At 44.1% G+C, this 144,179-nt stretch overlaps 4 protein-coding genes across 4 annotated transcripts; 3 read left to right on the plus strand and 1 right to left on the minus strand.

Moving 5' to 3' along the window:
- Positions 1–10,862: 10,862 nt before the first annotated feature.
- Positions 10,863–49,531, plus strand: LOC106594511 (arf-GAP with dual PH domain-containing protein 1). Its single transcript, XM_045691001.2, has 11 exons — positions 10,863–11,304; positions 17,643–17,776; positions 18,417–18,508; positions 25,904–25,986; positions 26,107–26,219; positions 29,114–29,260; positions 29,373–29,456; positions 29,545–29,607; positions 46,272–46,343; positions 48,347–48,578; positions 48,787–49,531. The coding sequence occupies exons 1-11, from the start codon at positions 11,217–11,219 to the stop codon at positions 48,813–48,815; spliced, it is 1,137 nt and encodes a 378-aa protein (XP_045546957.1). The 5' UTR covers positions 10,863–11,216; the 3' UTR covers positions 48,816–49,531.
- Positions 49,532–49,707: 176 nt separating this feature from the next.
- On the plus strand, positions 49,708–52,900 carry LOC106564423 (urotensin-2 receptor-like). The gene has a single exon (XM_014130513.3). It carries the CDS (start codon positions 50,876–50,878, stop codon positions 51,941–51,943), a length of 1,068 nt encoding a protein of 355 aa, XP_013985988.3. The 5' UTR covers positions 49,708–50,875; the 3' UTR covers positions 51,944–52,900.
- Positions 52,901–56,120: 3,220 nt separating this feature from the next.
- Positions 56,121–60,973, minus strand: LOC106564424 (galectin-2). The gene is made up of 4 exons (XM_045691004.2): positions 60,792–60,973; positions 57,872–57,951; positions 57,221–57,380; positions 56,121–56,663 (listed from the first exon to the last, which is right to left on the minus strand). The coding sequence occupies exons 1-4, from the start codon at positions 60,792–60,794 to the stop codon at positions 56,517–56,519; spliced, it is 390 nt and encodes a 129-aa protein (XP_045546960.1). The 5' UTR covers positions 60,795–60,973; the 3' UTR covers positions 56,121–56,516.
- A 783-nt stretch (positions 60,974–61,756) lies between these two features.
- LOC106564425 (GTP-binding protein 1) lies at positions 61,757–77,527 on the plus strand. Its single transcript, XM_045691003.2, has 14 exons — positions 61,757–61,828; positions 62,053–62,245; positions 62,955–63,066; positions 63,917–64,097; positions 65,601–65,784; positions 65,966–66,130; positions 66,259–66,382; positions 66,561–66,675; positions 68,367–68,511; positions 68,606–68,788; positions 69,116–69,251; positions 69,454–69,632; positions 69,873–69,998; positions 74,453–77,527. Exons 2-14 carry the CDS (start codon positions 62,063–62,065, stop codon positions 74,576–74,578), a joined length of 1,959 nt encoding a protein of 652 aa, XP_045546959.1. The 5' UTR covers positions 61,757–61,828; positions 62,053–62,062; the 3' UTR covers positions 74,579–77,527.
- The last annotated feature ends 66,652 nt before the right edge of the window (positions 77,528–144,179 follow it).

A 144,179-nucleotide genomic window follows, 5' to 3' on the forward strand; every position in this document is an offset into this window, starting at 1 on the left:
TGTGTGTGTGTGTGTGTGTGTGTGTGTGTGTGTGTGTGTGTGTGTGTGTGTGTGTGTGTGTGTGTGTGTGTGTGTGTGTGTGTGTGTGTGATAAAAAGGAGAGAATGAGGGTAAATGGATAGATGACCAGAGAGAGAGAGATGAGGAATGGAGAGTGATAAAAAGGAGAGAATGAGGGTAAGTGGACAGATGACCAGGGAGCACTGTTGCGGTGTTGAAGAATGAGGCTAGTTTTTGCAGCAGTGCTTGTAATGCATTTCCTTAGCTCTGTCTCTCCCTCGTTTCATTTCTCTCTTTATCTCTCCCTCGTTTAATTTCTCTCTCTATCTGCCCCTCCCTTATTCTCTCCCTCATTCCCTAAACTGTCTTTGTTTCTTTTTTTCTCATTCTCTACCTCTCTAATAATTTCCTCAGCTCTTTCTCTTTCTCTCTCTCTATATATATATATCATTCTCTCTTCCTCTCTATTTGTCTCACCCACTCGTTTCCTCAGCTTTTTTCTCTTTCTATATTTCTCTTTCCCTCCCACATTTAATCAGCCCTCTCTCTCTCTCTCTCTCTCTCTCTCTCTCTCTCTCTCTCTCTCTCTCTCTCTCTCTCTCTCTCTCTCTCTCTCTCTCTCTCTCTCTGTGAATGAGGGCGTTGAGAGAGAAACCCCTTGAGCACATCCTGTCAAAGAAGAAGCCGACACAATTAACTTTTCCTTTTCTGTCAGATAAATTAAATATTTTAACAAGGACTGAAATGCAAGAACAGTCTTGACTACAATCCTCAATCTAGTCTAGTTTAAACCTGAACTTCACTTCATTCTTGACACCCTCTCCTTGTCTCGTGCTCCGACTTCACCGCTGCTCTTTTGTACATTCGTTAACTCAGTTCGTTAACTCATCTAGTTAACTTGCCCTGTACCAATGTAAGGATTAACCCATGTCCCACTGACTTTCCATTTCCCTTTGACAGCGCTAGCAAAAAGCCATTTCCCCCTTGTGTTTTCTGTGTAGGAGGTGGATAGACCACATACTGATTTCAGACACTGTTAGATGTTAATACATGTTAATGTGTGACAGACTCTATAGAAGACAACACACCCTTCGTATAACATTCTATTCCGGAATATAATCTATTACATTGTTCTGTCGTCATGATTCTGACATTCCAACACTTAACTTGTCACAGCCCACAGAATTACGTGTAGAATCTAAGTAATTGGATCTCTGTGTCACAGCCTTTGCTTTCACGCGTGCTAATATATCTTTACATAGATGACAATGACACATAGATGACAATGACACATAGATGACAATGACACATAGATGACAATGATACATAGATGACAATGATACATCGATGACAATGATACATCGATGACAATGACACATAGATGACAATGACACATAGATGACAATGACACATAGATGACAATGATACATCGATGACAATGATGGACTGGCTGCATTGAGATGATGACTTGGACCAGATATATATATACTGCTCAAAAAAATAAAGGGAACACTTAAACAACACATCCTAGATCTGAATGAAATAAATAATCTTATTAAATACTTTTTTCTTTACATAGTTGAATGTGCTGACAACAAAATCACACAAAAATAATCAATGGAAATCCAATTTATCAACCCATGGAGGTCTGGATTTGGAGTCACACTCAAAATTAAAGTGGAAAACCACACTACAGGCTGATCCAACTTTGATGTAATGTCCTTAAAACAAGTCAAAATTAGGCTCAGTAGTGTGTGTGGCCTCCACGTGCCCGTATGACCTCCCTACAACGCCTGGGCATGCTCCTGATGAGGTGGCGGATGGTCTCCTGAGGGATCTCCTCCCAGACCTGGACTAAAGCATCCGCCAACTCCTGGACAGTCTGTGGTGCAATGTGGCGTTGGTGGATGGAGCGAGACATGATGTCCCAGATGTGCTCAATTGGATTCAGGTCTGGGGAACGGGCGGGCCAGTCCATAGCATCAATGCCTTCCTCTTGCAGGAACTGCTGACACACTCCAGCCACATGAGGTCTAGCATTGTCTTGCATTAGGAGGAACCCAGGGCCAACCGCACCAGCATATGGTCTCACAAGGGGTCTGAGTATCTCATCTCGGTACCTAATGGCAGTCAAGCTACTCTGGCGAGCACATGGAGGGCTGTGCGGCCCCCCAAAGAAATGCCACCCCACACCATGACTGACCCACCACCAAACCGGTCATGCTGGAGGATGTTGCAGGCAGCAGAATGTTCTCCACGGCGTCTCCAGACTCTGTCACGTCTGTCACGTGCTCAGTGTGAACCTGCTTTCATCTGTGAAGAGCACAGGGCGCCAGTGGCGAATTTGCCAATCTTGGTGTTCTCTGGCAAATGCCAAACGTCCTGCACGGTGTTGGGCTGTAAGCACAACCCCCACCTGTGGACGTCGGGCCCTCATACCACCCTCATGGAGTCTGTTTCTGACCGTTTGAGCAGACACATGCACATTTGTGGCCTGCTGGAGGTCATTTTGGAGGGCTCTGGCAGTGCTTCTCCTGCTCCTCCTTGCTCAAAGGCGGAGGTAGCGGTCCTGCTGCTGGGTTGTTGCCCTCCTACGGCCTCCTCCACGTCTCCTGATGTACTGGCCTGTCTCCTGGTAGCGCCTCCATGCTCTGGACACTATGCTGACAGACACAGCAAACCTTCTTGCCACAGCTCGTATTGATGTGCCATCCTGGATGAGCTGCACTACCTGAGCCACTTGTGTGGGTTGTAGACTCCGTCTCATGCTACCACTAGAGTGAAAGCACCGCCAACATTCAAAAGTGACCAGAACATCAGCCAGGAAGCATAAGAACTGAGAAGTGGTCTGTGGTCCCCACCTGCAAAACCACTCCTTTACTGGGGGTGTCTTGCTAATTGCCTATAATTTCCACCTGTTGTCTATTCCATTTGCACAACAGCATGTGAAATTTATTGTCAATCAGTGTTGCTTCCTAAGTGGGCAGTTTGATTTCACAGAAGTGTGATTGACTTGGAGTTACATTGTGTTGTTTAAGTGTTCCCTTTATTTTTTTGAGCAGTGTATATTATTTCTAATACACATGGTGTTGGTGGAAATGTTTAATGATGACAATTAAAGACGTAGATTGAGAGGTAGTGAGTAGATTACGTGGTCTGCGTACCAAATGGTATCCCTATTCCATCTATAGTGCACTACTGTTGGCCAGAACCCTATGTGCCCTGCACTCTTAGACCAAACGGTGCTATCTAGAACCTAAAAGGGTTATGCGGCTGTCCTCATGGGAGAACCCGTTGAAGTAGCCTTTTTGGTTTCAGGTAGAATCCTTTTGGTTCCAGATAGAACCCTTTTGAGTTCCATCTAGATTTTTTTTTTAAAAGGGTTCTACATGGAACCCAAATGAGTTCTTTCTGGATCCAAAATGGGTTCTCCAATAGAGAAAGCCGAAGAACCCTTTTGGAACCCTTTTTTCTAAGACTGTGGTCAAAAGTGGTGCGCAGAATAGGAAATAGGGTATCATTTGGAAATAGGTCTTGGACTAGATCTACATGATCTCTAATACAAACGGTGTGTTAGATAGCATGTCTGGCTACGCTCACCATAATACAACCCTGTTTAATCACATCACTATTGTCACATCCTGACCATAGTAAGTTGTTATTTTCTATGGTAGAGTAGGTCAGGGCGTGACAGGGGGAGTTTGTCCGTTTTTGTATTTCTATGTTTAGTTTCTAGATTTGTATTTCTAGGTTGGTTTTTGTTTGGCATGACCTCCAATTAGAGGCAGCCAGTTGTTGTTGTCTCTAATTGGAGGTCATATTTAGTTGATGGTTGTCCCACTTGTTTTTTGTGAGTGATTATATTTTGTGAGTAGTGTTTGTTCCTCCTGCGTCACGGATGGTTGTTGTGTCCTTCAGTTTATTTTTTGTATTGCATTAAGTTTCACAGTTTAATAAATATGTGGAACGAAACAGACGCTGCATTTTGGTCCGATCATTCAGACAGCCGTGACAACTATAATAATGCATGGGTTCACAGATGAAGCATGCTAATCCATTTGTAGGCCTAAATACACGCACGCACACACACACACACACACACACACACACACACACACACACACACACACACACACACACACACTGTACACCTAGCTACTGCGTAAGCGGTCCATGATCATGGATGAACTTTGCGACGCGTAATGCATTTGCATGGCAACTGATGCAAACAAATATGAATGCTGGATGCTACGTAAATAGAGGAATGTGCAGTGAAGGATTTACTTCAAGACAATAAAGGGTGTGTGTGTGTGTGTGTGTGTGTGTGTGTGTGTGTGTGTGTGTGTGTGTGTGTGTGTGTGTGTGTGTGTGTGTGTGTGTGTGTGTGTGCGGAGAGGGGAGTATGGTGGTGGTCCTATCTGTTGTTGACAACCGTTGATGATGAAGAAGTATTTGTGTTCCATACTGACGCCCACTCATCATGAAGAGGGAAGTGTTATGTGCTTTCTCTCTCTCTCTCTCTTTCGCTCTGTCTCTGTCTCTCTCTTTACCTCGCTCCCTTCTTATCCGTTCATCCGGTTACCTGCTGCGCACTTTGTCCTTCTCCGGTCTCTCTGTCTGTCAAAAACAAACACAGAAATCCAAACATATTTAGAGAGGTCTCTTTTCAAGTCTGTCTAAGTGATTGATTGTAAACAAACATTTCTATCATGATCAAGGTCTTTCAGTATCAAATAGTGAAAATGTTTACTCCAACATTTGATCATTCACTATGACAACCAGAGGATAGCTCTGGTGCCCAAGTGGTTGGTGTCAATCTGTTGTTTCCATGACGTCCTCTATTTCACCTCTTCATCTTTTCTATGCCATTGTTTTGCTCACTCCCTCTGTCATTCTCTTACTTTAAATCTGTCTGTCACACAGTTCAATACAAGTCCATATGTGGTTCATCACCTCTCTCTCTCTCTCTCTCTCTCTCTCTCCACCCCCCCCACCCCCCCCCCCCCCCCCCACCCCCCCACATTCGCCCTGTCGTAGTTGTAATTGTATTTCTCACCTTGTCATCACGGTCTGCTCGGCCTGAAGATCAGAGCTCTGATTGATTATGCACTGTTGGAGTATACACAGACCCACACACACACACTGTCACACACAGACACACACACACACACACTGTCACACACAGACACACACACACACACACACACACACACACACACACACACACACACTGTCACACACAGACACACACACACAGACACACACACACTGTCACACACTGACACACACACACACACACACACACTGTCACACACACACAGATGCACGCGCGCACGCACGCACACACACACACACTGATGCACAAGCACACAGGCACACACACACAGCTGTTGTATGCTTGATCTTCAATAAATTCCTCTTCATCAACCTGTGTGAGTTTCGGTTGTTTCATTCGCCATGTGGCAATGCAGGAGAGGGAGGAGAAGAACGATAGATGGGCACTGAGTCACTGACCTCCATCTAGTCCTGTCATTCTCCTCCGTTACTCATCCTCCGTTCCTCACACAGCTATTCTTCTCACTCTCTGGCTTGCCTGGCAAATGTTTCATCTGTCCACCCGTATATCGCTCCACTACCCCCATCCTCCCATACTGCTTGCTATTCACAGGTTGACGTTTATTTTCATGAGTCTTGTCCTGGAGGCAGAACTGAGCGATTTCCACTAAATGGGCCAGCTATAAAGTCAAAATTGGCTATATTTAAAAATGTATTTAAGGTTAGGGTTAGGCATTAGGGTTAGCAGTATAGTTAAGGTTAGGGTTAAGGTTAGGGTTGGGTTTAAAATCAGATGTGATGACTTTGTGGCTGTGCCAGCTAGGGACCTCTCTGCAGAGCTTCCTCCAGAACAAGACGCTAACCTGCTTGCTATAGCCTACAGTCTGACCCAGGGGCGGACTGGGACCAGAAGTCGTCCTGTGCATTTCTAACACACCTGCCCATGTTTTTCCTCAAGGCCCGCATTAGTAGCCAAATAATGATCATTTTGCACAAAACATTTCCGGCCCTGGCCCATCTATCTAGTCAAACCAAGGACATCAGCAAGAATCCCATTCCAACACTTTAGGACTACAGAACCTATCCGACACAGTGCTTCATCTTCTGTCTTTTCTTGTCATGCTTTTATTGCTGACAGTTGTGATTTGGACAGTCAATTCACCTAAACCAGCCCTTTATGTTAGACTAGGCTACTGATCCTAGGCACAGTGTCCATAAGCAGGCAGAGCTGGAGCCTCTGGGTATTTCATAAGGAAGATCAAAGACTCAACATCGTTATGGTTTTTCACTTCAAAAACATCCCCAGCTGTAAGCTGGGAGTTCATTAGCCTATGTAACAATGTCCTTATCTTCTTACATGAAAAGCTTTGAAAAGCTCCAGGCTTTACAAGAAAAGGGGCGTTCCGTCCTTCACACAGTGAACAAACCACCTCAGCACGCGGGCTCTCCTGGCAATCCCTGGCGAATGGCGGGAAAACGGAACCCCCACGAGGGGCCTGTGCTGAAAATGTATGATTGTGTTGTGTTGAAACTGCACTGCGCTGATACGGAGAGGCAAATCCATATTAACGGAATAGAGGAGTCAGTCAATGAAACGAGGCTATTCTGTCGCGCTCCTTCTCTCTCCCCCCTCCCTCTATCTATCTATTTCTTTCTCTCGCTCCACGTGTTTTTCTTAACCACCGAGGCGAGATAGAATAAATGAGCTTCAGGCAATCTACAAATTAGCCGCCGTCCGTCTCAGCCTAGACAGTTTGTGCATTTGAAGTCAGGAACGGCATGGCGCGGTGGAAGGCGGCATTGCTTCCAACTGTGAGTCACCATCATCATAAGCGACAGCGCGAGATGCTTGACAGAGGGTTCAGGCTGTAATCAATATCATCTCAACCCTCAACGATACTGTGAAGCGCGTGGCACTCGGGATGAATACAGAACGAGGGCTCTCAGCTTGTGTGGTTGTTGTGGGTTAAAGGGGTTCACATGGGTGTGACATGGGCTCATCAGGCATTAGGGGGATACATTACAGAACAATTAAACTGTATGCATCATTAAAGCCAGTGACGAAATGAATGGTGGGGGTCTGAATAGTGTGTGTGTGTGTGTGTGTGTGTGTGTGTGTGTGTGTGTGTGTGTGTGTGTGTGTGTGTGTGTGTGTGTGTGTGTGTGTGTGTCTGTGTCTGTGTGCGTGCATGCGTGCGTGCGTGTGTGTGTATTTAGGCCTACAAATGGATTACCATGCTTCATCCATGAACCCATGCATTATTATAGTGATGTGATTAATTAGGGTGAGCGTAACCAAACATCTAATTTCCCCTCCAACACCATTATCATTTGTGTGTGTGTGTGTGGGGGGGGGGGGGGGGGGGGGGGGTGTATGTGTGAGAGAGAAGGGGAATTGAATCTATATGAGAAAGAATTGTGACGCTATAACAAAGGAGAGATATACAGTATGAGGGCTAGATTTTTGTGGGTACACCAGAAGCTATGCGGATGTCTGCCAACGCGGGTTAACGCTCCATCTGAATGAATCGAGGGCTTCGTCAGTGCAACACAGCCTTGTGTGCTGATGGTCTAAAGGCAGCGGCATTCAGCCCGTCATGCCCAGCAAGCCTCAAAAAACATTTGCATATAAATGACATGCAGTGATGAGAGAGAGAGAGGGAGAGAGAGAGAGTGAGAAAGAGAGAATCAAATCAGAAACTGTATTGTCTAATGGCCTCGTCAAGGAGAAGTGATCTTGTGTAACTGAAATAAATGACACAGACAAAATAGATGAATAACATTGGTCCCTAACTCACAGATCTGCTTCTCTCTCTCTCTCTCTCTCTCTCTCTCTCTCTCTCTCTCTCTCTCTCTCTCTCTCTCTCTCTCTCAGACACACACACACATGCCAACAAAACACTCCTCCAACATTTTGTCCATAAACTTTTACCCAGATCATTTAGCCTTGCTAACCCAGTGGTGTGATGGGATTCATTAGGATCCCCATTAGCCGACGGCGATAGCGACAGCTCTTACTGGGGTCTGACACATAATGAAAAAGACATTACAGACGAAAGACTTTACAATTTACATACATTTAAAAACATGAACATGTAGTGTGTGTGTGCATCTATCAGTTCCCCAGACATGTCAGCACATACACACAACAAGTAGGTCACATGGGGGAGAGGCGATGTGCCGCGAGGTGTTGCTTTCTTTGTTTTTGAAACCAGGTTTGCTGTTCCCTGGCGCTATATGAGATGGAAGGGAGTTCCATGCACTCCTGGCTCTGTATAATACTGTACGTTTCCTTGAATGTGTTCTGGACCCCTGGTGGCATGCCGGGTGAGGTAAGTGTGTGTGCCAGTGCTGTGTGTAAGTTGACTATGCAAACAATTTGGAATTTCCAACACATTATTGTTTCTTATAAAAACAAGAAGTGACTCAGCCAGTCTCTCCTCAACTCTTAGCTAAGAGAGATGGGCATGCATAGTATAAATATTATCCCTCTGATTAGGTCCTATGATTGAGTGTAGTCTGGCCCAGGGGTGTGAAGGTGAACGGAAAGGCACTGGAGTGACGAACCGCCCTTGCTGTCTCTGCCTGGCCGGTTCCCCTCTCTCCACTGGGATTCTCTCTCCACTGGGATTCTCTGCCTCTAACCCTTTTACAGGGGTTAGAGGCAGGGGCTCTTGTGGTGTGGGGGCTGTGCTTTGGCAAAGTGGGCGTCGGACAGGGTATCGTTGGACAGAGCCACAGTGTCTCCTGTCCCCTCCTGTCTCAGCCTCCAGTATTTATGCTGCAGTAGTTTATGTGTCGGGGGGCTAGGGTCAGTCTGTTATATCTGGAGTATTTCTCCTGTCTTATCCGGTGTCATGTGTGAATTTAAGTATGCTCTCTCTAATTCTCTCTCTCTTCCTCTTTTTCTCTCTTCTCTCAGAGGACCTGAGCCCTAGGACCATGCCTCAGGACTACCTCCTTGCTGTCCCCAGGCAATCTGGTCGTGCTGCTGCTCCAGTTTCAACTGTTGTGCCTGCGGCTATGGAACCCTGACCTGTTCACCGGACTTGCTACCTTGTCCCGCACCTGCTGTTTTTGACTCTCTCTCTACCGCACCTGCTGTCTCTAAATCTGAATGATCGGCTATGAAAAGCCAACTGACATTTACTCCTGAGGTGCTGACCTGTTGCCCCCTCGACAACCACTGTGATTATTATTATTTGACCCTGCTGGTCATCTATGAACATTTGAACATCTTGGCCATGTTCTGTTATAATCTCCACCTGGCACAGCCAGAAGAGAACTGGCCACCCCTCAGAGCCTGGTTCCTCTCTAGGTTTCTTCCTAGGTTCCTGCCTTTCTAGGGAGTTTTTCCTAGCCACCGCGCTTCTACATTTGCATTGCTTGCTGTTTGGAATGTGGTGTCAAAAAAGCAGAGCATCTCTTTATTAAGGACAGAGCTCTCTCCATCTTTACAACCATTGAATTTATATGTATTGACCATGACAGTTTACAATCAGGTAACACCAAGTCATTTAGTCTCAACTTGTTCAACAGCCACACAATTCATTACCAGATTCAGCTGAGGTCTAGAACTTAGGGAAGGATTTGTTCCAAATACAATGCTCTTAGTTTTAGAGATGTTCAGGACCAGTTTATTACTGGCCACCCATTCCAAAACTGTAAGAAGAATCGTTAAGGGTCTGAATCTAAAAACGAAATTCCATTCTACATTCCAGCGGGCGGCAGCGGCTCAAAGATAAAACGCTAGCCTATACTCAGTCCCGTTTTTGACAAATTAGCTTTCAGTAACGGGCCGTGGTGAACATTAGCGTTTGCTGTCACCGTGGAAATCCGGTGTGGTAGAACAAAGTCACGTCAAGCCCGGTTTGCTCATCTAGCCGTTAAATAACACCCATTTGTCTCACTTATTGCCCTGACGCCTCCTGCTCAACGATAACAAATGTTGCACAACAAATACATTTTTTTTCTCACTACAGCACTTAAATAACCATTTCTTACTCCAGTGGCTCTGTATAGATACAAAAAAAAAACGTTCTAGCGTATTGTGCTGTAATGTGCTTTGGCGCATGGGGCAGATTGAACAAAAGCAATAGGCTAGATATAATTCTTTACTTTCAATACCAATAAAGGAATAAGGTTGTAGGCCAACATAACCATGTCTAATATAATTTATTTTTTACGTCTTATAATATAGCCAATATTATGACTGTCCCTCACATACAATTGTGCATGAACATACATTGGGATTGGTGGGGGGCTATGTGAGCCATGGCTCTGGGCCTGCAGTGTTGGGGAGAAGTCAACTACATGCAGTTCAACTGGTAAGTACATTTTGTAATAGCTTGGTGGTAGTTGAACTAAATTCAAATCTAAGTAGTGTTTTCAGTAGTTAATTAAGCAATATACCACTGCTAAGGGCTGTTCTTACCCACGACACAAGGCAGATATTGGCCATATACCACAAACGCCCGAGGTGCAAAAATAAAATAAATATGAAAAATGTTCATACCCCCCCCCCCCCCCCCCCCCAAATAGCCTACGCTCCTGTAATAGTCTATACTCAATACGAAACAGCGACTTAAAAGGACAACACATCCACAGACACACTGAACATGATTTGGTTTCCTTGGAGCGCTACTGAGCTATGCGCTGACTTCTCCTTGCTGGTGGACTGCTACCATCTAGCGGTGGAATGTGGCACTACAACCTTTACAGAACAGTCATTTTCTTATCTGATTGAGCACCCTACAATTATGCGGAACAGCAAGTCTGAACAAAACCGGCAGTTCACTTCCGAGTGTAGGTTAGGCTCCCTCCCCTCACACACACCCTCTCGGAAAGGTGTCGGAGAGAGAGAGGCTCAACCAACAAGTTGTGACAAATCCTTTTTTATCAAGGACAAGGGAGTTCGCACAAAACTCAAGTTGGGCGGTGAGAACCATGCAAGTGTTTCACTGAATGGACCGAACGGAAGAATCGATTTGAGTGGAAGTTTCTTTCTCTTCTTCTTTCAGTTGAGTCTGGCATACCTCATCCTCTCGTGTGTAGGCTACCGCCTGCGTGTGTAGGCAGCCGAGGTCCCACCCGAAGACACACTTTTATGCTGTGATTTGTCGGTTGTCTTCTCGGTTCAGGACTGATTTAAAGGATTGGAAATGCCTGGGAACGAGAGAGTTTCTCGTCTCTTGAAAGAGATCATTCAAAAGCCAGGGAACGACGCGTGCGCAGACTGTGGCGCGCCTGGTAAATAGACATTTGCTACTGATGTTCTAGCTTTGCTGCAAAGAACCTTCTAGCCTAGACATTGTAGATGAGAGAGGGTGGGAGTTGGCATGCAACAGGCGCTGACATGTACAGGTAGAAAAATACCTTTAGCCTATTTTAGGCCTATTTGAGTTGCTCTGGGAAATGTAGGAGCAGAATAGGCCTACTTGCATTTTAAATCGATTTTTCATTTGTAACCTAACGGTGAACCAGAATCAGACCTTACACGAGACGTTGGTTCAGCCTAACGGTGCAAAAAGTAAGCATATTGTTTCCAAAAGTATGTATTTCTGTGGGCTTCAGTCTGCAACCAGGTCTCAGAGCATTTCATATTATTCTGTACTTAAATCCGAAACACCATTTAGTATGATATGTTTCGTATTCATTTGTGGATGTCCGTCTCCATTTCGTATGATATGTTACGAATAGCAATTTGTTCAATATGTTCTGAAATGCAATTCGTACAATATTTTACGAATTTGCTAAACTTATGACATGTTACGAATTCAAATTTGTTGTAGCTAATGTTAGCTAGGTCTATTTGTTAGGGGTTAAGGTTAGGAGCTGAACAGGTGTTGTGCCGAAAATCCCCCCCTGCCAGACCCCCCTTCTAATTTCCTTAATTTTGTGGCTAGAGTCAAATACTTTCAGTGGCACACATCAGAGTCAAATACTTTCTATAGAACAAACTTCACGTCAGGATAGGCAACCGAAATGAATAATTCATGTATGTGTGTTATATTAATCAGAGGAGGGAGTAGATGCGGGCGCTGAAGGGGGGGGGGGGGGGGGGGGGGGGGGGGTTCTCCCAGGGCGCCATACAAGCTAGAACCGCCCCATACACTTGAAACAAATAGCCAAACCCGAAAACTGCAGACAAAAATGCTTTCCACTACTAAGATCAGTGAAATGTAGGCTAAACTGACAATGGAGTGAAGAGCAGAAATCTCAACTAGCAAGTCGCAATAATGAAGAACGGGAAGGGGGGCAGAATTCTGGCAGGGGGGAGATTTTCGGCACAACACCGGGCCCGCTCATTATGCAGGATTAGGTGGCCGCCTATGCATGGAGATTGGCGAGGGTGGCATTTTCTGAGCTAAACTGACCAAGACCCACCTCCAACAACACATAAGACCTCACTTAATTGTGCCCAAAAACAATGACATATTTCAACCAATGGCATAATTATGGGCTTTTTAGGTGAGCGCTGATGCCTAACTCTGATAAGCAGTGCCCACTTTGTCAAAGGCAGGGAGGCAAGATATTGATGTATAGATATGTATAGGGGTAAATATACTATATACAGGGTCAGTACCATATTATAATGTACAGGGATACTGGATCTATAGAGGTAGATATGTATAGGGGTAAACATACTATATACAGGGTCAGTACCATATTATAATGTACAGGGATACTGGATCTATAGAGGTAGATATGTATAGGGGTAAACATACTATATACAGGGTCAGTACCATATTATAATGTACAGGGATACTGGATCTATAGAGGTAGATATGTATAGGGGTAAACATACTATATACAGGGTCAGTACCATATTATAATGTACAGGGACACTGGATCTATAGAGGTAGATATGTATAGGGGTAAACATACTATATACAGGGTCAGTACCATATTATAATGTACAGGGATACTGGATCTATAGAGGTAGATATGTATAAGGGTAAACATACTATATACAGGGTCAGTACCATATTATAATGTACAGGGATACTGGATCTATAGAGGTAGATATGTATAGGGGTAAACATACTATATACAGGGTCAGTACCATATTATAATGTACAGGGATACTGGATCTATAGAGGTAGATATGTATAGGGGTAAACATACTATATACAGGGTCAGTACCATATTATAATGTACAGGGATACTGGATCTATAGAGGTAGATATGTATAGGGGTAAACATACTATATACAGGGTCAGTACCATATTATAATGTACAGGGATACTGGATCTATAGAGGTAGATATGTATAGGGGTAAACATACTATATACAGGGTCAGTACCATATTATAATGTACAGGGATACTGGATCTATAGAGGTAGATATGTATAGGGGTAAACATACTATATACAGGGTCAGTACCATATTATAATGTACAGGGATCTATAGAGGTTGGTATGTATAGGGTTAAGGTGACTAGGCATCAGGATAAACAGAGTAGCAGCAGCATATGTAATGATTGTATCCGAGTGGGTGTGTGTAGTCTATAAATGTGTGTGTATGTTATGTGTGTGTGAGTAAATGATGGAGTAAGTGTATTTGTATTTATTATGGATCCCCATTAGCTGACAAAGCAGCAGCTACTCTTCCTGGGGTCCAGCAAAATTAAGTCAGTTTATACAATTTTAAAACATTACAATACATTCACAGATTTCACAACACACTGTGTGCCTTCAGGCCCTTGTTCCACCACTACCACATATCTACAGTACTAAATCCATGTGTATGTGTGTGTATAGTGCGTATGTTATCGTGTGTGTGTATGCATGTGTCTGTGCCAATGTTTGTGTTGCTTCACAGTCCCTTCTGTTCCATAATGCGTATTTTTATCTGTTTTACTGCTTGCATCTGTTACCTGATGTGGAATAGAGTTCCATGCAGTCATGGCTCTATGTAGTACTGTGTGCCTCCCATTGTCTGTTCTGAACTTGGGGACTGTGAAGAGACCTCTGGTGGCTTGTCTTGTGGGGTATGGTATGCATGGGTGTCCAAGCTGTGTGCCAGTACAGACAGACAAGCTCTGTACGTTCAGCTTGTCAATACCTCTCATAAATACAAGTAGTGATAAAGTTCCGATTAATCGGAATGGTCAATTAATTAGGGCCGATTTCAAGTTTTCATAAAAATCGGTAATTGGCATTTTTGGACACCGATTATGGCCAATTACATTGCACTCCGTGAGGAGACTGCCTGGCAGGCTGACTACCTGTTACGCGAGTGCAGCAAGGAGCAAGGTAACTAGCAAGGTAAGTTGCTAGCTAGCATTAAACTTATCTTACAAAAAACAATCAATCTTAACATAATCACTAGTTAACTACGCATGGTTGGTTGATATATTACTAGTTTATCTAGCTTGTCCTGCGTTGCATATAATCGATGCGGTGCCTGTTAATTTATCATCGAATCACAGCCTACTTCGACAAACGGGTGATGATTTAACAAGCACATTCGCGAAAAAGCACTGTCTTTGCACCAATGTGTACCTAACCATAAACATCAATGCCTTTCTTAAAATCAATACACAAGTATATATTTTTAAACCTGCATATTTAGTTAATATTGCCTGCTAACATGAATTTCTTTTAACTAGGGAAATTGTGTCACTTCTCTAGCATTCTGTGCAAGCAGAGTCAGGGTATGTGCAGCAGTTTGGGCCGCCTGGCTCGTTGCGAACTGTGTGAAGACCATTTCTTCCTAACAAAGACCGTAATTAATTTGCCAGAATTGTACATAATTATGACATAACATTGAAGGTTGTGCAATGTAACAGGAATATTTAGACTTAGGGATGCCACCCGTTAGATAAAATACGGAACGGTTCCGTATTTCACTGAAAGAATAAACATTTGTTTTCTAAATGATAGTTTCCGGATTTGACCATATTAATGACCTAAGGCTCGTATTTCTGTGTGTTATTATGTTATAATTAAGTCTATGATTTGATAGAGCAGTCTGACTGAGCGATGGTAGGCAGCAGCAGGCTCATAAGCATTCATTCAAAACAGCACTTTCCTGCGTTTGCCAGCAGCTCTTCGCTGTGCTTCAAGCATTGCGCTGTTTATGACTTCAAGCCTATCAACTCCCGAGATTAGGCTGGCAATACTGTAGTGCCTATAAGAACATCCAATAGTCAAAGGTATATGAAATACAGATGGTATAGAGAGAAATAGTCCTATAATTCCTATAATAACTCCAACCTAAAGCTTCTTACCTGGGAATATTGAAGACTCATGTTAAAAGGAACCACCAGCTTTCATATGTTCTCATGTTCTGAGCAAGGAACTTAAACGTTAGCTTTTTTACATGGTAAATATTGCACTTTTTCTTTCTTCTCCAACACTTTGTTTTTGCATAATTTAAACCAAATTGAACATGTTTCATTGTTTATTTGAGCCTAAATTGATTTTATTGATGTATTATATTAAGTTAAAATAAAAGTGTTCATTCAGTATTGTTGTAATTGTCATTATTACAAATATATATATATAAAAATCGGCCGATTAATCGGTATCAGCTTTTTTGGTCATCCAATAATCGGTATCGGCGTTGAAAAATCATAATCAGTCGACCTCTACTCTGTGTACATCCAAGGGCCAGCCGTGCTGCCCTGTTCTGAGCCAATTGCAATTTTCCTAAGTCCTTTTTTGTGGCACCTGACCACACGACTGAACAGTAGTCCAGGTGCGACAAAACTAGAGTTTGTAGGACCTGTCTTGTTGATAGTGTTGTTAAGAAGGCAGAGCAGCGCTTTATTACAGACAGACTTCTACCCATCTTAGCTAATGTTGTATCAACATGTTTTAACCATGACAGTTTACAATCCAGGGTTACTCCAAGCAGTTTAGTCACCCCCACATTATATTATTTAGTTGAGGTCTAGGGTTTAGTGAGTGATTTGTCCCAAATACAATGCTTTTAGTTTTTAAAATATTTAGGACTAACTTATTCCCTGCCACCCATTCTGAAACGAGCTGCAGCTCTTCATTAAGTGTTGCAGTGATTTGACTCTCTGTAGTAGCTGACATGTATAGTGTTGATTCATCCACATACATAGACACACTGACTTTACTCAGGGCCAGTGGCATGTCCTTAGTAAAGGTTGTGTGTGTTGGAGTGTCAGTGTGTGTCGTGTGTAGGGCCCTGTGAGGGTGCTTACAGACAGTACAACAATAAGAACAAAAGACAAAGGACAACATAGATAGTCTGGGTCGCCATTTTGTTAGCTGTTTGGCAGTCTTATGGCATGAGGACAGAAGCATGCTGGGCAGATGCTGGATACTGCAGTAGTCCCTGGACAAGACATGCACTGACTACACTCACACGTTAATATTGGCATCTGCCAAGTCACTCATAAAATGTAATTTATGTATGGGGAATAGGCCAGTTTAGTACCTAAAGGTCCCAATACACGGGGCAATAACATGCATTTTTAAGTAGCATTCTGTAACAACCGTCGTCAAGAATGGACCAAGGCGCAGTGGGAATGTGGATACTCATAGTTTCTTTTAATAAACTTAAGTAAAGCATCCACAGGCAAAACAATAAACAAAACTCACGACGGCAACAGTGTAGCAGGCTCACAAACGCAGTGCTCACAAACAACTACCCACAACCCCAAAGAAAAACACACACTCCTATATAGGACTCCCAATCAAAGGCAACTCAACACACCTGCCTTCAATTGGGAGTCCCAATCACCAACACAACCATTCACACACACAAAACCCCTGCCACATCCTGACCAAAACTAACACCATTACACCCTCTGCTGGTCAGGACGTGACACATTCAAATCTTTTTGTATTTGATTCCCCCACAGTCTGAAATGCGTGCTGGTTATTAAGGCACATCTAGATGTGAAACAGGCCTACTCAGCGCTCCAGATATCATCATGTGATTATCACAATGAAACAAAGTAGGATATGAAAGGGAACAGCAGTAAGACATTGTGTAGGTTAACACTACTGTAGGCTACCGGATTATTTCCAACAGAACAGACCTATAGGTCAAGGCCTACCGCAATGTAGACCAACACAGTGTTTCTGTGGCCTACGCTGACTTTGTCTGTGGGGATAAAACGGTGTAGTAGGTTAAGATACACACACACTCCGTGGGTTGGTAGCTGGCCCTGCACCAGGCTGTGTCAGGTAGATAAGATAGGTGTGGTCAAGCTAAAGTAAACACAGGTATGAGCCAATCGAGGGAGATGGGAGACATTCAGTAGAAAGATGAAGGTTTCTCTTCCCTGACTGCCTTCATATCTGCTCTGAAGGTATGTGGACCAGCACTTTGTACTGAGTTGTAGTGTGGTATGTTGTTGTCCATCCTATACACCTTATCATTGGATCTTTACAGAGAATCTGCTCCTTGCTCAAGAGGACAAAGGTCAAAGCAAGCATTCCAATGTTCTCTATGTGAAATGTCGATTTTTCTAAAGGTATTCCATTTGATCTATTACCACAAACTCCCAATGAAACCACATACCTCTCTCTGTTGTTCTCTGTTCTTCCTCTTCCTCTCTCTCTCTCTCTCTCTCTCTCTCTCTCCATCCATCCCTCCATCAGATCCTAGTTGGGGCTCCTGTTCCTTAGGAGTGTTCATCTGTGTTCAGTGTTCCGGGATCCACAGGAATATTCCCGACATCGGAATGAAGGTCAAATCCCTCGGCCTCTCCCGCTGGGAAGACCAGGAAGTAAAGGTGAGCTGCTCACCAAAATCCCCCAAAACGGAATATTCGCAAACATACATTTCTTCAAATCCAATCGGCTCTGGGTTCAGTACTATTTTAAATCATTTCAAATGCTTTATCTGTGCTTGATTGAGCTTGCCTGGCTTAACAGACAGATAGAGTAGTCCCAAAATGGCAAACCCCGCCCATCTGTCACTCCAGGCAGACTAGAGCCGACGCTCAAAGCACTTGAAAGATTTTAAATAGTATTTGAACCCAGGTCTGAATCCATGACTATACATAGTCATTTATGACTGAGCCATAACTCAGTGATGAACTTGATATGAATATGAAATGATTTCAGACAGGCTTTGTTCCATCCATCCTCTGTCTGAAGAATAGGACATTATCCTGTAGAAAATGAATGGTTATGCTGCATATATCACATTCAAAACAATCCACTCAAACACTGGAAGGAATTGTCTGTGTCTAGCTAATACACGGTATGACACATGCAATCATGACTCATCCGCCCGTTTGTTCTCTCTCAACTTCTCTCTTTCTTTGCGGGGGGGGGGGGGGTGTGTGTGTGTGTGTGTGTGTGTGTGTGTGTGTGTGTGTGTGTGTGTGTGTGTGTGTGTGTGTGTGTGTGTGTGTGTGTGTGTTACAGTTCATGGCGGAGAATGGGAACGAAATGATGAAGCAGAAATATGAGGCGGTTGTTCCTGTCTACTACTACAAACCTACCCACAAAGACTGCCAGTAAGTGTGTCTGTGCATGTGTGGTGTGTGTGTGTGGTGACCATGGCAACGTGACCATTGTAATAATGACATTGTGATGAGGGGGATATTTTTGGGGACTCATGGCAAAGAGGCGCTGGCTAAGGCAGGATACTGAAAGGAACACACACACACACACACACACACACACACACTGTCTATTCTCTATCATGATCAATCCATTAGAAAGACATTAGGATGACGTTGATTTCCTGTTTGATGTGTAGGAGGAGGAATCATTGAGTTTCAGTCATGTGTTTTAGACTAGTTATAGGATAGGTTTCCTTGGTCATTATTTCCTCTCTCTCTCTCTCTCTCTCTCTCTCTCTCTCTCTCAATTCAATTTAAGGGCTTTATTGGCATGGGAAACAAATGTTTATATTGCCAAAGCAAGTGAAATAGATAATAAATAAAAGTGAAATAAACCATCAAAAATGTACTGTAAACATTACACTCACAGAAGTTCCAAAATAAGGACATTTCATATGTCATATTATGTCTATATACAGTGTTGTAACGATGTGCAAATAGTTAAAGTACAAAAGGGTAAATAACTAAACATAAATATGGGTTGTATTTACAATGGTGTTTGTTCTTCACTGGTTGACCTTTTCTTGTGGCAACAGGTCAGAAATCTTGCTGTTGTGATGGAACACTGTGGTATTTCACCCAGTAGATATGGGAGTTTATCAAAATTGGATTTGTTTTCTAATTCTTTGTGGGTCTGTGTAATCTGAGGGAAATATGTGTCTCTAATATGGTCATACATTTGGCAGGAGGTTAGGAAGTGCAGCTCAGTTTCCACCTCATCGTGTGGGCAGTGTGCACATAGCCTGTCTTCTCTTGAGAGCCAGGTCTGCCTACGGCGGCCTTTCTCAATAGCAAGGCTATGCTCACTGAGTCTGTACATAGTCAAAGCTTACCTTAATTTTGGGTCAGTCACAGTAATCAGGTATTCTGCCACTGTGTACTCTCTGTTTAGGGCCAAATAGCATTCTAGTTTGCTCTGTTTTTTGTAAATTCTTGCCAATGTGTCAAGTAATTATCTTTTTGTTTTCTCATGATTTGGTTGGGTCTAATTGCGTTGCTGTCCTGGGGCTCTGTGGGTTCTGTTGTGTTTGTGAACAGAGCCCCAGGACCAGCTTGCTTAGGGGAGTCTTCTCCAGGTTCATCTCTCTGTAGGTGATGACTTTGTACACTGAGAATATTGTTGCAGAATTCAGCATGCAGAGTCTCAATTTGGTGATTGTCCCATTTTGTGAATTCTTAGTTGGTGAGCGGACCCCAGACTTCACAACCATAAAGTGCAATGGGTTCTATAACTGATTCAAGTATTTTTTAGCCAGATCTTAATTGGTATGTCGAAGTTTATGTTCCTTTTGATGGCATAGAAGACTCTTCTTGCCTTGTCTCTCAGATCGTTCACAGCTTTGTGGAAGTTACCTGTGGCTCTGATGTTTAGGCCGAGGTATGGATCGTTTTTTGTGTGCTCTAGGGCAACGGTGTCTGAATCATTCCTGCGCCTGTCTCCCGAATCATTCATACCAGCGTGACAGAAATAGTGAGATAACAACCGTCTCAGTGTGTTTTGTGTTTTGGCCCCTTTCGCCAGGGTTTTAGACAGAAAACATTCTCTGCTGTTATGTGGCAGGTAATCTTGGGACTATCATGAATCCTTATGTCGTGTTTTAATGAGTGTCAGAGATACCTGGTGTTTTCTGTGTGTTTGATGGTTTGTTTGAATGCATGTAGTCGGTTGTTACTGTCAAGTGTTTATCTCCCGCTAGGACCGATGGCTTGTCTCGTCAGTTTCGTCTCACTGTCGTCTCGTCTGCGTCTCGTAATCAGCAGCGCTAATCCTTTCATCAGCTCTCTGGGCTTCCCAGCAGTCATCAGACAGCAGCATGGACACACACCCACACAAGCGCGCACACACACAAGCACACACACACACACACACACACACACACACACACACACACACACACACACACACACACACACACACACACACACACACACACACACACACACACACATACATGCATAAACGCACACACCTCCCATCTGGTTATTATGTAGTCTGTCTGATTGCTGTACTTGACATGGAAGGTTGTGTCTGAAGAGATGGAGGGAGGGAGGAGAGAGTGAGAGAGAGAAAGAGGGAGAGTGCTTCTCTTTGTCTCTGAAGCTGTACACTGATCCCAGCTCTAATGTTAATGAACACTTCACATTTTCCTGTTCTCTGACTCTGAGCCTCGTGAGGTCAGGCCCAGTGCCGTGGTACAGTGGTATCAGTAGTGTTCTCTGACTCTGAGCCTCGTGAGGTCAGGCCCAGTGCCGTGGTACAGTGGTATCAGTAGTGTTCTCTGACTCTGAGCCTCGTGAGGTCAGGCCCAGTGCCGTGGTACAGTGGTATCAGTAGTGTTCTCTGACTCTGAGCCTCGTGAGGTCAGGCCCAGTGCCGTGTACAGTGGTATCAGTAGTGTTCTCTGACTCTGAGCCTCGTGAGGTCAGGCCCGGTGCCGTGGTACAGTGGTATCAGTAGTGTTCTCTGACTCTGAGCCTCGTGAGGTCAGGCCCAGTGCCGTGGTACAGTGGTATCAGTAGTGTTCTCTGACTCTGAGCCTCGTGAGGTCAGGCCCAGTGCCGTGTACAGTGGTATCAGTAGTGTTCTCTGACTCTGAGCCTCGTGAGGTCAGGCCCAGTGCCGTGGTACAGTGGTATCAGTAGTGTTCTCTGACTCTGAGCCTCGTGAGGTCAGGCCCAGTGCCGTGTACAGTGGTATCAGTAGTGTTCTCTGACTCTGAGCCTCGTGAGGTCAGGCCCAGTGCCGTGGTACAGTGGTATCAGTAGTGTTCTCTGACTCTGAGCCTCGTGAGGTCAGGCCCAGTGGTGTTGTTTTGGTGAGCACTGAGGAAGGCATATATATCGACATCCTCAGAACCTTTTAAAATGTCTGAAATAAACAGTTATTTCATGTAGAATCAGTCCCATGGGAGGGGGTATAAGAGAGCAAGCTCCGAGAGAGAGCGCTGTAAGGGAGGGAGGGAGGGAGAAAGGGAGGGTTAAGGACTGACCCTGTTGTACTCCTGTCTCCTACTGCTGTCTCCATCCCTCCATCCCTCTCGCTCCTCCCTCCATCCCTCTCTCTCCCTCTTCCCTCCATCCCTCTCTCTCTCTCTCTTCCCTCCATCCCTCTCTCTTTCTCTCTTCCCTCCATCCCTCTCTCTCTTCCCTCCATCCCTCTCTCTCTCTCTCTTCCCTCCATCCCTCTCTCTCTCTCTTCCCTCCATCCCTCTCTCTCTCTCTCTTCCCTCCATCCCTCTCTCTCTCTTCCCTCCATCCCTCGCTCTCTCTTCCCTCCATCCCTCTCTCTCTGTTCACTCAATCCCTCTCTCTTCCCTCCATCCCTCTCTCTCTCTTCCCTCCATCCCTCTCTCTTCCCTCATCCCTCTCTCTCTCTCTTCCCTCCATCCCTCTCTCTCTCTCTTCCCTCCATCCCTCTCTCTCTCTCTTCCCTCCATCCCTCTCTCTCTCCATCCCTCTCTCTCTCTCTTCCCTCCCTCCATCCCTCTCTCTCTCTCTTCCCTCCATCCCTCTCTCTCTCTTCCCTCCATCCCTCTCTCTCTCTTCCCTCCATCTCTCTCACTCTCTTCCCTCCATCCCTCTCTCCCTCTTCCCTCCATCCCTCTCTCCCTCTTCCCTCCATCCCTCTCTCCCTCTTCCCTCCATCCCTCTCTCCCTCTTCCCTCCATCCCTCTCACTCTCTCTTCCCTCCATCCCTCTCTCCCTCTCTTCCCTCCATCCCTCTCTCTCTCTCTCTCTTCCCTCCATCCCTCTCTCTCTCTCTCTCTTCCCTCCATCCCTCTCTCTCTCTTCCCTCCATCCCTCTCCCTCTTTTCCCTCCATCCCTCTCTCTCTCTTCCCTCCATCCCTCCCGCTCTCTTCCCTCCATCCCTCTCTTCCCTCCATCCTCTCTCCCCTCCATCCTCTCTCCCTCTCTTCCCTCCATCCCTCTCTCTCTCTCTCTCTCTTCCCTCCATCCCTCTCTTCCCTCCATCCTCTCTCCCTCTCTTCCCTCCATCCCTCCATCCCTCTCCTTCTCTTCCCTACATCCCTCTCCCTCTCTTCCCTCCATCCCTCTCCTTCTCTTCCCTACATCCCTCTCCCTCTCCTACATCCCTCTCTCACTCTCTTCCCTCCATCCCTCTCGCTCTCTCTTCCCTCCATCCCTCTCGCTCTCTCTTCCCTCCATCCCTCTCGCTCTCTCTTCCCTCCATCCCTCTCTCTCTCTTCCCTCCATCCCTCTCTCTCTCTTCCCTCCATTACTCTCGCTCTCTTCCCTCCATCCCTCTCTCTCTCTTCCCTCCATCCCTCTCTCTCTCTTCCCTCCATTACTCTCGCTCTCTTCCCTCCATCCCTCTCTTCCCTCCATCCTCTCTCCCTCTCTTCCCTCCATCCCTCTCTCTCTCTCTCTCTCTTCCCTCCATCCCTCTCTCACTCTCTTCCCTCCATCCCTCTCGCTCTCTCTTCCCTCCATCCCTCTCGCTCTCTCTTCCCTCCATCCCTCTCGCTCTCTCTTCCCTCCATCCCTCTCTCTCTCTTCCCTCCATCCCTCTCTCTCTCTTCCCTCCATTACTCTCGCTCTCTTCCCTCCATCCCTCTCTTCCCTCCATCCTCTCTCCCTCTCTTCCCTCCATCCCTCTCTCTCTCTCTCTCTCTTCCCTCATCCCTCTCGCTCTCTCTTCCCTCCATCCCTCTCTCTCTCTTCCCTCCATCCCTCTCGCTCTCTCTTCCCTCCATCCCTCTCTCCCTCTCTTCCCTACATCCCTCTCCCTCTCTTCCTTACATCCCTCTCTCCCTCTCTTCCCTCCATCCCTCTCTCCCTCTCTTCCCTCCATCCCTCTCTCACTCTCTTCCCTCCATCCCTCTCGCTCTCTCTTCCCTCCATCCCTCTCGCTCTCTCTTCCCTCCATCCCTCGCTCCCTGTCTTCCCTCCATCCCTCTCTCTCTCTTCCCTCCATCCCTCTCTCCCTCTCTTCCCTACATCCCTCTCCCTCTCTTCCCTACATCCCTCTCCTTCTCTTCCCTCCATCCCTCTCCCTCTCTTCCCTACATCCCTCTCCCTCTCTTCCCTACATCCCTCTCCTTCTCTTCCCTACATCCCTCTCCCTCTCTTCCCTCCATCCCTCTCCCTCTCTTCCCTCCATCCCTCTCACTCTCAGTTCAGAGGTTTATAGAAGCCCCTGTATCTCTGTACGCTGGAAGGGGACAATTAGGCAGCTCTTAGGAAGGACTCACACAGACATCCATGCATACAGACACACTCTCTCTCTCTCTCTCTCTCTCTCTCTCCCTCTCTCTCTACACACAGCACACACACACCACACTATTCACATGATCACTGTGTTTATAGCAGCTCCGCAGAGAAACAGGTGTAGAGCTCAGACCTAAGCTTAGTTACCACTGTTCTACACCTGGCCTTACAGAGAGTATCTGTTCTATACCTGGCCTACAGAGAGTATCTGTTCTATACCTGGTCTACAGAGAGTATCTGTTCTATACCTGGCCTACAGAGAGTATCTGTTCTATACCTGGCCTACAGAGAGTATCTGTTCTATACCTGGCCTACAGAGAGTATCTGTTCTATACCTGGCCTACAGAGAGTATCTGTTCTATACCTGGCCTACAGAGAGTATCTGTTCTATACCTGGCCTACAGAGAGTATCTGTTCTATACCTGGCCTACAGAGAGTATCTGTTCTACACCTGGCCTTACAGAGAGTATCTGTTCTATACCTGGCCTACAGAGAGTATCTGTTCTATACCTGGCCTTACAGAGAGTATCTGTTCTATTCCTGGCCTACAGAGAGTATCTGTTCTATACCTGGCCTACAGAGAGTATCTGTTCTATACCTGGCCTACAGAGAGTATCTGTTCTATTCCTGGCCTACAGAGAGTATCTGTTCTATACCTGGCCTACAGAGAGTATCTGTCCTATACCTGGCCTACAGAGAGTATCTGTCCAACACCTGGTCTACAGAGAGGATCTGTTCTATACCTGGCCTACAGAGAGTATCTGTTCTACACCTGGCCTACAGAGAGTATCTGTTCTATTCCTGGCCTACAGAGAGTATCTGTTCTATACCTGGCCTACAGAGAGTATCTGTTCTATACCTGGCCTACAGAGAGTATCTGTTCTACAGCTGGCCTACAGACAGTATCTGTCCAACACCTGGCCTACAGAGAGTATCTGTCCAACACCTGGCCTACAGAGAGTATCTGTGATATACCTGGCCTACAGAGAGTATCTGTTCTATACCTGGCCTACAGAGAGTATCTGTCCAACACCTGGCCTACAGAGAGTATCTGTCCAACACCTGGCCTACAGAGAGTATCTGTTCTATACCTGGCCTACAGAGAGTATCTGTTCTATACCTGGCCTACAGAGTATCTGTTCTATACCTGGTCTACAGAGAGTAGCTGTTCTATACCTGGCCTACAGAGAGTATCTGTTCTATACCTGGCCTACAGAGAGTATCTGTTCTATACCTGGCCTACAGAGAGTATCTGTTCTATACCTGGCCTACGGAGAGTATCTGTTCTACACCTGGCCTACGGAGAGTATCTGTTCAACACCTGGCCTACCGAGAGTATCTGTTCTACACCTGGTCTACAGAGAGTATCTGTTCTACTCCTGGCCTACAGAGAGTATTTGTCCTATACCTGGCCTTCAGAGAGTATCTGTTCTATACCTGGCCTACAGAGAGTATCTGTTCTATACCTGGCCTACAGAGAGTATCTGTTCTATACCTGGTCTACAGAGAGTATCTGTTCTATACCTGGCCTACAGAGAGTATCTGTTCTATACCTGGTCTACAGAGAGTATCTGTTCTATACCTGGCCTACAGAGAGTATCTGTTCTATACCTGGCCTACAGAGAGTATCTGTTCTATACCTGGTCTCCAGAGAGTATCTGTTCTATACCTGGCCCACAGAGAGTATCTGTTCTATACCTGGCCTACAGAGAGTATCTGTTCTATACCTGGCCTACAGAGAGTATCTGTTCTATACCTGGCCTACAGAGAGTATCTGTTCTATACCTGGTCTACAGAGAGTATCTGTTCTATACCTGGTCTACAGAGAGTATCTGTTCTACACCTGGCCTACAGAGAGTATCTGTCCTCACAAATGCTCAAATGTAACACTCACTGTAACACTCACTGTAACACTCACTGTAACACTCTGTTCTGCTGTTCTCACAATGACCATAATTAGTTAGTATACGTTTTGTGTGTAGAGCTTTCATGTAGTTTGGTTGTCTGGGGATTTTGTGTGTGTGTGTGTGTGTGTGTGTGTGTGTGTGTGTGTCCAGGGTCCTGAGGGAGCAGTGGATCAGAGCGAAGTACGAGAGGAAAGAGTTTTCAGGGGAAGGGAAGAAATGGACCTATGAGGAGGGTGAGGACACACACACACACACAAACACACACACACACAACGCATCACACACTCATGCTCACATACACACACACACACAGATATGCACTGATGAGAAGCTTGTCACTGTGTCACTGACAGGAACGAGGGATGGAATGTTGATGAAAAGGGGGCGGGACAACGGCCAGTTCCTCAACCGACGATTCGTTCTCTCAGAAAGAGAGGGGACACTGAAATACTTCACCAAGTATGATGTAAGTCTGACTATGATACTTGCTATGATACTCAGGTGCATCTGTTTCTTGAAGTGTTTCTACATCTTGATTGGAGTCCACCTGTGGTAAATTCAATTGATCTGACATGATTTGGAAAGGCACACACCTGTCTATTTATGGTCCCACAGTTGACAGTGCATGTCAGAGCAAAAACCAAGCTATGAGGTCAAAAGAATTGTCCTTAGAGCTCCGAGACAGGATTGTGTCGAGGCACAGAACTGGGGAAGGGTACCAAAACATTTCTGCAGCATTGAAGGTCCCCAAGAACACAGTGGCCTCTATAATTCTTCAATGGAAGAAGTTTGGAACCACCAAGACTCTTCCTAGACCTGGCCGCCCAGCCAAACTGAACAATCTGGGGAGAAGGGCCTTGGTCAGGGAGGTAACCAAGAATCTGATGAGTTCCTCTGTGAAGATGGGAGAATCTTCCAGAAGGACTACCATCTCTGCAGCACTCCACCAATCAGGCCTTTGTGGTGGAGTGGCCAGATGGAAGCTACTCCTCAGTAAAAGGCACATGACAGCCCGCTTGGAGTTTGCCAAAAGGCACCTAAAGGACTCAGACCCTGAGAAACAAGATGCTCTGGTCTGAATGCCAAGCGTCACATCTGGAGGAAACCTGCGGTGAAGCATGTTGGTGGCAGCATTATGCTGTGGGGATGTTTTTCAGCGGCAGGGACTGGGAGACTAGTCAGGATCGAGGGAAAGATGAACGGAGCAAAGTACAGAGAGATCCTTGATGAAAACCTGCTCCATGGGGCTCAGGACCTCAGACTGGGATGAAGGTTCACCTTCCAACAGGACAACAACCCCAAAGCACACAGCCAAGACAACGTAGGTGTGGCTTCGGGACAGGTCTCTGAATGTCCTTGAGTGGCCCAGCCAGAGCCCGGACATGAACCCGATCTAACATCTCTGTTGAGATCTGTGCAGCGACACTTACCATCCAACCTGACAGAGCTTGAGAGGATCTGCAGAGAAGAATAGGAGAAACTCCTCAAATACAGGTGTGCCAAACTTGTAGCGTCATACCCAAGAAGACTCAAGGCTGTAATCGCTGCCAAAGGTGCTTCAACAAAGTACTGAGTAAAGGGTCTGAATACTTATGTAAATGTGTTATATTGTTTGATTTTTCTTATACATTTGCAAACATGTATAAAAAACAGTTTTTGCTTTGTCATTTTGGGGTATTGTGTGTAGATTGATAAGGGGAAAAAGTAATTGAATCCTTTTTAGAATGAGGCTATAACGTAACAAAATGTGGAAAAAGTCAAGGGGTCTGAATACTTTCTGAATGCACTGTTATAATCATACAAATACTGAGAAAAACTGTTTTAGCTTTGATACTGTTCTGCAGCCTGCCCTACCCTGTAGGACACACAACACACACACCTTCCTAACCACTGAGTCACAGGAAGGCCTGCCACGTTACAATACAGCAAGTTCAGACAACCCCCCCACCCCCCCCCCCCCCCCCGTGTGTCTCTGCTACCAAAACCTGCCAACTCTGTCTCAGTTTAACAGTATTAAACCTATTAGAGACAAATCCTGTGCTAAGTACTGCAGTTGTCACATTAAACTTTGTTAAGTAACTTTGTGTCTAATACCTAACTCTTTTGGCTTCCAGAAAGTATTTCACTTTGCATTTTACAACAGTGAAAGGGGATTGAGAGTGAGTGAGTGAGTGAGTGAGTGAGTGAGTGAGTGAGTGAGTGAGTGAGTGAGTGAGTGAGTGAGTGAGTGAGTGAGTGAGTGAGTGAGTGAGTGAGTGAGTGAGAGTGAGTGAGTGAGATGCAGTGTGGGTGCTACTGTGAGTCGAGTCGAGTGCCTGGGGGAAGGCAATGCCTACTTACACAGTCAGCCGAGGAAGTGTTTAGTTGTAGTTCTCATGGAAACCTTCCAATTGGGTTGCACTTGGAGAGTCCTGAAGTCTATCAGATGTCCAGGTATGCCTCCTGGGGATTTGAAAGGGGATTAAGCCAACTTGTCTAAGTTACTCTTGTATTCGTTCCACTTAAGCTGTTGTAGCCCATTTGTTCTCCTTCTAAAGTGCTAATTCAACCCCCCAATGAGTCCTTGGCATATACAGTAACTACTGTTGGCAAAGTATTATTCATAATATACAAAGGCAGTGCTTGTGTCAACAAAGATGTGCAGCTCCTCCACCTAAAACCTAGACCACGGGTAGACAACCCTCCAGGAGAGATTCCGGGTGCACCCTACCCCTCTCTCCCCCTTACCTCCACTCCCCCTTCAGCCACCCATCCACACCTTACCTGCCACCCTACCCTCCAACGTCCCTCCACCACCCCTCTGTTCTCCTCTTTTCATCCCCCTCTCACCATCCCTAACTCTCCCTCCCCTCTCTCCACCCCTAACTCTCTAACTCCTCCCCCTCTCACCCCCCTAACTCTCTCTCTCCCTCCCCTCTCACCCCCATAACTATCTCTTTCCCTCCCCTCTCTCCACCCCTAACTCTCTAACTCCTCCCCCTCTCACCCCCCTAACTCTCTCTCTCCCTCCCCTCTCACCCCCATAACTATCTCTTTCCCTCCCCTCTCACCACCCCTAACTCTCTCTCTCCCTCCCCTCTCACCACTCCTAACTCTCTCTCTCCCTCCCCTCTCTCCACCCCTAACTCTCTCCCTCCCCTCTCTCCACCCCTAACTCTCTCTCTCCCTCCCCTCTAACCATCCCTAACTCTCCCTCCCCTCTCTCCACCCCTAACTCTCTCTCTCCCTCCCCTCTAACCATCCCTAACTCTCCCTCCCCTCTCTCCACCCCTAACTGTCTCCCCTCCCTCTCTACACCCCTACTATAACTCTCTCTCCCTCCACCACCCCTAACTCTCTCTGTCCCTCCCGTCTCTCCAGGCCAAGGAGCCTAAAGCGGTGATCAAGGTGGACTCTATCAACGCAGCCTTCCAGCCAGAGAAGATAGGTAACCCCAACGGACTACAGATCACCTACCTGAAAGACTACAGCACCAGAAACATCTTCCTCTACCACGACAACGGCAAGGTAGCTGTGTGGGGGTGTGTCTGTCACTGTATATGGATGTGTATGGATCAATTCAGCAAAGTAGCTCACTCCTTCCTCTCTCTATTTCTCTTTCTCTCCATCCCTCCATCAGGAGATAGTAGACTGGTTCAACTCTATAAGGGCCATCCAGCTCCACTATCTAAAGGTGGCCTTCCCAGGGGCTAATGATGCAGAGGTGAGTACACACACACACACACACACACACACACGGACGCATACAAGTACACACACAATATCACTCTGTATTTAATCATATTTTTCAGCTGATGCCCAAATTGACCCGCAACTTTCTGAAGGAGGGCTATATGGAAAAAACAGGACCCAGGGTAAGTTTAAACACCCATGCGCGCGAGAACACACACTCACACGTTTATTTTACTATCGTTGTGGGGACCAAACAATTGATTCCCATTCAAAATCCTATTTTACCTAACCTCTCCTCTTTGGTATTTGGTATTTTATTAAGATCCCCATTAGCTGTTGCAAAAGCAGCAGCTACTCTTCCTGGGGTCCACACAGAACATGAAACATGACATAATACAGAACATTAATAGACAAGAACAGCTGAAGGACAGAACTACATGAATTTAAAAGGCACACGTAGCCTACATATCATTACATACACACAAACTATCTAGGTCAAATAGGGGAGAGGCGTGAGGTGTAGCTTTACCTGTTTTTTGAAACCAGGTTTGCTGTTCACTTGAGCAATATGAGATGGGAGGGAGTTCCATGCAGTAATGGCTCTACATAATACTGTACGCTTTCTTGAATTTGTTCTGGATTTGGGGACTGTGAAAAGACCCCTGGTGGCATGTCTGGTGGGGTAAGTGTATGTGTCAGAGCTGTGTGTAAGTTGACTATGCCAAAAGAGACTGGCATGCATAGTATTTATATCAGCCCTCTGATTACAATGAAGAGCAAGACGTGCCGCTCTGTTCTGGTCCAGCTGCAGATTAACTAGGTATTTTCTTACAGAACTCGACCACACGACTGGACAATAATCAAGATAAGACAAAACTAGAGCCTACAAGACTTGCTTTTTGGAATGTGGTGTCAAAAAAGCAGAGCATCTCTTTATTATGGACAGACCTCTCCCCATCTTTACAACCATTGAATCTATTTGTGTTGACCATGACCGTTTACAGTCTAAGGTAAGGGCAAGTAATTTAGTCTCCTCAACTTGGTCAACAGCCATACCATTCATTACCAGATTCAGCTGAGGTCTAGAACTTAGGGAAGGATTTGTACCAAATACAATGCTCTTAGTTTTAGAGATGTTCATGACCAGTTTATTACTGGCCAAACATTCCAAAACAGACTGCAACTCTTTGTTAAGGGGTTCAGTGACTTCATTAGCTGTGGTTGCTGATGCGCATATGGTTGAATTATCAGAATACATGGACACACGTGCTTTTTTTAATGCCAGTGGAAGGTCATTGCTAAAAATAGAAAAGAGTAGAGGGCCTAGAGAGCTGCCCTGCGGTACACCACACTTTACATGTTTGACATTAGAGAAGCTTCCATTAAAGAAAACCCTTTTGAGTTATATTAGATAGATAGCTCTAAATGCACGATATGGCAGAGGTTGAAAAGCCATAACACATACGTTTTCTCAACAACAGGTTATGGTCAATAATATCAATGGCTGCACTGAAATCTAACAGTACAGCTCCCACAATCTTCTTATTATTAATTTATTTCAACCAATCATCAGTCATTTGTGTCAGTACAGTACATGTTGAGTGCCCTTCTCTATAAGCATGCTGAAAGTCTGTTGTTAATTTGTTTACAGAGAAATAGCGTTGCATTTGGTGAAACACAATTTTTTCCAACAGTTTGGTAAGAGCTTGCAGCAAGCTGATAGGTCTGCTGTTAGAACCAGTAAATGCTGCTTTACCACTCTTGGGTAGCGGAATGACTTTGGCTTCCCTCCAGGCCTGAGGACAAAGACATTACTCTAGACTCAGATTAAAGATATGACAGATAAGAGTGGCTATAGAGTCAGGTACCATCCTCAGTAGCTTTCCATCTAAGTTGTCGATGCCAGGAGGTTGGTCATTTTTTATCATTAACAATAATTTTTCCATCTCTCCCACACTAACTTTACAAAATTCAAACTTGCAATGCTTTTCTTTCATTATTTGTTTTTTATGCATGAATACGATGGCTCTCTATTCGTTGTTGTCATTTCCTGCCTAAGTCTGCCCACTTTGCCAATGAAGTAATCATTAAAATGATTGCCAACATCAAATGGTTTTGTGATGAATGGAATTTGTCTTTCTGCCCATAATTTCATTTAAAGTACTCAAGTTGTTTTCCTTCATTCTTTATATAATTGATCTTGGCTTCATAATACAGTTTCTTATTTTTTGTTGATGAGTTTAGTCACATCATTTCTTAATTTGCAGTAAGTCAGCCAGTCAGATGTGCAGCCAGACATATTAGCCATTCCTTTCCCCCATCTCTTTCAACCTTACAGTTTTTCAATTCCTCATCAATCCATGGAGCCTTAACAGTTCTAACAGTCAGTTTCTTAACATGTTTATCAAAAATTGGAAGAAGCAATTTCATAAATTCATCAAGTGCAGCGTCTAGATCCTCTATTAATCACATCATACCAACAAAGATTTTTAACATCATCCACATAAGAGTCACCGAAAAATATTTTGTATGATCTCATAGAGGTCAATCCCCTGTCAATCAATTGCAAGAAAATGAGCTTTAAAACTGCAAAATGTTCTTTTCACCCCAAGACAAAATGTGCAGAATTGCAGGAAATAAGCTTTAACCCTGAAAGATTCTCTCCACCAACAAGAGGGGTGTGAACAGTTTGTGTCATGAACAGTGCTTGTGCCCATAGAAATAGATGCAACGTGCACAACGAGGCGCCGGATGTTCCCCAATGCTGGAAAGGGAAAGGGGATACCTAGTCAGTTGTACAACTGAATACCTTCAACTGAAATGTGTCTTCCGCATGGTCTTCCCTGTGGCTCAGTTGGTAGAGCATGGTGTGTGCAACGCCAGGGTTGTGGGTTCGTTTCCCACGGGGGGCCAGTACAAAATGCATGAAATGAAATGTATGTATTCACTACTGTAAGTCGCTCTGGATAAGAGCGTCTGCTAAATGACTAAAATGTAAATGTAAATGTATCTCTTATACACCATTTGTTCCTGTGGTGTTTGTAAACACCCTGGTAGGTTGATTAATAACCTGGACCAGATTACAGGCACTGGTTACAGTGAGAAGCTTCCTCTTGAGCGGACAGCTTGATGAAAACCAATCAATATTCAGGTCCACAAGAAAGTAGACCTCTCTGTTTACATCACATACACTATCAAGCATTTCACACATATTATTGAGATACTGACTGTTAGCACTTGGTGGCCTATAGCAACACCCCAAAAGAAAAGGCTTTAGATGTGCCAAGTGAACCTGCGACCACAACACTTCAATAGCACTTGACATGAGATCTTCTCTAAGCATTACAGGGATATGGCTCTGAATATATAGAGCAACACCTCCCCCATGTGTCTCTTCTATAGATGCTATATCCTTGTATTGCTACTGCTGTATCATCAAATGAATTATCTAAGTGAGTCTCAGAAATGGCTCATATATTGTTATCTGATATTAGTAAGTTATTGATTTCGTGAACCTTATTTCTAAGGCTACATGTATTAATATGAGCTATTTTCAGCCCTTTCCTGGGTATCTTATCAGAGATAGACATAATATGGAAAAGATCAAACAAAGCAAGAGAAAAAATGTATACATTCAGCAGTCCATTAATCAATTGGTGTGTGTGTGTGTGTGTGTGTGTGTGTGTGTGTGTGTGTGTGTGTGTGTGTGTGTGTGTGTGTGTGTGTGTGTGTGTGTGTGTGTGTGTGTGTGTGTGTGCTGCGGGGTTGAAGCTACGAACCCATAGGCTTGGCTCTCTCATTCCATCCAGGCTTTGGGAAGGAGGGTGGATAATGAGCCTGTCATAGGGAGGGTGGATAATGAGCCTGTCATAGAGAGGGTGGATAATGAGCCTGTCATAGGGAGGGTGGATAATGAGCCTCTCATAGGGAGGGTGGATAATGAGCCTGTCATGGGAGGGTGGATAATGAGCCTGTCATAGAGAGGGTGGATAATGAGCCTGTCATAGGGAGGGTGGATAATGAGCCTCTCATAGGGAGGGTGGATAATGAGCCTGTCATAGAGAGGGTGGATAATGAGCCTGTCATAGGGAAGGTGGATAATGAGCCTGTCATAGAGAGGGTGGATAATGAGCCTGTCATAGGGAGGGTGGATAATGAGCCTGTCATAGGGAGGGTGGATAACGAGCCTGTCATAGGGAGGGTGGATAATGAGCCTGTCATAGGGAGGGTGGATAATGAGCCTGTCATAGGGAGGGTGGATAATGAGCCTGTCATAAGGAGGGTGGATAATGAACCTGTCATAGGGAGGGTGGATAATGAGCCTGTCATAGAGAGGGTGGATAATGAGCATGTCATAGGGAGGGTGGATAATGAGCCTCTCATAGGGAGGGTGGATAATGAGCCTGTCATAGGGAGGGTGGATAATGAGCCTGTCATAGAGAGGGTGGATAATGAGCCTGTCATAGGGAGGGTGGATAATGAGCCTGTCATAGGGAGGGTGGATAATGAGCCTGTCATAGAGAGGGTGGATAATGAGCCTGTCATAGGGAGGGTGGATAATGAGCCTCTCATAGGGAGGGTGGATAATGAGCCTGTCATAGGGAGGGTGGATAATGAGCCTGTCATAGGGAGGGTGGATAATGAGCCTGTCATAGGGAGGGTGGATAATGAGCCTCTCATAGGGAGGGTGGATAATGAGCCTGTCATAGAGAGGGTGGATAATGAGCCTGTCATAGAGAGGGTGAATAATGAGCCTGTCATAGGGAGGGTGGATAATGAGCCTCTCATAGGGAGGGTGGATAATGAGCCTGTCATAGGGAGGGTGGATAATGAGCCTGTCATAGGGAGGGTGGATAATGAGCCTGTCATAAGGAGGGTGGATAATGAACCTGTCATAGAGAGGGTGGATAATGAGCCTGTCATAAGGAGGGTGGATAATGAACCTGTCATAGGGAGGGTGGATAATGAGCCTGTCATAGAGAGGGTGGATAATGAGCCTGTCATAGGGAAGGTGGATAATGAGCCTGTCATAGGGAAGGTGGATAATGAGCCTGTCATAGAGAGGGTGGATAATGAGCCTGTCATAGGGAGGGTGGATAATGAGCCTGTCATAGGGAGGGTGGATAATGAGCCTGTCATAGGGAAGGTGGATAATGAGCCTGTCATAGAGAGGGTGGATAATGAGCCTGTCATAGGGAGGGTGGATAATGAGCCTGTCATAGGGAGGGTGGATAATGAGCCTGTCATAGGGAGGGTGGATAATGAGCCTGTCATAGAGAGGGTGGATAATGAGCCTGTCATAGGGAAGGTGGATAATGAGCCTGTCATAGAGAGGGTGGATAATGAGCCTGTCATAAGGAGGGTGGATAATGAGCCTGTCATAAGGAGGGTGGATAATGAGCCTGTCATAGGGAGGGTGGATAATGAGCCTGTCATAGAGAGGGTGGATAATGAGCCTGTCATAGGGAGGGTGGATAATGAGCCTGTCATAGGGAGGGTGGATAATGAGCCTGTCATAGGGAGGGTGGATAATGAGCCTGTCATAGGGAGGGTGGATAATGAGCCTGTCATAGGGAGGGTGGATAATGAGCCTGTCATAGAGAGGGTTGATAATGAGCCTGTCATAGGGAAGGTGGATAATGAGCCTGTCATAGAGAGGGTGGATAATGAGCCTGTCATAAGGAGGGTGGATAATGAGCCTGTCATAAGGAGGGTGGATAATGAGCCTGTCATAGGGAGGGTGGATAATGAGCCTGTCATAGGGAGGGTGGATAATGAGCCTGTCATAGGGAGGGTGGATAATGAGCCTGTCATAGAGAGGGTTGATAATGAGCCTGTCATAGGGAAGGTGTATAATGAGCCTGTCATAGAGAGGGTGGATAATGAGCCTGTCATAAGGAGGGTGGATAATGAGCCTGTCATAGGGAGGGTGGATAATGAGCCTGTCATAGGGAGGGTGGATAATGAGCCTGTCATAGAGAGGGTGGATAATGAACCTGTCATAGGGAGGGTGGATAATGAGCCTGTCATAGGGAGGGTGGATAATGAGCCTGTCATAGGGAGGGTGGATAATGAGCCTGTCATAGAGAGGGTGGATAATGAGCCTGTCATAGGGAAGGTGGATAATGAGCCTGTCATAGAGAGGGTGGATAATGAGCCTGTCATAAGGAGGGTGGATAATGAGCCTGTCATAAGGAGGGTGGATAATGAGCCTGTCATAGGGAGGGTGGATAATGAGCCTGTCATAGAGAGGGTGGATAATGAGCCTGTCATAGGGAGGGTGGATAATGAGCCTGTCATAGGGAGGGTGGATAATGAGCCTGTCATAGGGAGGGTGGATAATGAGCCTGTCATAGGGAGGGTGGATAATGAGCCTGTCATAGAGAGGGTTGATAATGAGCCTGTCATAGGGAAGGTGGATAATGAGCCTGTCATAGAGAGGGTGGATAATGAGCCTGTCATAAGGAGGGTGGATAATGAGCCTGTCATAGGGAGGGTGGATAATGAGCCTGTCATAGGGAGGGTGGATAATGAGCCTGTCATAGGGAGGGTGGATAATGAGCCTGTCATAGGGAGGGTGGATAATGAGCCTGTCATAGAGAGGGTTGATAATGAGCCTGTCATAGGGAAGGTGGATAATGAGCCTGTCATAGAGAGGGTGGATAATGAGCCTGTCATAAGGAGGGTGGATAATGAGCCTGTCATAAGGAGGGTGGATAATGAGCCTGTCATAGGGAGGGTGGATAATGAGCCTGTCATAGGGAGGGTGGATAATGAGCCTGTCATAGGGAGGGTGGATAATGAGCCTGTCATAGAGAGGGTTGATAATGAGCCTGTCATAGGGAAGGTGTATAATGAGCCTGTCATAGAGAGGGTGGATAATGAGCCTGTCATAAGGAGGGTGGATAATGAGCCTGTCATAAGGAGGGTGGATAATGAGCCTGTCATAGGGAGGGTGGATAATGAGCCTGTCATAGAGAGGGTGGATAATGAGCCTGTCATAGGGAGGGTGGATAATGAGCCTGTCATAGGGAGGGTGGATAATGAGCCTGTCATAGGGAGGGTGGATAATGAGCCTGTCATAGAGAGGGTGGATAATGAGCCTGTCATAGGGAGGGTGGATAATGAGCCTCTCATAGGGAGGGTGGATAATGAGCCTGTCATAGGGAGGGTGGATAATGAACCTGTCATAGGGAGGGTGGATAATGAGCCTGTCATAAGGAGGGTGGATAATGAACCTGTCATAGGGAGGGTGGATAATGAGGCTGTCATAGAGAGGGTGGATAATGAGCCTGTCATAGGGAAGGTGGATAATGAGCCTGTCATAGAGAGGGTGGATAATGAGCCTGTCATAGTGAAGGTGGATAATGAGCCTGTCATAGAGAGGGTGGATAATGAGCCTGTCATAGGGAGGGTGGATAATGAGCCTGTCATAGGGAGGGTGGATAATGAGCCTGTCATAGGGAAGGTGGATAATGAGCCTGTCATAGAGAGGGTGGATAATGAGCCTGTCATAGGGAAGGTGGATAATGAGCCTGTCATAGAGAGGGTGGATAATGAGCCTGTCATAGGGAGGGTGGATAATGAGCCTGTCATAGGGAGGGTGGATAATGAGCCTGTCATAGGGAGGGTGGATAATGAGCCTGTCATAGAGAGGGTGGATAATGAGCCTGTCATAGGGAAGGTGGATAATGAGCCTGTCATAGAGAGGGTGGATAATGAGCCTGTCATAGGGAGGGTGGATAATGAGCCTGTCATAGGGAGGGTGGATAATGAGCCTGTCATAGGGAGGGTGGATAATGAGCCTGTCATAGGGAGGGTGGATAATGAGCCTGTCATAGGGAGGGTGGATAATGAGCCTGTCATAGGGAGGGTGGATAATGAGCGTGTCATAGGGAGGGTGGATAATGAGCCTGTCATAGGGAGGGTGGATTATGAGCCTGTCATAGGGAGGGTGGATAATGAGCCTGTCATAGGGAGGGTGGATAATGAGCCTGTCATAGGGAGGGTGGATAATGAGCCTGTCATAGAGAGGGTGGATAATGAGCCTGTCATAGGGAGTGTGGATAATGAGCCTGTCATAGCGGATGTAAGAAATGTCTCTACGCGCTCTGGCAGCTTTCATGGCTGGGATCAGTTCTTTCCCCTTCTGGCGCGCAGCTTCAGGATAGTCCTAGTTGAGGAAAATATATGTTCCTCTCAAGTTCTTGGCTCCTTCCAGAACAGCTACCTTGTCCTTGAACCTCAGGAACTTGACCACTATCGGCCTGGGCCTATCACCTGGGCCGGTGGTGGGTTTTCCAGTCCTTTAGGCATGCTCCACCTCAATCTTCCTGTGGTCCATCTTCAGTTTCTCCGAGATCATTTCCCACACTTTGTCCTCAGATTCCGTCTAGATCTCATGTGAAGATTCTGCAATTCCGTCTACAACAATGTTGTTCCACCTTGATTGTCCCTCGAGATAATCTGATTTCTCCATCATTGTTATCATGGATTCACACACAGAACTGATTTCCTCTCTCAATGACTTACAGATTACTGTCATCTTGCCGTTCTCCTGTTTCAACTCATCGAGCTGACCCTGGGAGAATTGCAAACTGTTTTCAGGTCCTGGACCTCTCTGGTCAGGTCGTCCATTATTTTATAAATTGAATCGACCAGTATTTGGACAAAACACTTGAAGCTATTTTCTTGTTGTAGAAACAACTGCTTGGAGAAGTATTTTTGTTTATTTAATGGTACCCCCGCCGGCTTTGGTCTTTGTCATGGTAGCTAGCGATGTAGGTTACTGTCACGTCCTGATCAGTAAAGGGGTATTTTGATATTGTAGTTTGGTCAGGACGTGGCAGGTGGTGTTTGTTTTATGTGGTTCGGGGTTTGTTGGGCTATGTTATTATGTAAGAGGGGTATTTGTTTAGCGTGTTCCGGGGTTTTTGGTCTATGTTCTAGGTTAGTGTTTTTCTATGTTCATTCTAGTCTTTCTATTTCTATGTTTAGTTAATGGGGTTGACCTTCAATTGGAAGCAGCTGCTCCTCGTTGCTTCTAATTGAAGGTTTTATTTAAGAGGGGTGTTTTTTCTATGGGATTTGTGGGTAGTTGTTTCCTGTTTAGTGTCTGTGCACATGACAGGACTGTTTAGTGTCGTTCGTTGTTTTGTATACGTGATTTGTTTGTTTTTTCCTTCTTTTGAGTTAATAAAGAAGATGAGTATACACGTTCCCACTGCACCTTGGTCTAATCCTTACGACGCCCGTTACAGTTACGCTGTTACTCCTCACAGCTCCAGACAGGCCAGGTCACAGGGAAGATTGAACACAACAAACAGCAGGGATCTAGACAGCCACAAACCCGGGACAATCCACAGTCCCAACCATAATGGCTAACTGCGTTGCGGGCTGCATTCAAGCCCTCAAGGATCCCCGCTAGCTTGATAGGCAGCTAGTTAGCAGCTAGGTTAGCTGCTACGCCAAATAGCTCCTAAGACCTGGCCTTGGTGTGCAGGATCACTGGACGGAGAGTAGCGGTACCAGCAACTGATACCAAATGCGTTGCAGGATTCAAACTAAAAAGTTAGCTAGCTACTAAGAAACTTTCAAATACACTTTCAAAAAAAACTACTTTTCAAAACAACAAACCGAGCTCTCCCTCGTTCCGCGTTCAACAGGAAATGTTCAACAGGAAGTGATGACCCCTTAACCTAACCTTAACACCTAACCCTAACTCCTAAACCTAACCCCTAATTATAACCCTAATTGTAACCCTAAACCTAACCCTGATGCCTAATATAGCATTTTTCCTTGTGGGACCGGCGAAATGTCCCCACTGGTCCGGGTTTTCCTTGTTTTATCGTCCTTTTGAGGACTTCTGGTCCCCACAAGGATAGTAAAAACAAAACTCACAAAAACACTCACTGTCCTGTAAATGGGTAGTTCAAGGACTTCTGGTCCTCACAAGGATAGTAAAACCAAAAACACACACTATCCTGTAAATGGGTAGTTCAAGGACTTCTGGTCCTCACAAGGATAGTAAAATCCAAAACACACACTGTCCTGTAAATGGGTAGTTCAAGGACTTCTGGTCCTCACAAGGATAGTAAAATCCAAAACACACACTGTCCTGTAAATGGGTAGTTCAAGGACTTCTGGTCCTCACAAGGATAGTAAAATCCAAAACACACACTGTCCTGTAAATGGGTAGTTCAAGGACTTCTGGTCCTCACAATGATAGTAAAACCCAAAACACACACTGTTTTGTAAATGGGTGATTCTTTAGCAGTCAAGTTCAAGGACCTTGATAACAAGACATTCCTCCACACCCTTAAACCATGCAATCCACCTTCAATGAATTCTATTAGTTTCTCCCATTGTATTTCAACCTGCTGTTACATTCGACCTGACTCTCTGTATTGTCTTTCTATCTGGTCTCATTAAATAACATGGCGATACGTAGTCTTAGTTTGACTCTGAGTAACATGGAGATATTTTTTATTTTTATTTAAACTTTATTTAACCAGGAAATGCCAGGTTAAATACCAGAGTCTCAGAGTCAGAGTCTCAGACCCAGAGTCTCTTTTTCAAGGAAGACCTGGCCAAGAAGGCAGCAACAATCAATACATTACATCATTAAAACATACAACAATACAACATGATCCAGCCTAAAAAAAGCATTTTACACTCCTCCGTAACAGAGTCTCCCATCAATATTTTAAATTCATTCAGTGGCACTAACATTTAGATGAAGCATGGATTGTAAACTAGAGTTCTAGCTCTGGTAAAGGTCATGAATTTAGTTGTTTGTACATTCAAGTTTGAGACCATAAAGGGAGATCTGCAGGACTGAAAAGCAGTCTGGAGCTCTTCAACAGCCTGAACCACAGAAGGAGCACATGAGTATATGACTGTATCATCTGCATATAGATGTAACTTTGCTGGTTGCATCCCATTTCCAAAATCATTAATACATATTGAGAACAACACAGGAGCTAAAATGGAGCCCTGGGGCACACCTCTATTAATCTCAAGAATGCTAGACTTGTGATTGTCAGTATATACACATTGTGTTCTGTCAGAAAGATAGTTCCTAAACCAATTTACTGCCCTTCACCGAGACCAATGTTTCTGAGTCTAGCTAGCTACAATGAATGGTCAACTGAATCAAATGCCTTTGATAAATCCACAAACAGTGCAGCACAATGTTGCTTTTTATCAAGTGCATTTATGTTATAATTTGCCACTGCCATAGCTGCAGTTGTGGTGCTGTGCCCCGATCTAAAGCCAGACTGAACCCCTCTGTAACGGCTGCCTTTAGAGTGGACCAAAATGCAGCGGAGTTAGTGTTCATGATATATTTAATGACACGGAACACTATACAATTACAAAAACAATAAACTGACAGCCAACACAGTCCTGTCAGGTGCAAACACTGTAACAAGAACAATTACCCACAACCCCCAAAGGAAAAGTAGGCTACTTATGTGTGACTCCCAATCAGCCACAACCCTCTACAGCTGTGCCTGATTGGAAGTCACACGGCCAAAATAAACGAAACAATCAAAACACACACTTCTCTTCTGCCACGTCCTGACCCAAGTACACCCTCTACTGGTCAGGACGTGACACCCTCAGTATGTTCTTTTCAATTAAGAAGTTTTGTAACTGTGAGTTCACTAGGGATTCATAGACTTTGGCCAGGATAGGGAGTTTGGACATTGGACGATAGTAATTAGCATTAGAGGGATCTCCACTCTTTAGCAGTGGGAGGACATAAGCTGATTTCCAAATGCTGGGTATGGAATTGGTCAAGAGACTCAAGTTGAAAATGTGAGCCACAGGTTCAGTAATAATACCAGCTGCTATCTTTAAGAGGTAGGGGTCCAGGTTGTCTGGACCTGCAGACTTTTTAGTGTTTATTGCCTTTAGTTCTTTCTAGACCTCAGTATAAGAAACAGGCTCAAAGTTAAAATGGTTCACAAGAGGGCCTATATCCTAGTTTACTGTAACAGAGTTTACATTAGAGGCCTGGGCCCCACCATTATCAAAAACTGAGCCAGCAGATATGAAGTGCTTGTTAAAAACCCCTACAATATCAGCTTTATCGTTCACTTCATTAGAATCCATCACTAAATGGTCAGGAAGGCCAGAGGATACACTAGAACCTGACACTGATTTGATTAGCTTCCAGAACTTGGTAGGGTTGTTTAGGTTCTCTGTGACTGCATTTAAATAGTCATATGATTTGGACTTCCTGATCAATCCTGTGTATTTGTTTCTTAGTGCTCTGAAGGAGGCCCAGTCAACAGGAGCATTTGTATGTCTAGCTTGAGCCCAAGAGATATTTCTCTTTCTAATTAATTCTGCCAAGTTATCTGCAAACCAGGGATTGTCCCTTCCACTGATTCTAAACTTCTCCACAGGGGTATACTTATCACAAATTTCATATACAAATAGTCCCAGGCAGTGTCAACATTGGGAATCAGACTTACTCTGTCAATATTATGGTACAGATCATGTAAGAACACTTGCTCATCAAACTGTTTCAAATGTTTGTTTTAAAATCTAACGGGGTTTGGCTTTGGTCGTTTTTGTATTTCTAACACAAGCAATTGCAGAGTGATCACTGACATCATTACAGAATATCCCAGTCGATGTGTATTTGTGAGGGGTATTCATTAGAATAATGTCCAATAGCGTTCATTTGTTAGGTGCTCTGGGATTCGGTCTTGTAGGCGCATTAATTAATTGAGCGAGATTCAGAGAGCCACACAGTTCTTTAAAAGAGTCAGATACAGATGTAAGCATATCCCAGTTCAAATCTCCTAAATCTCCTAGCTTGTGCAGGACATCAGAAAGAGAGTTAAGTGCGTCTCCCGAGGCCGAGAGCGGTCTGTAGCAGCCGAGAGCGGTCTGTAGCAGCCGAGGGCGGTCTGTAGCAGCCGAGGGCGGCGGCGCGGGCGGTCTGTGCAGCCGAGGGCGGCGGCAGCCGAGGGCGGCGTGCGCCGGGGCGGGCTGTAGCAGCCGAGGGCGGTCTGTAGCAGCCGAGGGCCGCGTGCGCCGGGGCGGTGTAGCAGCCGAGGGCGGCGGCGCCGGGGCGGTCTGTAGCAGCCGAGGGCGGTCTGTAGCAGCCGAGGGCCGTCTGTAGCAGCCGAGGGCGGTCTGTAGCAGCCGAGGGCGGTCTGTAGCAGCCGAGGGCGGTCTGTAGCAGCCGAGGGCGGTCTGTAGCAGCCGAGGGCGGTCTGTAGCAGCCGAGGGCGGTCTGTAGCAGCCGAGAGCGGTCTGTAGCAGCCGAGGGCCGTCTGCAGCAGCCGAGGGCGGTCTGCAGCAGCCGAGGGCGGTCTGCAGCAGCCGAGGGCGGTCTGTAGCAGCCGAGGGCCGTCTGTAGCAGCCGAGGGCCGTCTGTAGCAGCCGAGGGCCGTCTGTAGCAGCCGAGGGCGGTCTGTAGCAGCCGAGGGCCGTCTGTAGCAGCCGAGGGCGGTCTGTAGCAGCCGAGGGCGGTCTGTAGCAGCAGAGGGCCGTCTGTAGCAGCCGAGGGCGGTCTGTAGCAGCCGAGGGCGGTCTGTAGCAGCCGAGGGCGGTCTGTAGCAGCCGAGGGCCGTCTGCAGCAGCCGACTACAGTGATGTGGGAGTTCTTATAAACATTCACTATAACCGCAAGCAATTCAAAATGTTTGGTTTTGGTAATGGAGAGAATTTCAGAGGTGTTTAACTCAGACTTAACATAAATTGTAACCCCTCCTCCTTTATTCATCCGATCCGTTCTAATAACAGTGGACCCATCAATAGAAATCCAGTTATTTGACACAAATTTCTTTAACCAAGTTTCTGATAAAACCATTATGTCTGTGTTTGTCATTTTGGCCCATATTCTAATCATGTTTATACTTCTGACATTAACATGCAAGAGGCCAACACCTGCTCTGTTTTTAAATCATAGGGAGTAGAGATGGTGCACGGTATCTACCGGCCCAGGGTTTGGTTAAACATTACCAGAGATCAACAATACAAGCATAACAATATATCTCAGTTGCACAATGCGTGAGGACTTGGTGGAGCCAGCACCATTGTCTTTCGACACAGAAAAAAAGGCATTCAGTAGTTTGAGATGTTGGAAGTATGTCATCAAGTGTAGGTCCAGTTGTGTTTGAGAGTGGTACAAATGTAACTGCAGAGAGAGACCAAGTTCCTGGTGGTATTTTCGAGTCAAACTAAGACTAAGTAACATGGAGATACTAAGACTAAACATGGAGATAAACTAAGACTAAATAACATAGAGATATTCAGAGTCAAACTAACCTGTCGGTTGCTCTATTTCTCAATTTCAAAATGTCTCCATCGACTCTGTTTGACTGACAGCTGAATCACTGTGTGGCAAGGCCTGCCAGGGAGCAGAACATGACACACACACACACACACACACACACACACACACACACACACACACACACGCACAGACACACCGACACACGCACACACACACACACACAAACTGTGTTTAATCACTGTGTGGCGAGGCCTGCCAGGGAGCAGAACATGAACACACGCACAGACACACCGACACACACACACACACACACACACACAAACTGTGTTTAATCACTGTATGGAGAGGCCTGCCAGGGACTAGAGGGAATAAAGGGCTGGTACACTGATAGACTTAATCACTTAGGGAGAGATACACACACACACAGACACACGAGCACACACATGCATACACACACACACGCACACACATGCATACACACACGCACACATGAGTACACACATGCATACACACACACACATGCGTACACACATGCATACACACACACACATGCGTACACACATGCACACACACACACACAGACACACACACAATGTGTTTAATATGTCACTGTCATGTTACCACATGAAAGAGTTTTCTAACCTGCTGCGTTTGACTCATTCTACAATAGAACCCATTTCCCCACACATTTGTAAAGAGAAAGAGACGCTCCCTAAATTAATCAGGAACACTTTTATACACACTCTTGACATAAGGATATTACAACATTTAAAGAGGACAATTTGTCAGTCAGCGGGGACTGAAATGTCATAATTATTTGAAGCATGACTGGCTCAAAGGAGATCAAAGTGGCTGCTCTATGATGTGGTGTATTGTCCCTAGGACCAGAAGAAAAACTCCTGGGTTGTATTCAGTAGGTGAAAAAGTATCAGAAAAGACCACCTGAACCAATAAGAACCCAGATTATGTTATCTGTTGCAAAAAGAATTGCTACCGTGTGCCTTTCTCGACAGGACCCTTGGTCCTAATTTTCTATCTACTGTGTGAGTTGATAGTTGTGACTGATCTGGGGCCTGTATCCACAAAGTGTCTCAGAGAAGGAGTGTCCACAAAGTGTCTCAGAGTAGAAGTGTCCACAAAGTGTCTCAGGGTAGTAGTGTCCACAAAGTGTCTCAGAGTAGAAGTGTCCACAAAGTGTCTCAGAGTAGGAGTGTCCACAAAGTGTCTCAGAGTAGGAGTGCTGTTCTAAGATCAGTTTTGCCTTCTAAATCCTAATGAATAACAGGGAGGGCTGATCGTAGATCAGCATACCTACTCTGAGATGCTTTGTGGATATGGGCCTTGGTCCCTCTGTTGTTGCTATATGAGGTCCTGGTGCAGCAGATAGCATTTAGAGCGTTGGGCTAGTAATCAAAATGTTGTTGGTTCAAATCCCCAAGCCGACTAGGTGAAAAATCTACTGATGTGCCCTTGAGCAAGACACTTAACCGTAATTGCTCCTGTAAGTCGCTCTGGATAAGAGTATCTGCTAAATGACAAAAAAATATATACATTTAGTCCTGGTGGTGTCTTATCCTTCTGTAGTTGCCATTAGAGGTCCCGGTGGTGTCTTATCCTTCTGTAGTTGCCATTAGAGGTCTTGGTGGTGTCTTATCCTTCTGTAGTTGCCATTAGAGGTCTTGGTGGTGTCTTATCCTTCTGTAGTTGCCATTAGAGGTCTTGGTGGTGTCTTATCCTTCTGTAGTTGCCATTAGAGGTCTTGGTGGTGTCTTATCCTTCTGTAGTTGCCATTAGAGGTCTTGGTGGTGTTTTATCCTTCTGTAGTTGCCATTAGAGGTCTTGGTGGTGTCTTATCCTTCTGTAGTTGCCATTAGAGGTCTTGGTGGTGTCTTATCCTTCTGTAGTTGCCATTAGAGGTCCCGGTGGTGTCTTATCCTTCTGTAGTTGCCATTAGAAGTCCTGGTGGTGTCTTATCCTTCTGTAGTTGCCATTAGAAGTCCTGGTGGTGTCTTATCCTTCTGTGGTTGCCATTAGAGGTCTTGGTGGTGTCTTATCCTTCTGTAGTTGCCATTAGAGGTCCCGGTGGTGTCTTATCCTTCTGTAGTTGCCATCAGAGGTCCTGGTATTGTCTTATCCTTCTGTAGTTGCCATTAGAAGTCCTGGTGGTGTCTTATCCTTCTGTAGTTGCCATTAGAGGTCCTGGTATTGTCTTATCCTTCTGTAGTTGCCATTAGAAGTCATGGTGGTGTCTTATCCTTCTGTAGTTGCCATCAGAGGTCCTGGTATTGTCTTATCCTTCTGTAGTTGCCATTAGAAGTCATGGTGGTGTCTTATCCTTCTGTAGTTGCCATTAGAGGTCCTGGTATTGTCTTATCCTTCTGTAGTTGCCATCAGAGGTCCTGGTATTGTCTTATCCTTCTGTAGTTGCCATTAGAAGTCCTGGTGGTGTCTTATCCTTCTGTAGTTGCTATGCGGTAGCTTATCCATCTATACACCTGCTGTGTGTCCTTGATGCCAAACAGAGGACAACAATCTCTCAGTGGGGGAGGAGCAGACATATACTGACTTTCTGTCTCTCTCTCTCTGCAGCATACAGAAGGGTTTAAGAAGCGTTGGTTCACCCTAGACCACAGACGTCTCATGTACTACAAAGATCCCCTGGTAAGACTGGTTTCCACACACACACACACACACACACACACACACACACACACACACACACACACACACACACACACACACACACACACACACACACACACACACACACACACACACAGGCACACACACATACACAGGCACACACACACACACACACACAGGCACACACAGGCACACACACACACACACACAGGCACACACACACTTCTCCCAGGTAGGCTCTTACAGTCCAGTTACTAGAGAGAAGCTCATGTTTTATAGGAATATGATTGATATCAAAAGGTTTGAAAGGACTTCGTAATGACTGATAAAGTTTCCTCTTGCTGTATCAGGTTAGTTCAACATGTTCTCTGTTAGTTTTAACAAGGAGCTGCTATGTAGAGGAGACTCGCTAGACAGTAATCTGATACTTCTATCAGAGGACCATCAAACCACACTCACACACACACACACACACACACACACACACACACACACACACACACACACACACACACACACACACTCACACACTCACTCACTCACTCACTCACTCACTTACATACTCACTCACTCACTCACTCACTCACTCACTCACTTACATACTCACTCACTCACTCACTCACTTACATACTCACTCACACACGACTCCAAAGACTGTGCACAGTTGCACACAGAAACTACCAGTGACACACACACACACGCACCCCAAACCACGACTCCAAAGAGGCAGAGAACTCACTAGCACCGTCTCTCAACTCACCTCACATCAACACCTAAACTAATATTGGCTAGATGTAACACTATGGAGATTCTGTAGAGTTGGTATGATGTCGTGCTCTACATAGCGTGCTAGTCTGGTTTTAATCATCACACACTTACAACAATGGAAAGTGGAAAGCACAGGGGAGCGCTGGGGAGAGCCAGACCTGGCCAGATCAAATAGCTCACTAGTGCACTTTAGAGAAGAAAAGGGGAGCTTCACACTAATGGCTCAGATGCAATAGGTTGAATAAAGCAACGTCAGGACAAGCTGCCTTCATCAAGGTTTCACACTGGGGCTGTTACAGAGAGCCACGCTTTGGTGAGGTGTGGAGCCCTTATGGAAATAAAGAGATTGAAGACTTCTTCTCCATCCTAAATGGCACCCTATTCCCTTTATAGTGCACTACTTTTCACCAGGAATCTTAAGGCTCTGGTCAAAAGTAGTGCGCTATAAAGGGCATAGGGGACCATTTGGGATTGCAGCCTTGTCTGTTTGAAGTAGACCAAGTTTTGTAGCCAGCCAATGTAGCCAGCCAGAGACAGGCTTTGAGCAGCACTCTGTTGCCAGCAAAATATAAATACATGAGCAGTGTTAGAGGATAAATGCTGCAAAGGTTTTACATGACAGAAGCTGGTCAGTGAATGGCAGTTTTAAGAATAAGTCAACGCTACAGTGTAACTGTATGGATATACTGTACAGAACGTAACGGGGCAGGTTAAGTTGTGTGTAGACTGTAAATAGTTATGGCATAGTTGGCGCCTGTACTCTAACCTCACCCCTCTCACCACACCCCCTTTACCTCACCCTCACCTCACCCCCTCTGCATCACCCTGTCTACCTCACCTCACCCCCTCTACTGCACTCTCAACCCCTCTACCTCACCCTACCTCACTCTCACCTCACCCCCTCTACCTCACCCTCCCTTCCCTCCCCTACCTCACTCTCACCTCACCTCCTCTATTTCACTCTCACCTCACCCCCTCTACCTCACCCTCCCTCCCTTACCTCACCCTCACATCACCCCCTCTACCTCATCCTCACCCCCTCTGCCTCACCCTGTCTACCTCACCTCACCCCCTCTACTGCACTCTCAACCCCTCTACCTCACCCTACCTCACTCTCACCTCACCTCCTCTATTTCACTCTCACCTCACCCCCTCTACCTCACTCTCACCTCACCCCCTCTACCTCACCCTCCCTCCCTTACCTCACTCTCACCTCACCCCCTCTACCTCCCCTCCCTCCCCTACCTTGCCAGGATGCCTTTGCCAAGGGTGAGGCTTTCCTAGGGCACCAGGACCATGGTTACAGCGCTAGCCCCGGCCTTCCCGCCGGAACCCACTGCAACGGCGCCTGGCAACATGGCATCACCATAGTAACACCCGAGCGCAGCTTCCTGTTTACCTGCGAGACGGAAGTTGAGCAACAGGATTGGCTGAAACACTTCAATGATGTCATCAGCATCCAGATGTCCCCTCAGGAGTACTCCAGTAAGAGATTACAACCTCTTATTAAGGGTTTATAAAGGGTTTATTAACATCTATGTGTGTTTATAAGCATACCGATGTCCCCTCAGGAGGACTCCAGTAAGAGAGGACCATTTATGACTATTTATAAAGGCTTTATAAACACATATTGCTGTTATTGTTTGGTTATAAAGTGTTTATAAACATCTGACCTGATGTTTGTGTTTTGCAGTGGAGGCTATGTTCAGACACAAGCATTGATGGACCTGTGGCCTGATGGATCCTTCCTTCTCCCATCCTCCTCTCCTCTACCCGTCTTCTATTCCTCCTCTCCTCCTCCTCTCCTCCTCCTCTCCTCTGCCCTCCTGGAGATCACCAAGACGTTTGAGTTAGGTTAGACTGTCCTTGCCTAAGAAAGAAAGATGTACAAACACACTAGACTGCAGCAGGACCTGTCATCATGGTTAACCATTGTGCCTTACACTAAGTCATTATTTTAATGTCTCAGGTCAATGTGAATTTAAATGTTTACTTTTAAAGTTCTCTATTAATATCTTAGAAATGGACATGTTTGATGGGTGAGTTTGGTTAGGAGATATGTAAGATATACATTTGAATATAACGATGGATAATGTTCGACTCTCTTAGGGTTGTGTATAAACAGTTAGTGGGTTTTTTTGACAGTGCCATCTTGTGGTGTTTCAAGAATATGACATCTCTCTTTCTACATATCCTGTATGACCTAAGATATTTTCACCCTGTTCTTTTAAGGTATAATACAACATATTTAGACTGAGGAGACATGCAAGGAATATATCATTGATTGATCCATATTTGTCATTTATCCCATGTCATGCTTTTATACGTGTTGTCAAGGGTGTTTTCCATTAGAGAAGAAGATTGGTTAGAAATGATCACGTTTGAGGCACTACAAACCATCAGTTTCACCATTTTTTTAATAAATCCATATATTGGTCTCCTCTCGTATGTAAATTATTTGAAAAAGACTTCTAATGAGTTTATGTGTGAAATATAGAGATTGAATGATATGTCAGTGTGTGTGTGTGTGTTTATGTATGCTAGATTGTATGCGTCCTTGTACATGCATGTGTGCGTACCTGCGTTTGTGTGTCAAATGCATTGTGTGTGCGTGTGTGTGTGTATTTTAGCGCCAGCCAACCAGGGGTGTTTAAAACTGCACCCAGGTGTTTAAAGAGAGCGGGACCAGGGCTGAGGTGAATCGCTCATAAATCCATAGAGTCATCCTGGGTTACACCTATATGAGAGAGACAGAGAGAGAGTGAGGGGGACGGGGAGAGAGAGAGGAGAAAGAGAGCAGGAGAGAGGTAAAGGGGACAAAGAGAAAGAAGGAACGGGGTCAGAGGACAGAGAGAGGGAAAGAGAGTAGAGGAGTGCAGTTGAAGGACATCAAAGAAGACGGACACAACGAAACGCTTATGAAGAGCTCTGGAATTAAACACTAGAAGGGGCCCCAGTTACTCTATTGGAACACCCCGACATTGACCTATTGAGAGGTACCATAAATGACCGTCCACCATGCCAGCTGAGAACACAAGACAAACTAACCTCTGGATACAGTCTGAGAGCTTCTGAATCACCACAAACCAACCAACGACAACACACTGTCAACTCAGGACATCAAGCTTCTTCCACTCCCAAGTCACCGGTGAGGTTCAAGTCCACTAGAAACTGAAGCGTCTGTCTGTTCTACAGTATCGCCGGGGCTCCGTCCGGTACCCGCGGGAAGGAAAGGATCATGGGAGCTCGGAGGAGCTGGAGCGGGGACGTGAAAACATCAGGAGATAAGAGACACTCGATGAGGTGGACTTGTCAGCCATGTCCTGGTTCACCTTAAGACTGCAGGTTAACAGTAGTAGTGGAACTGAAGCCACTGTTGAAGCATCACTACACACGGCCTGTTTTCCTATTGGATTTAGATTCAATTTAGATAAAGAGTCAGAAGGCCAAAGACGATTTATGTGTTTTCAAGTCACATTTTATTTGTCACATTCACAGTTTCCAGCAGGTTTAAAAGGTGCAGTGAAATGCTTACATGCTAGCTCCCTCAACAATGCTGTACAGTTTTCTGTTTTTCACTGGCTCTTATGCAGTGCTGAAAGTCGCTTTACATTCTTAATAATTCTCTATTCACTCCAACGTTAAAATCCGTTTGGAGTCCATAAGCAACTCTTTAAAATCTTTCTGAATACTAATAGTAATAACAGTTTATCCCAGTAAAGCTATCACTTCATTGTAGGGACGTACTGGCCTTATTTAGGAACTCAAACCTATCCCCAACGATGAACCAGAGCCAGACGCCCATCGTGACCTCCATCTCCCCCCAGTCAGGGCATGGTTCTGGGGGCTCAGGCGGTGTCTCTGGGGGGGGTAGCTCCGGGGGTGGGGGTTTGTGGGTGACCTCTCTCCTCGGCGCTACCCTCCTAATCATGCTCGCCATGGGGGTGGCGGGTAACATCTACACCCTCTTCATCATGCGTTCCGCGGCTCTCCGCCGATCTGGCTCTCTGTACGTCTATATACTCAACCTTGCCCTCGCCGACCTCCTCTACCTCTCTACGATCCCATTCGTCATCTGCACCTACTTTGCTCACGACTGGTTGTTCGGCGAGGCCGGTTGCCGGGTCCTCCTGAGTCTCGATCTCCTCACCATGCACGCCAGCGTCTTCGTCCTGGTCGCCATGTCGTTGGAGCGCTACCGGGCCGTGGCGAAGCCGTTTGACGCCCGACGATCCAGCACGCGGGGACGGAAGGTAGTGGCGGCCGTCATCTGGTTCGCGGCGTTTGTCCTGACACTACCCATGATGATTATGATACGGCTGAGGGAAGGGAAGTCGAACGCGGCCGGGAACGTCAAACGGATGTGTTACCCGACGTGGACCCAGGAGGCCTTCAAGGCCTACCTCACCGTCCTGTTCCTGACCAGCGTCCTCCTACCCGGCTTAGTCATTGTTGGTCTCTACGCTGGCCTAGCACGTCGCTATTGGACTGTTCAGGCTAGCTTGGGAGGAAGCAGCCGTTCAGCGAGAAGACGAGGCTTAAAACAAAAGGTAGTAACAATGATTTTTTGTATCGTTGTGGCGTACTGGGTGTGTTTCCTGCCTTTCTGGGGGTGGCAGTTGGCACAGTTATTTTCCCCACAGTCCCTCAGGGCTCTGTCTCCTGCCACTCATAGTTACATGAATTTCTTTGTAACGTGTCTGACATATGGGAATAGCTGTATTAACCCTTTGTTGTACACCCTCCTGACCCGAAACTATAAGGACTATCTGGCTCAGAAGGGTCAGAGCACAGGGTCAAGTAGGTTAGACCTGGGGTCGGCAGCCGGAGCACCTCTACAGGATCTATAATCAGAGTAGAGGCGACCTGGGGTCAGCTGCCGAAGAGCCCCAACAGGAAATATAGGAGAAGTGGGGGAAGTATTTTGACGTGACACAAGTAGGAACTATTATACTTGACTTAAATCCTTTTTATCCTGGGGAGGAGAGGTCATCCATGCAGGAACTATAAAAGAGGGGGAGTTATTCTGACGTGACACCAAGAGCACTATTGCTAAAGCATTTCTGATACAGCATTTTTATCTTTTCACTCTGAGGAGTACCTTGGATTTGGTGAAAACATGAGGACATTTCTTTATAGCTATTGGGGCAAGAGCAGCCTCCAAAACAAACAAATTGTTTTTTGAGTAATCAGTGCGGCATAAACTTGACCTAACAACATGGCTTACTCTAAACTCAGTAGTTTTTGTATTTTTACATAATCTGAATATTATTGGTATATAGTTATACAGATGTTGGATCTTAATTTGTGCCAGTTTGCTACAGCAGGAAAATAATCCAGCAGCAACAGGAAATGTGAATTATTATGTGGATTATAATTAATGGATGTTTTTTGTAGGGATTGATAGATTTTTCGTAGGGAAAATCAAGTCTGAAATGTCAAAGTGGAAATAAAAAATGTAAGAAACCTTTTTATACCACAAAGCCTTGTTAAACCTCAATCCTCTAATTGTTTAATTTCACACATTACAGGAAAGTTGTTCTGCAACAGAGTGATCAGATTAAGATCCTACATCTGCAGCAATAGCTGTTTGACATATATTCGGCCAGGGGATTCTAATTTGCATTCATCATGTAGCCTGCTGTATTTCTTGTCACATATGAATGTCATTTAACCAGACACTATGTATTTTCTTTTCTTACTTCGACTTTAATGCCAAAAATGTGTCAAGCTAATGTTCTTGGTTGGTTTTCTCATCTTGTATTGTTTTATTACATGATTGTTCTAATAAAGTTTTGACAGATTGATTTAGAGGTAAAATGACTACGATATTGCCCTCTGCTGGCAAACGTTTTAGAGTAAGTTAACTTTCACATACAGTATGATGTGTGGCACTCATGCCATCACATTTATCAGCAAGTGTAAAGAATGCACTGTGTGTCTCCCGTTGGTGGCTAGTTTCCTCACTCTATGTGTCTATGATGGACACCACTCACACACACACAGACACACACACACACACACACACACACACACACACACACACACACACACACACACACACACACACACACACACACACACACACACACACACACACACACACACACACACACCTACCTCCCCCACACCTATCCCTACCTTCCCCACACACACACACACACACCTACCCCTACACTCCCCCACCCACTCCTACCCCACACACCTACCCCTACCTTCCCCCCCACACACACACAAACCTATCCCTACACCCCCACACTTCCCCCTACCCCCCCACACCTACCCCTACCTTCCCCACACACACACACTCTCCAGACCGCCGCCTCTCACCAGGGAATGTGGTCCCTCGATGCAACATTCCAAAGCCTTGAGGCAGGTCTCTTCGTGTTGTCCTGTAAATTGTCTCTCAGGAATGTCTAGCGTTATTCATCCTGCCAAAATAGACTAACAGGACCTACACAACCACAACATAGACTGGACCGCTTGGATAGTCGGAAGTTTACATACACTTAGGTTGGAGTCATTAAAACTAGTTTTTCAACCACTCCACAAATTTCTTGTTAACAAACTATAGTTTTGGCAAGTCGGTTAGGACATCTACTTTGTGCATGGCACAAATAATTTAAAAAGAAATTGTTTACAGACAGATTATTTCACTTATAATTCACTGTATCACAATTCCAGTGGGTCAGAAGTTTACATGCACTAAGTTGACTGTGCCTTTAAACAGTTTGGAAAATTCCAGAAAATTATGCCATGGCTTTAGAAGCTTCTGACAGGCTAATTGACATAATTTGAGTCAATTGGAGGTGTACCTGTGGATGTATTTCAAAGCCTACCTTCAAACTCAGTACCTCATTGCTTGACATCATGGGAAAATCAAAAGAAATCAGCCAAGACCTCAGAATTTTTTTTTAGACCTCCACAAGTCTGGTTCATCCTTGGGAGCAATTTACAAAGCAATTTCCAAACTTAAGGTACCACGTTCATCTGTACAAACAATAGTACGAAAGTATAAACACCATGGGACCACGCAGCCGTCATACCGCTCAGGAAGGAGACGCGCTCTGTCTCCTAGAGATGAACGTACTTTGGTGCGAAAAGTGCAAATCAATCCCAGAACAATAGCAAAGGAACTTGTGAAGATTTTGGAGGAAACAGGTACAAAAGCTTCTATATCCACAGTAAAACGAGTCCTATATCGACATAACCTGAAGGGCCGCTCAGCAGGGCGGAAGCCACTGCTCCAAAACCACCATGGGGACAAAGATCGTATTTTTGGAGAAATATTCTCTGGTCTGATGAAACAAAAATAGAACTGTTTGGAGGAAAAAAGGGGAGACTTGCAAGCTGAAGAACACCATCCCAACCGTGAAGCACGGGGGTGGCAGCATCATGTTGTGGGGGTGCTTTGCTGCAGGAGGGACTGGTGCGCTTCACAAAATAAATGGCATCATGAGGAAGGACAATTATGTGGATATATTGAAGCAACATCTCAAGACCTCAGTCAGGAAGTTAAAGCTTGGTCGCAAATGGGTCTTCCAAATGGACAATGACCCCAAGCATACTTCCAAAGTTGTGACAAAACTCCTTAAGGACAGCAAAGTCAAGGTATTGGAGTGGCCATCACAAAGCCCTGACCTCAATCCTATAGAAAATTTGTGGGCAGAACTGAAAAAGCGTGTGCGAGCAAGGAGGCCTACAAATCTGACTCAGTTACACCAGCTCTGTCAGGAGGAATGGGCCAAAATTCACCCAGTTTATTGTGGAAAGCTTGTGGAAGGCTACCCAAAACGTTTGACCCAAGTTTTAAACAATTTAAAGGTAGTGCAACCAAATACTAATTGAGTGTATGTAAACTTCTGACCCACTGGGAATGTGATGAAAGAAATAAAAGCTGAAATAAATCATTCTCTCTACTATTATTCTGACATTTCACATTCTTAAAATAAAGTGGTGATCCTCACTGACCTAAGACAGGGAATTTTTACTAGGATTAAATGTCAGAAATTGTGAAAAACTGAGTTTAAATGTATTTGACTTCAACTGTATACAAACCATTTGGGCTGAATCACTTGAGTTGATTGATATTAATTGTCCTTCAACTGACAGTTCTTTACTTAATTACTTTAACTGAAAGTTAGTTACTTGAGTCCAGTTTATGTCAGTCAATATCTAATCAAAAGCTGGTCCTCTGTTAACTGAATTATATTTGTCGTATTGCACATAATTGTCCTATACACATGTGTGAATTGGATGTGTTTTTTTACCCAACTCCCCCTGAGACACTCAGAGACACCTATCAGAGAGGGAGGTCACAGCCAATGATCAATGACAACCCTGGAGCAATTAGGGTGAAGTGCCTTGCTCACGGCCACATCAGATTTTTCACCTTGTCGGCTCTGGGATTTGAACTAGCAACTTTTTGGTTACTGGCCTTACGCCCTATCCGCTAGGCTGCCAGCCATCCTTGATAGCTTGTTGCTCAGCCTTAGTCATGACTCAGCACTGATTAACATCTGTCGTAAAGAGAGTTAGCATTGAATTGGTATCAACCACTACTACTACTAAAAAGCTACTAAAATTCCTAGAAGGCCAAGTGTGAGTTCATTCTACTGATGTTCCAGTTCACCCAGGAGACAGACAGACAGACAGACAGACAGACAGACAGACAGACAGACAGAGACACAGATAGACAGGCACGAGACAGACAGGAGGCAGGCAAACAGACAGACAGGCAGGAGACAGACTAACATGCAGACAGGCAGGACAGTGACAATAGACTGTATAAGTGAGTACACTGACCTAGTGAGTTCACAGTCAATTATTCTATGGTGGGAGACCATGGTTAACACCCAGGCTACACTAGTGTGTGTGTGTGTGTGTGTGTGTGTGTGCAGAATAGGATTAACACCCAGGCTACAGTCTAATAAACAGTAATGTGTCTCGCTCTGATGATGTCATGACTGACCGCTATACGAGTATGGGGGAGTTTTGCGAGAGAGAGAGGGAAAGAGAAAAAGAGAATACACTAAATCAAATCGAAGTTTATTGCTTGCGTACACAGATTTGCAGATGTTATTGCAGGTGCATCGGAATGCTTGTGTTTCTATCTCCAACACTAGTGAGTAAGGAAATAAAGATTCAGGCTCTCGTTAAGGACACACCAAAAGCATTCAAAGATTGTACAAAGGCCACATAAAAATATTGAAAACATTGTTTGCTTTCACAGCGGTTTTATTAACACATCTGGAATTGTCTCTCCACAGGTTTCAGGTAGAAGTGCGTTTGGCAGTGGCGCCACCTAGTGGGTTTTCCTCTCACTACACAACGAACACAATAAGAGCTCTGAGTTGGTATAAATAAATTCACAGGTATTGTTTCAAAGGATTTAGACAACTGTCAGAGGTTAAAGGTCCACCTCTATTTGACCTTGAAGCTGATGACCTTGACATCTCCGTCAACCATGATGTGGTTGTACTTGCAGTCGCCAAGGCGATTGGGGAAGTCCATCATGTGACCGTCTGGCAGCTTGATGTAGAACTGCTCATTGGTGAAGTTGAGGACCAGCTGGACAGACAGACAGAGAGAGAGACAGAGAGAGAGAGAGACAGAAAGAGAGAGAGAGAGAAATGTTTAGAATCTAATTTACCAGCCATGTGTCTTGTAGTCTGCAGTCTGTAGCAGTCAGGCATGGGAGGCTAGAATCTTTGAGGCATGTTATAATGATCTACTGCTTCATTTCTGTAGACTTTATTTGTATGGCTCCTGGTTAATCACTTATTAGTAATGATTCAATTCAACAGTTAGGCGGGCTTACACTGGCTTCCTAGTGAGCCAAATCTATGAGCCATTGAGATGACTAAACTATAAAACGTGTATCTCCTACTTATACAATAGATGCAGTTATAATCCCCAGTGTAGACTAACTGTGGACTCTATAACCGTTACATATTATATTTTGCAGTTGGAGTCAACAGACTGTGTGACCAGACTGACCTATGACCAAATGTTAAACTGGTGATTATTACCTTATCAGACACACACACGAGCACACACACACACACACACACGCGCGAGCACACACACGCGAGCACACACACACACACGCGAGCACACACACACACCTTGAACTGCTCTCCATCCTGGAAGGGGAAGTGGCCTTCCTTGAATTCGTCTCCCCAGCTTCCTCCAGACAGAGAGTTACACACAATCTGTCCGTGGGTGAAACGAGGGTTGAAGTGGAGGGCGTAGTTGTCACTGTCGTGGCCGATGTTGATGGAGAAACTATGTGTGGAGGAGGAGGGAGATTTAGAAAGAGTGAGAGAAAGAGAGAGAGGGAGGGAGAGATAAAATGAAACAGGAAATGAGATATGATAATTCAGCCCAAAAAATGTAACACAATAAGTTCTCTATGCTCGTGGTTTGATTTTGCTTAGCCAAATTGAAATGAAACCATGTCAATAACCGTGACAACCTTCTTGTATGTATATTGTGGGCTGCAAAGGCCCCCAATGTGACATCCAGGGCTACAAACACTGAAACCAATAGTTGAAACCAATAGTTGAAACCAATAGTGACTTGTACGTGCACTGTTTGCAGTGTTTCCCATATACCTCAAAAGTACAATCAGGGCTACAAGCACCAAAACATTCAATTGAAACCAAGAGTGTCAGGGTTCTGCTAAATCTTGGGAGTGAGCAGTGGGTTTCTAGGACTAATGCTAGGGGAAACACTGTGTTGGGTTTGGGTTGAAAGGTGAAGTGTCAGGATCTTACCTAGAGGCTCCAGACTTGGTCTTCCCTGTGAACGTCATCTCCTGACCCTGCTTGAAGGACATCTCCTCCACACGGAACGGCTAGGAAGAAGAGAGGAGAAATTAGACAACTATGGGGTTAACAAATGGGATAAATACACAGTAATAAGCGTCTTACTGCACTGAGCTCATAGAAAACAGTTACCTTGCCAAATCAACAGTACAAATAGCAGACAGAGTAAATGAGAAGTGGTGAAAATAAAACTCATTGGTCTGCAGAGTTTGGTTCCCATAACAGGGATAATGTTCATCTAGGCCCAGTTGACATGACGATGGAGTTGACATGACGATGGAGTTGACATGACGATGGAGTTGACATGACGATGGAGTTGACATGACGATGGAGTTGACATGACGATGGAGTTGACATGACGATGGAGCTGACATGACGATGGAGCTGACATGACGATGGAGCTATGAACCTTTAGTTGATCCTCCTGAAGTGTCAATGACATCTGTATGAACTTTGTATGACCTTTGTGTTTTTGTAAACGTTGTTATCCATAACTGTGGCATGTACTACTGCATAAACTTTACAGCTCAGGAGGCTGCTGAGGGGAGGACATCTCATAATTATGGCTGGAATGGAGTGAATGGAAAAGTATCAAACACATGGAAAACCATGATGAGTTCCATACCACTCCATTCATTCAGTTCCAGTCATTACTATGAGCCCGTCCTCCACAATTAAGATGCCACCAGCCACCTGTGCTTTACAGAATCGTATCAGCACGTCTGTGGTGCACATGGAACCACGGGAACAGAACCTACGGTCAGGTTATCTGGTTCAGTGTTAATGATCAACCTTATTGGGGTAGTGAGTGAAACACCCAGGGGTAATAAAACCATATCCGGGTCCCAGATCTGTTTGTACTAGACGACTCCTATGGTCATTGTCACGCCATGTTTGCACAATCATATCTGGGATCAGTCATAAAATACAGAACACAGGGTCATAAAAGCAGGCAAACGGGAACTAAACGTTGTTTGAATGTTTGACTGTTGAGATGGTCACGAAGTGGTCACAAGGAGGTAGTAAAGTCAGAAATGGTTTACAACACTGAGACTCAAAAACAAATAGAGGATGAAACTGGTGATTCAAAGACGAGGTGAGACCCCACCACACCCTCTGTCTGTACCACAATCTGTGGTGTGTGTGTGTGTGTGGTGTGTGTGTGTGTGTGTGTGTGTGTGTGTGTGTGTGTGTGTGTGTGTGTGTGTGTGTGTGTGTGTGTGTGTGTGTGTGTGTGTGCGTGCGTGCGTGCGTGCGACACTGCATCGTCAATGATGCTATTGAGATTCACATAATACCTCCCTTCAAACAATCATTGGTTGGAGCTAATAAATGGTAGTCATTGTGTCCTCTGTATCAGTGGGTCAATGTCCCTGGTATCACATGGTATTAGTCACGTAGAAGATATAGCAGTTAGACCCTATACCTGGGGCGTACCTTGGAACACTGCAACACCTGTCTCTGTATCTCAGATCAATTATGACGTTAATCATCAAACAGGTGGAGTCTCCAGTGAATTCTCAAAAACTCTAATTCGTTGGGGATAGAATCCATTGACGTTGTACATTTCTTGTGGTTCAAAGCAACAAAGTTAGCCACATTTATATTGTGACACAGAATATTTCTAGACTGCTGAACTATTGGGTATCCTACCATCTACAACCCTAATCTAGCTCACCTGATTCTAATAATTAGCTGGTTGATAAGCTGAAACCTACAGGAGGGTAGCTCTCCAGGAACAGGGATGGAATGGAAACATACAGGAGGGTTTCTCTCCAGGAACAGGGATAGAATGGAAACATACAGGAGGGTTTCTCTCCAGGAACAGGGATGGAATGGAAACATACAGGAGGGTTTCTCTCCAGGAACAGGGTTGGAATGGAAACATACAGGAGGGTATCTCTCCAGGAACAGGGTTGGAGTGGAAACATACAGGAGGGTATCTCTCCAGGAACAGGGTTGGAGTGGAAACATACAGGAGGGTATCTCTCCAGGAACAGGGTTGGAATGGAAACATACAGGAGGGTTTCTCTCCAGGAACAGGGTTGGAATGGAAACATACAGGAGGGTAGCTCTCCAGGAACAGGGATGGAGTGGAAACATACAGGAGGGTAGCTCTCCAGGAACAGGGATGGAGTGGAAACATACAGGAGGGTATCTCTCCAGGAACAGGGTTGGAATGGAAACATACAGGAGGGTATCTCTCCAGGAACAGGGTTGGAGTGGAAACATACAGGAGGGTATCTCTCCAGGAACAGGGTTGGAATGGAAACATACAGGAGGGTATCTCTCCAGGAACAGGGTTGGAGTGGAAACATACAGGAGGGTATCTCTCCAGGAACAGGGTTGGAGTGGAAACATACAGGAGGGTATCTCTCCAGGAACAGGGTTGGAGAGCCCTGATCTAAAGTCTGTAGAATATACAGGTGTCATCCTCTTACTTTTTACAACCCTGAATGCAACTAATCTCCAGACTCTAACCACTCACAATAATTCAAAGTACATCAAGATAAGGAACACTATTGCAAAGAACCACATATTGATTTTATGGACTGTCACTGTAGTAGAATAAATAATATTGTCAATGAAAGTCCTTTAATCCCAGACTCATATTCAATTCCAGTTGTCCCAAGGTTATGTGTACTGTGATAATAATAATCATGATAACACAGTATCAAAGCCAAACATCAGTTTCAGGAGCTGCACACAAACTTTACCAGCTAACTCCCTGTTCCACTACCTTGTATTGATTTGCCTTTGAAAGGAAGGTGTTTAAACAATGTATCTGACATGCTATAGTGTGTAGATAGTTTGAAAGCAGAGAAAGTTGATAAAAGAATAGTTCTGAATGAATTACAGTCATACATACCATCTTGGCGGACTTCTTTCTGAAATCTCAGCAGAAAAAGCCTGAAAAGTGAGACAATTTTCATTTTACAGTCTGGTATTGTAGAAAGGGCAGGGTTTAGAATTGTGTACTAGCCAATAAGAGAATGAGTTGTAAAAGTGGTGACCAATCAGGGCCAAGAATATCACTAGCCTACATTTCCAACCAAGCAATAGAAGGAAGCAGTGAAGGCTGCTGAGGGGAGGACGGCTCATAGTAATGGCTGGAATGGAGTCAATGGAATGGTATCAACCCCATGGAAACCACTCCAGCCATTATTCCAGCCATTAGTATGAGCCATCCTCCCCTTAGCAGCCTCCACTGGAAGATAGTCAAATATATTTGGAGTGAGTTGCCAGAGAACGTACCAAATGGCACCATATTCCCTATATAGTGTAGACATTTGTTTTTTATCAGGGCCCATAGAGCTCTGGTCAAAAGTAGTGCACTATGTAGGGAATATGGTGCCATTTGGGACATATTTCTCAACAGGGTGGAGGGCTCTATCTATTTGATTTCTTTCTCTTTCTTGTTTCATTCTTTCTCGTTTTATTCTTCTCCCTTTCAGCCTGTAGTAGGGTCTTTCTGAGTCTTACACAACAAAACATTTTAGTGATTCATTTGATCCTTTCTAGTACAGTCAATGTAGGTGTCCATCCACTGTATTTTGACCAATGAAACTACGATCTAGTGGTCAATATAGCTACTACACACATTACTTACCATACAGTATTTTAATATTTTATTCAAATATTTGCTGTAAGGCGTTTCTATAATCGTGCACACACTATATTACGTGTGCATATGACACATTCAAAGAGAGTCAGAAGTCTTAAGAGAAAAATGTTTCTGTGAAATAATTCCATTGTTTTTTGAATACCTGTCAACGTTCAAGCACCTGGGGTAGGAGGGTGGAGCTTTGAGTACTGTAGCCAATCCCGTTTCTGTATTTAATATAGGGGCGGGCCACACTCAAGTAGGCTACCTAAGCAAACCTTGTATGTACACTGCTACTTCTGGTATGTTGAATTTATATGTTTACTTAACATTACTAATACAACCTGAATTTCAAAGTTAGGAACATTTTAGCCTAATTTAAACCGTAAGCAGTTGCTGTACGAAATTGTTGCATGCATTGCATCATAATATGTTGGTGTCAGTAGCAAGCTTGATTTGTGAGCTAACGTTAGCTTAGCTATGTTATGCTAGCAGTTTGCGATTGAATTACTTTTTTTTCCTAAAGGTTTGTGGAGATGGCGTCGTTGGCAGCAATAGAGCCAGGGCTAACCCCAGGGACATTACTGAAAGAGGAATCCGTAGTACCAGTTTCTATATTCGCACCGGACTGTGGGGACGACCTTTCAGGGGGAGAGTGCTTCGAAGACGGAGAGAATGTTAACGGCGAGTCCGAGGATCATTTAGACTTTACTAGCAAGGTAGGCCCTGCTCTCGACTCAGCAAAAGCTAGCTACATGGCATATAAATGCGTGGATTTCAATTTGACCACAGCTTGAACAAAAATATGTTGCTATTTTTATGAAAGTGACAATTTTATAATAGCATTTAATTTGGTTGACGTATGACCGGACACGTATCATTTCGAGTGACCAGTACCCACCAAAACATGCAATGATGAATGAATGACACGTATATATGTGCCACTGTGTAGACACTACAGTTGGCGAAACAACCAAAGATGATTTGACCAGATTTAGGCCTGGGCAAGTCCAGTCCTCGGGAGCCTGATTTGGTGTCACTTTTCCCCCATCCCTAGCAAACACAGCTGATTTTAAACTCAGTTGCATTCTAAACTGAAGTTTAAACTGAGTCAGGCGTGTTAGCTGGGGCATTGTAACATCAACAAACGACCCAGGCCTAGCTTCTAGCTACTTGCTTCAATATTTGCATGCTGTCTGTCTGGCCGTTCTGACTTTGTTTTGTTAGTATTATTCTGCCCTGTCCTCTACTGGACATAAACTGTAATGTTACGTTTTTTTTATTTACGTTGTAAATTTAGATGCATCACCAAGTCCAGTTTACAATAAAATGTTATTGTTAACACATTTATCTAAGTTTCTGTCAATTTATCAAACAACCGTAACACCAGTGAATGAACCTAAAATATATATTTTCTCTCTTTCCTAGCTGACTCTGGTCAGCCCCACAGGAGAACAGTATGACTCGTTACTACGGCAACTCCGAGAGAGGATGGATGAAGGATGTGGGGAGACCATTTATGTTGTGGGAGTGGGCTCAGGTCAGAAGGGTCAACCTACTTTCCTACCTTATTTTCGGTCCATATACCTAAACCACACAACAGAACACATGGTCCTCATGTGTAAACATCTCCAATAAGAACCCAGATCTACGGTGACCCCCTTACAGAACACAGACCTGATGTCCCAGATCAGTTGTGCTTTTTGTCTGTTGTTTAAACACAAACAGATCTGGGACCAGTCAGACTAGTGTCAACCCCCAAAGCTGGGCACAGTGCGCAGGTTGACTAGGCTACTTGTATTGCCTGGGTTTATTTGGCATGCAGAATTACTTGTAGATCAATGACTGTCAACAGAGTTGGACCTACATGCAGTTCAACACTGAAAGAGAGGGTGCATCAGTTGTCACAATATAAGAGGTATTTTCGGATGGTAGAAAGAATGTATTATAACCAAAACATTTTTTTAATTGTTTTCTTGACTGATGCATGCTACATTTGGATCGGTCTGAGGTCCGTGGAGTGAGGCACTTGTATCTTAAGCATCGGTTCCCCATTCAAATGTTTATCAGTGAGTGTAACATCCTTAGCCAGTTTAGTCTGAAAAACACTAGCTAACATGTTTATCCTGATTTAACCCTTTTAATGGTCAGTTGGCAAAACGACAAGCCTCCACCTTCTCAGCTTCTGCTCCATTGTTCCTATAATTTGCCCAAACATTAATGGAACTACTATAGCTACATTAACTGATGTAAAGTACCCTGTAATTAAGGCCTTATGTCTGGGTAAAGCCACAAGCATGGGCGTTCTCAGAGTAATGGGCAGTGTGGTTAGTGTGCGGCTTTCTATCTCCTTACATCCTCTCTCCTGCTCCCCCCCCCTTCTCGATCAGACGGAGGTGACTATGGTCTGGACGAGGGGGACATGGAGGCGTCAGTGGCCACTGTTCAATCCCTGTGTGAGCAGATAGAGGCAGACATGATCCTGCTGAGAGAACGTAGTGACGCAGGGGGGAAAGTACGAGACTACCTCATCCGCCGACGGGTCGGAGAGGAGGACTTCCTGGAAGTGAGGTGAGGAGGGAGGGGGAGTACAAGACTACCTCATCCACCGACAAGTCGAGAATGGGATGCTGGGAGGGGGGGAGAGAGAGACATTCGTTAATTTATTATTAGGTCTTCTCAGAGGGAGAATGGGATGCTGGGAGGGGGGGAAGAGAGACATTCGTTAATTTATTATTAGGTCTTCTCAGAGGGAGAATGGGATGCTGGGAGGGGGGGGAAGAGAGACATTTGTTAATTTATTATTAGGTCTTCTCAGAGGGAGAATGGGATGCTGGGAGGGGGGGGAAGAGAGACATTCGTTAATTTATTACTAGGTCTTCTCAGAGGGAGAATGGGATGCTGGGAGGGGGGGGAAGAGAGACATTTGTTAATTTATTATTAGGTCTTCTCAGAGGGAGAATGGGATGCTGGGAGGGGGGGGAAGAGAGACATTTGTTAATTTATTATTAGGTCTTCTCAGAGGGAGAATGGGATGCTGGGAGGGGGGGGAAGAGAGACATTTGTTAATTTATTATTAGGTCTTCTCAGAGGGAGAATGGGATGCTGGGAGGGGGGGAGAGAGAGACATTCGTTAATTTATTATTAGGTCTTCTCAGAGGGAGAATGGGATGCTGGGAGGGGGGGAAGAGAGACATTCGTTAATTTATTATTAGGTCTTCTCAGAGGGAGAATGGGATGCTGGGAGGGGGGGGAAGAGAGACATTTGTTAATTTATTATTAGGTCTTCTCAGAGGGAGAATGGGATGCTGGGAGGGGGGGAGAGAGAGACATTCGTTAATTTATTATTAGGTCTTCTCAGAGGGAGAATGGGATGCTGGGAGGGGGGGGAGAGAGAGACATTCGTTAATTTATTATTAGGTCTTCTCAGAGGGAGAATGGGATGCTGGGAGGGGGGGGAAGAGAGACATTCGTTAATTTATTACTAGTTCTTCTCAGAGGGAGAATGGGATGCTGGGAGGGGGGTGAAGAGAGACATTCGTTAATTTATTACTAGTTCTTCTCAGAGGGAGAATGGGATGCTGGGAGGGGGTGAAGAGAGACATTCGTTAATTTATTATTAGGTCTTCTCAGAGGGAGAATGGGATGCTGGGAGGGGGTGAAGAGAGACATTCGTTAATTTATTATTAGGTCTTCTCAGAGGGAGAATGGGATGCTGGGAGGGGGTGAAGAGAGACATTCGTTAATTTATTATTAGGTCTTCTCAGAGGGAGAATGGGATGCTGGGAGGGGGGGAAGAGAGACATTCGTTAATTTATTATTAGGTCTTCTCAGAGGGAGAATGGGATGCTGGGAGGGGGGGGAAGAGAGACATTCGTTAATTTATTACTAGTTCTTCTCAGAGGGAGAATGGGATGCTGGGAGGGGGGGGAAGAGAGACATTTGTTAATTTATTACTAGTTCTTCTCAGAGGGAGAAGAAGTTGGTTTGCTTTCAGGATCAGTGTTCTGCAACATTTGGTGTTGCACATAACAGCTCTCTGTCCTTTAACTTCTCTCTCCCCTTCCCATACAGGGTGGCGGTGGTGGGTAACGTGGATGCCGGTAAGAGCACCCTGCTGGGGGTGTTGACCCACGGGGAGCTGGACAACGGCAGGGGGTTCGCCAGGCAGAAGCTCTTCCGACACAAACATGAGATGGAGAGCGGCAGGACCAGCAGTGTGGGGAATGACATCCTGGGCTTCGACCAGGAGGGACATGTAAGATAATGACTTGGTGTTGACTTAGGAGTCACTATGGACATTTAAGTTAGATAGGGATGACATGGGCAGGAGATGGAGAGTGACAGGACGAAGCTGACTTAGAGCCTGGTTCATCTTGACCCTAGCGTGTTGTCCAGCACTCTGATTTAAACCAACCTCTCTCTGTCTCTGCTCCTAGGTGGTGAATAAGCCAGACAATCACGGGGGCAGTCTGGACTGGACTAAGATCTGTGAGAGGTCCTCTAAGGTCATCACCTTTATAGATCTGGCCGGCCACGAGAAGTATCTGAAAACCACTGTGTTTGGAATGACCGGACACCTACCAGACTTCTGTATGCTCATGGTGAGAGATGGGGGTGGTGTGTTTGTTTTCGTTCACACATGGTCAGTTGCTTATCACCACAGACATTTACTGTGTCAGTGACTTTCTCTCGCTCACTCTTCTACATCTCTCTCTCCTTTCCTCTCTAGGTGGGCAGTAATGCAGGTATTGTAGGGATGACCAAGGAGCATCTAGGTTTGGCTCTAGCCCTGAATGTACCAGTCTTTGTAGTGGTGACCAAGATAGACATGTGTCCAGCCAACATCCTAGCAGGTGAGAGATGGACTGTGGAACATGGCCCTGTTCAAATCATTAAAACATGATAATTAATCATAGTGAAATGTAACTTCTTTTTTTTTTATTGGAAAAATCCAGGTAGTTCCTCCCCGTTAGTCTGTTTGGTTAACAAATGAACACAATGTGTGTTAATAATTGTGTGTGTGTTTTCCAGAGACACTGCATCTGTTACAGAGGTTACTGAAGTCCCCAGGATGTAGAAAGATCCCTGTACTGGTTCAAAACAAAGATGATGTTATCGTCACTGCATCCAACTTCAGCTCAGAGAGGTAAATACCAGTGAAGTAACACACAGTTTCCTTGTGGTGGTTTTGGTCCTTTTCCTGATTTCATCTGAACAGTTTGCCACATTGTGTGTAAAATGGCGCCGACAGGCATGGCACCTCTGTTCTAGCTCCTAAGCAAATGTGCAGTATTTTTGTTGGTGTGTGTGTGTGTTATTCCTTACATTATTGGCCCAGAACGTTTTTTGTGTTATTACACACAGCCAGAAAACTTTTGAATATCAGAGCGGCGGTAACTCACCAGCGACCCAAACAGAAATAAGACTTTTCTGAATTGCATCCTTTGTTTGCAACCCCCAAGGCAACTGAACGCATCCCAGAGGCTGCTCCAAAACACCACCGGGCAGAAGAGGTGTTTGGAGTGGACTTCTATATTCCGACTCGGGTGGCGTGCACACCTTCCACCGATTCCGAGTATATTACTCGCTAATGTTCAGTCCCTGGACAATAAAGTAGATGAGCTCAGGGACTGTAACATACTTTGTTTCACGGAATCGTGGCTCTCCAGATATACTGTCCCCGTCCATACAGCCAGCTGGGTTCTCAGTACATCGCACAGACGGGAATAAGGAACTCTCCTGGAAGAAGAAAGGCGGAGGTGTATGTTTCATGAGGAGGCGGTGAGGGCCCTGGCGGAGTGGTGCTAGGGAAATCACCTCAATGTCAACAAAACAAAGGAGCTGATCGTGGTCTTCAGGAGACAGGGAGCACACCTCCCATCCACATCAACAGGAACGCAGCGGAGAAGGCGAAAAGCTCTCCCTGCTCTCTGTCCTCGGTTCCTCAGCGTACCCATCACTGACAATCTGAAATGGTCCACCCACACAGATAGTGTGGTGAAGACAGCGCTTCTTCAACCTCAGGAGGCTGAAGAAATTTGGCTTGGTCCCTAAGAACCTCACAGTTGCACTGCCCGCAACCGCAGAGCTCTCCATAGCGTGGTGCGGTCTGCCCAACGCATCACCGGGGGAAGCACTGCCTGCTCTCAGGACACCTACAGCACCCGATGTCACAGGAAGGCCAAAAAGATCATCAAGGACAACAACCACCCCAGCCACTGCCTGTTCACTCCGCTATCATCCAGAAGACGAGGTCAGTACAGGTGCATCAAAGCTGGGACCAAGAGACTGAAACATCTATCTCAAGGCCATCAGACTGTTAAATAGCATCACTAGCTGGCCTCCACCCAGTGCCCTGTCCTGAACTTAGTCACTGTCACTAGCCGGCTACCACCTGGTTACTCAACCCTGCACCTTAAAGGCTGCTGCCCTATGTACATAGACATGGACCACTGGTCATGTTAATAATGTTTACATACTGTTGTACCCATTTCATATGTTAATATACTGTATTCTAGTTAATGCCACTCCGACATTGCTCGTCCTAATATTTATGTATTTCTTAATTCCATTTTATTTTGAGGTTTGTGTAATGTTGTGAATTGTTAGATATTACTGCACTGTTGGAGCTAGGAACACAAGCATTTCGCTACACCTGCAATAACATTTGCAAAACATTTTGTATGTGACCAATAACATTTGAATTGATTTATGGGTAACGTATGTCACCTTACTCCTCCACTCTTTCCTTCTTCGTCCCATCTTTGTCTTTCTTCCTTTCTCTTCTCCCTGCTTCCCTCTCCTCTCCCCTCTCTCTCTCTCTGTGTCTCTCCCTAGGATGTGTCCAATCTTCCAGGTCTCCAATGTAACAGGAGAGAACATGGACCTTCTGAAGATGTTCCTCAACCTACTGTCTTCTAAAACCTCCTATAGAGAAGATGAGCCTGCCGAGTTCCAGATCGATGACACCTACTCAGTACCGGTTAGTCCACACACACAACCATCAACACCACACACACACACACTCTAATCATTTAACAACCTGTGTTGTATTGACGTCTCCTTTCTCTCCTCAGGGTGTGGGCACAGTAGTATCCGGCACTACGTTACGTGGATTGATACGACTCAATGACACGCTGCTGCTCGGCCCAGACCCCCTGGGCAGTTTCCTCTCCATCGCTGTCAAATCTATCCACCGCAAGAGGATGCCAGTCAAAGAGGTCCGGGGGGGACAGACCGCCTCCTTCGCACTCAAAAAGGTGTGTTTTTAGGCATCTGACTGTAAGGCTACAACCACACAGGGACACAATAACACAGATGAAGTCGTACTTGCATTCATAAGTTGTCTGTTTTTGTGTGTCAAAAGATCAGCTCAAGTCAGCGACATTTGAATATGTAAAAAGATGGACAATTAGTTTTTTTTCTCCAGAAAATTCTCTGTCCATAATCCATCAATGGATGACTCCCATTGGAAAAATCCTCAATCGGCACATTTCTGACACAATGTCTGTCCTAATGTTTCTCTATCCTCTTCCCCTCTCCCACCCGGGCCCCTTTTTCATCCCGCTCTCTTTCTTCTCCTCCAGATCAAGCGTTCCTCCATCAGGAAGGGGATGGTGATGATCTCTCCCAGACTAACACCGCAGGCTACCTGGGAGTTCATGGCTGAGATACTGGTCCTGCACCACCCCACCACCATATCACCACGATACCAGGCTATGGGTGAGCGGCTTTCAAACGTGTGGGTGTGTTCGTGATCGCTTGTATACTGTGGCAATGCTCAATTTAGCATTAAAGTTTCAGCCATATTCATATTAGGTCTTTGTCCCCTACAATCACACAAAAATGAGACAATGGGACACGTCCACAGTTGCTATGCCACTGGTATGTCAATTTGTTATTTTTCCGACTTTCTCTCCCTCAGTGCACTGTGGCAGCATCAGACAGACAGCCACCATTCTGACCATGAACAGAGACTGTCTACGTACCGGGGACAAGGCCTCAGTCCACTTCAGATTCATCAAGACCCCTGAGTACCTCCACACAGACCAGAGACTGGTGTTCAGAGAGGGACGCACCAAGGCTGTGGGCACCATCACCAAGGTATGGGGTTATAACTAGTTGTAAGGGGTTATGAATGGTCATAAGTTTATAAAAGGTCATGGAGCATTAAACCCCTTTAGAGAAACATTTCACAATGTTACAATAACTCACTGTCTCTTCACCAGATTTGACCACACTCACATGGCAAGTGTTATAAGGGGTTATGAAGGGCTTGTACCGCTTTCTAAAGGGTCCCAGACTACCTCCTAACAAACTCCACCTGTACGTGTGTCTCTCCAGCTGCTCCAGTCAGTCACCAAGGCCCAGCAGGCCAAGATGCAGTCCACGAAGAAGGGCACCACGTCAGCCAATGAGGAGGCAGGATCCGCACCGCGGCCCGACAGCCCCAACGCAGGACAGCTACCGGTGAGCTACCGGGGTAGGGAGGGGCTTAGACTGAACAACTGGTGAAGAAAGGGACTACCCTGCGTTCATAACCAAGTGGGAAGGTGGTATTTACCACATACGACTGGGAAAAATCCACTTGAACGCCCCTCCTACTGGTAATTACTAGTGGGTAACTCATCTATCTTCCCTGAGCTCTGACTTCTCCCACATGCTGACCTCTGTCTTCGACTAAGGAAATTATCTATAATTAATTAATTATCTATAATCTTTAATTCATTATCTATAATCTAATATTTGTTTTTAATACTACTTGGTTTACAAGCAAGATTATGGTTGATGCAGCTTGTTGGCCATTAGCCAATCAGCTTTTCTCAACGAGTTCAAAGCACGTGAATGCATCCAAGTGGTATTTACGACTTCACAACTGGTAATTAACGCCTTCCCACTTGGTTATGAACGCAGCATTAGACATGGAGGAGGGGATTAGACAGAACACTTGGGTACAGCCACAACACAGGACAGCTACTGCAGAGCTACCGGGAGGCCGAGGCTTAGAACGAACACCTGGAGGAGGGAGGGGATTAGGTAGAGGGAGGGGCTTGGACAGAGATGTAATGAGTAGAGCTGACATGATTCCCAATTCTACATGACAGACAATCATCTGTTCTACACAAAATATTTCTAACTAAGGGAGGGGGTTAGAGAACATCCTGGAGTAAGAGGTAATATAATGACTTGCTAGAAGAGTAGGAGGAAAGTTAAACTCTACCCTGCTGCATTGTATGCTTTCATGTCTTTAGTGTTGTGTGTGTGTGCAGACCTGCCAACATACAGCATTTTGCGTACCAACTATGCAATTCTCTGTCCATGTACGAGATCCGAGTTAATAGTACACAGAAATGAATGGGGCCTGATTTTTATTTTTTTATTTAACATCTAAATAGATTCACTCAGTGGATGTAATTTCTAACGTCTTGATTCTCGAGCTGCACCACACAGACATGTATGGAGTTTGTGTCAACGGACATGGAGATTAATACATCATTATTGGACTACAGTTGAAGTCAGAAGTTTACATACACTTAGGTTGGAGTCATTAACTTGTTTTTCAACCACTCCACAAATTTCTTGTTAACAAACTAGTTTTGGCAAGTCGGTTAGGACATCTAATTTGTGCAGGACTCAATTTTTCCCAACAATTGTTTACAGACAGATTATTTCACTTATAATTCACTCAATGCCAGTGGGTCAGAAGTTTACATGCACTAGGTTGACTGTGCCTTTAAATAGCTTGGAAAATTCCAGAAAATGTCATGGCTTTAGAAGCTTCTGATAGGCTAATTGACATAATTTGAGTCAATTGGAGGTGTACCTGTGGATGTATTTCAAGGCCTACCTTCAAACTCAGTGCATCTTTGCTTGACATCATGGGAAAATCAAAAGAAATCAGCCAAGACCTCAGGAAAAAAAATGTGTAGACCTCCACAAGTCTGGTTCATCCTTGGGTGCAATTTCCAAATGCCTGGAGGTACCATGTTCATCTGTACAAACAATAGTGTTTATACTTGTGTACTATGGGACCACGCAGCTGTCATACTACGCAGGAAGGAGAAGCGTTCTGTCTCCTAGAGATGAACGTACTTTGGTGCGAAAAGTGCAAAGCAATCCCAGAACAACAGCAAAGGACCTTGTGAAGATGCTGGAGGAAACGAGTACAAAAGTATCTATATCCACAGTAAAACAATTCCTATATCGACATAACCTGAAAGGCCGCTCAGCAAAGAAGAAGCCACTGCTCCAAAACCGCCATAAAAAAGCCAGACTACGGTTTGCAACTGCACATGGGGACAAAGATCGTACTTTTTGGAGAAATGTCCTCTGATCTGTTGAAACAAACAAAAAAACAGTTTGGCCATAATGACCATCGTTATGTTTGTAGGGAAAAAGGGTGAGGTTTGCAAGCCGACGAACACCATCCCAACCGTGACGCACAGGGGTGTCAGCATCATGTTGTGGGGGTGCTTTGCTGCAGGGAGGCCTGGTGCACTTCCCAAAATAGATGGCATCATGAGGAAGGACAATTATGTGGATATATTGAAGCAACACCTCAAGACATCAGTCAGAAAGTTAAAGCTTGGTCGCAAATGGGTCTTCCAAATGGACAATGACCCCAAGCATACCTCCAAAGTTGTGGCAAAATGGCTTAAGGACAACAAAGTCAAGGTATTGGAGTGGCCATCACAAAGCCCTGACCTCAGTCCTATAGAAAATGTGTGGGAAAGCAAGGAGGCCTACAAACCTGACTCAGTTACTCCAGCTCTCAGGAGGAATGGGACAACATTCACCCAATTTATTGTGGGAAGCTTGTAGAAGGCGTCCCGAAAAGGTTTGAACCAAGTTAAACAATTTAAAGGCAATGCTACCAAATACTAATTGAGTGTCTGTAAACTACTGACCAAGTGATGAAATAAATAAAAGCGCTAAAATAAGTCCTGCCTCCCCAGCTCCTCGTTGGTTTATAGAAGCAGGTACCCACGTGCCATTTCCTCATTGGTTATACCCACGTGGGTGATTGAAAGACGAACTAACTAGCTAAATTGCCATCAATGTTTTAATGCTTATCGACCTGTTCCCAAATTAATGTAATTGGTTTAGAGTATTATTTTGGGGACGGGTCGATAAGCATTGATGGCAATTTAGCTAGCTAGCTTGCACTTGCTAGCTATTTTTGTCCTATTTAGCTAGCTTATTGTTGCTAGCTAATTTGTCTTGGGATATAAACATTGTTATTTTACCTGAAATGCCCAAGGCCCTCTACTCCACCAATTAATCCACACATAAAACAGTCTACCGAATCGCCTCCTTCCAGGCCTTTTCTTCTCTTGACTTTATATTGCGATTGTCAACTTTCATAAATTAGGTGCATTACCGGCACTGACCTCATTCGTCTTTCAGTCACCCGCGTGGGTATAACCAATGAGGAGTTGGCACGTGGGTAGCTGCTTCTATAAACCAATGAGGAAAGAGGAGATGGGAGAGGCAGGACTTGCAGCGCGATCTGCGTCAGAAACAGAACTGACTTCTATTTTAGCCCTTGACAACGCAGACGCTCGCGTGCAGTGTGGGTGCAATAATTGAATAAGTATGTCTAAATTTATTATGCAACGTGAACGGTGTAGTCAGCCAGTTAGATGCCATTTGCCATAAAGTCCAAAGAAGAAAAAGCCTGGAAGGAGGAGAGATGACTAGAAACGATTCAGTTGACTATTTTATGTGTGGATTAATTGTTGGAGTAGAGGACCTTGTGCATTTCAGGTAAATAACAACTAAACGTTTATATCCCAGGACAAATGAGCTAGCTACATTTCCATAAATGTTTAATGCTTTTCGACCTGTCCCCAAATTAATATAATTGGTTCGGCGTTTGTTTTAATATTTCAACCTGCCTTTGGTGTGGGGGGACAAAATCAATTTGCTCAGACATGCTGAGTGCCCTCGTTACCAATATGGTTTCAATGATTGCCAGAGGAACTGTTTGCCACAAAGAAGTCTACCCTGATGCCCTGCTGCGTAAAGCTAAATCTAACCCCAATTTGGCGCGTGCGTATGGTACTCTAAAATATGCCGTGCGCGTATGGTACTCGAAAAGTTGGACAGGGTTGGCGTGTGTGTCATAACAGCAGCTTTCTTCTCTTTTCCAATATGCTGGCTAATCTCTCTTCCGATGCCCCTCCATCTCGTTTCTCTCTCTCTTAATCCCGCGCTTTTGATTGTTCATCACCCTGTCTTTCGCAATCCCTATTTTTTTTTTTCCAAATGCCCTCTTTCCTTGACCCTCACACTCGTCTGCCAATATTCCTCTCTTCCGCTCTCAATTTTCATTCCACTTAAATCTTTTTTCCTCATCCCACTTTCGTTCACTCCTCTCCTCCATTATCGTCGGACCCATCACTCGTTCCTTTCATCTTTCCTGACCTCCGTCCATTAAACTTGTCTCCCCGTCCCCTCCTTAACACTTCCCCCACCCGTCACTCTTTCGTTCTCCTTCACCCTCTCCCTCCGTCTGTCTTGTTGGCTGTCTGCGTCAGACAGTGGGGGAGGAGGAGACGCTATGTAAAGACGGCAACAAAGAGAACCAGGTAAACGGAACGAGGGAAGGAAACACCAGCGCCATTTGTCTTAAAGAAGTACTGCCATGACTTTCATTTATCCCAACACTAAAGAGTGTTTTCCTGTGCAAGCCTGAACTTTGACTTCTAAAAGTACTAAAAAGGTTATTTACTTGAATGAAAACATTAAAATGACGTTTAGGCCTGAACTAATGTTGTGTAATAAAAAAACTATTTTCAATGAGAATTTGTCTATTCTCATTTTTAAAGTCAAATATTATCTAAAAGTTAGAGGTGGTTGTCAATTGTGTGCTTGGCTTAACATTTAGTAACACTTGTTCTGTTGTGACTGTTCTCCTCCAGCCCAAGTCAGGAGGTGGAGGCAGGAGGAGAGGGGGTCAGAGACACCGAGGAAAAGCCCTGAACAGCACAGCATCACCAACATCACAACACACACCAGCTGCAGCAGGAGTGGGCACCACTGCCTAACCCCTCCACCATGTCCTCTCCTTCCTCTCTCTATACTCACCTCTACATCCTCCTCCTCTACATCTTGTTTTGTAATCATTCTTCTTCCAATTGGGGGAGAAGGAATGAATGTAGCAAAGAAAAGGAGGACTAGAAGTGAAACATGCATTAATCCTAAATGATACAGCTTAACATGTACATCCTAGTTAGATCACCATTACAGAGTAGTTCTAGAACATCGTTAAATGTCACTATGGCAACTAACGACTGAACTGGCCCCTGGAATATAGCAGAAAGAAACTGTTTATTCAATCTAACAGACACGGTGTAGTAATAGAAACAAACAAGGTTTAGTTTTTATTACAGATTCATTATGTAGACAGGAACGAAATGGTGTTGTTCAGGCACACAGATCTAACTGTTGTCTTAAGGGGTCGTCATCCAGTCTAATAATAACTGACTCAAGATTCAATCTAACAGGAAATAAATGGCGTAGGTCACAAGGTTTAGATGAAATCTAACAGACCGGACCTGGCATAGGAGTCTCGTGGTTTAGATTTGTTATTCGATTCATTATTATTTAGACACAAGGTTTCCACTCAATCTAATAGAACAGGATACAGTGGGGGGGAAAGTATTTGATCCCCTGCTGATTTTGTACGTTTGCCCACTGACAAAGAAATGATCAGTCTATCATTTTAATAGTAGGTTTATTTGAACAGTGAGAGACAGAATACCAACAAAAAAAATCCAGAAAAACGCATGTCAAAAATGTTATAATGATTTGCATTTAATGAGGGAAATAAGTATTTGACCCCTCTGCAAAACATGACTTAGTACTTGGTGGCAAAACCCTTGTTGGCAATCACAGAGGTCAGACGTTTCTTGTAGTTGGCCACCAGGTTTGCACACATCTCAGGAGGGATTTTGTCCCACTCCTCTTTGCAGATCTTCTCCAAGTCATTAAGGTTTCGAGGCTGACGTTTGGCGACTCAAACCTTCAGCTCCCTCCACAGATTTTCTATGGGATTAAGGTCTGGAGACTGGCCAGGCTACTCCAGGACCTTAATGTGCTTCTTCTTGAGCCACTCCTTTGTTGCCTTGGCCGTGTGTTTTGGGTCATTGTCATGCTGGAATACCCATTTTCAATGCCCAGGCTGAGGGAAGGAGGTTCTCACCCAAGATTTGACAGTACATTGCCCTGTCAAATGATGCGGTGAAGTTGTCCTGTCCCCTTAGCAGAAAAACACCCCCAAAACATAATGTTTCCACCTCCATGTTAGACGGTGGAGATGGTGTTCTTGTGGTCATAGTCAGTTTTGGCCATGGTGGAGAGTTTGGATTCTGATTGATTGCTTCTGTGGACCGGTCTTTTTTACTGCTGCGGTTAGGAGCACTCCCTTTAAGAGTGTGCTCCTAATCTCAGCTCGTTACCTGTATAAAAGACGCCTGGGAGCCAGAAATCTTTCTGATTGAGAGGAGGTCAAATACTTATTTCCCTCATTAAAATGCAAATCAATTTATAACATTTTTGACATGCGTTTTTCTCGATTTATTTTTGTTATTCTGTCTCTCGCTGTTCAAATAAACCTACCATTAAAATTATAGACTGATCCTTTCTTTATCAGTGGGAAACGTACAAAATCAGCAGGGGATCAAAAACCTCCCCCCCCCCCCCCCCCCCCCACTGTAGGTGTAGTTCAGACATGGGATAGGCCTACCTAACCAACCCCAAGGACAATGTTCACTAGGCTCATACACTGCCCTCTGACTATACATAACAGTGGTTCTCAAACATTTGAATCAGGACTCACTGTAGGTCACGTTTTGTTTTATTTTTGCCCTGTCTGTATTTTAATAGGAAAAACGACTAATTTGGGCCTTGGAAAACCTGCTATACAGAACCAATGATTTAGATATGTGTGCCTTTTCATGTCTGCCCCCCAAAAAAGCATTGAGTAGAAACTATGAAGGCTGTGTGTTTTTAAAATAATGGATTTTGCTCTTGGAGAAATTAAGTGAGCTACATTGTTCAAATGGATGCAAAGTTTGTTCAAAGTTCTGTTCATCTTTTGCAGTCAGAAATGTTGACGTGTAACTGAAAAAGACAGACAGCATATCTGTTCTATAATTAATTTCAATAGATTTGGGAATCGTTGCTCAGCTACCCATGTAGCGTGTTCTGTGTTGGATTATTTATTTGGCTTTCATAGATGAAAGGGTTTGGAAAATCCAAGAAGGCTAATATGGCTTAAAAGTATTTCAGGAGGATTTAGAAGTTTTCCATGTTATCCTCAATACCCTCTCAAGGACATTGTTTGAGCCCAAAAATGCAGGCGGAATAGTAGTTTTAAGATTTGTTGTTTTTATTCAGTTTCTAGTCATGCACACCTTCTATAAGATTTGTTGGAGGAATTAGGGTTTTTGGGATTGAAGGTTTAGGTTAAGCCATTTCCATACTTGATATGATTTCAAATAAAAAAAATCTAAGCTTTGATATGGTTTTATCAGGTGGTGTGAGCATTTTTATTTTGGGTTTGTATTGGGACAGGTTTCAGTGGTGGAAGGCTTGAATTGGTTGTTACCACCAGGTAGAAGTTATACTTTAGTACAGATCTAGGATCGGTTTATCCAGCCACAGATGTTATCCTGAAGTATTAGAGGTGGAAACAACTGACCTTAGATCAGGTCTAAAGGTAACCTAATTTTATTTCTTATTCTTTGCTTTTATGATGGATGTTGATCTCAGTACATTCAACAACCTTTTTTTTTTTTTTTTTCATATTTTATTTTTTAGCTAATATTAGTGTATACATTTATTTTTGAATGGACTGAGCAACACATTTTTGTGTATGCATCTTATGTACAAAAAGGAAAGTTGCGCCGAAAGAAAAAGAAAGCCGTTTAACTTAACACAGTGGTGCCAGTTTGTTGTAAATCCTTTTAAATAAAGCTGTTTCAGAGTATCAACATGTTGTCTGGTCATATTTTGTCAATACTGGGCCTTCCAGGGAGTGTGTATCACCTGGCTGCCAGCACTTCTATAAGGGACCAGTTCACATTCCGATGCTAATGCTGTTCTAGGATCAGGTCTCCCCCTTTCCATGTAATCTTAATGATTGTGCTCTAAAAGGCAAACAGATCTTAGATAGTGGTCTATGCTGAGGCCTTGGTTTACAGAAAGCACTGAGAGAGTTGTAAGGTTGAGTGACGAGGGTTACTTTTCCTTTATAGGAAGGACAGAGAAACCGCTGACTTCAGTCGTGAGTTTTGCAGGTGTGGAAGTACACTGCATACAGATAGTCAATCACTAACACACACACACACACACACTTCAGTTGTATTTGAAACAGTGATAACAAGGGGATATGGCTTTGATATGATTAAGGAGTTTATTCAGGCCACTGCAGATTTATTGTCTTCACATCAAATGCTTTATGAAGCCAATAATAACCGAACCGGATGCAGCCAGAAATTGCTGTCCAAGTTTGAGTAAATGGGAGGCCTTTTCAAATAATGCTGTCGCACAGTAAGGTGAGTAGGAGCGAGAGGTGGCGTGAGAGTACTGAAACACACACCACGACCTTGAAGCGCCCGCTCGCTGCTGCGTTCATCAAATCACTCATCGATCCATGGCTTTGCATTAAAAATAGATTTTCCATTTCATACTGGAGTGGTGAAAGCTGAGCTTTGAAAACAGGGTAAGAGGTTCACTATGAAAAATCTATTATTGACCTGCTACTCTGAAACAAACGTTCAAGAGAGAATTCCAGGACCACGGAGCTAAGTAACTAAAACTATTTCTACCATGACCTGTTCTCATTTTTGGTACTGTTAAAAGCAAATGAGAGTGGGACCGTAATTGATATTTATTTACCAACCTGACTAAAAAAGAACAGAGATAAAATGGTATTTTACCCAATATGACCTTATAAATCAGTGTATACCAGTGTTTAAGCCTACGCAAGGTCAATGACGACCAGCTAACAGCGCTGTAGAGATCACAATGATGTGTTAGACATCTTTGATTTGTAATGAACCTGAGGGCTGCATGATACACTGAATCAAGTGCTCTCAGGGTAGTGGTTGTGCCCTGCATATATATATATATATATATATATATATATATATATATATACTGCTCAAAAAAATAAAGGGAACACTTAAACAACACAATGTAACTCCAAGTCAATCACACTTCTGTGAAATCAAACTGTCCACTTAGAAAGCAACACTGATTGACAATAAATTTCACATGCTGTTGTGCAAATGGAATAGACAACAGGTGGAAATTATAGGCAATTAGCAAGACACCCCCAATAAAGGAGTGGTTCAGCAGGGGGTACCACAGACCACTTCTCAGTTCTTATGCTTCCTGGCTGATGTTTTGGTCACTTTTGAATGCTGGCGGTGCTTTCACTCTAGTGGTAGCATGAGACGGAGTCTACAACCCACACAAGTGGCTCAGATAGTACAGCTCATCCAGGATGGCACATCAATGCGAGCTGTGGCAAGAAGGTTTGCTGTGTCTGTCAGCGTAGTGTCCAGAGCATGGAGGCGCTACCAGGAGACAGGCCAGTACATCAGGAGACGTGGAGGAGGCCGTAGGAGGGCAACAACCCAGCAGCAGGACCGCTACCTCCGCCTTTGTGCAAGGAGGAGCAGGAGGAGCACTGCCAGAGCCCTGCAAAATGACCTCCAGCAGGCCACAAACGTGCATGTGTCTGCTCAAACGGTCAGAAACAGACTCCATGAGGGTGGTATGAGGGTCCGACGTCCACAGGTTGGGGTTTTGCTTACAGCCCAACACCGTGCAGGACGTTTGGCATTTGCCAGAAAACACCAAGATTGGCAAATTCGCCACTGGCGCCCTGTGCTCTTCACAGATGAAGCAGGTTCACACTGAGCACATGTGACAGACGTGACAGAGTCTGGAGACGCCGTGGAGAACGTTCTGCTGCCTGCAACATCCTCCAGCATGACCGGTTTGGCGGTGGGTCAGTCATGGTGTGGGGTGGCATTTCTTTGGGGGGCCGCACAGCCCTCCATATGCTCGCCAGAGGTAGCCTGACTGCCATTAGGTACCGAGATGAGATCCTCAGACCCCTTGTGAGACCATATGCTTGTGCGGTTGGCCCTGGGTTCCTCCTAATGCAAGACAATGCTAGACCTCATGTGGCTGGAGTGTGTCAGCAGTTCCTGCAAGAGGAAGGCATTGATGCTATGGACTGGCCCGCCCGTTCCCCAGACCTGAATCCAATTGAGCACATCTGGGACATCATGTCTCGCTCCATCCGCCAACGCCACGTTGCACCACAGATTGTCCAGGAGTTGGCGTATGCTTTAGTCCAGGTCTGGGAGGAGATCCCTCAGGAGACCATCCGCCACCTCATCAGGAGCATGCCCAGGCGTTGTAGGGAGGTCATACAGGCACGTGGAGGCCACACACACTACTGAGCCTCATTTTGACTTGTTTTAAGGACATTACTTCAAAGTTGGATCAGCCTGTAGTGTGGTTTTCCACTTTAATTTTGAGTGTGACTCCAAATCCAGACCTCCATGGGTTGATAAATTGGATTTCCATTGATTATTTTTGTGGGATTTTGTTGTCAGCACATTCAACTATGTAAAGAAAAAAGTATTTAATAAGATTATTTATTTCATTCAGATCTAGGATGTGTTGTTTAAGTGTTCCCTTTATTTTTTTGAGCAGTGTATATGTATGTGTATATATATATATATAACATTACTAAAATCTAAAACCGCCAGTAATGTACATCGTACCAGCTCCTTCCTGGCCTCAAAAGAAAAACAAGCCTTATGCCGGTAATAAAAACCTATTTTCAGCTTGAGCTTCCTTATCAAGTTCTCTACATGCACAGTGAAGCTCAGCTTGTCATCAACCCACACACCCAAATATTTATACACTTTAACTTGCTCTATAGTATGTCCAGCCAATGTAGCGCTGACATGATTAGTAACATGCCTGACATTTGAAAATGCCATGCATTTTGTTTTACCTGAATTTAGAACCAGCTTTAAATCATATAGATTCTATTGTATGATATTAAATGCTCTTTGGGCATTTTCAAAAGCTAAAGATAAACTACCACCACTTGAATAAAGAACAGTATCATCTGCATAAAAATGAACATCTGCTGTTTCAATAAGATCCCCAATGTTGTTGATATCCAAAATGAACAACAGTGGGCCCAAAATAGAACCCTGAGCACACCTCTATGGACTCAGATTTACAACCATCCTCCATTACACATTGTGTACGATTTGATAGGTCATTTAATTGGTATGTCAAATTGTATGTTCCTTTTGATGGCATAATAGAATTCCCTTCTTGCCTTGTCTCTCAGATTGTTCACCTCTTGTGTAGGTTACCTGTGGTGCTGATGTTTAGGCCAAGGTATGTATAGTTTTGTGTGTGCTCTAGGGAAGCGGTGTCTAGAGGGAATTTGTATTTGTGGTCCTGGCGACTGAACCTTTTTTCAAACACCATTATTTTGGTCTTACTGAGAGTTACTGTCAGGGCCCAGGTCTGGCAGAATCTGTGCAGAAGATCTAGGCCCTCCTTGGTTGGTGACAGAAGCACCAGATCATCAGCAAACAGCAGACATTTGACTTCAGATTCTAGTAGGGGGAGGCAGGGTGCTGCAGACTGTTCTAGTGCCCTCGCCAATTCATTGATATATATGTTGAAGAGGGTGTGGCTTAAGCTTAATCCCTGTCTCACCCCACGGCCCTGTGGGAAGAAATGTCTTTGTTTTGGGCCCTTTTTTAACCACACACGTGTTGTTTGTGTACATGGATTTTATAATGTTGTATGTTTTTCCCCCAACACCACTTCCCATCAATTTGTTTAGCAGACCCTCATGCCAAATTGAGACAAAGGCTTTTTTGAAATCAACAAAGCGTTTGAAGACTTTGCCTTTGTTTTGGTTTGTTTGTTTGTCAATTAGAGTGTGCAGGGTGAATATTTGGTCTGTTGTACGATAATTTGGTAAAAAGACGATTTTACATTTGCTTAGTACATTATTTTCACTGAGGAAATGTACAAGTCTGCTGTTAATGATAATGCAGAGGATTTTCCCAAGGTTGCTGTTGACACATATCCCACGGTAGTTATTAGGGTCAAATTTGTCTCCACTTTTGTAGATTGGTGTCACACCCTGGCCATAGAGAGGTTTTTGTTCTCTATTTTGGTTAGGCCAGGGTGTGACTTGGGTGGGCATTCTATGTCCTTTTTTCTATGTTTTGTATTTCTTTGTTTTGGCCGGGTATGGTTCTCAATCAGGGACAGCTGTATATCGTTGTCTCTGATTGGGAGCCATACTTAGGCAGCCTGTTTTCCTTTGGGTTTTGTCAGGGGCGAAAATCTGATATCAACTTTGGGGGGGACAATTACATGAAATTTTCTCAAGAGCAATTCCTGAGGGGGACACCAAAAGTAGTGCTGTAACACATATCCTACATTGTAATATGGTAAATGTATATTGAGGAACCAAAGAAATAAGGTGTTTGCCGTACTCCTAACTACCGGTACCCAAAACTACACAACTACTCACAACAGCAATACCATTGCCTTTAACAAATCTTAGTTCAGTCACCAGTTTAAGTTGAGAGTGGGGGTATCCATGGCATTTTCCAATAATGTTCCTATTTTACAAGTAAAAAAAATTGAGAACCTTTCATAATGTTGCCAAACAAAGACTCAACAAACTTACCTGAGACTCCCTGTCTCTGCCAGTCTGTCCCTGCATATCTGTCCCCAACTCTGCTGTCTGTGTGCCATCTGTTGCCTGCTCTGCCTAATGACATCATTGTGAAACATTTCCATTAGAATTTCATTTCTTTCTTATGAACATTTTATCAACTAGTCTTTGAGATATTAGGCTACTAGGGTTCTTACTTTGCGTTTTGGTGTACTGAAAAATACTCTGATGTCCGTCTTTTATTTTTCTGCCATTTTTCTACCTGGCTGGCTGGCTACACACACACACAGTGTGTAGGTTATTTACAGTAGGAGATGGGCTTCTATCATCTTATCTTTTATCATTCTATTTGGGCTTCGATCTAAAAGGTAGCTAGCAAATGTGAAACGGATTAAAATGACAAGAGTTGACAGCTGTATGAGTTCACCATTTACACAACATATGCTGCAACCTTTTGTAATTTTAATAGTTTGTTTCATATTGGCTGGCTTCCAACAATAGCTGAATTTGCAAAGCTAGCGAGCACCAATTCAGTTTCAGTGGTGTTTGCTATAATCTTTGCTACCCGGGTTAAATAAAATAAATAAATAAAAGTTCCCTTGCGACAATTTAGCTTTTGCAACGAGACCATTAAATATATTTAAGACAATGGTAGAAGAGAGTGTAGTTCTGTTCAGTTTGGACTTCAGTTTATCGCTAACCTTATCACAGGGACTTTGAAGCACTAACTTACATCATCTGCATGCTGATCTCGGAATAAATTGACGATAGCAAAGATTCCATCTTTGACGAGGCCACATAAATGGAATAGGTACTAGCTAGCTTAATAGTTCATATTTGCGCGCTAGCTCTGCATATTCAGCTAGTGTGTGTGCGCGATTGACTGGATTAACCTCACGTCAGTTACGTTCATTGAGTGCCTTTCAGACAGTGGCTACGACCCCTCTGTTACCTTGCCAGTGGATCAAACCATTGTGAGGAAAAGGGTGGGGGGGGTCGCAATCTTTTGAAACTTAAAAACGCGCTATTAAGTGTCTACAATCAGCACAATTGCTTTCATTGCGTATTATTAATATTATTTAAATTACATAGTTATGTTTCAGTGATATATTGGGGGGGACAAATCATATTTTTCCCAGGATGGGGGGGTCGTGTCCCCCCCGTCCCCCCCGCGATTTCCGCCCCTGGGTTTTGTGGGTGGTTACTTTCTGTTTTGTTGAACCTGACGGAACTGTTGGTCGTTTTGTTTAAAGTGTTCTCAGTAAATAAATGAATGATGAGCACTCACCACGCTGCGCCTTGGTCTACTCCTTGCAACGGCCGTTACAATTGGCATGATCATTCCGTGGTTCCAAATATTGGGGACGATGCCAGAGCTAAGGATGATGTTAAAGAGTTTTAGTATAGCTAATTGGAATTTGTTGTCTGTATATTTGATCATTTCATTGAGGATACCATCAACACCACAGGCCTTTTTGGGTTGGAGGGTTTTTATTTTGTACTGTAGTTCATTCAAGGTAATTGGAGAATCCAGTGGGTTCTGGTAGTCTTTAATAGGTGATTCTAAGATTTGTATTTGATCATGTATATGTTTCTACTGTTTGTTCTTTGTTATAGAGCCAAAAAGATTGGAGAAGTGGTTTACCCATACATCTCCATTTTGGATAGATAATTCTTCGTGTTGTTTGTTTAGTGTTTTCCAATTTTCCCAGAAGTGGTTAGAGTCTACGGATTCTTCAATTACATTGAGCTGATTTCTGACGGGCTGTTCTTCTTTTTCCGTTGTGTATTTCTGTATTGTTTTAGTGATTCACCATTGTGAAGGCGTAGACTCAGATTTTCTGGGTCTCTATGTTCTTGGTTGGACAGGTTTCTCAATTTATTTTTTAGGTTTTTGCATTCTTCATCAAAACATTTGTCATTGTTGTTCATTTTCTTCAGTTTTCTGTTTGACATTTTTAGATTTGATAGGGAAGCTGAGGTCAAATATACTGTTAAGATTTTCTACTGCCAAGTTTACACCTTCACTATTACAGTGGAACGTTTTGTTCTGGAAGTTGTTTAAAGGGGATTGAATTTGTTGTAGCCTAATTGTTTTTTGGTAGGTTTCCACCCTACATTCCAGCTATAGCATTTCTTAATATTACTCAGTTGCTTTGGCTTTGATGCCTCATGATTGAGTATTGCTCTGTTCAAGTAGACTGTGATTTTGCTGTGGTCTGACTGTGAACACTCTGAGAGACTCTGGGTTGAGGTCAGTGATAAAGTAGTCTCCAGTACTACTGCCAAGAGATGAGCTATAGGTGTACCTACCATAGGAGTCTTATCAAAGCCTACCATTGACTATGTACATAGCTGCAGGAGTTGTGACCTGTTTTTGTTGGTTATGTTGTCATAGTTGTGGCTAGGGGGGAATATGGTGGAGGGAATGCTGTCATCTCCAGACAGGTGTTTGTCCCCCTGTGTGCTGAGGGTGTCAGGTTTTTGTCCGGTTCTGGCATTTAGGTCACCACAGACTCGTACATGTCCCTGGGCCTGGAAATGATTGATTTCCCCCTCTAGGATGGAGAAGCTGTCTTCATTAAAGTATGGGGATTCTAGTGGGAGGATATAGGTAGCACACAGGAGGACATTTTTCTCTGTTATGATCATTTCCTTTTGAATTTCTAGCCAAATGTAAAATGTTCCTGTTTTGATTAATTTATCAAATGAAATTGTATTAGTCATATGCACCGAATAGAACCGGTGTAGACCTTAGTGAAATTCTTACTTACTAGCCCCTAAAAAATACGCATAAGATTAAGAGAAGTCATTAAAGAGCAGCAGTAAAAAATAACAATAAATACAGGGGGGTGCCGGTTAGTTGAGGTAGTATGTACATGTAGGTAGAGTTATTAAAGTGACTATGCACAAATGACAACAGAGAGGGGAGGGGCAATGTGAATAGTCTGGGTAGCCATTTGACTAGATGTTCAGGAGTCTTATGGCTTGGGGCTAGAAGCTGTTTAGAAGCTTGGACCTAGACTTGGCACTCCAGTACCGCTTGCCGTGCAGTAGCAGAGAGAACAGTCTATGACTAGGGTGGATGGAGTCTTTGACAATTTTTAGGGCCTTCCTCTGACACCGCCTGGTATAGAGCTCCTGGATGGCAGGCAGCTTGGCCCCAGTGATGTACTGGGCCGTACGCACTACTCTCTGTAGTGCCTTGTGGTCGGAGGGCTAGCAATTGCCATACCAGGGAGTGGTGCAATCAGTCAGGATGCTCTCGATGGTGCAGCTGTAGAACGTTTTGAGGATCTGAGGACCCATGCCAAATCTTTTCAGTCTCCTGGGGGGAATAGGTTTTGTCGTGCCCGCTTCACGACTATGGAGCGGCGTTTGGGTCTTAAAGCACGTGGTCAAAACGCGATCTTATTAATGCTACTTGTGTAAACAGGTGCACGCGTTAAATTAACGTCTTCACGCACTACATTAACGCCTACACGCGTCAAATAAGCACGTGCAAATGTGCTTGCAGGCGGTTCAACATGTGCTAAATAAATGGCTGCAAGCGGTCCTGCACACTTCAAGTTAACGCCTACAGCTGCTAAATATACACCTACACACGCTAACTTAACGTGTTCCTTAATAAGCTAATTTTACTAGCCAATTTCCATAGCTCCTCCTTTCAACCAGATTTCACAGTTTGAAGGAACTTCCTTTTCCACTGCAAGCAGAGTTTGAACCTTTACAAGATAAAGGTTTTGTCTTTGAAATTTGTTACTGAATCGTAAAGTTTATCAGCTAGTTTACAGTGGAAGGATCTGTTTCTCATCACTGGCTATAAAATTCAGCTAACATTAATCTAGCACCAGGATCAGCAGTGCTTAACATAAACTAAGTCAGATATTTTGCTAGCTAATTTAGCTAACGTCGGTAGCCTCGATTCCCGGCTATATTATATCATATCTTTAGCCTCAAATTTTGCCCGGTCATACTGCTAGCCGCAGTGAACGGTACCGTCTTGTGTTTTATTAAAAGCCCTGCTGAAAAACATGTAAACTATTGTTGATGATTAGTTATTTGAGGAGGAGACAAGTCAAGACGCTGGACCGGGTGATTCAGTTTATAGTAAGGCAGTTTATTATGAGACAAAGATATTTGGCAAAGCGTGCACGGACTCCTTCGTTTAGCTCATAGGGAACTAGCAGAAGAGAGCCCCGAAACATAGTATACATCCAATTTATACAATGAAATAACAGTGTGTTGACGTTGAGTCTAGTAGGTCCGCTCTCCTGACTGGTCGATGAGTGGAGGGACGGTCCACTCTCCAGGTGGTGTCGACTTCCCATTGGCCCTTGGCAGTGTCCTTTGTCCTCGGAGTCCAACACACCTAAGTGTGTGTGTGTGTGTGTGTGTGTGTATTTCTGGTAATTCGTGTCTGGGTGCTTGCGATATTCATGTAATGTTGTTCTTTACACCAGTGGTCAGTTCGTGTGGCTAGGGCTTAAGTCAGCCATCTGTCTCTGGGTGTGGTCGTGATTGGTATCAGTTGGTCGCTCAATATGTCTCTGGAATTTTGTTGTGTGCTGTTGTGAAACATGTTGTGCAAATGCCCTCCTTATATATCATTAGGTAAAACGTTAGATTATCTTTATTACACTATAACAGCCACGGAAAGACATTGGACTGTGTTAATACTATCAAGGTAAATTAACTTACATACTAGCAAGATTGTTGCTTGCATGCAGGGCCAGGCATACATAGGTTAGACAACGGAGATGCTCAAAATCCTGGTAGTTCTCTATTTTTGACTGTTGTCTTTATTTATGCTTTATCATTGACTTAAGGAAGACAAGCTATCTACATGTGACTTATCGCCTAGTACTGAAGCAGGACATGTTTTTGAGTTACGTTTTTAGCCCAAAGCCTTGTATTTAAGCAAAACAGCTGTAGATAGGCAACTTCTTCAGACTGACTGGCTTTCATTTAAATTCTAGCGTTAGCCGCGCTAGCTCGCGATTAGCAGGAAGACACAGAAAAGTTCACAAAGCAAATTTGGCTAGTGACAACCTTGTAAAACCTTTGCTAACATCTAACGTTACATGTCAGCTTTCGAACAGAGTAGACTAATGTGCACGTTCACTTTTGAACATATTCCATCGAAGCTTTAGGGTAAAATAACTTCAGGCATATAACCAGTACAGCTTCAAAGGAATTCCTTCTGCTTTATTTTCACACAATTGTGTCTTGCAGAAGGGAACCAGTTACTTCACTCAAAGTCCCACTTGTGCTTCTCCACTACCCACAAACCTGCTGCATCACGACCTATGTACCAACTAGAGTGTCTTATTGCCATAACACATGTAAATGAAATGTCCATATTTACTGTAAGATTTATTTATGATAACATTGCACATATTGTAACATAGTCCCTTGACATACATAACTTAACTATTTTGCATAATGCTCAGATTACCCACTAAGAAATCATACATTTATTTAAATATTAAAAGCTGTATTATGTATTACTGTGTCCAATTGATTCTGGTTGGTTGTAATGTTTTTTGAAAACTATCACTACACAACTTTTTTTTGCTGATGGACAATCCTGTCGGAAACTTTCATAACATCAATTAACATTGGCTGCAGTATTCCGAACTTACTAGGTGGTCATGCCATAAACGTTTTGGATAATTCCCCTTAAATGAATTATTTAAATAAAATCAAATTGTATTTGTCACATGTGCCAAATACAACAGGTGTAGACCTTACAGTGAAATGCTTCCTTACAAGCCCTTAACCAACAACGCAGTTAAAAAAAGAAAAGCAAATAATTAAAGAGCATCAGTAAAATAACAATAGCGAGGCTATATACAGGGGATACCGGTACAGAGAATGTGCGGGGGCACTGGTTAGTCGAGTTTATATATACATGTAGGTAGAGATATTAAAGTGACTATGCATAGATAGAGTAGCAGCAAATAGTCTGGGTAGCCATTTGATTAGATGTTCAGTAGTCTTATGGCTTGGGGGTAGATTCTGTTTAGAATCCTCTTGGACCTAGACTTGGTGCTCCGGTACCGCTTGCCGTACGGTAGCAGAGAGAACTGTAGCTGTGGCTCCACTGGCAATCCCAGCCTAGGAATGCCGAAGACCCTGAAGTGAAAATGAAAACCTTCTCCATGGTTAAAGGGTGAGTTCCCCCCTGAAAAAAGGAAAGGGGGGGACATTAAAGTCCATAAGTAACACTTGTTGGAGAACACAATACTCTTTGTGAAAGTAGTTTGGGATTTAATTGATCTATTATGTTCTTAGGGGGCCCATGGAAGAATAAGGCTATAAAATGCTGTCCCACAGTTGTGAGAGTGATTAGGTGATGTTTTACTGATGTGGGCCGTGTTACTTCAATGATCATGGTTTTGCATCTAACCTTCCACCTCCAGCAGCCAGTCCCTCCAGAAACATGACTCTTCTCTCTATTGCTCTTTGATTGGTACCAGGTGGGGAGCGCTCTGCTTTGAAGAGAGAAGCTATGTCTTTGGCCAAAATAGGTTTCTCAGTGTAGATGAAAACCTCTCTGAAGAGGCTTGAGTGTCTATTCATGTAAGGCAGGAGACCTAGACACTCCAGACCCTCTTTGAATCTAAAGTTTAAAAAAAAGTCTATGAATTTGCCCTGAAGAATTGAACAAAACTTAAGATTCCTTAGATATATGGATACTCACTACTCAAGGGCATCGCGTGTCCTTCTTTCTAAGTAGAACTTTGTGGCTGACTCCACCAGGGCATCCCGCTCCAATGTACGAATGTATCGCACTGGACCCAACATGACCACTTCCTGTGCCTCGTCAACAGTTTGTGCTAACTGGATCTTAGATTGTTTATTGAACTGTGTTTTGGGACAAATTAGCAAAACAATAAACTGATTATCACTACCCTTAAAGATTGACTGCCAACAAAAGTAAACCAAATCGATGTGGAAAAATTCTCATGAACTACAACCCAATTTTTTTTTTAACTTAGTGCAAATGAACAGTAACATAACATCCATCACAGTACTTACCTTCTCCAACTTCTCTCTGAAGTCATATTCCGCAATTTCTTTCAGTTCTGGCACAGGAGGTTGTAGGCCACACACTTGCCTGTATAGCCTCTCTGAAAAAATGTGGCTTTACACCCCCGTGTACCAGACAGACAGAAATCATGCGGCCCACCTGCTTGTATACGCCATCATAGAGTGCTGTCACACAGAAGACAGACATTAAATAAAGGACACATTACATACAAAAATCAAAAATCTTACTCAAGTCATATATTGCCATAAACAAATGTGTCTGTTGGTGTAAAAGTGTAACTCACCTTGAGAGTTGCAAGAAAGGCATTTTTGCCAATCAGGTCCCTCAAATATTGTAGAGGAATGGATGGCACTCATTAGCAGCCGGAGAAATTATCTTGAGGGACCACCCTCATCAGCTGCCCCTTTTCCATCAGCATCCCTAAAAACCATGTCTATTTTTGCCTCCGGATTAAAGCGGGCTCTCTTAAAGCCTCTCATTGCACAATCATAAACGTTGTCCCTCATCACGTTAATTTGGTTGGCATCTCATTAACTTCAGCAGTGTTTGGAGGTCAACACTAAAAGAGACATTCAGAATAACAAAGCTCAAATACTTCCCACAATTCATCTGTAATAAGACATTGAATTATTGACAGGGATGACTTACTCATTGTCATCATCACCAACATCAACAGACGAGTGTGGTGAAGGTGGACGATAAGCCTCAGGGAATGGTGGAGGGGGGGCCACAGGAAGTGGTATAGGTGGAGGGGGGCCACAGGAAGTGGTATAGGTGGAGGGGAGGCCACAGGAAGTGGTATAGGTGGAGGGGAGGCCACAGGAAGTGGTATAGGTGGAGGGGATGCCACAGGAAGTGGTATAGGTGGAGGGGAGGCCACAGGAAGTGGTATAGGTGGAGGGGGGCCACAGGAAGTGGTATAGGTGGAGGGGGGCCATAGGAAGTGGTATAGGTGGAGGGGGGCCATAGGAAGTGGTATAGGTGGAGGGGGGCCACAGGAAGTGGTATAGGTGGAGGGGAGGCCACAGGAAGTGGTATAGGTGGAGGGGGGCCACAGGAAGTGGTATAGGTGGAGGGGGGCCACAGGAAGTGGTGCAGAAGATGGGGGGGCACAGGAAGTGGTATAGGTGGAGGGGGGCACAGGAAGTGGTACAGAAGATGGGGGGGCACAGGAAGTGGTATAGGTGGAGGGGGGGCACAGGAAGTGGTGCAGAAGATGGGGGGGCACAGGAATAGCTGCTGCCACAAGTGTAGCCTCGTTTGTAGAAGTAGTCTGTAGAAGGTCATTTATAGGCTTAGACATTTCAAAAACATGGAGAAAGCAATAAAGCTGTCAAACACAATGTGATTGCGTTCTGAAAATTATTTACAGAAAAAAAATGTAGCCGCATACATCACTCACTATAGAATGTAATCAATGTGTAGATCAAGAAGACATTTTAAGGATGCATGTAGCTCTATTTTTTTAATAATATTTTCAATATGTATTATATTCAACAAGCAGACAGTGTTGTTTTTTCCTCCATGGTCCGTCCTAACTCTGGAGGGAACACCATATCTGGAGACAGCATTTATGAAGCAATCCATCACAGTACTGCTGCGATTGTTACTGGAAGCACGGAGAAACACAACGAGGCAGCTGTACTCATCAATGCCACCGTGTATGACTATCCTCCACCTAAATCAGAAAACACAGCACTGGTTGATACAAAAGCTGACCACATGAAATATACAAACATCACCCTCCTCCTTTACCACTTAGATGCTGCATCAGGTTCCTGCAGTATATAACAAAGCAGCAGACCAGATTTTAAATGAACATTCAAAATGTGGAACAATGTTAATGAATCAAGTTAATGAGTGAAGAGGACAGACTCTCCTGTTGTTCACACTTAGACACAAATACTTTGTTCCAACCGTTTTTGCCTCAGTATGTCTTCAATATAAGCATGTTTGTTAATTTCATGATGCAGATATTCTATCGATCACAGAAGTAGCAGAAACACAATAAAACAATTATTATCCACATGATTGACATATTGGGCCATTGCTTGCTAAACTGAACTGTTAGTTGTTGATGAACAATTTGAGATGTACAACTTCTCACCAGTGATATAGATAATTGTCTCTATCACAAAGATACATCTACCTTATCAGTTCATGGTTTCCATCAAGGTGCCATAACGAGTTTGGTCCAGCAACACGGTATGACCTTCCATGTAGCCTCTGAATCATGCTGTCACTCACTCTGCGTCTCTGCACCCGGATTCCCAATGTCCTTAATTGTGCTCGAACAGCCTCCGGTCCAGGTTTGTCGTTCCCAGCCACCAAGTCCTTAATCTTTTCATCCAGAGCCAAGTCTGACATGTCAGAATATAATGGTGCATGTGACAGATTGAAGTGTCTGGGCAAAAATGTGTAACAATAGACAGGGATGAGGTAATGTATATCATCATAGTCATTTTAAAGTCCTGTCTTGATTGTAGTCATTCTAAAATTGTTTGATTGGTAAGAAACTGGAAACCATGCATCTAAAGTCTGTAGTTTATAGCATTACTCCCAAGCACAACTGACCTTAGACAATGTTTGAGTGTTGATCGGGACACATGTAGAATATCTGCCATCTGAGACACACTGAAAGCACAGGACATCAGAAACCTCAGTTGCTCTTGAGTGATGGCATAACAAGGTGCATCTCTAGCTCCTCTCCAAGTCCGAGGAGCCGGTGACCGGAACTGGCTGTAACAATAACACACTGTGTTTAGGCTACTTAATGTATTGTCACACCGCCCGCCCCCCTCATTCCAAAAACTGTTTCAAAATTATAGTAACTGTCACAAATTGCAGCCAATTAATGTTTTTATAATATTGGATTTTAAAGGCAAGACATAAATAGAAATGTTGACCAAGAACGAATACAATGGGCAGCAGGAGAAGGAAGATTGAACAAAAAAAACAACAGTAAACCCAACCACACCCACTACAATGCTGCTTACCTTGTTGTGCATGCCAGCCAGAGGAACGAATCTCCTGAATGAACTGAGATACTTGATCTATTAGATCATCTGCTGAAGCAACATTTATCAGCCTCCCCCTAGCACAGTCAAGGCTCCTCTGCATGGTTTCCATTCTGCAAGACGACCGTTTTGTTAAAATAGAGACCATAGGGCTGTGATTCCTGTTAAAACAGTGCCATAGTACTAACGTTAACGTTCCTGGTTCTGAAGTTGTTAATTACTGCATCATAAACTTAGATTAAATATTACAATTTCAAAGGGTATTCAAAAGTAATATCTGTGCGGTTGGAAAGCTGGTATGTTGTAGATATTAGCAACATTTTTACAGGGTTGTCTTAGGTCAAATGAGCTTTATGTGAGTTTTGTAAATGTTTTCATGCTAATCACAAGCTAGCGCGACTAAGGCTAGGTGGCATTGCAATTATAGATAGCCAGCCTAAAAATACCTGAAAATACAAAAAATGCCTAAAAAATACAAAACATGTTTCACGTCAGTACTCCTCAACAATAAATCACCTTTATGTAGCAGGCAGGGCTGTAAAAATGTTACAAGACTGCGCCGCTCACTGCGGCGATGGCTGGGGTGTGCGGATCAACTTTATGATTAATAATAGTATTTAAAAATAATCAACCTTGTTAACGTGGACTCAAGGGCATCAAGTCCAGGATTATCGGAGAGCAGAAGCCGAGTGCAGTCATTTAGGGTATGTTTGCAGGAAGTTTCTTCTCGGTATTTTCAATTGTTGTGTTGTTGCATCAAACTGACTGTACACCGATTATTGAAACCTGGTTGAAAGGAGGAGCTATGGAAATTGGCTAGCAAAATTAGCTTATTGAGGAACGCGTTAAGTTAGCGTGTGTAGGTGTATAGTTAGCAGCTGTAGGCGTTAACTTGAAGTGTGCAGGACCGCTTGCAGCCATTTATTTAGCACATGTTGAACCGCCTGCAAGCACATTCGCACGCACTTATTTGACGCGTGTAGGCGTTAATTTAACACGTGCACCGGTTAATTTAGTGCCTGCACCTGTTTACTTTATACACGTAGCATTAAAAAGATCACGTTTTGATCACGTGCTTTAAGACCCAAACGGCGTTCCATACACGACTGTCTTGGTGTGCTTGGACCATGTTAGTTTGTTGGTGATGTGGACACCAAGTAACTTGAAGCTCTCAACCTGCTCCACTGCAGCCCCGTTGATGAGAATGGGGGCGTGCTCAGTGCTCTTTTTTCTGTAGTCCACAATCATCTCCTTTGTCTTGATCACGTTGAGGGAGAGGTTGTTGTCCTGGCACCACACGGCCAGGTCTCTGACCTCCTCCCTATAGGCTGTCTCATTGTTGTCGTTGTGTCATCGGCAAATGTAATGATGGTGTTGGAGTCGTGCCTGGCCGTGCAGTCATGAGTGAACAGGGAGTACAGGAGGGGGCTTAGCACGCACCCCCGAGGGGCCCCTGTGTTGAGGATCAGCGTGGCGGATGTGTTGTTACCTACCCTTACCACCTGGGGGCGGCCCATCAGGAAGTCCAGGATCCAGTTGCAGAGGGAAGTGTTTGGTCCCAGGGTCCTTAACTTATTGATAAGCTTTGAGGGCACTATGGTGTTGAATGCTGAGCTGTAGTCAATGAATAGTATTCTCACATAGGTGTTCCTTATGTCCAGGTGGGAAAGGGCAGTGTGGAGTGCAATAGAGATTGCATCATCTGTGGATCTGTTGGGGTGATATGCAAATTGGAGTGGGTCTAGGTTTTCTGGGATGATGGTGTTGATGTGAGCCATGACCAGCCTTTCAAAGCACTTTGTGGCTACAGACATGAGTGCTACTTGTCGGTAGTCATTTAGGCAGATTACCTTAGTGTTCTTGGGCACAGATACTATGGTGGTCTGCTTGAAACATGTTGTTATTACAGACTTGGACAGGGAGAGGTTGAAAATGTCAGTGAAGAAACTTGCTAGTTGTCCAGCGCATGCTCACAGTACACGTCCTGAAAATCTGTCTGGCGATGCGGCCTTGTGAATGTTGACCTGCCTAAAGGTCTTACTCACATCGCCGTGATCACACAGTCTTCCGGTACACCTGGTACTCTCATGCATGTTTCAGTGTTATTTGCCTTTAAGCGCGCATAGAAGTAGTTTAGCTCGTCTGGTAGGCTCGTGTCACTTGGCAGCTCTCGGCTGTGCTTCCCTTTGTAGTCTGTAATGGTTTGCAAGCCCTGCCACATCCGACGAGCATCAGAGCCGGTGTAGTACAACTCGATCCTGGTCCTGTATTGAAGCTTTGCTTGTTTGATGGTTTGTCGGGGGCATTGCGGGATTTCTTATAAGCTTCCGGGTTAGAGTCCCGTTCCTTGAAAGCAGCAGCTCTAGCCTTTAGCTCAATGAGAATGTTGCCTGTAATCCATGGCTTCTGGTTGGGGTATGTACATACAGTCACTGTGGGGACGACGTTATCGATGCACTTATTGACGAAGCCAATGACAGATGTGATGTAGTCCTCAATGCCATTGGAGGAATCCTTGAACATATTCCAGTCTGTGCTAGCAAAACAGTCCTATTGCTTAGCATCTGCTTCCTCTGACCACTTTTTTATTGATCTAGTCACTGGTGCTTCCTGCTTTAATTTTTGCTTGTAAGCAGGAATCAGGAGGATGGAATTATGGTCAGATTTGCCAAATGGAGGGTGACCGAGAGCTTTGTATGCATCTCTGTGTGTGGAGTATAGGTGGTCCAGAGTTCTTTTCCCTCTGGTTGCACATTTAACATGCTGATAGAAATTTGGTAAAACTGATTTAAGTTTCCCTGCATTAAAGTCCCGGGCTACTAGGAGCGCCACCTCTGGGTGAGCATTTTCTTGTTTGCTTATGGCGGAATACAGCTCATTCAGTGCTATCTTAGTGCCAACCTCTGAATGAGGTGGTATGTAAACAGCTACGAAGAATACAGATGAGAACTCTCTCTGTAGGTATTGTGGTCTACAGCTTATCATGATATACTCAACCTCAGGCGAGCAATAGCTCGAGACTTCCTTAGATATTGTGCACCAGCTGTTATTTACAAAAATACATAGTCCGCCGTCCCTTGTCTTACCCTCTTGAGGATACCGTAGGATAGGGGGCGCCACAGCGCATTTTGAAAAAAAATCGTTCCCATTTTCAACGGCCTACTAATCAAACTCAGAAGATAGGGCATGCATATACTTATTATATATGGATAGAAAACACTCTAAAGTTTCTAAAACTGTTTGAATGGTGTCTGTGAGTATAACAGAACTCAAATGGCAGTCAAAACCCCGAGACCGATTGAAACAGGAAGTGGAATTCTGAATTGTGGACTCGGCTTCTCATCTTTCCTTATTAATCACACCGTTAACCATGGTTCAGTGAGCACTTCCTATTGCTTCCACTAGATGTCGCCAGTCCTTTCACAGTGGTTGGAGCCTTATAGAGTCAAAACTCAGTGAATGACACGAGTTTGAAATTGGTCACAGGGGATGGGCCATCACCATTATGACGCCGGCGGCCATGTCTGCCCCCACCTTTGGATACGGTTTTAAAGGCCATGACATCATCCCCCTCGAATCTTATTGGCTCTCTTGGTGTTAGAGGCCCTGAAGATTTATTTTATACAACGTTTGACATGTTTGAACGAACCTACATGCGCGAGCATTGCATTTATTCTGAACTTCAGACCTGCGCTTCGAGAGAGCCATAGGACGCGCTACCAACATCAGGCTAATGGAACGTGAAGTATGGACTTTTTGACCGAAAATACATCTGTTGTGGACCTGGGATGCTTTCTGATGAAGACAACTAAAGGTAGGCGATTATTGACAATATTATACAAGATGAGATGTGACATGCGATTGCTTCCAAGATGGCGCCGAGCTCTGTATATTAGCTCATTTTCTGAGTATCGCATCTCCTTTTATTGCAAAGTGTGATTACCCAGTAAAGTTAATTTAAAATCTGGTATGACAGGTGTTCTCAAGAGATATTCATCTATAAATGTTAGATTGACAATATACATTTAAAAAATCGTTATAGGATAGTAATTTAGGGAAATGTAGCATTGTTTACCGGGACGCTTTTGAGGGGAAATTATGTAGTCAACCTCAGACAGAGATGTAAAATGCTGTTTTTATATATAAATATGACCTTTATTGAACAAAAGAATGCATGCATTGTATAACATGATGTCCTAGGGGTGCCATCTGATGAAGTTTGTAAAAGGTTAGTGCTGCATTTAGCTGTTTTTTGATTATATGTGATGCAAGTGGTTGGTCGGAAAATGGCTATGAAGCTGCTTTTTACGATGGACTCATCTAATATAATCTAATGATTTGCTTTTCCTGTAAAACCTTTTTGAAATCGGACGACGTGGGTCGATTCAGGAGAGGTGTATCTATAAAAAAAAAAAATATATATATATATATTTTTTTTTAAATTATGATTTTTTTTTAATGCTAATTGGCGATATGATTTTTCGCTGGATTTTGATCCCGCTAACGGGATCAGACGCTGAAGAGGTTACCAGACGCTGCTGTTCTATCCTGCCGGTACATCGTATAACCAGCCGGCTGTATGTTGATATTGTCGTTGTTTAGCCACGACTCCGTGAAGCATAAGATGTTACAGTTTTTAATGTCTCGTTGGTAGTTTAGTCTTCCCCGTAACTCGTTGATTTTATTGTCCAAAGATTGCACGTTTGCTAGCAGAATTGAAGGAAGTGGGGTTTTATTCGATCGTCTTCGAATTCTCAGCAGGCAGCCCGCTCTCCGGCCTCTCTTTCTCCGCCTCCTCTTTACGCAGATCACTGGGGACAGACAATGCAGATAAAAAAAACACAATCGGTTGGGGGCATGTAAAACGTCTGCCTTCTGCTCCGGTGCCATTTTTAGGTATGCTCTATACCAAATTAGCATACCCCCTGAGTCCCTTCCCTGTTTCACAACTGGTAGTTTGGTGGATGGGACTACCAGCTCTCTATAACCTAGAGGGCAACCATTGGGTCCGTCTCCTCTATACCATGTTTCTTGTAGGATTACAATGTCTGTTTTTTCGATTTCTTTGATGAAGTCCAGGTTCCTGCTCTTTAGGCCAAAGGCAGATGACCTCAGGCCTTGGATATTCCAGGATAAGATAGTGAAGGCTTTGTGTTCCATAAAGTGTCCAATGTTGTTGGTTGTGTGGTTTGGCCTCAGGCCAGTAAGTGTAAACAGAGCCAGCTAAGCATCTGGTACATGCCATTGGCTTGGGCAAGTGTAAGAGTGGGGTTTGGGCCTGTTTGCCCGCTCATGGCCTGGGAGTATGTGTGACTTCCATGTTGAGGCCCTCTTTGCGGGGGTGGGGTGCATGCGGTGGGCAAGAGGTGAATAGGCCTGATCTGAGGACCCCTAAATGGGGTATGGGCGTGGTTGACTTGGGGGGGTGTTGATTGGTTGGTGTGGGGGTGTGGACGTGGCTGGTGGTGTTGTGTCTTGCTGGTCTGGGCGGGGTGTCTATTGCTCTGTGGCTCCTGTGAAGTGTTGGGGCTGCATTTGAGAGCAATGTCCTTTAGGGTCTGGGCAAAGGTGGGCACTGCTGCCTTGTATAGGTGGACCTGGTCATAGAGGCTGTTCAAGTCCAGGGTGGAGTGGTGGGCCAGGTAAACATTTGGTTTTGAGGCACAGTCATGGGAAATACTTGCGTTTACCCCGCTGTATGGTAGCAGGGTCGAAGTCTTTTCGTGGTTGCAGGATGGATATAACCACTTGTGCATTGGGGAAAGTAGAAGAAGCATTTTCAATCACTCCTTTGAGTGCTGTGGCCACCCTTTCCTGCTGTGCTCCCAGGTCGTTTGTACCTGTGTGTATTATTATGTGGCTGGGTGACCATAGTTGGTCCTCAGACAGAAGGTCTAGGGCGCTCTGGGTGTTTGGACACCAGAGTTTAGACACACTGTGTTTGGGAAAAAGTTTTTTTCTTGTATATATTTCCCATTTGAGTCCATATGGAGTACAATCTGTGTCTTGTGTATGTCCTCAGTGGGTGTGGGGGGGTTGTCAGGAGGGCTATCAGGGTGGCTGACAGGGGGGTGCTCAAAGGGGGTGAGATCCCCCGGGGTTGGGGTTCTTCATTTGTCTGTCCTGCTGTGATGTCGACGTGGTCAGGGTCTGGGGTGGACTGTTTTGCTGTGGTGTCGAGACTTTGGTCAGAGGCTCGGCTGTTCTGCTGGCTTCTTTTTGGGGGTAGCCACCTCTCTAGTGGGTTGTTCTCTGTCACACTCCATCCCCCTCACACTCTCCTCCAGCAGTCTGATCCTCTCCTCTAGTGCTCTGTTCTTCTCCTCCTCCTGCTTTTTCTCCTGTTGAAGTTGTTTCACCACAGTCCAGAGTGCAGATTTGTCTCTCTCCACCTCCAGCTCTCTGGGTCTGGTTAAGGGGGTGTTGTTGTGCTGGACTGTTGTCTGGGTCTGTGCTGACTGGAGTGTAATCACCTGCTGTTCCAGCACCACCTGCCTTACCCTTCGAACACACCGACTGCATCATTGCATCACTGCTGCATAACATTTTGCGCAGCTAGGAAACTATACTGATGCAGGTATCTTTTGCAGATTGTCGCATGCGGTTGGACACATGGAGGAGAGAATCATTTTCACAGTATCCTCAAAACTGTGTCTTTTTGACACAACTGCTGACAGCTAGAGAGACATAAACACAAAAAATGCTGCTTGGAGACAAGTGTCCACGATAGTAGGATTGCCAGGTCAGTTTAGTAGTGGGCTTGTGCTAGATGTGGCTAGTTAACGTTAGCTAGCTAGCTAGCCTAGCCAATGAGGTGTGTGTGTGAAACAAATAGTCATATAAATTATGCTAGTTACTACCCCTGATAATTTGCCCAAATAATCATGCTTGAAAGAGTGTGAGTGTGTATGTCAGATAAATAGTAATAGAAATGGTAGATACTACTGTACCCCTGATAATTTGGTCAGATAACTGTGTGTGTCTGTGTGTACAGTAGGTGACATGTTCATGATAGCTATCTAATAACTATAGTTATGCTAGGTAATGGTTTGGCTTATCATGTTCATGTCTATGTAGAAGAAGATTTTAGGAGGAAGTGGAGAGGACTCAGGGGACAGGTATCAGAGAGAGAGAAGGGCAGAGAAAGAGAAGAGGTCTAGGTCAGCAGCTTCAGGCCAGCAGCATTGGCGCTTCTGCTACATTCTTTCTTTTCTGGATCCATTTATTGTGCCTATGGCAACGAGTGTCAATTTTACAGCCAGACCCTCTACTACGTCATCCACAAGTGTTGTCCCCACCGGTGCATCAAGACCCTCAACGTCATCTACAAGTGTGACCATCGCCTCCACCGGTGCAGCAAGACCCTCTACAACATCTACATCATCCACAAGTATGACCACCACCGGTGCAGCGAGACCCTCTACAACATCTACATCATCCACAAGTATGACCACCACCGGTGCAGCCATGGAAGATGATGAAATGGAGGAAGCACCTCTGGATCTAGGACCACCTGAGATTATTATGAACCTCACGGAAGTGACCACTGAGGACCTCGTTGAACAGGATGTGGCCGTGGAGAGAAACAGAGAGAAACGAAGAGGAACAACGTCACACCAGGCGTCATCGGAGGTACCAGCCCCCAGATCCACTCAACTAATTTCAGCAGATGCTCCTCCAAGCTGTCGAGAGGGATGCAGCCCAACCTGATGCTCACAGGAAGGAGGATGAAGAGACCCTCTTTGCCATGAGCCTGGTGCCAACCCTGAAGAGGCTGCCTCAGCAAAGAAAAGCAGCAGTCAAGGTTAAAATGTATCAGCTGCTTTTCATAGCCGAGTTCAATGGTACATTTTTTTTTCTCTACATCACAGGTAGTGTCATAAGTGTTGCGACAGTGTTGCGACAAGTAGTAGGTCATTTTTTTTTACAATATACTCATGTAGGCTAATTGGTATTTCAGATCAAAGTATTAATATGAGGCAAATGTATAGCTGTTGTTTCTAGGTTACAAAATATCCCAAAACAACAGTTTTCTGTCTAAGTATTTGCCTGTCATATTAATCTTTTGATCTGAAATACAAATTGCATGAGTAAACAGCAAGTATTACCAACTTTACCGCGCTGTTCCAATATTTATGCCTCTAACTACACTATACAAGCAGTATTTAGTTAACATAAATCTCACCTTTTATGTTGTTCTATTATGTTAAGCTTGTATGTGTTGTTTTTCTCTTCCCTTCCAGAAATGGAGTCCATGTAGCCGACCAGCTCACAGGAAGGACAGGAGGAGGAGAGGAGTTGTCTGGTTGTTGTTTTGACCTCCCTCATTGTACCTTTCTTTTCACACACGTCAGTTCCGTTTAAATCCAGTCAATTCATAAAGTCATTTGTTTATAAAGTCTTAGGATAGCATTCATTATTAGTGTTACATAGATTTCTGAATTGACAGAATAGAAACTCATACACCGGAGAATTCACAGATGCTCTTGTTGGTCGAGACTAAAGGTTGATATATTTCTTTCATTTAAAACCACTTGACAACCAGGGTGTAGAAACTTTTTTTGAAGTTATGTTCCATCAACTGGTCCATGACGTCCAGGGGCCATTTGTTTGTTTCGCTGTGTTATGGCTACATATTATTTTCTTTTTTTCAGAGACACACACACACACACACACCTCTCCTCCCCTCCTGTCTGTTCCTCAGATCTCCAGTGCCCTGCCCTCTCTCTCTTTATGGCCATGTCTGAAGTTCCCCTACTACGTCTAGGCTTTATGAGTAATCCCTGTATCTGTCTGCAGTTCCCCTACTACGTCCAGGCTTTATGAGTAGTCCCTGTATCTGTCTGCAGTTCCCCTACTACGTCCAGGCTTTATGAGTAGTCCCTGTATCTGTCTGCAGTTCCCCTACTACGTCTAGGCTTTATGAGTAGTCCCTGTATCTGTCTGCAGTTCCCCTACTACGTCTAGGCTTGATGAGTAGTCCCTGTATCTGTCTGCAGTTCCCCTACTACGTCTAGGCTTTATGAGTAGTCCCTGTATCTGTCTGCAGTTCCCCTACTACGTCTAGGCTTTATGAGTAGTCCCTGTATCTGTCTGCAGTTCCCCTACTACGTCTAGGCTTTATGAGTAGTCCCTGTATCTGTCTGCAGTTCCCCTACTACGTCTAGGCTTTATGAGTAGTCCCTGTATCTGTCTGCAGTTCCCCTACTACGTCTAGGCTTTATGAGTAGTCCCTGTATCTGTCTGCAGTTCCCCTAATACATCTAGGCTTTATGAGTAGTCTCTGTATCTGTTTGCAGTTCCACTACTACGTCTAGGCTTTATGAGTAGTCCCTGTATCTGTCTGCAGTTCACCTACTACGTCCAGGCTTTATGAGTAGTCCCTGTATCTGTCTGCAGTTCCCCTACTACGTCTAGGCTTTATGAGTAGAGTCCCTGTATCTGTCTGCAGTTCCCCTACTACGTCTAGGCTTTATGAGTAGTCCCTGTATCTGTCTGCAGTTCCCCTACTACGCCTAGGCTTTATGAGTAGTCCCTGTATCTGTCTGCAGTTCCCCTACTACGTCTAGGCTTTATGAGTAGTCCCTGTATCTGTCTGCAGTTCCCCTACTACGTCTAGGCTTTATGAGTAGTCCCTGTATCTGTCTGCAGTTCCCCTACTACGTCTAGGCTTTATGAGTAGTCCCTGTATCTGTCTGCAGTTCCCCTACTACGTCCAGGCTTTATGAGTAGTCCCTGTATCTGTCTGCAGTTCCCCTACTATGTCTAGGCTTTATGAGTAGAGTCCCTGTATCTGTCTGCAGTTCCCCTACTACGTCTAGGCTTTATGAGTAGTCCCTGTATCTGTCTGCAGTTCCCCTACTACGCCTAGGCTTTATGAGTAGTCCCTGTATCTGTCTGCAGTTCCCCTACTACGTCTAGGCTTTATGAGTAGTCCCTGTATCTGTCTGCAGTTCCCCTACTACGTCTAGGCTTTATGAGTAGTCCCTGTATCTGTCTGCAGTTCCCCTACTACGTCTAGGCTTTATGAGTAGTCCCTGTATCTGTCTGCAGTTCCCCTACTACGTCCAGGCTTTATGAGTAGTCCCTGTATCTGTCTGCAGTTCCCCTACTACGTCTAGGCTTTATGAGTAGTCCCTGTATCTGTCTGCAGTTCCCCTACTACGTCTAGGCTTTATGAGTAGTCCCTGTATCTGTCTGCAGTTCCCCTACTACGTCTAGGCTTTATGAGTAGAGTCCCTGTATCTGTCTGCAGTTCCCCTACTACGTCTAGGCTTTATGAGTAGTCCCTGTATCTGTCTGCAGTTCCCCTACTACGTCTAGGCTTTATGAGTAGAGTCCCTGTATCTGTCTGCAGTTCCCCTACTACGTCTAGGCTTTATGAGTAGTCCCTGTATCTGTCTGCAGTTCCCCTAGTACGCCTAGGCTTTATGAGTAGTCCCTGTATCTGTCTGCAGTTCCCCTACTACGCCTAGGCTTTATGAGTAGTCCCTGTATCTGTCTGCAGTTCCCCTACTACGCCTAGGCTTTATGAGTAGTCCCTGTATCTGTCTGCAGTTCCCCTACTACGTCTAGGCTTTATGAGTAGTCCCTGTATCTGTCTGCAGTTCCCCTACTACGTCTAGGCTTTATGAGTAGTCCCTGTATCTGTCTGCAGTTCCCCTACTACGTCTAGGCTTTATGAGTAGTCCCTGTATCTGTCTGCAGTTCCCCTACTACGTCTAGGCTTTATGAGTAGTCCCTGTATCTGTCTGCAGTTCCCCTACTATGTCTAGGCTTTATGAGTAGTCCCTGTATCTGTCTGCAGTTGTGCCAAAAATACATGCTCTTGTTGTTCTCTTACAAATTACAGGTTACACATTCATTTTTATTTTTTTTTTACACGCGCACACACACCTGTTTCAATAGTTTTATTTTTTTTAACATTTTTACAACACACATACCTACCATGTTCTTTCCTGTACTTGAATACTTATTAAATTACAATATTTTCATAGTCAGTTGTTTCAGTTGTTTATTAAAACTCATTTAGACTTAATCTGCTTATTTCTTCCCTACACCTTCGCAGATCTAAGACAAGATCAAGGTAAAAACACATTCTCTTCCTAATTTGTTTTTTTCCCACCTGTATTTTGTCAGGCCAGTGAACATGGTGGTAAACTGTACTATTTGTATGGACCCTAGGTTACCCTTTCCCTTTGTTATCATACTAACTGTATGTCGTATAACCTTAATTAGTGCTCCCACTCACCTGATGTACCATGCCAGGTGTGTATAATACAGACGTTAATGGGAGAGGGAAGGGGTTAAGGTGTGGTATTTACTCCCAAATGTCACTTAAATATAGCTTCCAAATGAAGAGAGACAATGATACATAAAGTCATCTGGGGAAAAAAATGCAATTTTATGGACAATGGTGGATGGTTCTTATTAAAATAACCTTTGTGTTATGGGGCTCTTAAAAGAGCAGTATCACTCCACGGCATACTGCCATGGAGCTTCACCTGCTGGCGATGAGAAGTAGGTGGTCAGCTTCTCCCTCAGTGCCTGTCTGGGGGCGTTGTTGGCACCTGCCCTGGTGACATCAGGTAGGTGACCATTTGGCGTGCCCATCTCCATCCGGAGCGGCTCCTGGAATGACCTCCGCAGGTAGTTGTGGAGAACATGTGGCCTTCACGCAGGCATCGACATTTGAGGGGCTGAGACCAAGCACTCTCCGATACATTCTCCACCGGGCTGCCAGAATCCTAAAGGCGCATTCAACAACTAACCTTGCCCTGGACAGTCGTTTGTTAAAGATCCTTACAGACTTTGGCAATGGCAACTGGCGTCCAGCGTAGGGCCTCATGAGGTTGGGTCTTAAAGAGAAGGCCTCGTCGCCGATGAAGACGTGGGGAACAGGTCCCAGGTCTTCAGCCCCAGGTAGTGATGCAGGTGGTAGAATCTCCAGGGTGCCATCCTGAAGTGCCTGGCCAAAGGCAGAGTCCCGGAGGGTCCCTCCATTACTTCCTTTGCCGTAAGCACCAACATCAACAACACGGAAACAGTAGATGGCATCTACTACAGCCAAGAGTACAACTGAATATGTACCCTTGTAGTTGTAGAATTGCGAACCCGAGCAAGGTGGAGCCTGGATTACAACATGTTTCCCGTCAATGGACCCAAGACAGTTGGGGAAATTCCACCTCTCCAGGAACTTGGCAGCAATGGCCCTCCAGTCTTCCTCCTTGGGGACAGGCATGTATTCACCAACCAGACAGTCCCAAATGGCTTGTGCCACAGAGGGGACAATGCCTGTCACCGTAGACCGTCCAACTCGGAAGCTGAATCCTATGGTCCTGTAGGAGTCCCCTGTCGCCAAGAATCTGAAATATAATTCAAAATAATTATCAATATGTGTAACTTGAATTCCACCCACATATTTTCCCTCATTACAGTTTATTATGCTCTACTAATTATATTGTAATACTCATCAACCATCATTAACAATGCCTTAAAACAGTATAATTCAGTCTATGACTATATCATTAAACTGTAGCCCAGGCCAACTCTACTCATAGAAAGAATGGTACTATCTACTTAAAAGGGTTGTCACGTCCTGACCATAGTAAAATGTTATTTTCTATGGTAGAGTAGGTTAGGGCATGACAGGGGGTGTTTTGTGTTTTTCTTTGTTTTGTATATCTATGTTTAGGTTCTAGTATTTCTATTTCTATGCTGTTGTTTTTTGGGGATGATTTCCAATTAGAGGCAGCTGGTCCTCGTTGTCCCTAATTGGAGATCATACTTAAGTAGGGTTTGTTTTCCACCTGTGTTTGTGGGTAGTTGTCTTCTCTTTAGTTTATGTACCTGACAGAACTGTGCGCTTTCGTTTTTGCTTTGTTATTTTCCTTTAGTGTTCTGAGTTTAAATAATCATCATGAGCAATCAACACGCTGCGCTTTGGTTCCCTCTCTACGACAGCCGTTACAGAACTACCCACCACCAAAAGACCAAGCAGCGTTATCAGGAATGGACTTGGGAAGACATTCTGGATGGGAAAGGACCCGGGAGTTAGGCTGGGGAGTATTGCTGCCCGAGGGAGGAGATTGAGGCAGCAAAAGCAGAGGGGCATTATTATGAGGCGCTATACCAACCACGAGGCAAGTGCGCGAGACAGCCCCCAAATTTTTAGACAGACAGACAGAGAGACAGACAGAGCGGGCCCTTCACTGCTCTCCCTGCCAATTCATTAACTGAGAATGAGTGCCTGACGTTTGGGCCGTGGCATCCAATGTTTTTTCAGACCAAACAGGAGTAACTTTGGGGCTTTTTGGCCCAGGCTGGGCGATAAAGAAAAAGTTCACACTGTTATTCAGGAAAACACCAATTAGATAGCGGACAGCTGGCTACCAGCATAGGAACAGAGAAAAAAAAAGCCTCCATTTTGGCGGAAACAAAATAGAAGATATTCTTCAACTCTGCTCCCCTCTGGAACAAAGTCCTTCCATTATAGTGGAACTGCCAGGTCGCAATGCAACTAATCAGAAAACACACACACCATCCCATCCTCACAGGCGTTGCTTATTCGCCTTTCCTCCTCTCCTCCAACCATTCTTATAAATAAGTCATCTTTTCATTGGTTCTTTATGTCCCCCTGCCTCAAATCTGACCGACTCAGGGGTTTTCTGCAAGGGTAATTTTGTGCTGCCTGCCGGGAGGGAAAGTCATATTTTCATGTTCTTTAGAGGAGGTCTGTGGTTGGTTGGCTTCTCTCCAGACTAGACCCAATGTAGAGGGTTGAGTCATTGCCACAACCATTCAGTAGATAGATAGTGTGGCTTATTCTGTGCCTAGTGTTCCGTGCTAGCCCTCTGTCTCTGTCTCTCCATCTCTCGCTCTCGCTATCTAATGAGCTATTGTAATGGACATGTCTCTCTCTCTCTCTCCTCCCCCTCTCCATTCTCTATCCATTCACATAGCTATTGTCATGACCCTAATGATTTGTCCTGGCTATTAAAGGGATAGTTCTCAGGATGGGGATATGAGATGAATGGCTCTATTATCAACTACACAGTTTACACAGACGGACATCCTAACTACTACAAGGTGACAGTATTTTCTTAGACACACAGGGAATATTTACTAAGTCATGCCCACAGATGCCGTGTGTGCGTGTCGATTGCATATCATCAAATTCTATTGCCCTATCCAACAACGTTGCCAATTCTGCTAGCTTTAGAATTCACCATTATAGACATCCCATCTGTCTTGTCAGAAGAACCAGTGGAAACTTTTAGTTTGAAAAGAAGCTGTATGATGTACAGAATGATATGTGTGTTTGTACAGACTTGAATTAATGGTTGTTGTTTTATCTGTAGGACGGAATACACACACACACACACACACACACACACACACACACACACACACACACACACACACACACACACACACACAGTGAGAGAGAGATGGATGTGTCTGTCTCCCTCACTGTTCATCACAGCATGTTTAATAGTGTATCTAATAATGTTGTAAATGTCAGTGCATATTGTAGTTAGTCTCTATAGTTAAGTGTTCATTGTTCTGTTTCACAAGGTGGATACACATTGATGATGGATGAGGTGAGTTACCCACGGCAATGTAGAGCACTGAGACATCAAGGGATGGATGGAGGAAGGAGAAGGAAGGAAGAAGGGGAGGGAGGAAGGAAGCAATGAAGCAAGGAAGCAAGGAAGGAAGGGTCAGCCTCTTTATTTAATATTAATCTGCTGGAAAATTGATTGTCAACAGAGAAAAAATAATGAGTATGAGAGAGATTTGATTGAACTTTTCTGACAATCCAAAAACAGACTTAGACAAAAACAATAGACAGCTCAGCATACACACATTTCAACAATCATTAATGACCTCTCAGAACCACATTCTCACCGTAACCTCTCCCATCCTGCTGTTTCCCACCATACTTTCTCATTTCTCAAACTGCACTATTCTGCCTCTCTGTAGCCCACATTTGCTCAATATTTCGATAATAATGCGATTGATTCGTCCACTATCTTAACGATGGAGGGTCGTTAGATTTCCAGTTTTTAAGCAACGTTTTTCCAAAAAGATGAAGGAAAAATGTACAGTCCAACCCATTGGCTGTCTCACCGCACCCTCATATGCCATGTATTGAAGTATGCAGATGGACAGATTAAAAGTACATTTACATTGTACAACTTCTGACAGCCAACTTTATAACTTTATAGCACTTCCAGAAGGCATGACTCATGAAGTCACTGTTAGTTTTGCACTTAAGACATGACTCTGCGTTGTGCTGTAGAATTTGTGAATTTTGTCTCTTGTATAATACATTCCATACATTAGTTTATACTGGATTAAGGGCACGTTTTCATTAACTGTAATTTCATTACTTATGTGCTACGCTTTGTTTAAATGAGGAGTAGAAATAGGAAGACAGGGAGAGAGAGAGAAATGAGGGTTTCTGAACATGCGGTACAGCCTCTATGGTGGAGGAGGTGCTGCATCACCTCTACACTCTAATTCTACTAGCTTTCTGGAGTACTCTGTTATTAAGGCTATATCAGACAGACAGACAGACAGACAGACAGACAGACAGACAGACAGACAGACAGACCCACCCACCCACCCACCCTACTCTGGTATTACTTCCCCCTGTCTGCTCCTAAGGGCTTGACCCCTGTGTCTTCCACTCCCTGTCTGAAATGGATTCCTCTGGTTCCGGTCTCCCGGGGCAACAGTAGAACTCTGACTGTGACCTCTGGTTGGTTGAGCCATGTTTTCTCCTCTCTAGCCTTTACAAGATTCATGTTCTGTTCCAGTTCCACAGCAGAAAGTCAACTTCGATCTCCAAACGTCATTTCCCCTTCTCATTTTTCTGCTATTTCCCCATTCTGTAGAAGGCTGCTGTGCAGAGGGTGTGAGAGGGCTGAGGATGAGAATACAGCTCATTAGTTCTCCCCGGTTCTTTCCTTCAACCAGCATCTCTTTCCTTCTTTTCAACTCAGTCTTTCCTTTTCACTGTTTTTCTTTACACCTCTCCTTAGGTGCTGCTAGAGAAGTCCCCTGGTTTTCCAATGGGTTCCCCTGCCTTTAGTAAGTATACACTATAAATACCACATCAATATCTATAACATCATTCATGGAATATTTCTAATATAATATATCTACAGGTATAGATAGGTTATGTAGCACATATAACCAATAGGGATGTTTTCAGCCTCTAATCAACAGGCATTTTGCACTTGTCTCAAACGCAAGCATCGCAACAAAGTGAGATGTCAGGCATTGAGAAAACATGGAATGTGTCTGTAAAGGCTAAGGAGAAAGAGACCTGACTGTGAGTGAGCTCCTGCATTGCATCAGACTAAACTATGTGATTAGCCCAGGTGTCTCCAGTGTGTCCTCTGTGGCACACACTCATGCACACACACACCCACCCGTACATACACCCACCCACCCTCCCGCACACGCACGCAACCCCCCGTGCACTCACCCACACACCCACCCACCCACAAACACACTGTAAGCGGTGCGTAACTGGCAGCAGGGAAGTCAGGCGCAGGAGTGCAGAAATGGGTAACAGCCGGAGCACTTTAATGGTGCAAAAACAAACAGCACCCAGAACAGCAAAATACGGGTTGAGAGAACCCGTCGCCAACCAGTCAGAAATGTACAAAACACTTACAGCAAACAATTCTACACACAGACATGGGGGAATGTAAAGCAGGTGTGTGGGAAAACAAGACAAAACAAATAGAAAATGAATGGTGGATCGGTGATGGCTAGAAAACCGGTGACGTCGAACGCCGCCCGAACAAGGAGATGAACCGACTTCGGTGGAAGTCGTGACACACACAAACACAGTAGTCAATTGGAAAGAAGTATCGTTCTGTGTTCCCTGCCTTGGGGCATCTATGAAGAAGTTAACTGTGGTGTGTTTTAACTAAATCCAAGAGGCCACAGCTCAGTCTATAGGGTCCTGGCATTTAAACCAGTCATTTCTGATCTACTCAATTCTGAAACACAACGCTACGACTTAACGTATCGATCGAAGTGTGTGTGTGTGTTGTGTGTGTGTGTGTGTTGTGTGTGTGTGTGTGTGTGTGTGTGTGTGTGTGTGTGTGTGTGTGTGTGTGTGTGTGTGTGTGTGTGTGTGTGTGTGTGTGTGTGCGCGTGTGTGTGTGCATTCTTGTGTGACGTCCATTACCTTACCAATAGTTGAAAGACCAGCAAGGAATATTGGCATTTTTATTATTGTCAGACTGCCTTTACTAAGAAACATTGTTATTCAGCAGACAGCCAGACGTTTCTAACATGGAATCCATTCTAAGCATGACCTATGTCATCAACACCTCCTTTTACAGAAATGGGTTCAGTTCAGAGAAGGTATGACCACAGAATTTGGAATTAGAATGAATCAATAGGATCTCTATGGTGATGACTCACAATTAGTTCTGAAAAAGAATGTTGGTTCTGAAAGGAAAGAGAAAGGGCTTTCACATTGAACTGATGAAGTCAGGTCTCAGACTCTAGGTTAAGATAGACAGAGTATGAGCTGATATTGTGAATGGGTATGGATTGTGGTATTGCATTTTTGTGTAGAGACTGAGAGTATGTACTTTAAGGCTACAATCTGGGATTTGTATTTTAGGATGGGAACAAAAGAATCGGTCCAATATCCCAGATTGCACCTTTAAAGGCAGCCTTCGAGTGATTGACCGTTTTTTTTTGTGAAAAGTTCCACTAGCTAATAATTTGCTCAGTTGAAATTATACAGTGTTGTAGAATGATTGAAGTCAAGGCCATAGTGATTGCTAGTACAGATGAATTACTTCATAAGTACATATATAGTACTCTAAGGAATGGAGTGAAACAAATCAATCAATCTCTCTTCTCTTTTTTCCCCCTCTCTTCTCTCTCTCCCCTCTCTCTTCTCTCTCTCTCCCTTTTCTCTCTTCTCTCTCTTCCTTCCTTCTCTCTCGCTCTCTTCTCTCTCTCCCTTTTCCCCCACTCCTCTCTCTCTCTCTTTCCTCTCTCTCTCTTCTCTTTATCGCTCCTCTTCATATTTTCTCGCTATATCTCATATTCACTCCTGTAACGTAAATCTCACTCAACCTCTCCTTCCCCTCTATCCTTCATTCCTTTCCTCCTTTTCTTAGTTCCCCTCTTTTATTTCTTTCAGAATATGAGATGTGTCCGATCTGAGAGGGAGTAATCACCATGGAATCAATCTGAAGAACATGATTAGGCTGGAGAGAGAGATGGAGAGAGAGATGGAGAGAGATGAGATGGGAACAGGGAGAGAGATGGAGGGAGGGAGGGAGTAATAAAGACAGAGAGGGAGAGAGATGAGATGGAGGGGAGGGAGGGAGGGAGGGAGGGAGTGATAAAGAGAGAGAGGGGAGAGAGATGAGATGGGAACAGGGAGGGAGATAGAGGGAGGGGCAGAGAAAGAGATGGAGGGAGAGAGAGATGGGGAGAGAGATGAGATGGGAACAGGGAGGGAGATGGAGGGAGGGGCAGAGAAAGAGATGGAGGGAGAGAGAGAGAGATGGGAACAGGGGAGAGAGATGGAGGGGCAGAGAAAGAGATGGAGGGATGGAGAGAGAGAGGACATGGCGAGAGAGAGAGAGAGAGAGAGAGAGAGAGAGAGAGAGAGAGAGAGAGAGAGAGAGAGAGAGAGAGAGAGAGAGAGAGAGAGAGAGAGAGGAGAGGAGAGAGGAGAGAGAGAGAGAGAGAGGAGAGAGAGAGAGAGGAGAGGAGAGGAGAGAGAGAGAGAGAGAGAGAGCCGAGGAGGTCAAAGGATGGGTGAAGGAACGGAGAGAAAAACCACGTCTTGGGAGGAGAGGTGGAACACTAATTGGCTGAAAGAACGGAGAGAGGGAGAGAGTGATAGAAGGCAAGTTGTGACGGTATAGACAGGAAGAGTACACAATATGAAACAGTAGTAGAAGGACAGAACAGTTTAAAAGCAATTCAGAATGTTATCTAGTCTATCTAGACTCCCAGAGGACTGACTGTCTGTCTTGTCAATGTGGACGTACTTTGAAAAAGGTATTTGAAAGTCTGAGGAGCAGTTTTTTTAAAATCTTTTCTTTAACAGAACTTTCTACAGAATAGGGAAACTCAATAGACAAAGATAGAACTGATGTTGTCAATAATTGTCTCATTAAAGTTCCAATTCCTAAACACAGCAACATCACAAGAACAAAAGGGCTGTACGTTTTCCACAATACCAAACAGATGCTCAAACATTAGAAACATCAAACACAAAGTCCCAGACAATACATAAAATATTTGTTTCGATGGCTTTGATGAGTTTGCAGTATTTCCAGCTGTCTGCACAGGCTTATTTTAACCGCGGTGTCCGTCTCTCTGCTTCTATGATTATACACTTTATACAAATCCTCCCCTGCAGTTCTCCAACATAAAAAAACAAGTAGAAGTTATGTGCCTTTAAAGGCCCACTCTGTGAAACTTAGTCATTTGTAGTCAAGTGGCGGGGCCACCGTTTTGTTGCGTTTCGAATGAAGGAACGTGTCTTTAAAGCCTACAGAGAGAGAGACCTGACTGTGAGTGAGCTCCTGCATTGCATCAGACTAAACTATGTTTTTGTTGAGTCAGGTAGATTTAGAAGGAAATGCAAGCAGTCAGAAGTCCCGGACAGATAAAGCTGTCGGATTGTCAAAGAGATAACACTGATGAAAGGAACCAGCTCAGCACGAAGAACAGAAGAGGAGAACTCAAGGACGGAGGGAAGGAGATAGAGGAACAGATAGAAAGAGAGAGAGAGATGTTTGAGATATTTCTGATCATAAAATCATGATTTACAGAATCGTTAACATGTATTTATATCTCTCTATGTTGTTCATCTCTTCACAAGCAGGTGTCACTGTTTTGTGGCTTTTGACCTGCACAAGGCTGTGTGTGTGTGTGTGTGTGTGTGTGTGTGTGTAGTGTGTGTGTAGTGTGTGTGTAGTGTGTGTGTGTGTGTGTGTGTGTGTGTGTATGACACATGACACATGACACACACACACTAGGACCGAGTGCAGGTGGATGAACCATCTAGAGCTCTTACTCCCAAGTCAAAGCCTCACTCTCCTCTTCCCGCCAAATCAATAGCTTCTTTCTTTTCTCTCTACCCTGTGGCCCTCTGCTCTCTCCCTCCCCCGCTTTCTCTTCGTTCACATTAGTCTCTTTCCTGAACCCCCCCTACTCTCTTTCTTCCCATCTCTCTCCTGGATCCATTCTCTTGCCCTTCCCTGCCGTCTCTACTCTCTTCACACCAATTAACACCGTGTGGCTCTATGCGTTCTCCAGGAAGGTGAGTTCCCACCTTCCACGTCGTACATTATTTTCCATAGAGCACATAGCCCCTCATTGATTATCCCATACTTCTCTCAATTCAATTCAACATTGAGAGTAAGATGCCTGCTTGCGCTGTACACAATGACTAAATATCAACACATCGTTTCCTTTTGGAGAAGCAATATGAAGCTGCCACAGTGTCCAAACTGATAACATATATCTCTCCCCCCTCCCTACCTCCCCCTCCACTCCTCTCACTACAGGCAACACTGATATCACTATGGGGATAGCGGTGTTTTGTCTGCAATCAGGATTCAAAGACCTTTCCCTCACTCTCTCTGTCTCCCTCTCTCCCTCCCTCCCTCCCTCCATTTCTCCCTCCCTCTCTCTCTCTTCCTCTCTTCCTCCCTCCCTCTCTTCCTCCCTTCCTCCCTCCCGCTCTCTCTTCCTCCCTCTCTTTCTTCCTCCCTCTCTTTCTTCCTCCCCCCTCTCTTCCTCCCTCCCTCTCTTCCTCCCTCTCTCTCTTCCTCCCTCCCTTCCTCCCTCCCTTTCTTCCTCCCTCTTTCTTCCTCCCTCCCTCTCTTTCTTGACGTGCTGTGCCTATATACACACTACTCTCTCTCTCCCCCCTATCTTTCATCCTCTCTCTCTTCTTCCATCCCTCCTCCCTCTTTCTATATCTGTCTCTCTGTCTTTCCCCTCTCCCCCTCTCCCCCCTCCTCATTTGCTCCCTCTCTTCCTCCCTCCCTCCCTCCCTCCCTGAACGTGTTGTGTTTTCATCTCTGTGATGTATCTGGATCTCAGTGTCCCCCAGGAGAGTGCTGAGAGTTCTTAGTGAGGAGGGGTGAGTCACAGGTATAGATTAGCACTACACAGGGATTAGAATCATACCAAATGGCACCCTATTCCCTATGTAGTGCACTACCTTTGACACCCTATTCCCCATGTAGTTCCCTACCTTTGACACCCTATTCCCTATGTAGTGCACTACTTTTGACACCCTATTCCCCATGTAGTTCACTACCTTTGACACCCTATTCCCTATGCAGTGCACTACTGTTGAAACCCTATTCCCCATGTAGTTCACTACCTTTGACACCCTATTCCCCATGTAGTGCACTACTATTTTGGCAATGGGACACATCTCAAATGGCCCTCTATTCCCCATGTAGTGCACTATCTTTGACACCCTATTCCATATATAGTGCACTACATTTGATAAGAGGCCCTCTGGTGCACTCTTAGGGGAATAGGGTGTCACTAGAGTTTAGCCTACTGAAGGTAAAGTATTACCAGTTAGTCACAGGGCTAAGTGTAGTGACTCTCACATGCACCAGGGGGGGCTGTTGTATACTAGTGTTTGTGTATTTTAGAGTGAGAGAGCGTCATCTCTACATCCCTAGAAACAGACTACTCTCACTCTCCCTTCCAGATATCAGACACACGAGAGACAGAGAAAGACAAACTCTGATTTAATTTGAGGGAATAGAAAGGATTATAATGCTTATATATCACCTTAGATGAAACATATCACTTTAGATGAAACATACCACCTTAGATGAAACATATCACCTTAGATGAAACATGCCACCTTAGATGAAACATACCACCTTAGAAGAAACATGCCACCTTAGATGGAACATGCCACCTTAGATGGAACATGCCACCTTAGAAGAAACATGCCACCTTAGATGGAACATGCCACCTTAGAAGAAACATGCCACCTTAGAAGAAACATACCACCTTAGAAGAAACATGCCACCTTAGAAGAAACATGCCACCTTAGAAGAAACATGCCACCTTAGAAGAAACATGCCAACTTAGAAGAAACATGCCACCTTAGAAGAAACATACCACCTTAGAAGAAACATACCAACTTAGAAGAAACATGCCACCTTAGAAGAAACATGCCACCTTAGAAGAAACATGCCACCTTAGATGAAACATGCCACCTTAGAAGAAACATATGACTTTAGATGAAACATACCACTTTAGATGAAACATATCACTTTAGATGAAACATGCCACCTTAGATGAAACATATCACTTTAGATTAAGCATGCCACCTTAGAAGAAACATGCCACCTTAGAAGAAACATGCCACCTTAGATGAAACATGCCACCTTAGAAGAAACATATGACTTTAGATGAAACATACCACTTTAGATGAAACATATCACTTTAGATGAAACATGCCACCTTAGATGAAACATGCCACCTTAGAAGAAACATGCCACCTTAGAAGAAACATGCCACCTTAGATGAAACATGCCACCTTAGAAGAAACATACCACCTTCGATGAAACATGCCACTGGTAAGTTTGAAGGGAACGAAGGACAAATATTATTCTGCATAATATCTGCAGGAGGATAATGTGAGTTATACTTTAATTCAAAACGAAATCCTCTTCTCAGAAAGAGGCTAATAAAAATAAAAAATTCACACACACACACCACACACACACACACACACACACACACACACACACACACACACACACACACACACACACACACACACAGAGAGAGAGAGAAACACACACACATGCCTCACAGAAAATAATTATATAAATATCTCACATTTTAAAAGGCGTCCACTAATCAACCTTGAATAAGAGATTAAATTAAATCACAGAAGCACCATGGTACTCTCACCACTAATTCCATGACACTCGTTCACACCTTCACACACTTACCACCGGCCACCATTTGCACATCTACATGGCAGGCAGCCCTAACTGGATAATGGCTGTTACCTGGGGCTGCTCATATATTACTGTCATATTATGGTTTAACACACACACACACACACACAAGAACACACACAAGAACACACACAAATCGCTGCCCATACATTAGTGTTATATGAGAGGGTAACAGGGAACCAGGAAGAAGGAAGCTCTGCTCAAGGCGTTAAATATTCCTATTTATTGCTCTGCTCCTTACTAGCTGTAAAACGTGTGTGTGTGTGAGAGCGTGTGTGTTCCCGTCTGCGAATATGTGGGTAAGTGTAGGAGGGAACTAACTTACATCTTACTAATTAACAGGAGGCTTTCCTTCAAAGGTGAGCGGTTTGTATAGAACTCAGCTGCCTCCCAAATGGCATCCTATCTCCTATGTCATGCACTCCTTTTGATAGGGCTCTGGTCAAAAGTAGTGCACGACAGTGCCTCAGATTTCGTTGTTACAGCCGGAATATTTTTTTTAAAATTCTCACCCGTCTACACGCAATACCCCATAATGACAAAGTGAAAACATGTTTTCAGAAAGTTTTACACATTTATTGAAAATTAAATATATAAATATCTAATTTACATAAGTATTCACACCCTTGAGTCAATACATGTTGCAATCACCTTTGGCAGCAATTACAGCTGTGAGTCTCGAAGGAACATTCAATGTCATCTTGGTAAGCGACTCGAGTGTATATTTGACCTTGTGTTTTAGGTTATTGTCCTGCTGAAAGGTGAATTTGTCACCCAGTGTCTGTTGGAAAGCAGACTGAACCAGGTTTTCCTCCAGGATTTTGCCTAGCTCTATTTCATTTCTTTGTATCCTAAAAAACTCCCTGGTCCTTGCCTATGACAAGCATACCGATAACATGATGCAGCCACCACCATGCTTGAAAAAATGTAGAGTGGGTCTCAGTGATGTTGTATTTGCCAAGACAGAAAGTTAATTTCTTTGCTACATTCTTCAAAGTTTTACTTTAGTGCCGTATTTAAAACAGAATGCGTGTTTTGGGAAATGTTTTATTCTGTACAGGCTTCCTTCTTTTCACTCTGTCATTTAGGTTAGTGTTGTGAAGTAACTACAATGCTGTTGATCCATCCACAGTTTTCTCCTGTCACAGCCATTAAACTGTAACTGTTTTAAAGTCACTATTGGCCTCATGGTGAAATCCCTGAGCGATTTGCTTCCTCTCTGGCAATATTATGGGGTATTCTGTAGGCCAGTGACAATTTACATTAAATTTAAATTCAGCCTGTAACACAACAAAATGTGGAAAAGTCAAGCAGTGTGAATGCTTTCTGAAAGCGCTGTATAATAACTGGGTGCCATTTGGGACGCATCTAGAAACTGATGGATTAAGAGAGGGGTGTGGTTATTATCCCCCACTAAATGATGCTACATTAGAGTCGTGTCATAGATCAGGTCCTGGTAAATGATGTTCCCCCTCCCACTGGCTGACAGGTGGAATATTGGGCTTGTTCTAGGCCTTGTTAAGCACTGTAAGGGTTGGACTTTTCACACACAGAACATTTATTGACACACCCACAAGCACACACGCAGACACACACGCAGACACGCAGGAAGGCACACAAGCACACACCCACACACACAAACACCCACACACACAAAGCTGCTATAGACCACCAAGTGCTGACAGTCAGTTTCTGGATAACATGAAAATGCTTGATAATGTATGTGATATCAACAGAGAGGTATATGTTCTGGGTTATTTCAATATTGACTGGCTTTCATCAAGCTGCCCACTCAAGAAAAGCTTCACACTGTAACCAGTGCCTACAACCTTGTTCAGGTTATCAGTCAACCTACCAGGGTAGTTACAAACACCAAGGGAATGAAATCATCAACATGCATTAATCACACCTTTACTAATGCTGTAGAAATTTGCTTGAAAGCAGTATCCAGATCCATCAGATGTAATGATCACAATAGTAGCCATATCTAGGAAAACCAAAGTTCCAAAGGCTGGGCCTAATATAGTGTATAAGATGTCATACAAGAAGTTGTGCAGTGATTCCTATGTTGTTGATGTAAAGAATATTTGTTGGTCTGTGGTGTGTAATGAGGAGCAACCAGATGCTGCACTTGACACATTTAGGAAATTGCTTATTCCAGTTGCTAATAAGCAGCACCCATTAAGAAAATGACTGTATAAACTGTTAAAACCCTGTGGACTGATGAGGAATGAAAAAATGTATGGTTGAGAAGGACGAGGCAAAAGGAATGGCAAATAAGTCTGGCTGCACAAGCGATTGGCAAAAACACTGCAAATTGAGAAATCATGTTACTAAACTGAATACAATTTTAAATAAACTATACAATGAGACAAAGATCAATGACATAATGAATGATAGTAAAAAAAATTGGAGCACCTAAAATGACATTTTGGGCAAAAAGGCAAACTCAGCTCCATCATTCATTGAATCAGATTGCTCATTCAACACAAAACCCACTGATATTGACAATAACTTTAAGGAATTTATTTCATTGGAAAGATTAGCAAACGTATGTATGATATGCCAGTAACAAACGCTGACACTACACATCCAAGTATAAATGATCAATTATGAAAGACAAGCATTGTAATTTTGAATTCCGTAAAGTGAGTGAGGAAGAAGTGAAAAATGATTGTTGTCTATCAACGATGACAAGCCACCAGGGTCTGACAACTTGAATGGAAAATGACTGAGGATATGAGCGGATGATATTGCCACTCCTATTAGCCATATCTTCAATCTAAGGCTACTAGAAGTGTGCCCTCAGGCCTGGAGGGAAGCTAAAGTCATTTCGGTACCCAGGAATAGTAAAGCCCCCTTTACTGGCTCAAATAGCCGACCAATCAGCCTGTTAACAACCCTTAGTAAATTCTGGATTGTGTTTGACCAGATACAATGCTATTTTACTGTAAACAAATTGACAACAGACTTTCAGCATTACTGATTATTGGCTGAGAAAAATTGCTGATAAAAAGCTGTTTACTTTAATGACATTATCGATCATATTCTGCTGATGGAAAAACATATCTGTTTATGGCTTTATACCCCCTGTCTACCTGTCTAACAGAACACAGAGGGTGTTGTTTAATGGAAGCCTCTCCAACATCATCCAGGTAGAAACCTTTACTAAGGACATGCCACTGGCCCTGAGTAAAGCCAGTGTGTCTATGTATGTGGATGAATCAACACTATACATGTCAGCTACTACAGAGAGTCAAATCACTGCAACACTTAATGAAGAGCTGCAGTTAGTTTCAGAATGGGTGGCAGGGAATAAGTTAGTCCTAAATATTTTAAAAACTAAAAGCATTGTATTTGGGACAAATCACTCACTAAACTATAAACCTCAACTAGATCTTGTAATCAGTGGTGTGGAAATTGAGCAAGTTGAGGTGACTAAATTGCTTGGAGAAACCCTGGATTGTAAACTGTCATGGTCAAAACATGTTGATACAACAGTAGCTAAGATGGGTAGAAGTCTGTCTGTAATAAAGCGCTGCTCTGCCTTCTTAACAACACTATCAACAAGACAGGTCCTACAGACTCTAGTTTTGTTGCACCTGGACTTCTGTTAAGTTGTGTGGTCAGGAGCCACAAAGAGGGACCTGGGAATATTACAATTGTCTCAGAACAGGGCAGTACGGCTGGTCCTTAAAAATACACAGAGAACTAACATCAATGATATGCATGTCAGTCTCTCACGGCTCAAAGTGGAGGAGATTGACTTCATCACTACTTGTTTTTGTAAGAAGTGTTGACATGTTGAATGTACCGAGGAGTCTGTCTAAACGTACACAGGGACGTTGTATTGTAGAGATGTGATAGTAGAGTAGTGGCCTGAGGGAACACAATACAGGGACGTTGTATTGTAGAGATGTGGTAGTAGAGTAGTGGCCTGAGGGAACACAATACAGGGACGTTGTATTGTAGAGATGTGATAGTAGAGTAGTGGCCTGAGGGAACACAATACAGGGACGTTGTATTGTAGAGATGTGATAGTAGAGTAGTGGCCTGAGGGAACACAATACAGGGACGTTGTATTGTAGAGATGTGATAGTAGAGTAGTGGCCTGAGGGAACACAATACAGGGACGTTGTATTGTAGAGATGTGATAGTAGAGTAGTGGCCTGAGGGAACACAATACAGGGACGTTGTATTGTAGAGATGTGATAGTAGAGTAGTGGCCTGAGGGAACACAATACAGGGACGTTGTATTGTAGAGATGTGGTAGTAGAGTAGTGGCCTGAGGGAACACAATACAGGGACGTTGTATTGTAGAGATGTGATAGTAGAGTAGTGGCCTGAGGGAACACAATACAGGGACGTTGTATTGTAGAGATGTGGTAGTAGAGTAGTGGCCTGAGGGAACACAATACAGGGACGTTGTATTGTAGAGATGTGGTAGTAGAGTAGTGGCCTGAGGGAACACAATACAGGGACGTTGTATTGTAGAGATGTGGTAGTAGAGTAGTGGCCTGAGGGAACACAATACAGGGACGTTGTATTGTAGAGATGTGGTAGTAGAGTAGTGGCCTGAGGGAACACAATACAGGGACGTTGTATTGTAGAGATGTGGTAGTAGAGTAGTGGCCTGAGGGAACACAATACAGGGACGTTGTATTGTAGAGATGTGGTAGTAGAGTAGTGGCCTGAGGGAACACAATACAGGGACGTTGTATTGTAGAGATGTGGTAGTAGAGTAGTGGCCTGAGGGAACACAATACAGGGACGGTTGTATTGTAGAGCATGTGAGTAGTAGAGTAGTGGCCTGAGGGAACACAATACAGGGACGTTGTATTGCAGAGATGTGGTAGTAGAGTAGTGGCCTGAGGGAACACAATACAGGGACGTTGTATTGTAGAGATGTGGTAGTAGAGTAGTGGCCTGAGGGAACACAATACAGGGACGTTGTATTGTAGAGATGTGGTAGTAGAGTAGTGGCCTGAGGGAACACAATGTGCTGTGAAACATGTTATGAAATGTAATGTCATGTAATATGTTTTACTTCCTTAATGTTGCTGGTCCCCAGTAAGAGTAGCTGCTGCCTTGGCAGGAACTAATGGGGATCCTTAATGTTGCTGGACCCCAGAAGAGTAGCTGCTGCCATGGCAGAAACTAATGGGGATCCTTAATGTTGCTGGTCCCCAGAAGAGTAGCTGCTGCCATGGCAGAAACTAATGGGGATCCTTAATGTTGCTGGACCCCAGAAGAGTAGCTGCTGCCATGGCAGGAACTAATGGGGATCCTTAATGTTGCTGGACCCCAGAAGAGTAGTTGCTGCCATGGCAGGAACTAATGGGGATCCTTAATGTTGCTTGACCCCAGAAGAGTAGCTGCTGCCATGGCAGGAACTAATGGGGATCCTTAATGTTGCTGCACCCCAGAAGAGTAGCTGCTGACATGGCAGGAACAAATGGGGATCATTAATACATGAAAATAAGCACTCACAGGAACCCAGTGTTGAAGTGATTTACTATAGCACATCTGTAGGAAGGCTTTGTGCCCCCTGAACCACCATAAGATACAGTACCTGCATAGACAGGGCTATGGTAAAACCTACGTAGACAGGGCTATGGTAAAACCTACGTAGACAGGGCTATGGTAAAACCTGCATAGACAGGGCTATGGTAAAACCTACATAGACAGGGCTATGGTAAAACCTACATAGACAGGGCTATGGTAAAACCTGCATAGACAGGGTTATGGTAAAACCTACATAGACAGGGCTATGGTAAAACCTACATAGACAGGGCTATGGTAAAACCTACATAGACAGGGCTATGGTAAAACCTACAAAGACAGGGCCATGGTAAAACCTACATAGACAGGGTTATGGTAAAACCTACGTAGACAGGGCTATGGTAAAACCTACATAGACAGGGTTATGGTAAAACCTACGTAGACAGGGCTATGGTAAAACCTACGTAGACAGGGCTATGGTAAAACCTACGTAGACAGGGCTATGGTAAAACCTACATAGACAGGGCTATGGTAAAACCTACATAGACAGGGCTATGGTAAAACCTACATAGACAGGGCTATGGTAAAACCTACATAGACAGGGCTATGGTAAAACCTACATAGACAGGGCTATGGTAAAACCTACATAGACTGGGTTATGGTAAAACCTACATAGACAGGGCTATGGTAAAACCTACATAGACTGGGTTATGGTAAAACCTACATAGACTGGGCTATGGTAAAACCTACATAGACAGGGCTATGGTAAAACCTACATAGACAGGGTTATGGTAAAACCTACATAGACAGGGCTATGGTAAAACCTACATAGACAGGGCTATGGTAAAAACCTACATAGACAGGGCTATGGTAAAAACCTACATAGACAGGGCTATGGTAAAACCTACATAGACAGGGCTATGGTAAAACCTACATAGACAGGGCTATGGTAAAACCTACATAGACAGGGCTATGGTAAAACCTACATAGACAGGGCTATGGTAAAACCTACATAGACTGGGCTATGGTAAAACCTACATAGACTGGGCTATGGTAAAACCTACATAGACTGGGCTATGGTAAAACCTACATAGACTGGGCTATGGTAAAACCTACATAGACTGGGCTATGGTAAAACCTACACAGACAGGGCTATGGTAAAACCTACATAGACAGGGCTATGGTAAAACCTACATAGACAGGGTTATGTTAAAACCTACATAGACAGGGCTGTGGTAAAACCTACATAGACAGGGCTGTGGTAAAACCTACGTAGACAGGGCTATGGTAAAACCTACATAGACAGGGTTATGGTAAAACCTACATAGACAGGGCTATGGTAAAACCTACATAGACAGGGTTATGGTAAAACCTACATAGACAGGGCTATGGTAAAACCTACATAGACTGGGCTATGGTAAAACCTACATAGACAGGGCTATGGTAAAACCTACATAGACAGGGCTATGGTAAAACCTACATAGACAGGGCTATGGTAAAACCTACATAGACAGGGCTATGGTAAAACCTACATAGACAGGGCTATGGTAAAACCTACATAGACAGGGCTATGGTAAAACCTACATAGACAGGGTTATGGTAAAACCTACATAGACAGGGCTATGGTAAAACCCTAAATAGACAGGGTTATGGTAAAACCTACATAGACAGGGCTATGGTAAAACCTACATAGACTGGGCTATGGTAAAACCTACACAGACAGGGCTATGGTAAAACCTACATAGACAGGGCTATGGTAAAACCTACATAGACAGGGCTATGGTAAAACCTACATAGACAGGGCTATGGTAAAACCTACATAGACAGGGCTATGGTAAAACCTACATAGACAGGGCTATGGTAAATCAAGACCTTTATCTTTTCCCTTCCTCTCTTTCTTCCTCCAGCCTTTCATCCCTCACTTCTTCTCCCTTCATTTCTCTTTCATGTCACTTCCCCTTTTAAAATGTTTATCCGCTTACTATGATCGCTACTCCATCTCCCCCATATTCCCCTTAACCGTTCTCTCTTTCACTCTCCCTCCTGACTTTCTCTCTCTCTCTCTCGCTCTCTCTCTCTCTCTCTCTCTCTCTCTCTCTCTCTCTCTCTCTCTCTCTCAATTCAATTCAAGGGGCTTTATTGACATGGGAAACATATGTTAACATTGCCAAAGCAAGTAAAGTAGATAACATACAAAAGTGAAATAAACAATCAAAATTAACAGTAAACATTACACTCACATAAGTTCCAAAAGAATAAAGACATTACAAATGTCATATTATGTATATATACAGTGTTGTAACAATGTAAAAATGGTTAAATTACAAAAGGGTAAATAAAATAATCATAAATTTGGGTTGTATTTACAATGGTGTTTGTTCTTCACTGGTTGACCTTTTCTTGTGGCAACAGGTCACAGATCTTGCTGCTGTGATGGCACACTGTGGTATTTCACCCAGTAGATATGGGAGTTTATCAAAATTTGATTTGTTTTCTAATTCTTTGTGGGTCTGTGTAATCTGAGGGAAATATGTGTCTCTAATATGGTCATACATTTGGCAGGAGGTTAGGAAGTGCAGCTCAGTTTCCACCTCATTTTGTGGGCAGTGTGTACACAGCCTGTCTTCTCTTGAGAGCCATGTCTGCCTACGGCGGCCTTTCTCAATAGCAAGGCTATGCTCACTGAGTCTGTACATAGTCAAAGCTTTCCTTATGTTTGGGTCAGTCACAGTGGTCAGGTATTCTGCCACTGTGTACTCTCTGTTTAGGGCCAAATAGCATCGAATCAAATCAAATTTTATTTGTCACATACACATGGTTAGCAGATGTTAATGCGAGTGTAGTGAAATGCTTGTGCTTCTAGTTCCGACAATGTAGTAATAACCAACGAGTAATCTAACCTAACAATTTCACAACAATTACCTTATACACACAAGTGTAAAGGAATGAATAAGAATATGTACATAAAAAAATATATGAATGAGTGATGGTATAGAATGGCATAGACAAGATGCAGTGGATGGTATAGAGTACAGTATATACATATGAGATGAGTAATGTAGGGTATGTAAACATATAAAAGTGGCATTGTTTAAAGTGGCTAGTGATACATTACATCAAGATGGCAAGATGCAGTAGATGGTATAGAGTACAGTATATACATATGAGATGAGTAATGTAGGGTATGTAAACATTATATAAAGTGGTATTGTTTAAAGCGGCTAGTGATACATTTAATTACATCAAGATGGCAAGATGCAGTAGATGGTATAGCGTACAGTATATACATATGAGATGAGTAATGTAGGGTAAGTAAACATGATATAATATAACGTGGCTAGTGATAAATTGATTACATACATTTTTCCATTATTAAAGTGGATAGAGATGAGTCAGTATGTTGGTAGCAGCCACTCAATGTTAGTGATGGCTGTTTAACAGTCTGATGGCCTTGAGATAGAAGCTGTTTTTCAGTCTCTTGGTCCCCGCTTTGATGCACCTGTACTGACCTCGTCTTCTGGATGATAGCGGAGTGAACAGGCAGTGGCTCGAGTGGTTGTTGTCCTTGATGATCTTTTTGGCCTTCCTGTGACATCGGGTGGTGTAGGCGTACCCTCTCCACTACTGTCCAATTGATGTGGATAGGGGGGTGCTCCCTCTGCTGTTTCCTGAAGTCCACGATCATCTCCTTTGTTTTGTTGACGTTGAGTGTGAGGTTATTTTCCTGACACCACAGGAGGGCCCTCACCTCCTCCCTGTAGGCCGTTTCGTCGTTGTTGGTAATCAAGACTACCACTGTAGTGTCATCTGCAAACTTGATGATTGAGTTGGAGGCATGCATGGCCACGCAGTCGTGGGTGAACAGGGAGTACAGGAGAGGGCTGAGAACGCACCCTTGTGGGGCCCCAGTGTTGACGATCAGCGGGGTGTAGATGTTGTTACCTACCCTCACCGCCTGGGGGCGGCCCGTCAGGAAGGCCAGGACCCAGTTGCACAGGGCGGAGTCAAGACCCAGGGTCTCGAGCTTGATGATGAGTTTGGAGTGTACTATGGTGTTAAATGCTGAGAATTCTAGTTTGCTAAAATGTTTTTTTAATTCTTTCCAATGTGTCAAGTAATTATCTTTTTGTTTTCTCATGATTTGGTTGGGTCTAACTGTGCTGCTGTCCTGGGGCTCTGTGGGGTGTGTTTGTGTTTGTGAACAGAGCCCTAGGACTAGCTTGCTTAGGGGACTCTTCTCCAGGTTCACCTCTCTGTAGGTGATGGCTTTGTTATGGAAGGTTTGGGAGTCGCTTCCGTTTAGGTTGTTGTAGAATTTAACGTCTCTTTTCTGGATTTTGATAATTAGTGGGTCTCGGCCTAATTCTGCTCTGCATGCATTATTTGGTGTTTTATGTTGTACACAGAGGATATTTTTGCAGAATTCTACATGCAGAGTCTCAATTTGGTGTTTGTCCCATTTGATGTTTAGGCCGAGGTATGTATAGTGTTTTGTGTGCTCTAGTGCAACGGTGTCTAGATGGAATTTGTATTTTGGTCTTACTGATTGACTGTCAGGGCTCAGGTCCGGCAGAATCTGTGCAGAAGATTTAGGTGTTGCTGTAGGCCCTCCTTGGTTGGTGACAGAAGCACCAGATCATCAGCAAACAGTAGACATTTGACTTCTGTCTCTCTTTCCCTCTCTCTCCCTCTCTCTCTACCTCTCTCTCTTCCTCTCTCTTCTCTCTCTCTCTCTCTCTCTCTCTCTCTCTCTCTCTCTCTCTCACACTCTCTTCCCACCCTTTTCTCTCCCTGCTGTTACCTCTTCCTTGTCTCTCAATCCTGGCCTGCAGATCAATAATTCAGCCTCCCCTGCAGAGAGACAGGATCACTGACACACTGATTAGACATGAGCCTGATGGAGAGAGAGGGAGAGAAGAGGGAGAAAATAATGTTACGGTAAAGGGGGGGGGGGGGTGATAAAGGAAGAGGTAGAGGAAAAGTTAAGATAAAAAACTGTGCGAGAGAGAGAATGAAGAGAGGATCGATAAAAAAAACATGGTTTGAGGAGAGAAAGAGGGATGCATGTTTGTGTATTTGAAAGAATGAGAGAGAGAGAGAGAGAGAGAGGAGAGAGAGAGAGAGAGAGAGAGAGAGAGAGAGAGAGAGAGAGAGAGAGAGAGAGAGAGAGAGAGAGAGAGAGAGAGAGAGAGAGAGAGAGAGAAGAGAGAGAGAGAGAGAGAGAGAGAGAGAGAGAGAGAGAGAGAGAGAGGAGAGAGAGAGAGAGAGAGAGAGAGAGAGAGAGAGAGAGAGAGAGAGAGAGAGAGAGAGAGAGAGAGAGAGAGAGAGAGAGAGAGAGAGAGAGAGAGAGAGAGAGAGAGAGAGAGAGAGAGAGAGAGAGAGAGAGAGAGAGAGGAGAGAATAACAACATCATCAGTGTGGTAGGATGGCTGTATTGGTCTGCTGCTCTGTGTGTTTGCTCTTCAGTGTTTACAGAAGTGGCTCATGTTTGACAGTGGCTTCTGACTCAGTTCTAACCCCCTGTCCCTTTATATTCCCGCTTGAGACGTGTTACATCTCAATCTGACTCCCGTCTCCAACTGTGACCTAACCTGCTGACGACACTGACACTCAATGGGAACAATGTATACAGGATGAAAGTGGATTTCTTTTGATAGTCCATCACCTATGAATGTAGTTTTATTTTAAAGCGATAGTCCACTCAACGTATAACCCAACATCAGTTTGTTGAGCTGGATTCATTGCCTTCACTCATCTCGATTGTAATCAATTCACCAAGGGCTCGTTTCAATCACGGGCTCGTTTCAATCAGGGGCTCGTTTCAATCAGGGGCTCGTTTCAATCAAGGGCTCGTTTCAATCAGGGGCTCGTTTCAATCAGGGGCTCGTTTCAATCAGGGGCTCGTTTCAATCAGGGGCTCGTTTCAATCAAGGGCTCGTTTCAATCAGGGGCTCGTTTCAATCAGGGGCTCGTTTCAATCAGGGGCTCGTTTCAATCAGGGGCTCGTTTCAATCAGGGGCTCGTTTCAATCAGGGGCTCGTTTCAATCAGGGGCTTGTTTTCAATCAGGGCCTCGTTTCAATCAGGGCCTCGTTTCAATCAGGGGCTCGTTTCAATCAGGGGCTCGTTTCAATCAGGGGCTCGTTTCAATCAAGGGCTTGTTTCAATCAGGGGCTTGTTTCAATCAGGGGCTTGTTTCAATCGGGCTTGTTTCAATCAGGGCCTCGTTTCAATCAGGGGCTTGTTTCAATAGCTTTAGCCGACAGCCACATACCTGTTTGTTTTGAAGATGTCAGAGGTGAAATTGTGTTAGAACTGTCAAATCCACAAGTGGCTCCCGGCATTATAACTAAGGAGTCTCATTAACAGAACGCCCATGCAGCCTTGTTTACAAGTTTGAATACTGGAACGTGAGATGTTTTCTACACCTCCATTAAGATGATAGAAATGATAGATTTCTCCATTTGAGCGTCATTATTTCTATATAGCTACACTTTCTCCTTCTGAACTTCTAACAGGAGTGGGAGGGGTGTGGCTTCGTGACAATGATTGCAAGAGCAGCTGCTCACCAATTTGACGGCTCCAACGCAGTTCCACCTCCGACACAGTCAAATGCGGATGTATGCTATCGTTTATCAGTACCTTTAGTAGTGGTGTTTATCAGTAGTAATGGTGTTTATCAGTACCTTTAGTAATGGTGTTTATCAGTACCTTTAGTAGTGGTGTTTATCAGTAGTAATGGTGTTTATCAGTACCTTTAGTAATGGTGTTTATCAGTACCTTTAGTAGTGGTGTTTATCAGTAGTAATGGTGTTTATCAGTACCTTTAGTAGTGGTGTTTATCAGTACCTTTTAGTAGTGATGTTTATCAGTACCTTTAGTAGTGGTGTTTATCAATACCTTTAGTAGTGGTGTTTATCAGTACCTTTAGTAGTGGTGTTTATCAGTAGTAATGGTGTTTATAAATACCTTTAGTAATGGTGTTTATCAGTACCTTTAGTAGTGGTGTTTATCAGTACCTTTAGTAGTGGTGTTTATCAGTAGTAATGGTGTTTATCAGTACCTTTAGTAGTGGTGTTTATCAGTACCTTTAGTAGTGGTGTTTATCAGTAGTAATGGTGTTTATCAGTACCTTTAGTAGTGGTGTTTATCAGTACCTTTTAGTAGTGATGTTTATCAGTACCTTTAGTAGTGGTGTTTATCAATACCTTTAGTAGTGGTGTTTATCAGTACCTTTAGTAGTGGTGTTTATCAGTAGTAATGGTGTTTATAAATACCTTTAGTAATGGTGTTTATCAGTACCTTTAGTAGTGGTGTTTATCAGTACCTTTAGTAGTGGTGTTTATCAGTAGTAATGGTGTTTATCAGTACCTTTAGTAATGGTGTTTATCAGTACCTTTAGTAGTGGTGTTTATCAGTAGTAATGGTGTTTATCAGTACCTTTAGTAATGGTGTTTATCAGTACCTTTAGTAGTGGTGTTTATCAGTACCTTTAGTAATGGTGTTTATCAGTAGTAATGGTGTTTATCAGTACCTTTAGTAGTGGTGTTTATCAGTACCTTTAGTAGTGGTGTTTATCAGTACCTTTAGTAGTGGTGTTTATCAGTAGTAATGGTGTTTATCAGTACCTTTAGTAATGGTGTTTATCAGTACCTTTAGTAATGGTGTTTATCAGTACCTTTAGTAGTGGTGTTTATCAGTAGTAATGGTGTTTATCAGTACCTTTTAGTAGTGGTGTTTATCAGTACCTTTAGTAGTGGTGTTTATCAATACCTTTAGTAGTGGTGTTTATCAGTACCTTTAGTAGTGGTGTTTATCAGTAGTAATGGTGTTTATAAATACCTTTAGTAATGGTGTTTATCAGTACCTTTAGTAGTGGTGTTTATCAGTACCTTTAGTAGTGGTGTTTATCAGTAGTAATGGTGTTTATCAGTACCTTTAGTAATGGTGTTTATCAGTACCTTTAGTAGTGGTGTTTATCAGTAGTAATGGTGTTTATCAGTACCTTTAGTAGTGGTGTTTATCAGTACCTTTTAGTAGTGATGTTTATCAGTACCTTTAGTAGTGGTGTTTATCAATACCTTTAGTAGTGGTGTTTATCAGTACCTTTAGTAGTGGTGTTTATCAGTAGTAATGGTGTTTATAAATACCTTTAGTAATGGTGTTTATCAGTACCTTTAGTAGTGGTGTTTATCAGTACCTTTAGTAGTGGTGTTTATCAGTAGTAATGGTGTTTATCAGTACCTTTAGTAATGGTGTTTATCAGTACCTTTAGTAGTGGTGTTTATCAGTAGTAATGGTGTTTATCAGTACCTTTAGTAATGGTGTTTATCAGTACCTTTAGTAGTGGTGTTTATCAGTACCTTTAGTAATGGTGTTTATCAGTAGTAATGGTGTTTATCAGTACCTTTAGTAGTGGTGTTTATCAGTACCTTTAGTAGTGGTGTTTATCAGTACCTTTAGTAGTGGTGTTTATCAGTAGTAATGGTGTTTATCAGTACCTTTAGTAATGGTGTTTATCATTACCTTTAGTAGTGGTGTTTATCAGTAGTAATGGTGTTTATCAGTACCTTTAGTAGTGGTGTTTATCAGTACCTTTTAGTAGTGATGTTTATCAGTACCTTTAGTAGTGGTGTTTATCAATACCTTTAGTAGTGGTGTTTATCAGTACCTTTAGTAGTGGTGTTTATCAGTAGTAATGGTGTTTATAAATACCTTTAGTAATGGTGTTTATCAGTACCTTTAGTAGTGGTGTTTATCAGTACCTTTAGTAGTGGTGTTTATCAGTAGAAATGGTGTTTATCAGTACCTTTAGTAATGGTGTTTATCAGTACCTTTAGTAGTGGTGTTTATCAGTAGTAATGGTGTTTATCAGTACCTTTAGTAATGGTGTTTATCAGTACCTTTAGTAGTGGTGTTTATCAGTACCTTTAGTAGTGGTGTTTATCAGTAGTAATGGTGTTTATCAGTACCTTTAGTAGTGGTGTTTATCAGTACCTTTAGTAGTGGTGTTTATCAGTACCTTTAGTAGTGGTGTTTATCAGTAGTAATGGTGTTTATCAGTACCTTTAGTAATGGTGTTTATCAGTACCTTTAGTAGTGGTGTTTATCAGTAGTAATGGTGTTTATCAGTACCTTTAGTAATGGTGTTTATCAGTACCTTTAGTAGTGGTGTTTATCAGTACCTTTAGTAGTGGTGTTTATCAGTAGTAATGGTGTTTATCAGTACCTTTAGTAATGGTGTTTATCAGTACCTTTAGTAGTGGTGTTTATCAGTACCTTTAGTAGTGGTGTTTATCAGTAGTAATGGTGTTTATCAGTACCTTTAGTAGTGGTGTTTATCAGTACCTTTAGTAGTGGTGTTTATCAGTACCTTCAGTTGTGATGTTTATCAGTACCTTCAGTTGTGATGTTTATCAATACCTTCAGTAGTGATGTTTGTCAGTACCAAGCAGTCATTTACGATCTAATACACAACCAATTGTAAGATTATGTGCATTTGTGTGTCCATGCATGTGGGGATCCGAGTGTGTGCGTGCTTGTGTGCCGGGCAACCAGACCAATCCAACACTCATCGATTTTCCTCTAATGAGGTAATACAAGTGCAGCCTGAAAACCATTTTAGGACGGAACAATACCCACACACACACAATTCTCAGAACTCATCGAGCTACTACTGGAACCCGTCGTCACGGTGATATACCTCCCCCCGGTTACCGGCGGCGAGGTGGAGAGGTGTTGAGGAGTAAAGGGAAATACAGGAGGATGGATGGACGATGTACGATCATGGTGAGAAGTGTCCAGTATTATTGATCTCCCACTAACAACCATTGTTCATGATGGTTGTAAGGCTATATAATAGGCCTACGGTTGATTTGGAAAGCATTCAGGCTCCTGATTTTTTTCACATTTTGTTGTTACAGCCTTATTATATAATTGATTAAATAGTTTGTTTTCCTTACCAATCTACACACTATACCTCATAATGACAAAGCAAAAAATGACTTTTTGAAATTGTTGCAAAATGTATGAAAAATAAAACACTCGAATATTAGATTTACATAAATATTCAGACCCTTTTCTCAGTACTTTGTTGAAGCACCTTTGGCAGCGATTACAGCCTCGAGTCTTCTTGGGTATGACGCTACAAGCTTGGCACACCTGTATTTGGGGAGTTTCTTCCATTCCTCTCTGAACATCTTCTTATGCTCTGTCAGGTTGGATGGGGAACGTCGCTGCACAGCTATTTTCAGGTCTCTCCAGAGATGTTCGATTGGGTTCAAGCCCGGGATCTGGCTTGGCCACTCAAGGACATTCAGAGACTTGTCCCAAAGCCACTCCTGCGTTGTCTTGGCTGTGTTTAGGGTTATTGTCCTGTTGGAAGTTAAACGTTCGCCCGAGTCTGAGGTCCTGAGTGCTCTGAAGTAGGTTTTCATCAAGGATCTCTCTGTACTTTTCCTCTTTCCCTCGATCCTGACTAGTCTCCCAGTCCCTGCCGCTGAAAAACATCCCCACACCATGATGCTGCCACCACCCTGTGTCACCGTAGGGATGATGCCTGGTTTCCTCCAGATGTGACGCTCGGTATTCAGGCCAAAGAGTTCAATCTTGGTTTAATCAGACCAGAGAATCTTGTTTCTGATGGTCTGAGAATCTTTAAGTGCCTTTTGGCAAACTCCAAGTGGGCTTCCATTTGGCCAATCTACCATAAAGGCCTGATTGGTGGAGTGCTGCAAAGATGGTAGTCCTTCTGGAAGGTTCTCCCATCTCCACAGAGGAACTCTGGAGGTCTGTCAGAGTGAGCATCGGGTTCTTGGTCACCTCCCTGACCAAGGCCCTTCTCCCCCGAATGCTCAACTTGGCCGGGCGGCCAGCTCTAGGAAGAGTCTTGGTGGTTCTTAACTTCTTCCATTTACGAATGATGGAGGCCACTGTGTTCGTCGGGACCTTCAATGCTGCAGAAATGTTTTGGTACCCTTCCCCAGATCTGTGCCTCGACACAATCCTGTTTCGAGGCTTTAAGGACAATTCCTTTGACCTCATAGCTTGGTTTTTGCTCTGACATTCACTGTCAACTGTGGGGCCTTATATAGACAGGTGTGTGCCTTTCTAAATAATGTCCAATCAATTGAATTGACAAGAGGTGGACTCCAATCAATAAAAATCTCAATAATTATAAATGGAAACAGGATGCACTTGAGCTGAATTTCGAGTCTCATAGCAAAGGGTCTGAATAATTACGTAAAGAAGGTATTTCTGTCTTTTATTTGTAATACATTTGCAAAAATGTCTAAAAACCCGTTTTCGCTTTGTCGTTATGGGGTATTGTGTTTCGATTGATGAGGATTTGTTTTTAAATATTTTAAAATATAGCTGTAACGTAACAAAATGTGGAAAAAGTGAAGGGGTCTGAATAGTTTCCGAGTGCACTACATATGTTTTCATGGCGTCCTAACTAATTTTGCCAAGATATCTGATCTCTAGTGAGTGGAGTTAAAAGCAGAAAGGTAATCAGGGTTGTAGTAGTGTTGATCTAACAGCAATCTGTATTTATTCATGGGGGTTTAAAGATGTAGAATACCTTTTCATGAAGGTGTGTGTGTGTGTGTGTGTGTGCTTGCCGGCCTGTCCTCCTGACTGCCTGCCTGCATGTGTGTGTGAGTGTGTGTGAGTATGTGTCTGCCTGCCCCTCTGTCTGCAGAGGTCAGGCGACAGTGTGGTTATAGTGACATGCTGGATGTTGGTGTTATTTCTGCACTCTAGACCAATCCAATGACATGCTAGATGTTGGTGTTATTTCTGCACTCTAGACCAATCCAGTGACATGCTAGATGTTGGTGTTATTTCTGCACTCTAGACCAATCCAATGACATGCTGGATGTTGGTGTTATTTCTGCACTCTAGGCCAATCCAATGACATGCTGGATGTTGGTGTTATTTCTGCACTCTAGACCAATCCAGTGACATGCTGGATGTTGGTGTTATTTCTGCACGCTAGACCAATCCAGTGACATGCTGGATGTTGGTGTTATTTCTGCACTCTAGACCAATCCAGTGACATGCTGGATGTTGGTGTTATTTCTGCACGCTAGACCAATCCAATGACATGCTAGATGTTGGTGTTATTTCTGCACGCTAGACCAATCCAGTGACATGTTGGATGTTGGTGTTATTTCTGCACTCTAGACCAATCCAATGACATGCTGGATGTTGGTGTTATTTCTGCACTCTAGACCAATCCAATGACATGCTGGATGTTGGTGTTATTTCTGCACGCTAGACCAATCCAGTGACATGCTGGATGTTGGTGTTATTTCTGCACGCTAGACCAATCCAATGACATGCTAGATGTTGGTGTTATTTCTGCACGCTAGACCAATCCAGTGACATGTTGGATGTTGGTGTTATTTCTGCACTCTAGACCAATCCAATGATATGCTAGATGTTGGTGTTATTTCTGCACGCTAGACCAATCCAATGACATGTTGGATGTTGGTGTTATTTCTGCACTCTAGGCCAATCCAGTGACATTCTGGATGTTGGTGTTATTTCTGCACTCTAGGCCAATCCAGTGGTGTTATTTCTGCACGCTAGACCAATCCAATGACATGTTGGATGTTGGTGTTATTTCTGCACTCTAGGCCAATCCAGTGACATTCTGGATGTTGGTGTTATTTCTGCACTCTAGGCCAATCCAGTGGTGTTATTTCTGCACGCTAGACCAATCCAATGACATGTTGGATGTTGGTGTTATTTCTGCACGCTAGACCAATCCAATGACATGTTGGATGTTGGTGTTATTTCTGCACGCTAGACCAATCCAATGACATGTTGGATGTTGGTGTTATTTCTGCACGCTAGACCAATCCAGTGACATGCTGGATGTTGGTGTTATTTCTGCACGCTAGACCAATCCAGTGACATGTTGGATGTTGGTGTTATTTCTGCACTCTAGACCAATCCAATGACATGCTGGATGTTGGTGTTATTTCTGCACTCTAGACCAATCCAATGATATGCTAGATGTTGGTGTTATTTCTGCACTCTAGACCAATCCAGTGACATGCTGGATGTTGGTGTTATTTCTGCACTCTAGACCAATCCAATGACATGCTGGATGTTGGTGTTATTTCTGCACTCTAGACCAATCCAATGACATGTTGGATGTTGGTGTTATTTCTGCACGCTAGACCAATCCAATGACATGTTGGATGTTGGTGTTATTTCTGCACTCTAGGCCAATCCAATGATATGCTGGATGTTGGTGTTATTTCTGCACTCTAGGCCAATCCAGTGACATGCTGGATGTTGGTGTTATTTCTGCACTCTAGGCCAATCCAGTGACATGTTGGATGTTGGTGTTATTTCTGCACTCTAGACCAATCCAATGATATGCTAGATGTTGGTGTTATTTCTGCACTCTAGACCAATCCAATGACATGTTGGATGTTGGTGTTATTTCTGCACTCTAGACCAATCCAATGACATGTTGGATGTTGGTGTTATTTCTGCACTCTAGGCCAATCCAGTGACATGCTGGATGTTGGTGTTATTTCTGCACTCTAGGCCAATCCAGTGGTGTTATTTCTGCACGCTAGGCCAATCCAGGTACCATTCTCCTACCCATTCGTGTTCACGCATAAACCTAACAATGATTAAGACACATTTCTGAGTAAAACTGGAAACTTTAATTAGTGAGGATCTCATTAAATGTGGCCTCTCTTAGATGCGTTACAACCTTTCACACACACACACACACACACACACACACACACACACACACACACACACACACACACACACACACACACACACACACACACACACACACACACACACACACACAGACACACACACAGAAACATACACACACGCACTGCTCCCTCTTAAATATTGTACAACCATTATCCCAACTTCAGACCTGCCAAATGAAAATAAAGTCTCAAAATAATGCTGCACGCTGAGAGAGGGAGGGAGTGAGGGAGGGAGGGGGGTGAAGAAGAGAGTGAGATTTAGGGAGGGCGGAAGAAGGGAGGTGGAGATAGGGATTGGAGAAGCGAGTGAGGGCAGGAGAGATAGTACATGCAGACTTATACAGTTGTGAATCTCTCTCTCTCCCTTTCTGTCATTGGAATGAAAAATGGAATGGATCAATGGAAACGCATGATTAATGTATCATTAGCTTTTTATGATGAAATGTGTAGGTGTAGGATCTTAATTTGAGCCAGTTCGCTAAAACAGGAAAATAATGCTGCAGCAGAAAATGTGAATTATTATGTGGATTATAATGAATGGACATTTTTGTAGGGGTTGCTACACTTTTTATAAGTGGAAATTACAAACTTCATAATCCTTTTAAACCTCAAATACACTACATGTTTAAAATCACCCTGTTGCTGCAACGTTCTCCTGCAACAGGGTGATCACAATTAAGATCACAATTATCTGTATAGGACGATATTAACATTGTCGACGGAGACAAAATTTATGTTACTACCATATTCTAGAGGAGAGGTTAGACTGCACACAGCACAGATATAGCAGAATATGAGGTGATACTAAGCCATAAACCGTAATGGTAAGTGACAGATAGCATCATTAACTGAGGGTTTAAAGCCCAAATGTTCACGTCACCGTAATTTGATTCAAATGGCTAATTTTACACTGAAATCACTGAAGCTCATACCCATTATTACTGTACCATAACTAAACATAACATGTACCGTTATTATTACTGTACCATAACTAAACACATTGTCTAACGTCATTATTACTGTACCATAACTTAACATAACATCTAACGTCATTATAACTGTACCATAACTAAACATAACATCTACCATCATTATTACTGTACCATAACTAAACATAACATCTAACGTCATTATAACTGTACCATAACTAAACATAACATCTACTGTCATTATAACTGTACCATAACTAAACATAACATCTACCATCATTATTACTGTACCATAACTAAACATAACATCTAAAATCATTACAAAAATGATACTATTGGATATATTAGGCTATAGTATATTCTGCTACGCTATTAAGATGTGAGGTGTGTCTTTGCTGTAAAGACAAAACCTGATCCGATCAACTCCACATAAATCTACATGTATTTACCATAACACATTCACTGAGGCTGGCTGAGAATTATTAAAGCATAGTGTTATTAGTGTGTGTGTGTGTGTGTGTGTGTGTGTGTGTGTGTGTGTGTGTGTGTGTGTGTGTGTGTGTGTGTGTGTGTGTGTGTGTGTGTATGTGTGTGTATGTGTGTGTGTGTGTGTGTGTGTGTGTGTGTGTGTGTGTGTGTGTGTGTGTGTGTGTGTGTGTGTGTGTGTGTGTGTGTGTGTGTGTGTTGCGTATGCCATGTTTGGAAGTACACTTGTGTTCACTGGCCCTTGAAACATTTTTTTTAGTGTTTCCAGCAACATGACTGTGGGCACGTCACTCTAAGGAGAACACCCATAGAACTATTCTAGTTCCTCTACATGGGGACAACAGACACGTCACTCTAAGGAGAACACCCATAGAACTATTCTAGTTCCTCTACATACAGACAACAGACACGTCACTCTAAGGAGAACACCCATAGAACTATTCTAGTTCCTCTACATACAGACAACAGACACGTCACTCTAAGGAGAACACCCATAGAACTATTCTAGTTCCTCTACATGGGGACAACAGACACGTCACTCTAAGGAGAACACCCATAGAACTATTCTAGTTCCTCTACATGGGGACAACAGACACGTCACACTGGAGCAGAGCCACCTTTAAATAGTACGGTCAAAAAAAGACAAAAGCAATCAAAGTAGTAAAAGTATACTAATTAACTTTGAGTTAAAAAGAAATACATTAGTAATTAAATAAATGGCAAAACCTTTTTTTTAACTTGCTTCAGAGCATGTGCTTTGATTCCTTTCTAGAATGTTCAAAAACTGCAAGTGAACTCCTACGTTACTGTATTTACTGTCACCTCTAAAATGCTGTAAATATGTAACTCCCATTGAATATTTTCCCACAATGCAATGTAATGTATTCTACTGTATTCTGTCGATACAGTTGAAAAACGACTAACAGTGTAGAGACACATGCACACTCATACATGCATTGCGTTGTGCACTCTCTTTCTCTCTCTTGCTCTCTCTCGCTCGCTCTCTCTCTCACACACACACACCACACACACACACACACACACACACACACACACACACACACACACACACACACACACACACACACACACACACTCTCTCCTTCCCTCTCCTCTACTCTGTAATTAAATTACATCCAGATAGACTGACTTTATGACTGTAGCTGAACTAAAACCCACACACATAATCCCCACACACAACACACTCACTGGAATATCTGCAGTGCAGCAGAGAGCCGGTCACACAGAACATTAAAGATCCCTGTTATCCTGCCTCCTGCGGCCTCCTGCGGCCTCCTGCGGCCTCCTGCGGCCTCCTGCGGCCTCCTGCGGCCTCCTGCGGCCTCCTGCTGACATAGAGTTGTGAGATGTGATCATGGCAGTACTGTGACACACACTATATGGACAGACAGACAGACAGACAGACAGACAGACAGACAGACAGACAGACAGACAGACAGACAGACAGACAGACAGACAGACAGACAGACAGACAGACAGACAGACAGACAGACAGACAGACAGACAGACAGACAGACAGACAGACAGACACCCCCTTCCTGTAATACAGACAATATAAAGTATGAAGACAGTTTCCCCTTGACAGGAAGGTCCTCAGAGAGCTTTTCCCAAACTCCTCAAACTGATTACAGCGGTCACTGCAAAGACAACACACTGTCATCTCAGAAAATATCCAAACTAATACCTTCAATTGTCATCGCACCAAATACTAGACTTTTATCTACAGCTAGAAAAACTAAGAATTAGACTGGAGATAATGTGACAGAAAGAGTAGACAGCAGTTTCAAAGGGAATGTGTGTGTGTGTTTGCATGTTTTTCTGTGAAATGCAACAATAGAATAATAATGAGGCTGGAAATCAGGGTTTAGGTTTAATGAGAATTTCTATCTGCTCTCTGACGATCTGACTGAGCGGGAGAGAGAGAGAAGGGAGAGAGAAAGGGAGGGAGAAAGGGAGGGAGAGAGAGAGAGAGAAAGGGAGGGAGAGAGAGAAAGGGAGGGAGAGAGAGAGAGAGAGAGAGAGAGAGAGAGAGAAGGGAGAGAGAGAAGAGAGAGACAGAGACTAAGGGAGAGGGAGAGAAATGAAAAAGCTTGATTTGAACACTTCAAAATCATTAGAATTGTCCTCAGCTACAACTAGCCTATGGAAGAAAAGAGTCAAACAGAAAAGAAGTTACTGAAATAAAGACAAATTCCCAAATTCCCAAACCTCATCCATGTAGTAAAATGAAAGAAAACCACACACACACACACACACACACACACACACACACCACACACACACACACACATACTGTGAAGATACAAGCACGTTTTTCCACGTTTAATTAGCTGATATTTAACTGTGGGAAAATGAACAACATCAAAGTCTGGGAGGTGTGCTACTTTTCATTTGTGAACGCTGTTAGGTTAAAAGTCTACAAGATACAAGATTGTGTGTGTGTTTGCGTGTTTGTTTGTGTAAGCGTGCCTGACTGTCTCTCTCTGTGTGTGTATGTGTGCGCATTTGTGTGTGTGTGCTTGCGTGTGTTTGTGTGTTATGAAATTGACTGTATTGTCCTTCATAATGCAACCATCTGTTGAATGAGTCATATTTCCACCCCGTTCTAAATATAGCACCGTGTCCTCCAACCATGCCAATGATAAGTTAACATCAATAGACAGAGTGTGTGTGAATGTGTGTCTATGAATGTTTAAGTGCTTATTTTTGTATGTGTGTCGTGCATGTGTGTAATGTGTGATAGATGATTCTGATTATTCATTCTAAACACACACAAACACATTTACATTTTTGACCTAACTCTCCGCTCTTCTGCTCTTTCCATGACATAGACTGACCAGGTGAATCCAGGTGAAAGCTATGATCCCTTATTGATGTCACTTCAATCAGTGTAGATGAAGGGGAGGAGACAGGTTAAAGAAGGATTTTCAAGCCTTGAGACAATTGATACATGGATTGTGGGTGTCAAATAAAATAAAATTGTATTTGTCACATGTGCTGAATACAACAGGTGTAGACCTTACAGTGAAATGCTTCCTTACAAGCCCTTAACAAACAACGCAGTTTTAAGAAAATCCCTAAAAAAGTAAGCGATAAGAATAACAAATAATTAAAGAGCAGCAGTAAATAACAATAGCGGGGCTATATACAGGGGGTACCGGTACAGAGTCATGTGTCAATGTGCGGGGGCACCGGTGTCGAGGTAATTGAGGTAATTATGTACATGTAGGTAGAGTTATTAAAGTGACTATGCATAGATAATAACAGAGAGTAGCAGCAGAAATGAAAAAAGTCTGGGTAGCCATTTGATTAGCTGTTCAGGAGTCTTATAGTTTGGGTGTAGATGCAGTTTAGAAGACTCTTGGAATTAGACTTGGTGCTCCGGTACCGCTTGCTTGCGGTAGCAGGGAGAACAATCTATGACTAGGGTGGCTGGAGTATCTGACCATTTTTAGGGCCTTCCTCTGACACCGCCTGGTATAGAGGTCCTGGATGGCAGGAAGCTTGGCCCCGGTGATGTACTGGGCCGTACGCACTACCCTCTGTAGTGCCTTGCGGTTGGAGGCCGAGTAGTTGTCATACCAGGTTAGTGATGCAACACGTCAGGATGCTCTTAATGGTGCAGATGTAAAACCTTTTGAGGATCTGAGGACCCATGCCAAATCTTTTCAGTTTCCTGAGGGGGAATATGTTTTGTCGTGCCCTCTTCATGTCTGTCTTGGTGTGCTTGGACCATATTAGTTTGTTGGTGATGTGGACGGCAAGGAACTTGAAGCTCTCAACCTGCTACATTACAAACCCATTGATGAGAATGGGGGCGTGCTCGGTCCTCCTTTTCCTGTTGTCCACAATCATTTCCTTTGTCTTGATCACGTTGAGGGAGATGTTGTTGTCTTTGCACCACATGGTCAGGTCTCTGACCTCCCCCCTATAGGCATCGTTGTCGGTGATCAGGCCTACCACTGTTGTGTCATCAGCAAACTTAATGATGGTGTTGGAGTTGTGCCTGGCTGTACAAATCAAATCAAATCAAATTTATTTATATAGCCCTTCTTACATCAGCTGATATCTCAAAGTGCTGTACAGAAACCCAGCCTAAAACCCCAAACAGCAAGTAATGCAGGTGTAGAAGCACGTTCATGTACAGTACAGTCATGAGTGAACAGGAAGCCAGGAGGGGACTGAGCACGCACCCATGAGGGGCCCCCATGTTGAGGATCAGCATGGTGGATGTGTTGTTATCTACCCTTACCACCTGGGGGCGACCCGTCAGAGAAGTCCAGGATCCAGTTGCAGAGGGAGGTGTTTAGTCCCAGGGTCCTTAGCTTAGTGATGAGCTTTGAGGGCACTATGGTGTTGAACACTGAGCTGTAGTCAATGAATAGCATTCTCACATAGGTGTTCCTTTTGTCCAGGTGGCAAAGGGTAGTGTGGAGTGCAATAGAGATCATCTGTGGATCTGTTGGTGCGCTATGCAAATTGGAGTGGGTCTAGGGTTTCTGGGATGATGGTGTTGATGTGAGACATGACCAGCCTATCAAAGTATTTCATGGCTACAGACGTGAGTGCTACGGGTCGGTAGTCATTTAGGCAGGTTACCTTAGTGTTCTCGGGCACAGAGACTATGGTGGTCTGCTTGAAACATGTTGGTATTACAGACTCGGACAGGGAGAGGTTGAAAATGTCAGTGAAGACACTTGTCAGTTGGTCAGCCGGTCTTATTCACACCGGCTGCAGAGAGCGTGATCACACAGTCGTCTGGAACAGCTGATGCTCTCATGCATGTATCAGTGTTACTTGCCTTGGAGCGAGCATAGAAGTTATTTAGCTTGTCTGGTAGGCTCATGTCACTGGGCAGCTCTTGGCTGTGCTTCCGTTTGTAGTCTGTAATGGTTTGCAAGCCCTGCCACATCCGACGAGCATCGGAGCCAGTGTAGTATGATTCGATCTTAGTCCTGTATGGACGCTTTGCCTGTCTGATGGTTCGTCGAGGGCATAGCGGGATTTCTTATAAGCTTCCGGGTTAGAGTCCCGCTCCTTGAAAGCAGCAGCTTGACCATTCAGTGCGAATGTTGCTTGTAATCCATGGCTTCTGGTTGGGGTAGGTACGTACAGTCACTGTGGGGACGTTCATCCTGAATGCACTTATTGATGAAGCCAGTGACTGATGTGGTGTACTCAATGCCATTGGAAGAATCCCAGAACATATTCCAGTCTGTGCTAATAAAACAGTGCTGTAGTTTAGCATCTGCTTAATCTGACCACTTTTTTATAGACTGAGTCACTGGTGCTTTCTGCTTACATTTTTTGCTTGTAAGTAGGATTCAGGAGGATAGAGTTATGGTCAGATTTGCCAAATGGAGGGCGAGGAAGAGCTTTGTAGGTGTCTTTGTGTGTGGAGCAAAGAAGGTCTAGAATTTTTTCCCCTCTGGTTGCACATTTAATATGCTGATAGAAATTAGGTAAAACTGATTTAAGTTTCCCTGCATTAAAGTCCCCGGCCACTAGGAGCACCGCCTCTGGATGAGCGTTTTCCTGTTTGCTTATGGCGGAATACAGCTCATTGAGTGTGGTTTTAGTGCCAGCCTCGGTCTGTGGTGGTATGTAGACAGCTATGAAGAATACAGATGAAAACTCTCTAGGTAGATAGTGTGGTCTACAGCTTATCATGAGTTACTCTACCTCAGGCGAGCAAAACCTTGAGACTTCCTTAGATATCGTGTGTGTGCCATTCAGAGGGTGAATGGGCAAGACAAAACATTTAAGTGCCTTTGAACAGGGTATGGTAGTAGGTGCCAGGTGCGCCGGTATGATTGTGTCAATAACTGCAATGCTGCTGGGTTTTTCACGCTCAACAGTCTCCCGTGTGTATCAAGAATGGTCCACCACCCAAAAAAGCACATCCAGCCAACTTGACACAACAAAAGGGCCAGAATCCATGTGAAACGCTTTCAACACCTTGTTGAGTCAATGTCCTGACAAATTGAGGCTGTTCTGAGGGCAAAAGGGTGTGCAGCTCAATATTTAGCTGTTCCTAATGTTTTGTCCACTCAGTGTATAGCACCCACTTATAGCAGCCTTGTGGCAGCCATTTTGTGCTTAAACACTCACCACACATCCCCTACCAAAGTGGAGAGGTGAGGAGAGAAACCAATACTACGACCATTCTCCTGCACCTCAGTTATCCCTCTCTCCTCTTGTCTTTCAGTTCTCCCTCTCTCCTCCTGTCTTTCAGTTCTCCCTCTCTCCTCCTGTCTTTCAGTTCTCCCTCTCTCCTCCTGTCTTTCAGTTCTCCCTCTCTCCTCCTGTCTTTCAGTTCTCCCTCTCTCCTCCTGTCTTTCAGTTCTCCCTCTCTCATCCTGTCTTTCAGTTCTCCCTCTCTCCTCCTGTCTTTCAGTTCTCCCCCTCTCCTCCTGTCTTTCAGTTCTCCCTCTCTCATCCTGTCTTTCAGTTCTCCCCCTCTCATCCTGTCTTTCAGTTCTCCCTCTCTCCTCCTGTCTTTCAGTTCTCCCTCTCTCATCCTGTCTTTCAGTTCTCCCTCTCTCCTCTTGTCTTTCAGTTATCCCTCTCTCATCCTGTCTTTGAGTTCTCCCTCTCTCATCCTGTCTTTGAGTTCTCCCTCTCTCCTCCTGTCTTTCAGTTCTCCCTCTCTTCTATCATTTTTTGGTTATCCCCTTCTTCTCCTGTGCTTTTTAGCAACTCATCCTATCTGACACTTACTGTCGGGAAATGTCTCTCTCATTCCTTCTCTTCCATTTCTCACATTTCTCATCCTTTTATTTAACATGGATCGTGTAAGCTTCACCTTCAATCACAGAGTGAATTCAAGTCTACTGCTGTTCATGGTTCTCAGTACAGTTTTGACTAGCTTCTCTCAGTCCATCTTCTTTCTTTCTTTCTTTTTCTTTCTTTCTTTCTTTCTTTCTTTCTTTCTTTCTTTTCTTTCTTTCTTTCTTTCTTTCTTTCTTTCTTTCTTTCTTTCTTTCTTTCTTTCTTTCTTTCTTTCTTTCTTTCTTTCTTTCTTTCTTTCTTTCTTTCTTTCTTTCTTTCTTTCTTACCTCAGTCACTCTTTCTTCTCATGCGTCGCTAAACCAAACTGTCAGACTTTGTTTCCTCTCTTTCGTTCTTCATCCATCTTTCCATTCCCCTTCCTTTTCCTGTCTCTACTTCCCTCCTCCTTCCGTCCTCTGTCACGCTCGCTTTCTCCTTACTTTCCCTGCTGTCTATCTCACATCTCTCTCTCTCTCGTTGTCTACCTCTTGTTCTCTGTCCTTCACTTGCCTCCCTTCCATCCTCTCCCTCCCATCCTTCTCTGTCTTCCAGCTCATATCTGTCTACATTTATCAGTCTGCAAGGGCCTGGGTGTGCAACAGTGTATGACTGGGCTTGACTAGCTACCTTTCCCTCTCAAGATTGCTCCCTCCCCTCCCTCCCTCCCCTCCCTCCATCCCTCCCTCCCTTGCTTTTCTACTGGCTGCTTTTTAGCTCATATCTGTTCACATCACGTCATGTTTCTGAGGAGGGGGTGGAGCCCAGAGGTTGATTGGGTACTCCCTCCCTCTCTCCCTCACTCATCTCTCCTCCCTTCCAAGTTTGACTAGACATGACTAGCTACCTTCCTGCTCACGACTCTCTCACCCTGCCCTCTATCCTCCTCTCCCTCCTTCCCCTCCCTCTTCTCTCTCTTCCTCTCCCTCCTTCTATTCCCCTCTCTCCCTAGTTGGTTCTTAGCTCATATCTGTTCACATTTGTCAGCTCTGGGAGGCTCCAGAAGGAGGGGGTGGCAGGCCGCTGTTTGACCGGGTTTGCCCTCCCCGTCATTGGGCAAGCCGAGTCTGAGCCCTGGGGGGCTCTGGATGTCGGTCTGGATTGTCTTCACGCAGTAAAATCCCAGACAGTAATTGCCTGGTGAGGGGCACTGCGATGGGTCCCATGGCAGCTGGTGGGTGGATATGGCACACCAATTAAGAAAACAGAAGAGAGGAAGTGGAAAAGAATTCTCTCTCATGACATCTCATTCTTACAGTGGTCCTCACCATGCCATCATCCTAACAATGAGAAAGGCTTTGAAAGATTTCAGGAAGGGAGGAGATATGAAAGAAATGCAGGGATTGT

This window comes from Salmo salar, chromosome 12 (genome assembly GCF_965601325.2).
Source record: "Salmo salar chromosome 12, fSalSal1, whole genome shotgun sequence".
NCBI lineage: Eukaryota > Metazoa > Chordata > Actinopteri > Salmoniformes > Salmonidae > Salmo > Salmo salar.

Excerpts from the sequence above, each read along its gene's own strand:
- LOC106594511 (XM_045691001.2), top strand. The coding sequence starts at position 11,217 with ATGCCTGGGAACGAGAGAGTTTCTCGTCTCTTGAAAGAGATCATTCAA. Across the intron at positions 29,261-29,372 it reads TCTACCACGACAACGGCAAG|GAGATAGTAGACTGGTTCAA; the intron begins GTAGCTGTGTGG and ends TCCCTCCATCAG. Across the intron at positions 48,579-48,786 it reads GTCCCCTCAGGAGTACTCCA|TGGAGGCTATGTTCAGACAC; the intron begins GTAAGAGATTAC and ends TGTGTTTTGCAG.
- LOC106564423 (XM_014130513.3), top strand. The coding sequence starts at position 50,876 with ATGAACCAGAGCCAGACGCCCATCGTGACCTCCATCTCCCCCCAGTCA.
- LOC106564424 (XM_045691004.2), bottom strand. Across the intron at positions 57,381-57,871 it reads ACCAAGTCTGGAGCCTCTAG|TTTCTCCATCAACATCGGCC; the intron begins GTAAGATCCTGA and ends CTCCACACATAG. Across the intron at positions 56,664-57,220 it reads AGGATGGAGAGCAGTTCAAG|CTGGTCCTCAACTTCACCAA; the intron begins GTGTGTGTGTGT and ends CTGTCTGTCCAG.
- LOC106564425 (XM_045691003.2), top strand. The coding sequence starts at position 62,063 with ATGGCGTCGTTGGCAGCAATAGAGCCAGGGCTAACCCCAGGGACATTA. Across the intron at positions 63,067-63,916 it reads TGTTGTGGGAGTGGGCTCAG|ACGGAGGTGACTATGGTCTG; the intron begins GTCAGAAGGGTC and ends CTTCTCGATCAG. Across the intron at positions 69,252-69,453 it reads ACCACGATACCAGGCTATGG|TGCACTGTGGCAGCATCAGA; the intron begins GTGAGCGGCTTT and ends TCTCTCCCTCAG.